Here is a 144,179-nt window from a genome sequence, read left to right on the forward strand (position 1 = left end):
CTGCAGCCTCTTTCCCTTTGTAAATATGGGCAGACTCACTCCAGGTTGTGATTGGTTCCCCTAGACCATCTCCACATGACAATACTATAAATGCAATGTGCATTCAAAAATGCTGTACTCTGATTTTTGAAAACTTGAACCTTTCCTTGGGTGGACAGAAACAGTATGTTTCTATCTCACTGCGCCGGGTTGTCCCACTGAGTTGAAGCTCTGGTTCAACTCAGGAAAGGACACAACTGATACTATGCAGTCTATTGAAGTGTTAAACTAAGACATTAAATGAGTTTGGCATACTGAATACAATTCAATGTAATGTTTTCAGTGAGCAGTGGGGTTATTAGAAAAATAAACACACCAACACATTGTAAGTCAGGAAGCCTCGATTTTACATTTTACTCCTTGGCTCAACAAACAGGCAAGTCTGACTAGATATGATGTGTATGTCAGGGGCAGAGAAGAATAAATCAGCTGGGCAGAAAAAAATTACCAATTATAATAGCAGAAGGAAGTCTGGTGAAGGAATACAGATTTTGTAAACAGAAAGCAAATGCTATGCCAGTGTAACGACTGGCATTGCAAGAGTAGCCTGGCATGTGTGAGATTTAATTTACTTCTGTCTTAAATGAGTTTAACGTTAAACTTACAACATGACGAGAGATTAATAATACTGCTGGCACCATTTCAGGATAATTTTCCATTTCAGGAATGGAAAAACAGTTTTGTGATTGCTGTTGGTATTTCCATTAGCAGTGTTATATTCAGCAGGGTAATTCTCTTACCTTGCTGGAAAAAAATTTTAAAAGTGTGCTCATAAACTAATTAGTGAATTTAAAATATTTTTATATCAAAGGGGAAAATGTACCATTTTATTACCCCTTCAATTTGTGAGAGTCAAGCATCCTTGCTTGAGCCTTCCTTCTTGTTTAACATCTTTGGGTTTGTGGGATAGATCATGAGTATCCTGTATTTATGACTAATGCTCACTTATTAGTGAATACATACCATACATATCTTTTGGGTCTGAGTTACTTCACTCAGGATGATATTTTCTAGTTTGCCTGAAAATTTCATGATATCCTTCTTTTTACTAGCTGGAAAGTATTCCATTGTATAAATGAACCACATTTGCCACGTCCATTCTTTGGTTGAGGGACATCTGGGTTGGGGGCGGAGGATAAAGTTTGTGGAAAGACAGGAGAGAGGGCCAAAGGGCCAGGAGAATGAATGGAAATCTGCAGCTGCAATGGGATCAGGGCTAGAGGGTAACCTCTGGGAAATCCCAGAGACCTCAGATGTGGCAGAATCCTAGGAGTCAGTGTGGGTGACCTTAGCCAAGATGCCTAACAGTGGGGATACGGAACCTGAAGAGGCTACCTGCTGTAGTCAGGCAGGACCCCCAGTGGAGGGTTAAGGACAAGAACCCACGCACAAAATTTTCGACCCAAAATTGCCCTGTCTAAAAGGAATGCAGGGACAAAGATGGAACAGAGACTGAGGAAATGGCCAACCAACAACTGCCCCAACCTGAGACCCATTCCATGAGCAAGCACCAGTCCCTGACACTATTAATGACAGTCAGTTATGCTTGCAGATGAGAGCCTAACATAAATGTCCCCTGAGAGGCTCCACCCAGCAGCTGATTGAAACAGATGCAGATACCCACTGTGAAACATCAGATGGATGTTGGGAACTCAAAGAAAGAGTTGGAGAAATGATCAAAGGCCTTGAATGGGATAAGAACTTCACAACAAGACCAACAGAGTCAATGGACCTGGACCTCCAGGAGCTCTCAGAGATTGAGCACCAAACAAAGGCAAAACCAAGTTCCCTGGCACATATGTAGCAGACATAGAGCTCAATCTCCATGTGGGTGCCCCAACAACCGAACTGGAGACTTTGCCTAAAGCTGTATCCTGATCATGGAACACCTTCTCCAACAGGACTGCCTTGTATGCACCCAGTGGGAGAGGATGCACCTAATCCTGAAGAGACTTGATACCCCAGTGTTGGGGGATACTCAGGTATTCTGCACCCTCTCAGAAAAGAAAGAATAATGGAGGAGATTCTGTGAAGTAGAGGGGGTTCAGAGTTTGGGATGTCAATTAATTAATTAATTAATTAATAAGTTAAAATTTTTTAAAAAAGAAAGAAAATGTTCCACTGTGTTATCTGTTGTAGATGCAGAGAACATGTAAACATCCTATATTTTCTACAAAATTCTGTACTCTGTACTTGGCATTTGGTACCTTGCAGATAAATGGGATGACAACATGACTCATTCTGTTTCATTCCCAGATGACCTTTTTTTCTGAATACATGGATAGAAACCATGACCAGTAGATATAAAAATAACTTTGTATCTTTAAATATACTAACTCCTTAAAATATCCAATAGAAGGAATCCTCTGGGTTTGTTGGCATGGAGGGGCCACATTAAACTCTTTTAATATTGTAGGATGGTTGACATCACTGTAGTCCATACAATGACCAGGGAGGGCCTGGAAGTCAGAGTCACAGGTTAGAGGAGAAAAGAGTACAGAATTAGTATACTTATTGGCTAAAGAGATGACCCAGTGGGTACAATGTTAGCTGTGAAAGCATATGACCTCAGTTTGGATCCCCAAAACCATATACAAATCCAGGTGTGGCAGCAGACAGCTGTAAACACAACATTGTTTTACAGGGACAGGCAGATGTGTAGAGCTTGCTGGGTATCCAAGCATTCTAGGCAACAATCAAGCTTCAGGTTCAATGTCTGACAAAAAATACAAGTGATGTCAATGTCTGGTCTTCACACATGCATTTGTGGGTGCAAGTAACCAGACACACATACACACACACACAAACACACATACATATGTGTACTCATGTGCATACCCATGTATATAAGTACCAATATTGTACATAATACCTTTTGCTCATACCTTTGATTATAATGTTTTTTACTATAAAATAGAAAGATACTGATTGTTGGAAAGATCTTTGAGTTTGTCATAAGGCTTCCCTTCCTGAAATTCTCTAAAGACACAGTAAATTACCATGTTGTGTAACTGTGAAAAGTGTATTCTTATTTATTCCTGCACTCTGTACTCTGTAGGAGTACACATGCAATTCTCTTTGCTTGGATTTGCTTGGTTGGATGATGAAAATATTGTGCTTTCAATTCATTTTCCATTTCCTTCTATGGAGGATGATGTATCTCCAAAGGAGAATACTGTGAATAACTGTAAATGGCTTTGGACCCTTCCTGCAATCACATTTCCAAGAGTCATTATTGCCACACAGAACAACAAAGAAACAATGGGAGAACAAAATGCATATTGTGGATGCATCGCAAGACTGAAACCATCCATCTGGAGACCCCCCCTGCCCCTACCTCCCCCATTGGCACTCATGAATTGTCATCTAGCTCTTGTGTTTTTAAGGCTTTGAAATGTGATGTGAAATTTTCTGTATACACCTCAGAAGTAATACTCCAAACTATATATTTGTGAATTTGAACATTATGTCTATAGATCTGTATAATGCACTTAGGCAAACATAGCCAGTCAGCCCTGTGGACTTCAGTTCTTTTATAAATGGGAAATTACAGAAGGATGATAAAGATATAATATTAAAATGGACCTATTGTGAATCAGACAATGCTTGATCACCGTTGGGAAACTGAAAAATACTTTGGGGTCTCCTTCATTTCTCTTTAGTCATTACCCCGTCTGGTTGTTTCTTCACTTACATTCTTCAAATTTTCCTGTACTTGAGATTCACAGTGAAAAACTCACAGATTTCTTGTAGCAGCGAGTGAAAAATCATAGCAAAGGCAGATTGGATTCTAATTCATGGAAAATCCAAGTCCACGAGTCAAGTAAGATAAAGTTAAGAAAGACAAGAGATATGACACATTCCCACGAGATTAATATAGACAGAGCAGTCATGCACTCACAACTGTTGTAGGTGTTAGGATAGGGTCCACAGAAACTGGACCAGTAACCATCAAGTCAGAGATGGGGAATGTGCTCATGAGCTCCTACACTGCTAGAAAGAGCAACTGGAAACTGTGAAATGAGAGGAAGTCAATGCTTTCAGTGGTTAGTTACTCGCGCTCTATTGGGTACATGCATGTTCATATGAGTGGGTCTAGTAAAACCCAGTGGGTCACAAAACAAAGGAAAAAGGCATGAAATAGGACTGACAACTTGGTGGCAGGAAAGCAGAAGTTGAGGGCTAGTGGAGATGAAAGATAGATAAATTAGTGTTGTCAAAATACAGTATATGTGTATATGCATGTATGTATGTATGTATGTATGTATGTATGTATGTATGTATTAGGTGTTGAAAATTAGGTGTTATTCACTAGAGGTTTTAAAGGAATCAATAGTGAATGTATATGGTTAATATTCATTCTATGAATTCATAAAAAGTAAATAATATTATTTTAAAGGATACATAATATAAAAGAAATGTTTAATAATATATAACTACTGAAAACAACATAAATATTGTATTCTGTATTTAAGTTATTCTATAACTTGAAAACTCTATTCATTGAAGAGGGGCTACATTCAAATTTGGTGAGAGTGGTGGTGGATAATTTTAACTGTAGTCCATTAGGCTGCTACGTAATGATAAAATGAAGGTAAATAATGTAGGAAAATAGTAAAGAATAAATGTCCTGTGGTCTTCTATAATCAGATCTGAGGATGTGGTCCACAGTCTTTTTGTTTTATTTTGTTTTCTTTTGTTTTTCCTTTGAGTTTGTGATTTAGGAGATAGAATTCTGCAAATCGTTTTTGGAATATAATAGATGGGGATAACTATAAAAGGATCCTTCATTTTGTGCTTTTGTTTAAACTGTATAGCTAATGATTATGCTGTTTTGACTTTATAATTTCATTTTTAATTAATTAATTTATTTTCTTACATTCCATATTTTATTTCCCCCATCCACCCTCCAACTGTTCCATATCCCAAACCTCCTCCACAGCCCTGTCTCCACATGGACGTTCCCATCCCCCACTCCACCTGAACTATAAACTCTCTGGGGCCTCCAGTCTTTCAGACCCAGCAGTCCTCTACTGTATGTGTGTTGGGGGGCTTCATATCAGCTGATGTATGCTGCCTGTTTGGTGGTCCAGTAAGATATCTCAGGTGTCCAGATTAATTGAGACTACTGGTCCTCCTACAGGGTCATCCTTCTCCTCAGATTTTTTTTCAGCCTTTGCTAATTCAGCCACGGGGGTCAGCAGTTTCTGTCCATTGGTTGGGTGCAAATATCTGCCTCTGACCCTTTCAGTTGCTTGTTGGGGCTTCCGGAGTGTGGTCATGCTAGGTCTATTTTTGTGAGTGCTCCATAGCCTCAGTAATAGTGTCAGGCCTTGGGACCTCTCCTTTTAACAGAGTGATTATCCCTGTTTTCTGATTGTTTACTATCAATAGCCATTGCTGTGTCTGAGTGATGTATAATTTCATTGTTTCTGTTTTGTTTGGTTTTTGAACTTAAGAATAATTTTTATTAGATATTTTAATTTACATTTCAAATGTTATCCCCTTTCCTGGTTTCCCCTCGGAAAAAGCCTCTATGCCCACCCCCTCCCCCTACTCATCAACCTACCCACTTCCTCTTCCCTGTCCTGGCATTTCCCGATACTAGGGCATCCAGCCTTGTCAGGACCAAGGGCCTCTCCTCCCTTTGATGACTGAAGGCTATCCTCTGCTTGAGCTTCCTTTGTTCTATGAATTATCCCTCACCAGAGGAATGGATACAGAAAATGCGGTATACTTACACAATGGAATGCTACTCAGCTATTAAAAACAATGAATTCATGAAATTCTTAGGCAAATGTATGGGACTAGAAAATATCATCCTGAGCGAGGTAACCCAACCACGAAATAGCACACATGGTATGCACTCACTGATAAGTGGATATTAGCCCCGAAACTTGGAATATCCAAGATACAATTCACAGGACAAACAAAGCTCAAACAGAGAATAATTTTTACTAGATTTTAATATCTTTAAAATATTGGTATTGTATATTTTGTCATGATTCTTCTTCATTCAGCTTTTATTAGGCATTTTCAGTGAATGATATTAAGAGGGTGGTAACAATAACCTCATAGCATGCTGAAAAGCCTTGAACACAAAATGATATCCTTTGACTGAGATAATACTGCAGTGTGATAGGCATTCTACTGTCAGCTTTGCATTAACTTCACCGTTATTACATACACACACATGTCAATGACACTTGTTTTAGGCTGAGTACTGAAATCCACGTAAAATCCTGCAAATTATCATAGTAAGCATGTCAGCTAAAGGAACTGTAAAAAAAAAAAAAAAAAAAAAAAAAAAAAAAACTAGAGAAGGCTTAATTTCTTTAGTCTGCCAATGAAAAACAAAATTGTTCTTCATGATGCTGTGGATTTTGTTTTTATTGTGGTACAAAAATGATATCATATTTTCTGCTAAGACTGAATTGCTTCTGATTCCCTGTTGCATGTGCTCTTGTAAAATGATGGCTGGCATGCCAGCTTTCTTTAAAGCATTGAAGGGCAGGAATGAGGTTTGAGAAGGTACTAGGTACAAACTGATCTTTCCAAAAGGCAGCAAAAGCAGATCAGTGTCACCTTGTGCATTCAGGATTTTGCAGTAAGTACAGTGGTTGTGAGGCATTGGCAGTCGGAAGTCTGTGAGCCTCCGGAATAGCACTGTGGGTAGAACAGCCTCTTCTAGCAGCAGCAGCAGTGAGCCTCCTGATGCAAGGACAGCAGCTTTCTTCAATATTTGATCATGTGACCCAAAATTATTCTCTTCTTTTGTGAAAATAGACGTCTTCTTGACCTTTCTACAAGTTTGTTTCTAGCATTCTGTATTGCACCTGCCTTATTTATTTTAAAATTTTATTTATATGCCTGTATGAATGTATTTTGTATGTATTTATTTTACATCTGTACCACAGTTTCCTCTCCTTCCTCTCCTCCCAGTTCTTCCCCCTCCACAGCCTCACCATCTACTCCTCAGTTTCTCAGTTTCTCTTTGTTTCTCTTCAGGAAAGGGGAGAACTCCCATGGATATCAACCAGCCCTAGCATATCATGTCGCAGCAAGACTAGGTGCATTCTTTCTTATTGAGGCTAAGCAAAGCAGCATAGTAGGAGGAAAGGGACCTAAAGGCAGGCCACATCATCAGTGACAGCTCTTTCTCCAACTGTTAGGAGTCCCACATGAAGACCAAACTATCCAACTGTAACATATGTGTGAAGGCCTAAGTTAGTTCCATGAAGGCTCCCTGGTAGGGAGTTCAGTCTTTGTGATCCTGTATGAACCCAGATTAGTTGATTTGTATTTTTTTCTTGTGGTATCACTGACACCTCCAGCTTCTACAGTCTTTTCTCCCACACAGGATTGCACAAACTCTACCTAATGTTTAGATATGGATCTCGGCATCTGTTTTCTTCAGCTGCTGGATAAAACCTCTTTAAACACACACACACACACCACAGGATTTCTCCTTTTAACTCTAGCTATCCTGAAACTCACAAGGCCAGACTTGACTTGAACCCAGTGTGTATCACCATTTCCTGACAACATCTGCCTTAATAAAATGTCTTTAATAATTTCTGGTTTTGTCTAACTCTGAAATATATATATATATGTATATATATATATATATATATACATATATATATATATATATTCAATGATAGCCTATATATAATCATTCAATCATGGGTTCATGGTATATTGATCATAGAATGGGAATTGAGGACTATTTCTAAAATATAACCAACTCTTTCATAGCTTGTGAATACTTTAGCTAATACTTGAAAAATGAAGATTAGCACATCTTATATCTTATGTTGTATGACAATTCCTAATCAGACATTTATTAGTCAAAGTTCTATAAAGAAACAGAATTGATAGAATGATATTGCTCTCTTCCTCTCTCTCTCATCCTATCTATCATCTATCTATCTATCTATCTATCTATCTATCTATCTACCTATTATCTATCATCTATCTAATGTATGTATAAGCATATTTATATACATATATTTGCATATGTGAATATATATAACATATATTCATACATACTAAATGGGATTTATTAAAATGGCCTACAGGCTGTGGTTCAGCTAGTTCAACAATGAATGTAAGAATCTATTAGATGTTTACTCCAAAAGGCTGGATGACTCACCAGCTGGTCTTCAGTATATACCAGAATTCTGAAGAAGTATACTCTAATGTCAATCAAGAAATGGACTTGTCAGAGAGAGTTACAAAAAACAAGGAAAAAGCAAAGAGATTTCTTCTTCCATTTCCTTTATAGAGGCATCTCTCAGCAGATGTGGTTCAGATTAAAGATCAATCTTCCCACCTCAAAATATCTAATTTAAGGTGAGTTTTCTCACTTTAAATGGTTTAATTAAGAAAAATCCCTCACAAATGTACTCAGATTCTTGGGTTTTAATTAATTCCAGAACAAGAATGGCTACTGCAAGTCATAAACAAATACATATTTTCAACTAGTAGGGTCCCAGTGGCAGATCAATGAAATAGCTCCATACAATAACAGGTGGATGAACCAATGGTCATAGAAGAATGGGTGAGGGATTGTTTAAATATGGCAAGAGACTCCTTCATAGCAACATCACTGTCAATTTGCATCAAAATATGTCTGATAGCTTACCTAAATACTTATCACTGCCATCCCTATTCCTGGTCATCTTTGTACTTCTTATATGCTGTATTACCTCCCAAGACTATGTGTATTTGGAGAAGGATTAAAGGCTGTTGTGGGAATGATTGGCTGGGACCTCGAGTGAGGGTGTGATAACCTCCCCCCCCACACACACACACACATACACTCTTTTGTGGAATGTTAGTAGTCCTGATCTTGTGAAGGCCTCACATGGCTAATTAAACTTGTTTTGTATTCAAATTGAAGCCATGTTCAGAATCTACCCAGATTTGTTTGTCAGACTGCATTCATTAAGATGGAACAAACCCCAAACCATGAACAAGTAGAAAGTTTATAAGAATTTCCTCTATTGCCTTTCTATCTTGATTTTCCCTCTGAGCAGATGACCCAGTCTCAGTTGCTCACATAATTACCCACAGCACAGGTTCTATAACTGCAAAAGCAAGAAGTCATGTTATATTATACCAAATGGAGTAAAATGACCATATTTAGGATTGCTTTGTGAATATTACACCTTAGATATTTCAGCCTTATCACTTTGAATAGGGCCACACAACACTTTCTTCTACATTCTTCTTTGTTTGGGTGACAAGTATTAACATGAAGTGCCTGTTCCTGTAAGACATGAACACGTCTCTAAACACCACAGGTAGGTCACTAATGACAGATAAGCATAATCATTTGGCTGAAGTCCACCTTGATTAACAAATGAGTTGATTGAAATTACTTGCAGAAGTGTGGGAGAGATGTTACTTAGAGTGTTGATGATCCAAATACCACTAGATCATCTAAAGTCCTATCTCAGCATGGGTGATGAAAGCCACAAAGATCTACTGATTTATCTACCTCCAGTAAGCTTTCCAACTCCTATGTGTTTAAATACTTCAAAGACCTCATGTCCTGAGGAAGGATTGCATACAGCTAGGGTAGAAGGTATGTAGCTGGTGTCTTTAGTATCTGTTGACCCTTGCTCCTCCCAAGCACTTATTAGGGAATGTTAATAGGCTCCAACTTGTGAACAATTTATGCAAGTGTTCTGATTCTGAGGTATCAGTAATCTTTATTATGATAGGAGGACAGAGCTTTACACTATACTGTTAAGATTCTCATATTGAGTTTAAAATGAGATACACTAAGAAAACACTGGCTAAGTCATAGAACACTTGCTTGTGAATTTAAATGACTTCCGAATAGCTTGTGAAATCCTTTATGTGAAGTACCAATCTCAGAAATTGGTTTGACTGGACAAAAACATCCACTTATACAGTGTATTGCAACACAACCTTATCTGAATGATACTTATTTAACTGACATTGTAAGTGTGTCACAGAATGACTATAAAATAGTCAAGATTTTGTGTTCAAGCTTACATTCGTAGTTGCTGGATTCATTTGGGAGCTGGCAGAAATTTTAAAAGGAGGAAATAAGTCAGTTTGGATATGTCTTGGCAGTTATAACTTATGGTGGTCTCCTATTCTAACATTCTGTTTCTTCTGATATGGCATAAGCAGGCTTTGCTATGAGCATTGGCCACCCTGATGCTCTACCTCATCTGGGGCCAGAATCAACAAAGACTGGTACTGCTGACTGAACTGTCTATAAAATTGAGTTAACCAATTATTTTAAATTGTTTCCATTGTGTATTTTATCACAACAATTTAAAACTAACTCAGTGTTCTTTAATTCTTCTAAATAACCAATTGTGTAAAATGGTGATCTACAATATGTTTATTTTACAAAATTTAATACGTGTTTAGGGAAGGTAAAAAATAAAAATCATAATTCCGAGGCCTGTCTGGGCTACAGAAGAAGCTCGATGCCTGTCTAGGCAAGTTAGAGAGAATTCTGTCTTAAAATAAAATGTAAAAAGAGATTTGAGAATATAGGTCAGTGGTAGCACATTTTATGTCCTAGATCCAATTCCAAGTGCCAAATAAAACAAGAAAGGAAGAGAAGAAATGAAGAAAATGATGATAGTGGGAAGAAAGCAAGAAAGAGTGAAAGAAAAAGGGAAGGAAAGAAAGGATTCTGTATTTTGGGTGGTTGGCAATATAATTTTCCTCAATGAATTAAAAAAGAGTAGAGTATAAGGGTAAAGATATTGGAGAAAAAAGAAATTACTTAGTTTAGCAAATTTAAAAATTTTCAGTGAGGAATGTTTTAAATATATATGTGTGTATGTGTGTGTGTGTGTGTGTGTGTGTGTGTGTGTGTAGTAATTACATTTAATTATATTTTCTGTCAGAGACTTCCAGAAACACCCTGGGATGATACATCAGGTTTAGAACACTGCCAAGAGGCCCTCTCCTTACAAGATGATTAGGATTTGTGCAGGGAGCAGGGGTCAGACAAACACTGCAACGGTTCTCTGAGGGTCATTAAGTCTTTTAGCAAAGCAGAAGCAACCTTGCTTAACTAGAAGAATAATTAAAATTTATTTCTAAGTTGAATTAAGCCCAACAAGTACAAGAACCACTAATTTAGTGTCTGATCCAAGCAAGATCTGGATGCCTCAAAGATACTTCGGACAACCACACTGACTTATGACTGGATAACAGTCAATTCTAATTTTGATCCCTTTCACCCACAGTTCTATCTGCATTTTTCTCTAGCTTTGAGACATACATGTAAGTGTATATATACACATGTATATATACACACATTTACATACATATATATACATATACACACATATGTATGAATATACATATACATGTCTGCATATGCATGCACCATGCACACACACACATACACATTCATACACATATACACATTTTCATGTGCATATACACATAATACCTACATACTTGTTTTGATGAAAGGATCATGCTTGCATGCACTACAGATCCCCCTGTGACTCACTTTAGCATGATCATCTTCATTTAGCAATATTGCAGAGAAGATGAGAAGGTTTTTTTAAACTCCAAGGGAAACATGGAGTAAAGCATCTTAAAATTATGTGAGAGCTCTTGAGTAACAAGCTAAGAAGCATAATCATATAATAATTACAGAATGTATCATTCTCTCTGCTTTAGCCAGGAATGGTGCCCCTCTTAAAGTTCATACTTGACCTTAGCAAGATTATGAGAATGTGGCACTTGTTTGTGTTGTAGGAAAGGCATAATAATGCCCTGGCTGAGTTCTACTCTCTAACCAGCCTTTAGTGCTTTCTTCTAGTCCAATGCTGAACTCTGGCATGCAGAGATTATTAACACTCTGCCTTTTGATTGACAATTTCAAAATGCATAAAAATCCTCAAGGAGAAAAAGTGGCAAGGTTTAGATGGAAAGGTTTAAAATCTCAGTACTTCCTTTTGAAATGGCAATGACTTTATTCCATAGTGCTTGTGCACAGAGATAATACAAGAAACTAACTACCCCGTGAAAGAGCTCAAGCTTAATTACTTTGACAAAAAGAACATTCCTCTTTTTCAACTCAGCTACAGAATAATTTCAAAAATGCTAAATCTCACTAAATCACCTCTTAAATCACAGTTAAGTGCAGGCTCTTAACCCAACCTCCTGCCTGAGGGGAGAAAAGGAGAGTCATGGGAAGAAAAGAAGTTTATGGGATAAAAGAAAAAGCCAGTGGGTGAAATTTTAAAAATGCATATATGTCACTTAAGTCTACAGAAAACACTTATCAACAGCTGGCCCACAGAGGAGATAAATTGCTAGACCTAGACATGTAGAGAGAACTGTCTCAGGGGCAGCATGCATCTGTGCAATCTATCAATAGACATTCCTCAATCGCCTGATGTACTTCGAGGACTGTTAATGACAAATAGTTGGGCATAGGACAACGAATCAACCCATTCCCCTCTTCAGCTTCATCTCTTCTCTTACATCATTCATAGACTCAGACTTCAGGATTGGTTCCAACTCTTTTGAGAACAGAAGTAGAGAGACTTTTTTTTTTTTTAATGCAGGATTTCTATCAGGTTACTATTGCAAGGTTGCAAATGGATGGCAAACATGGAATTAGATAGGGGAAGAAAAGCCTCATTTATTCCCAAACTGATGACACTACTTCTGACAATATGAAGATTCTGTCCAGTTTCCTCTTTTCCAGATTCTGGGAAATTTCCTCTGGAAAACAAAGACTTAAGTGTGAGCAATGTGTCTCCTAGCTCCTTCTTGGCTTCTGTCTCTAATAGACTAGTGTCTTCTCTGCAGGACATTGATCCTCAGTAACTACTGGATTATGTAACACTGACCTCCTAAACAGTCAGTAGTTATACCTGAATCTGTACAGTTTAATGGTTTTTTATGTTATTTACTGTCACTGTCAACCAGGCTTGCTTGAAGATGACTTCTCCCTGGAAAGTCCAATACCTATTGTGTAAGAAATGCATGTGTGCATAGGGTTCAATAGCATATGGGACTGAAGTTTGCAAAACCTACTATGGGTACAGAGTATAAAGTATATTACTTTATAGTAATCTGTAGACAAATGAAACTGAACAAACCTGGCTAGCATACAATCTGGGTATAACACAACTGCCTTCTGTTCTGTAGAGAAGTCTATTTCATTACCAGTTCAGACCCCTACCTGTGATTTGAAATACCATATCTTATTTTGGCTTTCTTTTTCAAATATCATTTCCATGTAAGGCACTTCTTGACTTCCATGTCCAAGATGGATGCTTTCTGCTAGACCTCAGCTCATCGCTTTCTCCCGTTTTATTTTCTCATAAAGGTAATCACTACTAAAATCACGTTGCATTTTTTCTTTTTTATTCGATATATTTTTTATTTACATTTCAAATGATTTCCCCTTTTCTAGTCCCCCACTCCCCGAAAGTCCCATAAGCCCCCTTCCCTCCCCCTGTTCTCCCACCCACCCCTTCCTACTTCCCTGTTCTGGTTTTGCCTTATACTGCTACACTGAGTCTTTCCAGAACAAGGGGCCACTCCTCCGTTCTTCTTGTACCTCATTTGATGTGTGGATTATGTTTTGGGGTATTCCAGTTTTCCAGGTTAATATCCACTTATTAGTGAGTGCATACCATGATTGATCTTTTGAGACTGGGTTACCTCACTTAGTATGATGTTCTCCAGCTCCATCCATATGCCTAAGAATTTCATGAATTCACTGTTTCTAATGACTGAATCATTTTTTAAAATTATTCATACATTTATTATCTGCCTTCCTGTCCTAGAAGTTGGAGGTTCTAGCAGACATGTCTGTTGGTGTATTTCTAGCATATGCAGCAAAATTGCAACAGAAGATATGCTCAGAATTTACTTACTTTGAAGAGGACAAGTAAAGGAAAAGTGAGTAAGATAGTCTTGACTGTGAAGAATTCTAGATTTAGTATGGGAAAACATGTAAATATTCAATAATCCAAATCTTGTGAAAAATATTCCATCTGAAGGCCATTCAGACGGACAGAAACCATAGAAAAGGCATTACGTCAGACTGAGAAAAAAGTTTTATGGAATGACTGAGGGTTGACTGGTACAAGAGCAAAGTCTCAGAGACTCCTGAGGATAGCCAGTAAGATTCTAGAGGCTCCCTGCATTCTCTCATGCATGGTCAGTATAAACATCACTCGGTCCCCTCTTGCCCGGGGCCTTGGATAAATAATAAGCATCCTTGTCTCAGCATCTCTATCTATGTGATAATAGAAGTCTCCAGAAATTTTGTAAAAGGGATAGATGAGAAAAGCCACATGCAAGCGGGGACTCAGTTCAGGGCTTGGTCTACTAGAAATGCTGAGTATACATCCACTCTATTATTGAAGCGATATTATTAAAGGAATATGTATTTATAGGTTACCCTTATAGTGGGAGATGCTGAAATACCCATGGCCAGACAGTAACAGGCAAAACAGATCAAGTCCTTTTCTTCTAGACCTGTCATAGGAGGGTTAAAAAACACATAAATAAATCTTTTTAAAGCCTTAAAATGTTAGTTTTCATGTAGCAAGGAAGCAGGGATGCAGCATTCCCAGGGGGTACTGTCGACTAAGGCTCAATAGGAGGATGACATTTAAGCTAAGATCCAAAGAATAAGCAGGATCCAGCCACACAAAAAGGCCAACAAAGCAGTCCAGGACTTAGGAACCTTGTGTACAAAGGATGAGAGTTTCTAAGGGGGAAGGAGAGAATTGAGTGACCAGCTCTGAAAGAGTGGTCGATGTCTGGAGGGCAGAGATAAGGCTGTGAGGTCTGAGAGCAGACTGCAGAGGTGAGTAGTCACAGATCATGCTGGGGTTTGAAGGCCAGGCTAATGATTTTGGATTTACTTCAATGCACAATGGAAGTTCATTGGATGACTTCAAACAAGTGAATAGCATGATCCAGTCATATTTCTAAAAGGCCGTTCTCTCTGAATGCTATGTGAAGAACGGGTGAGAATGGGTAAACGTGGTAATAAGGAATGCCATCAGCCAGCAGTGAGTAGCAGCTCCCAAAGTTAGAGGTTGTCACAACAGGTTATTAGCATTCAGAGCCTTTGAAACACTTGGAATTATATCTCTTTTCTGTCCCTATGTCCTGCCATGTATGAGGAGCAGGTAGTGAGTTACTGTACCTCAGAACCCTTGGGAAGGTCCATATTCCTCAGCTAAGTTGATCATCTCTAGAATATTCAGAGACACTGCCTTTTATGATTCCCTTGGCTTTTAATCTTGAATTTCCATGTCTTAATGTTCTGTAGTCATGATGGTCAAATATTTTGTGGTCAAAATGATCAATCTATTTAATTCTCAGGAGACATCATAGATTTTGTTATAACCCTGTATGACACCGTCTCTCATAAAACTTCACCCGAGTTCAGTGACGGAAAGGACCTGTTTAAAAATTATAAACCATTCATCAAATTAAAGTACTTTCTCAGAGTGAATATAAAGGCTTAGTGTCAAGACTGTCAGACATAAGTGGGAAGCTCTCATAACATATTATCCCATGACCTTATAAATCATATGTATTGTCAACACATAGTCAATCATTAATATACATGGATGGAGTTTTATCATATTTCCTGGATTACAGTTAGCACTGTGGTCATGTATCTTATTTAATCATTATAGTAACAGTGCCATATAGACAATGCTATTTCCACTTTATATGAAGGGATCAGGGCCCATTCTTTCATGCTTCCCAACTGGAATATGGAGATGTTATTTAAGTTATTATCATTCTAGGAAATACATGGTAAAAACTTCACAACTTATCTCACTGAACCCCATTATAGCAGTAGTGTAGTTTGGGAGGGAAGGGAAAAACTCTCTTTAGTATTTACAAGTGACATTAGCTATCTTACTCTCACTGTCTTCAACTGTATGAAATCAGTGTTACAACGTTTCCTTATCATATTATCAATACATAATGAAACCCAGTTACCATTTTCCTCAAAAAGTTTAGAAATAGCTAACATGATTCTCCTTGGTCTTGAAGGGAGCACAAAAAAAAAAAAAACAAAAAAAAAAAAAAACAAAAAAAAAACAGGGGTGTGATTCCATAGGGAGTGGCTGCAGGGCAATCACTCATCTCCAGAGATGTTCTTCAGGGTAGTTTACAAGAAAGAAGGAAAATTACTCACTGGAGCTGAAAACTCACAAGACATCAAACTGCATCAGGTTCCATTGTTACTATTCAGTCTGAAACATAAAACTTCTAATGTGATCTTTTGTTAGCTTTCCCTAAAAGTTGTGTATTTTACTTTAGTGTGAAAGGTAACTACCAAGCAGCAGGCTTTTGTCTAAGCAGCAACATGATGAGGAGGGATTCTAATTTTTACTTCATCAATTTGCCTTTACTTCCACTGATGATATTGATGAGGAGAAACAGGTAGTTCAGATTCATCTGACACTGTGTATCTTCGTTTTGTGATCCTATTCACATCTGCTATTAAGTTATTTTTAATTTCCTTAATTCCTGTGTTCTTTATTTGCCTAAGCTATCTCTCACCCTGACTTTTATGAGTTCTTTCTGCCCACCCAGCATGTGTCTCAAAAGTCACTTTTCATTTTTCCATTGGATGTTTTCAGCCCCTTTGTGGAGGATCAAGTGGCCATAGGTGTATGGGTTCATTTCTGGATCTTCAATCCTGTTCCATTGATCCTCCTGCCTGTCACTGTACCAATACCATGCAGTTTTTAACACTATTGCTCTTTAGTATTGCTTGAGGTCAGGGATACTGATTTCCCCAGATTTTCTTTTGTTGCTGAGAATAGTTTTAGCTATCCTGGGTTTTTTGTTGTTTCAGATGAATTTGATAATTGCTCTTTCTAACTCTGTGAAGAATTGAGTTGGGATTTTGATGGGTATTGCATTGAATCTGTATATTCCTTTGGGCAAAATGGCCATTTTAACTATATTGATTCTACCGATCCATGAGCATGGGAGGTTTTCCCATTTTTTGAGGTCTTCTTCCATTTCCTTCTTCAGAGTCTTGAAGTTCTTCTCATACAGATCTTTCACATGTTTGGTAAGAGTCACCCCAAGATACTTTATACTGTTTGTGGCTATTGTGAAGGGGGCCATTTCCCTAATTTCTTTCTCAGCCTGCTTATCCTTTGACTATAGGAAGGCCACTGATTTGCTTGAGTTGATTTTATAACCTGCCACTTTGCTGAAGTTGTTTATCAGCTGTAGGAGCTCTCTAGTGGAGTTTTTTGGGTCACTTAGGTAGACGATCATGTCGTCTACAAGTAATGATAGTTTGACTTCTTCCTTTCCAATTTGTATCCCTTTGACCTCCTTATGTTGTCGAATTGCCCGAGCTAGTACCTCAAGTACAATATTGAAAAGATAAGGAGAAAGGGGGCAGCCTTGTCTGGTCCCTGATTTCAGTGGGATTGCTTCAAGTTTCTCTCCATTTAGTTTGATGCTGGCTACCGGTTTGCTGTATATTGCTTTTACTATGTTTAGGTATGGGCCTTGAATTCCTGTTCTCTCCAAGACTTTAAGCATGAAAGGATGCTGAATTTTGTCAAATGCTTTTTCAGCATCCAATGAAATGACCATGTGGTTTTGTTCTTTGAGTTTGTTTATGTAGTGGATTGTATTGATGGATTTCCGTATATTGAACCAACCCTGCATTCCCGGGATAAAGCCTACTTGATCATGGTGGATGATCGTTTTGATGTGTTCTTGGATTCGGTTGGCAAGAATTTTATTGAGTATTTTTGCATCGATGTTCATAAGGGAAATTGGTCTGAAGTTCTCTCTCTTTGTTGGATCTTTGTGTGGCTTTGGATAGCCTTTTCAACAAATGGTGCTGGTTCAACTGGAGGTCAGCATGCAGAAGAATGCGAATTGATCCATCCTTGTCTCCTTGTACTAAGCTCAAATCCAAATGGATCAAGGACCTCCACATAAAGCCAGACACTCTGAAGCTAATAGAAAAGAAACTGGGGAAGACCCTTGAGGACATCGGTACAGGGAGAAAGTTTCTGAACAGAACACCAATAGCGTATGCTCTAAGAGCAAGAATTGACAAATGGGACCTCATAAGGTTACAGAGTTTCTGTAAGGCAAAGGACACCGTCAAGAGGGCAGATCGGCAACCAACAAATTGGGAAAAGATCTTCACCAATCCTACATCAGATAGAGGGCTAATATCCAATATATATAAAGAACTCAAGAAGTTAGACTCCAGAAAACCGAACAACCCTATTAAAAAATGGGGTACAGAGTTAAACAAAGAATTCTCACCTGAAGAACTTCGGATGGCGGAGAAGCATCTTAAAAAATGCTCAACTTCATTAGTCATTAGGGAAATGCAAATCAAAACAACCCTGAGATTTCATCTTACACCAGTCAGAATGGCTAAGATTAAAAATTCAGGAGACAGCAGGTGTTGGAGAGGGTGTGGAGAAAGAGGAACACTCCTCCACTGCTGGTGGGGTTGCAAATTGGTACAACTACTCTGGAAATCAGTCTGGCGGTTCCTCCGAAAACTGGGCACCTCACTTCCAGAAGATCCTGCTATACCACTCCTGGGCATATACCCAGAGGATTCCCCACCATGTAATAAGGATACATGTTCTACTATGTTCATAGCAGCCCTATTTATAATTGCCAGATGCTGGAAAGAACCCAGGTATCCCTCAACAGAAGAGTGGATGCAAAAAAATGTGGTATATCTACACAATGGAGTACTATTCAGCCATTAGAAACAATGAATTCATGAAATTCTTAGGCAAATGGATGGAGCTAGAGAATATCATACTCAGTGAGGTAACCCAGACTCAAAAGGTGAATCATGGTATGCACTCACTAATAAGTGGATATTAACCTAGAAAACTGGAATACCCAAAACAGAATCCACACATCAAATGAGGTACAAGAAGAAAGGAGGAGTGGCCCCTGGTTCTGGAAAGACTCAGTGAAACAGTAATCAGCAAAACCAGAACGGGGAAGTGGGAAGGGGTGGATGGGAGGACAGGGGAAGAGAAGGGGGCTTACGGGACTTTCGGGGAGTGGGGGGGGGGCTAGAAAAGGGGAAATCATTTGAAATGTAAATAAATTATATCGAATAAAAAAAATAAAATCAACTCAAAAAAATGCTCAACTTCATTAGTCATTAGGGAAATGCAAATCAAAACAACCCTAAGATTTCATCTTACACCAGTCAGAATGGCTAAGATTAAAAATTCAGGAGACAGCAGATGTTGGAGAGGGTGTGGAGAAAGAGGAACACTCCTCCACTGCTGGTGGGGTTGCAAATTGGTACAACCACTCTGGAAATCAGTCTGGCGGTTCCTCCGAAAACTGGGCACCTCACTTCCAGAAGATCCTGCTGTACCACTACTGAGTGGTATATATCCAGAGGATTCCCCACCATGTAATAAGGATACATGCTCTACTATGTTCATAGCAGCCCTATTTATAATTGCCAGATGCTGGAAAGAACCCAGGTATCCCTCAACAGAAGAGTGGATGCAAAAAATGTGGTATATCTACACAATGGAGTACTATTCAGCCATTAGAAACAACGAATTCATGAAATTCTTAGGCAAATGGATGGAGCTAGAGAACATCATACTAAGTGAGGTAACCCAGACTCAAAAGGTAAATCATGGTATGCACTCACTAATAAGTGGTTATTAACCTATAAAATTGGAATACCCAAAACATAATCCATACATCAAATGAGATACAAGAAGAAAGGAGGAGTGGCCCCTGGTTCTGGAAAGACTCAGTGAAACAGTATTCGGCAAAACCAGAATGGGGAAGTGGGAAGGAGTGGGAGGGAGGACAGGGGAAGAGAAGGGGGCTTATGGGACTTTCGGGGAGTGGGGGGGGGGCTAGAAAAGGGGAAATCATTTGAAATGTAAATAAATTATATCGAATAAAAAAATTAAAAAAAATAAAAATAATAAGGTCCTAGGGAAAAAAAAAGTCACTTTTCTCTCCTAAAAACTCCTTCATGACTCTCTTAATGTTATTTCAAATGCATTCTCCCCCTTCTTTGTTAACCCATTGAACAAAGATGTATAAAGCCCGAATTTAAAATAGACTATAATACTGTTAGATGTCAGAAATTATTGACTTATTTATTGGCCAATATTTAATACCTGAAATATATGCCTAAATGCTTACTTATGGTTCCCATATAATTTCTGAGGTGAAATATTCACCATAGTTAATTTATACTTATCCATCTGACTTCCATAACAAGAAGTTGGCTAGGATTATATACAATTGAATCTCACTGGTGAGAGAAGAGGCTATACTTTACCATAGCCAATATGGATATAAAAAGCTTTCCACTTAGAACATACATACCTTTGAGTATAGAAAGGCTACTGATTTGCTTGAGTTGATTTTGAAACCAGCCACTTTGCTGAAGTTGTTTATCAGCTGTAGGAGTTCTCTGGTAGAATTTTTTGGGTCACTTAAGTATACTACCATATCATCTGCACACAGTGTTAGTTTGACTTCTTCCTTTCCAATTTGTATCCCTTTGACCTCCTTATGTTGTTTAATTGCCCAAGCTAGGACTTCAGGAACTGTGTTAAAAAGATATGGAGAGAGGCGCAGCCTTGTCTAGTCCCTGATTTTAGTGTGATTGCTTCAAGTTTCTCTCCCTTTAGTTTGATGCTGTATATTGCTTTTACTATGTTGAGATATGGGTCTTGAATTTCTGTCCTTTCAAAGACTTTTAGCACGAAAAGATGCTGAATTTTGTCAAATGCTTTTTCAGCATCTAATGAAATGATTATGTGCTTTTCTTTCATTGAGTTTGTTTATGTAGTGGATAGCATTGATGGATTTCCATATATTGAACCATCCCTGTATCCCTGGAATGAAGCCTATTTGATCATGGTGGGTGATCTTTTTGATGTGTTCTTGGATTCAGTGGGCAAGAATTTTATTGAGTATTTTTGCATTCATAAGGGATATTGGCCTGAAATTCTCTTTCATTGTTGGATCATTGTATGGTTTTGGTATCAGCGTAATTTTGGCTTCTTAGAACAAGTTGGGTAGTGTTCCTTCTGTTTGTATTTGGTAGAATAGTTTGAAGAGTATTGGTGTTACATTTTCTTTGAAGGTCTGATAGAATTCTGCACTAAAACCATCTGGTCCTGTGCTTTTTTTGGTTGGAAGGCTTTCTCTGATCCCCTTCTATTTCTTTAGTGGTTATGGGACTGTTTAGATGATCTATTTGATCCTGATTTAATTTTGGTGTTTGGTATCTGTCTAAAAAAATGTCCATTTCCTCCAGATTCTCGAGTTGTGTTGAGTACAGGCTTTTGTAGTAGGATCTGATAATTTTTTGAATTTCCTCAGTTTCTCTTGTTTTATCTCCCTTTTCATTTCTAATTTTGTTAATTTGGATACTGTCTCTGTGGCCTTTGGATAGTCTGGCTAAGGGTTTATCTATCTTGTTGATTTTTTCAAAGAACCAGAAATTACGGAAATGACACATTTCACAATAGCCACAAACAGCATAAAGTATCTTGGGGTGACTCTAACCAAACAAGTGTAAGACCTATACGAAAAGAACTTCAGATCTCTGAAGAAGAAAATTGAAGAAGACCTCAGAAAATGGAAACATTTTCCACGCTTGTCGATTGGCAGGATTAATATAGTTAAAATGTCCATCTTGCTAAAAGCAATCTACAGATTCAATGCAATCCTCATCAAAATCCCAACTCAATTCTTCATAGAGTTAGAAAGCAATTCTCAAATTCATCTGGAATAACAAAAACCCAGGATAGCTAAAACTATTCTCAACAGTAAAAAAAACTTCCAGGGGAATCAGTATTCCAGACCTCAAATATTACTACAGAGCAATGGTGATTAAACCTGCATGGTATTGGTACAATGTCAGGCAAGTGGATCAATGGAATAGGATTGAAGACCCAGAAATGAAACCACACGCCTATGGTCACTTGATCTTCGACAAAGGAGCTGAAAACATCCAGTAGAAAAAAGATAGCCTTTTCAACAAATGGTGCTGGTTCAACTGGAGATCAATATGCAGAAGAATGTGAATTGATCCATGCTTATTTCCTTGTACTGAGCTCAACTCCAAGTGGATCAAGGACCTCCACATAAAACCTGACACACTGAAACTAATAGAAAAGAAACTGGGGAAGACCCTTGAGGACATGGGCACAAGGGAAATTTTCCTGAATAGAACAGCAATAGCTTGTGCTCTAAGATCACGAATTGACAAATGGGACCTCATAAAATTACAAAGTTTCTGTAAGGCAAAGGACACTGTCAAAAGGACAAAACATCAACCAACAGATTGGGAAAGGATCTTCACCAACCCTAAATCCGACAGAGGGCTAATATCTAATATATACAACAAACTCAAAAAGGTAGACCCCAGAGAACCAAATAACCCTATTAAAAAGTGGGGTATGGAACTAAACAAAGAATTTTGATATAAAGAGCTTCAGATGGATGAGAAGCACCCTAAGAAATGTTCAACATCATTAGTCATTAGGGAAATGAAAATCAAAACAACCCTGAGATTTCACCTCACACCTGTCAGAATTGCTAAGGTTAAAAACTCAGGAGACAGCAGGTGTTGGCGAGGATATGGAGAAAGAGGAACACTCCTCCACTGCTAGTGGGAGTGCAAGATGGTGCAACTACTTTGGAAATCAGTCTGGCGGTTCCTTAGAAATCTGGGCATGACACTTCAGGAGGACCCTGCTCTACCTCCTGGGCATATACCCAGAGCATTCCCCGGCATGCAATAAGGACATATGCTCCACTGTGTTCATAGCAACCCTGTTTGTAATAGCCAGAAGCTGAAAAGAACCCAGGTGTCTCTCAGTGGAGGAATGGATACAAAAAATGTGGTATATTTATACAATGAAGTACAATTCAGCCATCAGAAACAATTAATTCATGAAATTATTAGACAAATGGATGGAGCTGGAGAACACCATATTAAGTGAGGCAACCCAGTCTCAAAAGATCAATCATGGTATGCACTCACTGATAAGTCGATATTAGCCTAGAAACTGGAATACCCAAGACATAATCCACATATTAAATGATGTCCAAAAGGAACGGAAGAGTGGCCACTGGTTATGGAAAGACTCAGTGCAGCAGTATAGGGGAATACCAGAACAGGGAAGCGGGAAGGGGTGGATGGAGGAATAGGGGGAGGGAAGAGGGCTTATGGACTTTCGGGGAGTGGGGAGCCAGAAAAGGGAAAAATCATTTGAAATGTAAATAAAAAATATCGAATAATAATAAAAAAGAGCATTCATACCTAAGCCAATATTAAGAGTGATCATAGTTTTTTAAATCTGATTTCTCAGATAATACATTGCACATATATGTAACGGTTATAGGTTATAGTGAACATACTTAATGACTACAGGAAAGATCTGGTTAGCTTCTTAATTCTCTCCTACTCAAGGCCTGCAGACAATTTTCAATGTTCAGGCACTTACTATTTGCATGTAACCACTTCTTTCTTCTTCACACAGGTTCCAAATCTTTCTGTAGTAAGAATTCCCAATGTTCTTGTCTGTTATCCACACTTGGAAGCACATTGTTTGCTCTTAACATTCATATAATTAACAACAATAGTGGATATATATCCACTAGTATTCAAACCCATGTACAGTAGAGAGAGTTTTGCATTTTTTTGTTTTTGTTTTTGTGGGGTTTTTTGTTTGTTTGTTTGTTTTCTGAGACAGTTTCTCTCTGTATAACCCTGGCTGTCCTGGAACTCACTCTGTAGACCAGGCTGGCCTGGAACTCAGAAATCCACCTGCCTCTGCCTCCCAAGTGCTGGGATAAAAGGCATGTGCCTCCATGAACAGTAGGGAGGTTTGGGAGATAAATATTCTATACTATATGTAGCTATGGCCCTAGACCCCTGTCTCCTGCAGGCCACAGGCAGCTTTTCCAGTATGTCACTGGAAAGCTTCTATTTTATTCTTTAATAGGTAAGATGGCTATTTCCTATTTTCCTGTTAAAATACTTACATGACTACAGCTTCTGAAACTATAACACAATTACCCAATAGCTTAATGAACATAGTTACACCAGCTACTGTTTGTATTCCATTCGCTTTAAAATAAAAAGATCATTTATTTATTATGCAAGAGTATTCTGCCTGCATGTATGCCTGAAGGCCAGAAGAGGGTACTAGATCTCATTATAGATGGTTATGAGACACCATGTGGTTGCTAGAAATTGAATTCAGGACCTCTAGATAAGCAGCCAGTGATCATAACCTCTGAGCCATCTCTCCAACCCTCTATGTCATTTTTGAAAGATGACCTCTGTATCTGTCCTCATGTTTCTTTGCCACACAAGTTATGCAGCACATTGAACTGATATATAAAAGCCCTATTCTAGAACTTTCAAGGAACTTTACTTAGCACCCTGATGGCATGTTTACATTTTCAGGAGAAGAAATAGCTTTGATCAGGTGTAAGAAAAAGGAAAACACATCAAGACTAAAATACTGGATTCTTCTTTTTCTTCTTCTTCTTCTTTTCTCCTCCTCCTCTTCCTCCTCCTTCCTCCTCCTTCTCCTCCTCTTCTTGCTCTTTCATGTTTTGCTTTGTAAGATGCATGTGTCTAATCCCCAGCATTGCTATCATAGGCTCCTCCTCCAGTCCTAGAAGCAGTCATGCTTACCAAGAATATCTCACAGTCACAATTAAGCATCATTCTCATGTGCTTTTGCTACTTCATTTTTATCATCATGGTGGAACAGAGATATCATATCTATTGTATCATCTAACTCAGTTCAAATTGAACCTCTTCATTTTGCAATGATCATTCCTACTTGAGAGTGGCCTCTGTCTTGTACATACAAATAACATCTCAGTCCAGCTGATAATACTACCGTTATCAAGTTAGATATCTCCCCACTGTTGAGTTGTATATGCAGAGCCACATGGTGCATATACACAGAGTGTATATGGTGTTTGCATGTTTTGTATGTGCATGTTTCCATGCTTGTGTGTATGTTTGCCTATGGTGTGTGAGTGTTTGTGTATGAATGAGCATGCAAGTGAAACCCTAAGTTATCAGCTGATATCTTCTTCAAGTATTCTCTACTATCTTTTATTGAGCCAAGTAGATTGTGCATAGTCTAACTCATCAGCTTGCTCCCTACATTCCCTGTCTCTGATTCCTGAGTGATGTGTCTACATGTGCCCTCGATTATGCCTAGCTTTATATGAATTCTGGAGTTTGGACCTCATTCTTTCACAGCAGGTGCTTTATTCACTGAGTTAGCTCTTTAGCCCCTAGGTTTCATTAAAGGAACTACCTTAAGAATAAAGTCCAGACTCCAAATCTTGAAATGTTCGCCTCTGATTCTTTAAACATGTAGCAAATGTAACATTCATGTCTCACTGTGCACAACAAATCTTAGAACTAACAGCACAATTAAAGAAGAAACAGAAGGGAGAGGAGATGAGAAAAAGGAAGGTCTCTCAGAGAACAGGGCTAATGTGAAATATGGAAATTTCTCTGGGAAGTTAATCGGTGAGAAAAGAGAAAGGATGGCAGGATGGTGGGATGGCGGGATGATGGGATGGCGGGAAGGTGGGATGGCGGGATTGTGGGATGGCGCGGGATGACGGGATGGTGGGATGGTGGGATGGTGGGATGGTGGGATGGTGGGATGGCGGGATGGTGGGATGGCGGGATGGTGGGATGGATGGATGCAGGATATCAAGTGTTTCAATGCTTATGTAAATTTGTAAGAATGTGTACTGTCTCTCCATAGGAACAAGAGTAAGCAAGAGAGAGAGAGAGAGAGAGAGAGAGAGAGAGAGAGAGAGAGAGAGAGAGAGAGAGGAAGAGGAGGGGGAGAAGAAGGAGAAAAAGAAGAGGAAGAAGAAGAAGAGAAGAGAAGAGAAGAGAAGAGGAGGAGGAGGAAAAGGAAGAAGGAGTGTATGCATATGTATGTATATACATCTGGCTTAAAACAAACAACAAAAATCCAGTGATGTTAACTTCCAACTGACAAATCTATAGTATAATTCCTGCATCAAAGCGTCAACAATCATTCCAGGAGACAAAGTATTATGGTTTTAAGAGGCAAAGATAAAGGCAGCTTGAATTTCTGTTTCCTAAAAATGTCAGAAACCACACTCACGAAATCTTGCCAACATGGTTGCTTAAAGATGACCTGAACAAAGGTAACAGCAGCAGACATGCCCACAAGGAAGTTCACTAGGCCTCAACCCTAGACAAAGATACACAGGAAGGTTTGAAATTATAAGAGCAGAAAATAGTCTTCCCCAAGAACAGCACATTAATCTGGTTATTCAATACCAAACACTCAACTCAGAAACAAAGGCAAATAGGTAATATTCCACCACCAGCAGCACCGCCACCAGCAACACCACCACCTACAACAATTAAAGAGAAAGTGGCCCTGAATTTGAAAGAAATCAAGTGGCAGTGCATGTGGGAGGATTTGAGGGGGGGTGCGGTGACGTGGAGGTTGGAGAAATTATATAATCATAATCTCAAAATGCAAAACATTAATAACTATATAAAATTATTTTAGTTGAGCTGCAAAAAAGTATGAAAAAATAATGTTGTATCAGGAATTCAAGGCCTATACCTAAACATAGTAAAAAGCAATATATAGCAAACCAGTTGCTAACATCAAACTAAACTTGAAGCAACCCCACTAAAATCAGGGAGTAGAGAAGGCTGCCCATTCTCTCCCTACCTATTCAAAATACTACTCGAAGTCCTAACCAGAGCAATTAGACAACAAAAGGAGGTCAAACGGATACAAATTGGAAAGGAAGAAATAAAAATTTTCTTTCTCAGAAGAAACTAAAATACTTGGTTACTCTAATTCCACAGTAACCCTGGAATGATATGAACCCAGTTTGAGTTGGCTCTGTTTTATGTAGATATTATATGCTTGTTTTCTTTGGGGTCTTATATTAGAAAAACAAGAGCAGAGCTGAGGATGTAAAGCCCTACATTGGCAGAACAAAACAGTTGCTATTACTATCTGTGAAATATTAAATTGCGTACCAAAGTGAGAACAGAAGGTACAAATGGCAGCTTCTATGTTTGCCTAGATATTCAGAAGGATAGTGCTTAACATTTAATAAACTTTTATTGCCTAATGAGTAACTATTTCCTTTTTTCCCACTTGGATTTCCCACTCCCCACTCCACCCTCAGAGGTAATAATTGCCTAAGATTAAATCGCCAAGATTAAAAGCCATAATCCTATTTTTAAAAGATGCTGCCATGCAAAAGAAAAAAAAGAGGCAGGATGGGAAAAGAATGTAGAACACACAGGGGAAAGCACGTGAGATAGCCGCCCGCAGAATGGTGGTGAACTGAGTGGTTAGGGCTGAGGACCACCGGTCTGCGGCGGGCTAGGCTTGCCACGTGGCCAAACATGAAATGGTCTTCATGTGCAAGAGTGGGCGAGAATGGATTCTTGGGGGAATAAGTCTTGCTGTGAAAAATGAAGAAGAATTTTTCAGGAAAGAGAAAGCAGAATAAAGAAATTAATACAGGGCAGGAAACTCTATCTGTAAAAATTATAGATAGCCAAGTCTGGGCAAGTGGCTCTTCATTCTTAGAGGGCTACAAACCTTCAGAAAGGCATTTTCCATTCACTTTCTCAGAGAACACGGGTGTAGTTCTCGCTTCGTCTTCATTTCCTGTTTCTCCTACATTCTTTTGTCATGGTGCTTCTTTCTATCTTTTACTTGGCCACATCTTTTTTTTTAATATATTCTTCATTTACATTTCAAATGTTATTACCTTTCCAGGTTCCCCCCCCTCAGAAAACCCCCAACCCATCCTCCCTTTCCCTGCCTTCATGGGATGCCCATCCATCCAACTCACTCCCACCTAATCCCCCCACCCCGCCCCGGGATTTCCCCACGCTGGGGTATATATTGAGCCTTCACAGGACCAAGGACCTCTCTTCCCACCAATGGCAGACAAGGCATTCCCGGCCACAAATGCAGCTGGAACCATGTGCACCCCTTGGTTGATGGCTTTGTCCCTGGGAGCCTTGGGGGAAGGGGGGTGGGTCTGGTTGGCCAACTTTGTCATTCTTCCCATGAGGCTGCAAAACCCTTCAGCTTAGCATCTTTTCAAATAGGATTGTGGCTTTAGATCTTGGCAAGCCTCAGGGTTTCATGCCATAATATACAATCTATCGATATTAGGCAATAATTGACTCTAAGGGTAGCGTGGGGGAGTGGGAAATCCAAATGAGAAAAAAGGAAACAGTACCATACTTTCCAAAATTTATTTTAAGAGCCAAGTAACTCTTGGCAGGTAAGAACCATTTGCTTATGAGTCACACACTGTTGAGAATATATGTGTGTGTTTATACACACACACACACACACACACACACACACACACACACACACCATATCTCTATCCAAAAGGCTGGCTAGCTGGAGAGATGGCTCAGAGATTAAGAGCACTGACTGTTCTTCCAGAGGTCCTGAGTTCAATTCCCAGCAACCGCATGGTGGCTCACAACCATCTCTAATAGGATCTGATACCTTTTCTGGTGTGTCTGAAGAGAACAACAGTGTATTTACATACATAAAATAAATAAATCAAAAAGTTGGCTAATTAAGATCAAAGTCTCACTGCAAATCACCTTATATGAAAGGTGAAAGACATGACTCATGCTGAAACCTGAATCCACATTGAAGAGAAAAGACACAGTTGGTGTTGGGTAGGGCTGTGGTAGAAAGACAGATAAGGATGGAGGTCTTTTACAAAGCCTGATCCTTTGAAATGTGCCATACAGTAGGAACCTATGAGCTTTGTCTAACTTTAGAAGCAGGCATTTATAAAGCCTTACTTTACAATAAAGTCTAAAAGAAGTGAAGGTTTCTATTGGTTTTCTTTTGGAATTCCAGAAGAACATTTGTCTGTAGAGTAGGAGCATTGAAAGGGTGTGTGTCATGGCTCATTTGGACCAAAATAGGGTTGGAGTTCTTTTCCTGGTTGCTTGTGGCTTGTTGAATATATTATTAATCTCAGGATTTTCTGGGTGAGTGGGTTTGAAGGTGACATTAGTGAGTGGATATAGAGGTGGCAATGGCCTTGTTCAGCTGAAATACAAAGCTTGTAGGAAAGCATTCTTTCTGAAAGGACAGAATATTTTATTCTCCTCAGTAACTCCTGATCCATTTGTTGATGGCCCACCTCTCCCACATCCAACGCCAAAAACATAAAGATCAGTGACCCTCTCCCATCTCCCACATTAGCTATGCAGGAGCCTAGAATTTCTCTCTTTCTTAAATGTCCTTCCCACAAAAGGAAGCCTAACCACTGCTTTCTTAGAAGTCTGATGTCTGCAAGTTTATTGCTTTGTCTGCGGTTGAGATCGGCAATGCTGAAGGCTGCCATCCAGACAGGAGACAACACCTGTATCTCAAGAGAAATACAAAATATCCAGAAGTGCTAAAGATAGTAGATACCTGCACCTGTGCACCATAGAATCATTTCAGAAACTCTCTTAGAGCAGAGTGGAATAAGAAAAATAAAAAAGAATCATGCGGTGTCTAAATTAACCAGACAAGAGTCTTTGAATTAAACTGGAAGAGACAGATAACCTTCAAGTAACAAGATTAAAAATTTTTGCTGACATCAGGGAAACTGGAGAGAGGGCTACTTGACTTTAGAAAATATATTTTCAAAAACCCTACATGCATGCATATGAGAACATTCAGATTTCATTGTTATTGCATTTTCTTAGGTGTTTTGTTTTTCTAATGCTTATTTAATTCTTTTTTTCTGAGCTACCTCTCTCTATATAGACTTTTCTTTACATTTTTTCCATCCCTTATTACTTTTGTTCTTCCAACTGTGTAACTCCTACTTCTCCCCTTTCTTAACTCCCTCACTTGTTTTTATATCTATTTTGTATAAGACAGCGAAGTGCATTGAGGCCTTATTATAATTTTGTCCCCAAGACTTAGAGTGGGACAAGATGAGAACATCTCTGGGTGATTTATTAACTAAAAGAATAAAGTGATTGTAACTTCTCCCATGCAGTAAACACAGGATGCAGCCAAACACAGGAGAACATTGCCTGTGATTGGAAATCTCAGAGAAGAGCCAGGTTGTATTAAAAACAATGTTAATTATGTCTCCTTTTAATGATCCCAGTTTCTCCAGCTGTCAAATGAATTATCACCTTTTAAACACACCCGTTTGGAAACTGCTTTAATTTACAGGCAGAAGATACAAAAGAGTCAGAGTAATTGGAATTAAATTTATTTCAGAGAGTTTCTCTTTTTACTGTTGTTTAAATGAGTTCAAATAAATTGAAATAGCAACCAACTTCCAAATGAATACAGGCAACCAAGTGAGATTACGTCACCTTAAGCCAAAGGCTGGAACTGAACTGATCCGTAAAGAATTATTCTCAGCAACAGCAGGCTGCAGTGCTCTTAAATCTCAGGGTTATGTGTTTTTTCCCTTTGAAAATAACCTGCTCTGGAAATAGTACATCCTTCTCTGAAGGACAGCAATAACTTCAAATTATAGGAGTATCCAAATTACGGGATGAACACCTCTGGGTGATTGCATTTCTGGAAATATCACTTAAAGGAAAAGGCATTTCTGATTTCATGAAACATTTTTTTTTTAAGAAAAACACCTTCAAAATAAGGCTTCGGAACTCAGAATGCAGCGGATGGGGCTTATAAAGGAAAGGAATAGTTGTAACATAAACCACACAAAGAAAAAAGAACAAAGAAAAGACATGGCTTGGAGAAGAAGATCAGTTCCTGCTGCTGATGGGCCGCAGTGAGCAATTACTGAGGAATCTGAACAGGAATAAACATTTTCTCTCCCTCTCTCCATTTTCCTCCCTATCCTCCCTCCTTCCCTCTTTAGACGGAAGTGAAAAAATCATGAGTGCCAGTCTTGTATAGAAAACATAACTCAAGAAATAAATAATGTGATTTGCCAGCTTTTACTGTAGAGAAGCCTAAGGAGTGTGGAGGATGACAACATACTACTGTGCAACCTTTCTGAGCATGCCATGTACTAACTACCAAAAGCACCAGTGTTAATATCTTTGTGCAAGAAGACCCCGAAGCAATCTCCAACAAGAACTACTGGCAAATGATAGTTTCCTTAAAGGGAATCTCACCTGGGGAGTCAATTACTCTTCGGAATAGGCTGCATGCCCAAGGTACATGGCCAACAGAAAATGAACCCAATGACACCTCTGGAGGTTCTTCATTTCATAATGCCAAGTCAGAGTTTTACCTTTCTTATAAGTTTATTTTTTGTTTTTATTTAATTTATGTATATTTTCTTCTCTCTTATTAACCCACAGGTCTTTTGTGTATGTATTATGGCTTCCAGTTTACTCTTTCTATAGAATTCTTGAGGGTATGAACAAGTCAATCTTTTTTCCTGCTTCCTTCTTTGGGGCTCTTTTTCTTCTGTTGCTTTTTCTAATTTTAATTTGTTGGTTTGTTTCATCTTATTTTATTTTATTATTATTCCTTAGAGGCATTTTTTTTTCTAATAAGAAAGAAAGGGGTTGGCGATAGGTGGAAGAGAAATGTGCCGAAATTGGGAGGAGTGGGGAAAGAAAAGAATAGGCAGGTTGAATTATGTGAGAAAGCAATTTATTTTTCAACGAGAGCAAAACAAAAATCCTTAAAAGTGATTTAATAAGAAAAAATATCAGTCACTAATTGAAGAATATATCCAAAGATGAAAGGATCTCCCATGCATATGGATCAGTTAAGATTAACATAGTAAACATGCGCAAAATCTATAGATCCAACACAATTCCCACCAAAATTCCAACACAATTCTTTACAGATCTGTACAGACCAAACCATAACTTCATATGAATAAAAACTTAGTAGAGCTAAATCAATCTTGAACAATGAATGAACTTCTGGAGGGGTTATGATCCCCGATTTCAAGCTCTACTAAATAGTAATATTAACAAACAATATTTTTAAACAAGGATAACTTCTGATTAATAAGACAGAAAACTTAGAGATCTTCATAACCTGCAAATCAAATACAGAGTCAATGCATTTTACAGTCAGGGATGCCATATATTTGTCATAGTTTAATGCAGAAAATAAGACACAGTTCTTCATCTGTTTTCTGTTGCCATAACATAATATCAGAAACCTGTTCTTTATACAGCTAAGAGTTTTATTTAATAAAGAGTTTGGCAGCCTAAGAAATGGTACTAGTAACTACTGTAATAAAGGATTTCTAGCTGGCCACTGACAATGGATGACATCATTATGGGAGTGTAGGTAAAAGGGGGAGATGATGTGGGGTTCTCTTTTGCTTTTTGAAACTGTGGTTAAAATTTAGGAGAAAAGGTTTTATTTGGCTTACAGGTTGCAGCCTGTCTTCTAGAGAAGACAAGACAAACTGAAAGCAGCAGTTTGTAGGCAGGGACTGAAGCCAAGACCACTGAAAAACTTTGCTGACTTGCTTGTAGCCCATTGTTTGCTTAGCTTCTTTGTCATACAGCTCAATACTACCTTCCCTAGAGTGGTATTACCTGTAGTTGCTGTGGCACTTTGGCATCAGTTAGCACTAAAGAAAATGACCCACAGACATGCCTTTAGGTCAATATGGTAGATGCATTTCCTCAGTTGAAATTTTCTCTGTTCAGATATGTCTGAATTTGTGTCAACTTAACCCAAACACATCAGCAAACAAGACAAGACAGGATGCAATGGAGGAAAACATACTAATACAACACTATCCGTCTTTATAAGAGTGCTTCAAGACCAACCTTCATCGCTGGGACAGTGCACGTCCTCTATTCACATTCTTCTAGGCTCCTTACTACTGCTATAGTAGGACAGACCCTGCAGCTGTGACACTAAAGACAGAGATCATATTCCAAAGAGAAGTGGGTCTGCTGTGAAAAGACGATGGCCATATTGACACCCAAGACATGACTCTATCCTGGCCTCTATCCCAAGGCTTTTATCTAGAGAAAAGAGAGAAGCCATAACCATAAAGGAAATCAGTAGATAAATTAATATCCACATACAGAGTACTTGGCTCTATTAAAGAGCAGTTTTAAAATAACTAATGAAGCACAACTTTAACATGATTATGAAATGCTGGCCTACTCTTAGAGAAGAACATTTATCTATCCAAAGAATAAATTTCTACCTTTCAAGAAAATGGTGATACAACATTCTGTTTATGTTTTAGTTTTTGGTGGAGAGATAATTAATATTTACCAGTTTTATTTTCCTGTTTCAGTCATAAGAAATATTCCAATTCTCAGCTCTTTTTTATTTTACATTTTAAAAATTACTTTTATATTTTTATAGACGAGTTATTACCCCTTCCTGGTCTGCCCTCCCAGAGTTCCACATCCCATTCCTCCTATGCCCCTTTCTTCAAGATGATGTCCCCACCCCCTTACCCCACCCCTGCCAAGCCTCCTTCCCTCCTAGGGCCTCAAGTCTCTCAAAGGTTAGGTGCATCTTCTCTCATTAAGGCCAGACCAGGCAATCCTCTGCTGTATATGTGTCAAGGGCCTCAGACTAGCTAGCATATGCTGCCTGGTTGGTGGCTTAGTGTCTAAGAGATCTCAGGGGTGCAGATTACTTCAGACTGATGGTCTTCCTATGGAGTTACCCTCCTTCTCATCTTCTTCCAGCCTTTCCCTAATTCAACCTCAGGGGTCCCTGACTTCAGTCCGTTGGCTGGATATAAGTATCTTCATCTGTCTCTGTCAGTTGCTTGTTGGGCCTCTCAGAGGACAACCATGATAGGCACCTGTCTGTAAGCACACCATAGCATCAGTAATACTGTGAGGACTAGTAACCTCCCCTTGAGATGGATCCCAAGTTGGGCTGGTCACTGGACCTCCTTTCCTCAGTCTCTTTTCCATTTTTGTCCTTGTAGTTCTTTAAGACAGGAACAATTCTGGGTCAGTTTTTGACTGTGGGATGGCAACTCCATTCCTCCACTTGATGCTCTGTCTTTCTATTGGAGGTGGACTCTACAAGCTCTCTCTCCCTGCTGTTGGGCATTTCATCTAAGGTCCCTCTCTTTGAGTCCTGAGAGTTTCCTCATCTCCCAGGTTTCTGGTACTTTGTAGAGGGTCCCCCCACCTCCCTGTGAGGTTATATGTTTCCATTCTTTCTGCTGTTCCTTGGGCTTCTCTCCTGTGTCCACCCCCAATTTCTGATCATGCCCCCTTTTTCTCTCCCCCCTTTCCTCTTCTACCCAGGTCCTTGCCTCTGTCTGCCTCCCATGATTGCTTTCTTCTCCCTCCAAAGTAGGATTGAAGGATTCTCCCTTAGGCCCTTCTGCTTGTTAACCTTCTTGAGATATGTGGATTGTATCCTGGGTATTCTGGACTTTTTTGATTAATATCCATTTATTAGTGAGTACATACTATGCATGTGCTTTTGTGTCTGAGCTACCTCACTCAGGATATTTTCTTGTTCCATTCATTTGTCTGTAAAACTCATGATGTTCTTGTTCTTAATAGATGAATACTATTCCATTGTGTAAATGAAGCATGCTTTCTGTATCCATTCTTCCATATGGGACATCAGGGTTATTTCCAGCTTCTGACTATCACAGATAAGGCCACTATGTACATAGTGGAGCACAAGCTCCTGTGGTATGGTGGAACATCTTTTGGGTATATGCCCAAGAGTGGCACCCCTTTGTGTTAAAAGTTTTGGAAAGATCAGGAATCAAAGACCCATTCCGAAACATAATAAAAGCAATATACAGCAAACCAACAGCCAATATCAAATTAAATGGAGAGATACTTGAAGCAATCCCACTAAATTCAGAAACAAGACAAGGATGCCCAGTCTCCTTGTATCTATTCAATATAGTACTCAAAGTGCTAGCTAGAGCAGTAAAACAACAAAAGAAGTTCAAGGGAATACAAATTGGCAAAGAAGGAGTCAAGGTGTCAGTATTTGCAGGATTCCCAGATATTTTGTAGTTGAGTAAACACAAAACCAATTTTAGTTAATAACTTATGGTAATAAATAACATGTTCCTTTTGAAGAAAAATCTAGCAAACTGATAGCATCATGTTGTTTTTCTGTACTCAAGAAAACCATGGATTCTAGAAATGACTGTACAAAGTGATTGTGCTTTTGTAACTAGTTGAATTAGTGGTTGTCGACACATATGTAGACCTGTGATGAGAATTAACTATTGCAGTCTTTAATCCCTGAGGCCCTGAGGGTTTCACTGATGTTACTCTGAAACAGCCTAACCTACCTTGGTTAATATTTGGTACCAAGATGATAGTGCTTAGGTAGTAGGTGTATCACTCTCAATAGGGATGAGAGTTAGTGTTGATGTATGCTAATGACCATGGATTATTCGGTAAAAGCTTTCTCTCTTGATTCCCTGCTAGGACCTCTTTCCTTCTCATTTTCCTTCTCCCAAATGAGTATCAAATTATTCCAAGGAAAAAAGTAGATTGGTGAGTTTCATGTCTTTTGATTATTAACAAGATCAGCATGTATACACTTACACACAGGGAGAGTAGTATGCTAGAACATTTTGCAACCAATACCAAAGTATTACATAATGAATTTGGGCCAGGACAGATCAAGATTCAAATGTCATTCTGTCTACCTTTTAGGTAAGTGGTTGGCATAAAACTTGAAAATTCCTGAGTTGATGTATCCCTCTGTAAGGCAATAATAAACTTTCTATTTTCATAAAAGTTGTATAAATATTGATATAGGATAGATGGAAATGTGAAGGTCACTCAACAAATCTCTTCTTGCTGTAATGAAACAATTATTCTCAGAAATAAAATTTAATTTCCTAAAACTGAACAGTGATTTAATTAAGAAACTGGAAATAAACAACACATTCTTAGCTGCTTCCTATTATGGCTCTTCATTTCACTCTAGATCTTATCTAACTAAGGACATAGGCCACACTGCACCCTTTACATGTCACCAGTGACATGTATGTATTAGTATTCTTTATCATATTGACTTTCCCTTTAAATATATTGGGAAGAAGCATAATATTGCTTTCGCTTCTACAATAAGGTAAATGCATGTATTTACTATAGCTCATGACAAACATCCCTTAGATATAAAGTTTTCTGCAAGAACAACAAAAAACAAAATGTTGCCAGAATAATAGGATAAAGAACCTTCACCAACAGTTCATGGTTTCTTTCCTCTTTGATGAGGTCAATACCAAGCCATTATCATCTGATGGATGCTCAGTGATCTATGAAAAATGAGTTGAGGCTCTATTTTTCTTTGCACAGGAGGCGATATCACATATTAAATGGACAACAACATTGTCATCACATCATCACATTACATGGTACCATGTGAAAACTAGCACTGAGCAGCAAAATTTTGATACTTTATCTTCAGAAAATAAACAGATTTGATTTTTGTATATCACACTGGGGCAGGTCAGGATAAGCAGAATTGACAATGATATTATTAAGAAATTTTCTTGCTAAATATTTAAACATTATACATGAAATATATACATAATATATAAAAATATATACATAATAAGCTTTACTAATGATTTCAGGCTGAAGAGATGTCCCAGTAAATAAAACTCTTGTTGCACCAGCTTACCAACTAGAATTCATATCTCCAAACCCAACATATATGTTGGATGGGTGTGGCTGTTCTTTTATACTGCCACTACTCTCAAGAGAATGTAATGTTTGGAAGAAGCTGAATGATACAGACGCCATCTTGACACAATCTGGCTTCAATTAAGGATCCCTGCCTCAAAAGAAACAGGGGAGAGTGTTTAAGGAACATGTCCTATGTCAATCTCAGATTTACACAGTCACACACAGACATGTACATGTATACCCTTAAATACAGATGTATTTGCACATATGTGAATACATGCACATGTATGCACATCACATATATCCATCTACATATGAACATATAGCACATACCACCACCTCTAACACAACAATGATTGAAGATCATATTATCAACTGCAGGAGACTGACAAATTTTAGTCCATTTGACTACATTTATTTATACTTCAAATACTGTTTGGTCCTATCCCACAGAGACTTTGTAATGGGCTACATGATTTGCTTTAGTGGCACACCCATATAGTAAGTAACAAGTGTAACAAAACAGAAACTCTGTTTGGTTTTTGCAGTTTTGGAAGCAATACATAAGGAAGTACAATATTGGAATTATTATGTTGGAGAAATGTTATGGAAGACCAATAGTTTCAAATATGAAGGTGTTGCCAATCAGAAGCAGCTATAGCCAGGGTAACTACAGAAAGCTGAAACAAACTGTTCTTTATCTACTTTATCTGATAAAGCAATGTATCTCATCTTGGAGTAAATTATAAAGACTAGAAATGTATTCCCTTAACATTCTGTGACCTGGGAAGATCAAGATCAAAAACCAGAATTTTCAGTCTGGTAAGATTCCCAGTATTTGCCTCCAAGATGGTTTCCTGAACATTGCTTCATTGTATGGTACATTAACAGAAAGGAACAACCTGCTTTCATAAGCAATTTCATGAGGACTCTAATATTATCTCTAATCTCTAATTTTATGACATAATCACTTACTAAAAGGACCTCATCATAGAGATTTGAGCTTGCTATCTCACATAATTGTAAGTCATTGGTCTTCATTTTAAGTCAGTTCTAGGGCTTTAATGACTTGTAATGTCTCAAGTGCTTGTTATACATATATTAACGTATTGACACCATCCATGATCAATATTTAAACAAGAGAAGAAATTTAACATTGAGGTCACAGGTGAACAGGGAACAGCATAATTGTTGTACATAAATAATTTGACCCACAAGGTACCTTTTAAACATTGATTTACTTCTAGAAGCATTTTCCGAACCATTGGAAGAGTCACTTTCTCTTTCCCAGTAAAAAGAAACGGAAGCCTTGAACATCTTCTGTCTGGCTTGAATTATAGCTGCCGTCCCTTTTCAGATTAGGTCCTGGATTTCCAGAGATGCAACTTTCATTCTCTCTTCTCTCTATGAATCTGATAATTAGCACCAGTTATTTAGTTCTTTCTATCCTCTCTTCTCTTCTCTTCTCTTCTCTTCTCTTCTCTTCTCTTCTCTTCTCTTCTCTTCTCTTCTCTTCTCTTCTCTTCTCTTCTCTTCTCTTCTCATCTATCTGCCTATCTACATAGATGTTCCATAGACAGAACTCGCCTCTACTTGGATGAAACAGATAAAATCACCCCGAAAGATGATCAAAACATGAAAAAACAGAAATGACTTCCAGAAAAGTTGCACAGCAATAAGCAGTCTTGATATTAAGTATTGGGACTAAGATACTAGTCTGAGGACCTACATTTAGTTTTGGAAATCCATGTGGTAGAAGTAGAGAAACAACTTCTGAAAGTTCCTCTGTGAGGTCCACATGTTCATTATGGCAAATAAGCAAAACTATTCAAACATACATGCATGTGTGCATGCGCACACACGCGCACACACACACACACACACACACACACACACACACACACACACACACCACCACCACCAACAACAACAACAACAACAACATCACCATCACCGCCATCATTGCTGCAACTACTACCACCTCCAAAACGAAATAATAAACAAGCAAACAACAACAACAAAACCACACAAAGCTGAGTGTTACAGGAATCAAGCCTGTAAGCAGGATTCCTCTATGGTCTCTACTTCAGTTCCAGCCTGCAGTCTTCTGCCCTGACTTCTCTAGTTATGGACTGAGAGGTAGCAGCAGAAGCTAAGTAAGACTACTTCTCCCCAGGGTACTCTTGGTCATGGTGTTTAACACATCAATAAAAAAAGAAAACTAGGACATGCAAATACAATGCAAATGGACAAATTCTGTCATTCTAAAATCCCAATTTACCCAGTCCTTTTATATCGATCTTATTTTTTTTTTTTTGAGCCGGGTCTCTACATAACTCAAGCTCTGCTCACCCAGAACTCACTATATAGCCTCAGATTCATGGCCAGCAGAGCTCCCCCCATAGGCCTCATGCATGCTGGGGCAATGTACCCCATGCCTAGATCAGTCCATTTCTTAAACTGTGTATCAGAGGATTTGAAGGAAATTAATGTATCATTCTAAAATGAGTTAATATTTCTATTACCATCATTTAGAGTTACACTGAATTATCTATGAGCATCATTTAAGAAAAAGAATCAGTTTCTTTTCATAGTTTCCTGTTGTTGTTGTTGTTGTCATTTACATTGGTTGACTGATTGACTATGTGTGTGTCTGTGTGTGCTTTTACACATGCTATAGCATGCTTGTGCAGGCCAGACAACAACCAAGAGTCAGTGTGTATGTCTCAGAGATTGAACTGACGTCATCATGCTTGGTGAAAGTAACTTTGCCCACTGAGTCATCTTTGCAGCATGGCCTCTCTTCAGTTTCTTTATGTGTACATGCATACCCAGAATCACAGAGATAAACCTGCAAGTCATGTCCTCAAAGTTACTGGGTTGTATTAAAATTGGAACCTGAGTCTCTAGAGCAATGGTCACAACCTTTATCGCTGTGGAAGGACCTTTTCACATGGGAAAGCATAGATTTTACATTATGATTCACAAAAGTAGCTAAAGTATAAAGTAACCATAAAATAGTTTTATGTTTGGGGATCATCACAACAGAAGGAAATGTATTAAATGGCTGCAACATTGGAAGGCTGAGAACCTTCTGCCCTAGAATCTGGTAATTCTCCATTGAAAGGCAAGCAAGATTCCAGTATATCAGGTGATCAATTCCAGAGGGGGCCTCAGCTGGACAAGATGTTATACTCTCTTGTGATGCTTTTGTTTCCCTATTGACCTTTATCCTGGCCCATAATCTGAAATTCAGATTCCATTTGATTGTTACTGATAAAAGGAATGTGTACTTCATTAACCTCAGTTATAGAATGGCATGCTCCAATTTCACAAAAATCCATTTGAATATGCCCTTAAAATCTAGAGATACAAGCAGAGGTGGTGAATAGCAACACTCCTTCAGTCACGCTACATTAGTTACATTTCTGTTGCTGTGATAAACCAGTTTTACTTAAAGCAACATAAATGTGCATTTTGGCTCATTCCAGTGGTTTCAAATGGAAGATGGCTTGCCACGGCGACAGGAGCAGGAAGCTGGCATATTTTATTTATACATAGGTAGAAGGAGCAGGAAGTGAGTGAAGCTATAGACTCTCAAAGCCCACCCCCAGCAAGACTTTTCCTCTTAAAAGATACATGACCTCACAAAATATTCTATCTACTGGGAGGCAAGTGTTAAAATACATAAGCTTAAGGGGGACATTTCTCATTTAAACTACCACAGACTCCATCTTCATGCCATACTTTGGGTCTATGCATAAGCCTTATGGAAGTTAAATTAGAATCAGAGATGCTGGAGGAAGTATGAATATGAAGTAACATCATGATTCATTTATTACTTACAATGACAGCAGAAAATATTTGTGAAAGCTTTTGAATATGTGCTTATGATATTTTAGATATCATTGGACAGCTGTATTTTAAGCGACTTACCTCAAATGGCATTGAAGAGTGACTCCTGTTTCCTATGGTTATGGTCCTGTCATTGTTATTTTAGCTTTAAAAATTACATTATCTCTTGCTATTTGAGCAAGAGGTGCTGAACACTAGATTATATTTCATAAGTGGTCAGTGAAGTGCAGGATTAGGGAAAAGTCCAAGAAAACACCTATTTTTCTATACTTTTGCTGCAGTAGAGTTACACATGGGGCATTATGTAATGACTGTGGCTGCTTTTCTGTTAACTGTGTACATTTCGGGTCAAAGGCAAGATCCTGTGGTCCATAAAGCCTCAAATATCTATTGTTTGTCTCACCCTTCATGACAGTAAGTCTGCAAACTCTTTCACCAGATTCTTTCTTTAACTAATGTGATGGAAGGAGAGATCAATTACATGAACTCAAATCTACAGAGCAATAAAAATAAGAAATCAATTGATATGCTAAGTGATTTAAATATAGCAAGATTTGTGTTGAGAAAAGATATTGTCAGACGATCTGAGTTAATACTCTGAAATTTAGATGAAGAGATCACGATAACTTGGTGCCAAAGAAGATTTCCACACACAGTGACCTTTGCCTCCTAGGTTACACTTGTTTAGACAATCTAAGACACAGCACTAATCTTGCTTAGTATTCATTGGACCGAGCCTAGAATGGCAGTTACAAGAAAATGTGGCATGTGTGATAGTCACACACACAGGCACACAGACACACAGACACACAGAGACACACAGACACACACAGACACACACAGACACACACACACACTGTTATCATCACCATCATTGCCACCACTGTTACCACTGCTGCACAAGTCCATATACATTTACCATAAAAAATATCCTTACATATTCAAAGACAAGGGTAACTATATTCAATTTAATCACTATACTTTTTTAAAAGAAGTTGTCCAATAATGATACTTTAAAGCATTAATGAGACCACATTAGTAAGTTTTGTTATAAAATGGCAATAAGATAGGTTTCTATAGAAGTTTAACCATTTTCTGATATAGAAAGGATGTAGTTATTATGTAATTATAAAATTGAGCAGTCTGTATAATAAATACATAGTGTGCACACACAGTGCATTTCTTTATTATTATCTCTTGGTATCATAATTTTAGCATCATAATGGTTGGATTCTCCATCTCTTTTGATTTCCCCTTATAGCTTTGATGCTTGACCACATGAGAGATGTACTGAGATTCTCATAGATCTATATTAGATTCAGAAAGAAGAGGGAGAAAGGAAAGGAAGGAGGGAAAGAGGAAAGAAGTAAAGGAAGAAACGAGATCATTCAAGTCACAAATTTGTGAACAAGTGCTTGCGTGCAAAAGGAGTACTTATCTATCTGTCCACATCACGTCAGCCTGCCTCTCCACTAGCAAACAGACATATTTGACATATGTGTGCTTTAGTGAGGAAATTCTCACTACTTATTTTATGAAAAAGCCAACAATTCCCCATAAAGTACCTCAAACACTCAGAATGGATCTTGTTTTTAGATGTAAAACTGTGTATTCCACTAAAATCATACCACAAAGGATAAAACTCAGAGCCCTGGACAGGACAGAACTCTATCTCTACACATGTACAACTAAGTTTAATGCAAACAGTAAATAGTATTTTCTATCAAAAATATGTTTTAACTATATAATTTCATAATTATCCCATTTCTATCACTTAGTAAATTGTCTTTTCTGCTCCAAAACCCTTTTCCTCATTGTCCCATCTGAGACCTGACCCATCACAACCATTGTTTTACTCTCTGCTTTTCTGAGTTTGACCCTGAGACTCAAAGAAGTCATTCACATGTCTTAGTTATTTATCAGAAAGTTAAGTGATAGTAAGTGCTGGGGGAAGTGGGAAGAAAATGAATGATTTGTAGCCTATTAATGGGAATGTAAATTAAATAGAGTAAGCACAGATGACAATGGATTCTCAAGGAATTAAAAGCAGAGCTGCATTATGACCCAGGAACTGTATGTATGTTCAAACATGAAATTACCTTATGGAGACATCTGCACTCCCATGTTCATTACATAACAGTTCACAAGAGCTGACAGGTGGAATCAGAGCAAATCCTATTGATACAGGAAAAGATACAGACAATGCTGGCATCCATGTTTCTTATCTAAGGGTTCTATTGATGTGAAAAACACCATTATCAAAAAGTAAGTTAGGAAGAAAAGTGTTTATTTAAATTACACTTCCATGTTGCTATTCATCATTGAAGTAAATCAGGACAGGAACTTGGAGGCAAAAGCTGACGCAGAGGCCATAGTGATGGAGGGGCACTGCTTACTGTTTACTCTCTCTGACTTGCTCATCTTGTTTTTTACAGAACCCAAGATAGCCAGCTCAAGATAGCCAGCCCAAGATGGCACTACCCAAAAGGGGTTGGACCATCCCTCATCAACCACTAACTGGTACCTTATTGCCATATCTTATGAAGGCATTGTCTTAACTGAAGTCCCCTCTTTTCATCTAACTCTAGTTTGTGTGTCAAAATGACACAAGACTCAGCTCAGTGTGTGTGTGTGTGTGTGTGTGTGTGTGGTTTTATAGTTATCCACAACATGAGGAAAATCCTGTCATTTTCTTTCATTCTGATGGGCTTGGGGGTCTTTGTATTAAGTAAAATAAGAGGTAAGAGAGATACATAAAAAGATAAATATTTTATTTGTCACTGCTAGACCAGTTTTATTGACTGAGCCATCTTTTCTGGGATCTAGGAGAAGATGAGGGAAGGTAAATCATAATCAGAGGATATTTTGTAAAAATATTTTTAAGAATAAAAGATTAATATTTTATGTTACAACTGACTTTGCAGGTCTTGAGTTCTGGATCAAACAAAGCAATAATTTTTAACTAACTTCCATCCCTAATGAGCCACAGCCTGAGGCACTTAATCTCACTGAGTTTGCTTTCTTCCTTCTGAAACAGTGAGGACCATATCCAAGTAGTTTAGCTTAAGTGCACTCTGCTTGGCAGTGCATGTGAATACTTTGGAGTGGATAAAATTACCTGCTTTTCTTCCGATGCATTGTTTAAGGCACACCCACGTTCCCATTGGGGTAACTTGTGCTGACTCTCATGTTCTTTACTCTCATAATGCTGCATCATTCCTTATGAACAACATTTGCATGTTGCAAGTTTTGTCTTACTTTTATCTATCTATCTATCTATCTATCTATCTATCTATCTATCTATCTATCTGTCTGTCTGTCTGTCTGTCTGTCTGTCTGTCTGTCTATTCTATTAGGCTTTTTGTTTGTTTGTTTTTGTTTATGCTCTTTTCATTTTCTGAGGAATATTCTCGGGGCTATTTACAGCCCTGGCTTACCTGAATCTCACAATGCAGACCAGGCTCGCTTTGAGTTTATGGAAATCTCTCTTCTTCAGCGGGTTGGGATTGCAGGTACATACCAGCACACTTAGCCAGAGTGCATGGGTTTTTCAGTTCTTAGAAGGTTACTGAGGCGTCTTGCAAGATAGGCAACTACTCTAGGTCCAGCTTTCTCTTAGTTTGTGATTGTTTTCTGGTCTGTCTTCAGCAACAGACTGTAAGCTTTGAGGAGGAAGGCATGCTGTGAGTCTACACAGCAACATATTCAGAATTTAGTGTCATGCTAAATGAAAATAATCTCTCAGGAAACACACATTGAACAAATGAACATGTGTCCATGGGAAATCTGAGTGATCAGGTTAGAGGCTTACAGACCATTCTTCTGTGACATTCACAGTATCCTTTACTGTGTTTCCACCTGGAGCCAAGAGCAAGGTTGATTCTAATCCACCAATGGATTCTGCTTAGTTCCTGCTCACAAGTGAACCAGCTTTCAGGGTACATTGCATTCACTGTCAGAAACCCTAGAAGGATAGAGACAGCTAGTTTGGCATGTCTGAGCAGGCTTCCACTCTGGGCAGTGTTTAAGAGCTGATCTAACTTAATCAGTGTGGTTTCAATGACTAAGGATGCTGAATTCACCTCCTTCTTCAAGTTTCCTCCTCACTTTTCTGTACCTCTATATGAGAGCTCAAAAATAGAATCTGTGTTCCAGTCCTAGAGCTCTAGTCCTCCTACAGCAAAGCTCAAAGATTACAGACTTTAGATGAATCTCTCCCTGGCTGCAGGAGTTAATTTATAACTCGGTCACAGCTTCTGAGGCTGCATAATTCAGTTCACAATGGTAGTTGGAGAGAGAGATCAATCATGACCATTATATTCTTACCACACTTCTGCAAAGGCAAAAGGAGATCTATTTTCTTCTTTTTCTTTGATGGTGACGAGGCACCCTGTTGTCTGAACTGTCTGAGAGCTCAAGAAAGGAACTCATCCATTGTCCTGAAGACTTATACACAGTGTACCAATATAACAGCTAGAGAGAGCTCATTTCTTTTTTCACTTGGCTATTTTTTTTCTCCAAGTGCAGGATGACTTTGAGAACTGGCACAGGATTTTTTTTTAATGAGGCTTCATTTAAATTCAGTATGATTGCATGGAGTCAAAAGGGAGCATACTCATGTACCACAGAGGAATTTAGTGGTAGGACTAGAGTTTAGGCAGGTGAGTGTAGCTATTGTCTTTAGTGCCAAACTTAAAAGGATGTCAAATTCTTGATTGTTGAGACAACAGTATTTCAATGAAATAGTTAAAATACATAAACATAAAGCCGCATGATGAAATAAATAGCCATATAATGATAAGAGCAAGAATGGCATGAGTCTTCTTTAGCTATTTATGTGTGATACAAATAGTATTATTCAGTAGGCCATGCCTTATTGTAATTGTAGATATGCTTTTCTTTGTTATTTTTGTTAAAGAATGGCATGCATTATCTATCTCAATCATTGAGCCTACTCTTGTAAACTACATTTGTTATATCCATAGGAAATATTTCACTGGCCCCATATACACCTAGCTCTGGCCCTGGTTTCTAGAAAAAGAAGATCGAAGACAAATATTCCAACCTCCTCTTCATTGTTGTCACAGGAAGAGAGAGACCTCATGAGACTTCTCTCAGCAGCCTTCAAGTAGCATTTTAGAATCTGGAGATATAGCTCCAGCATTACCAAACATGGTGAACCTTAAGTTCATCATCAGAAGGAATCTATTTTTTTTTTGGTATATATTTCTATTTTTTATTCAATATATTCTTTATTTACATTTCAAATGATTTCCCCTTTCCTGGATCCGTCTCCCCAAAAGTCTCATAAGCCCTCTTCCCTCCACCTTTTCCCCAATCCACTCCTTCCTGCTTCCCTGTCCTGGTACTCCCCTACAATGTTGCAATGAGCCTTTCCAGGACCTCTTCTTCCTTCTTCTTGGGCATCATTTGATATGTGAATTGTGTCTTGGGTATTCCAAGCTTCTAGGCTAATATCCACTTATCAGTGAGTGCATTACCATGAGTGTTCTTTTGTGATTGGGTTACCTCACTCAGGATGTTATTCTCCAGTTCCATTCATTTGTCTAAGAATTTCATGAATCCATTGTTTTAAATGGCTGAATAGTACCCCATTGTATATATATACAACATTTTCTGTATCCATTCCTCCGTTGAGGAACATCTGGATTCTTTCCAATTTCTGGCTATTATAAATAGGGCTGCTATGAACATAGTGGAGCATGTATCCTTATTACATGCTGGAGAATCCTCTGGGTATATACCCAGGAGTGGTATAGCTGGGTCCTCCAGTAGTATTATGCCCAGTTTTCTGAGGAACTGCCAAACTGATTTCCAGAGTGGTTGTACCAGCTTGCAAACCCACCAGCAGTGGAGGAATGTTCCTCTTTCTCCACATCTTTGCCAGCACCTGTTTTCTCCTGACTTTTTGATCTTAGCCATTCTGACTGGTGTGAGGTGAAATCTCAGGATTGTTTTGATTTGCATTTCCCTGATGACTAAGGATGTTGAACATTTCTTTAGGTGTTTCTCAGTCCTTTGATATTCCTCAGGTAAAAATTCTTTATTTAGCTCTGTACCCCATTTTTAAGTGGGTTATTTGGCTCTCTGGAGTCTACCTTCTTGAGTACCTATACTACCTGTGTATTCAAGATGCCTGTACATGAGTAGACACCCAAAACAATGTACTTTAATTTCCCTGTTCTTTTAGGTCCTAAAGGTTTATGCTCTGAAGAGAGAAAGAGAAAGGGAGGGAGGGAGAGAAAGAAGGAGGGAGGAAAGGATAGGAGGGAGGGAGGGAGACAGAGAGAAAGACAGAGAAAGAGAGAGAGAGAGAGAGAGAGAGAGAGAGAGAGAGAGAGAGAGAGAGAGAGAGAGTAGCTGAGGTTTGACCTTAGCAGGACAATAAATATGGAAATCAAGTTTTCAAAACAAGATTAAAGACTATAATTTCTTCTATAGTTAGACTCATTCCAAATATTCAAGTTCTGCCCTAAGCACTTTGAATTTGGCTCCCTGAACTCCACACAGTGTAGTGTAGAACAATTGCCAAAGTTACAATTTTTACATTTTCAGAAGATGTGCAAAAAGGACTAGTGGCTGTTGAGTGGTCTTTAAGGCTCCAGCCTTCCAACACTCATTCCAACACTCATTCCAAAGAGCCTCATCTGTACATATAGAATTATTTTTTTAAAACCAAAACTATCTACTTATCAAAACTGAACTCTACTATACCATCCTCACATTCCCAGACAACCTCTTGAAAATGATGTTCCTGGGTGATTCCTCCCAAAATAAAGTCAATCCATTTCATTCCCTGCATTCCCAAACCTGGCTCTGGTCAAATCAAATCACATCTGTCTACCTGTCTATTTCTTTGTCTGTCTATCTGTCTATCTATCTATCTATCTATCTATCTATCTATCTATCTATCTATCTATTTGTACTGGCTAGTTTCGTGTGTCAACTTGACACAGGCTGGAGTTATCACAGATAAAGGAGTTTCAGTAGGGGAAGTGCCTCCATGAGAGTCAGTTGTGGGGCATTTTCTCAATTCGTGATCAAGTGGGGAGGGCCCCTTATGGGTGGTACCACCTTTGGGCTGGTGCTCTTTGCTTCTATAAGAGAGCAGGCTGAGCAAGCCAGGGGAAGCAAGCCAGTAAGAAACATCCCTCCATGGCCTCTGCATCAGGTCCTTCTTCCTGACCTGCTTGAGTTCCAGTCCTGACTTCCTTTAGTGATGAACTGCAACGTGGAAGTGGAAGCTCAATAAACCCTTTCCTCCCCAACTTGCTTCTTGGTCATGATGTTTGTGCAGGAATAGAAACCCTGACTAAGACAAATCGGTACCAGCGTAGTGGGGTATTCCTGTGACAACATGACCATGTTTTGGGGAGGACTGTGGAAGAACTTTGGAACTTTGAGCTAGAAAAGTCATTAGAATATTAAGAGCTCAGTGGAAAGTTCTGTAGGAGCTTGGAAGACAATGTTAAGAACAGTGCAAAAGATGGAGGTCTGGCTTGTGAAATTTCAGAGGGATGATTAAAGACTCTTACAATGGCCATGTTTTGATTGTGAAGATTCTGTGGTTTTGGTTAGCTGGGGCTGAAGAATCAGCTGTGAGTAACAAGATACCAGAACCACTAAAGCAAACCTTTGTGTTACTGGGACTATTGATGCTGGTTAGCTGGAGCTAAAGAACCCAGGTATCCCTGAACAGAAGAGTGGATGCAAAAAATGTGGTATATCTACACAATGGAGTACTATTCAGCCATTAGAAACAATGAATTCATGAAATTCTTAGGCAAATGGATGGAGCAAGAGAACATCATACTAAGTGAGGAACCCAGACTCAAAAGGTGAATTATGGTATGCACTTACTAATAAGTGGATATTAACCTAGAAACCTGGAATACCCAAAACATAATCCACACATCAAATGAGGTACAAGAAGAAAGGAGGAGTGGCCCCTTGTTCTGGAAAGACTCGGTGAAGCAGTATTCGGCAAAACCAGAACAGGGAATTGTGAAGGGGTGGGTGGGAGGACAGGGGGAGAGAAGGGGGCTTACGGGACTTTCAGGGAGTGGGGGGCTAGAAAAGGGGAAATCATTTGAAATGTAAATAAAAAATATATCAAATAAAAAATATTTTATAAAAAAAAAAAAAGAAGAAGAAGAAGAGACCAGCATCACTGAGACAAAATCTTCTGGGTAGTGATTTCTGAGAGAACAGAGAGTGTGTTCAAAGATAGTCACAGTTGTATTTTGGGCTGTGGCTGGACTTGGTACTGTGTAAGAGTCACCCAGATGGTACTGGTTTTGAAGGCATGAAAGGGTCAGGAAGAGCAGCTGAGGCTCTTGGGACAGTGAGAGGCCACAGAAGGCCATTGGTGAAGGTGCAGCCTCAGTTGCAATTGATGGCCCAGGACTTGAAGGGGTCATGCATAGGAGCAGAGGCTTGTCACCATGAAGAGAGCCTATGAGAGCTATTGGTGAAGCCTAATTACTGTGGAAAATAGCGGAGTTTTAGAGATGCCAGTACCATGTGATGACCACCAAGAACAGCAGCAGCAGTGGAGTACAGGCAGCTGGTGCCTAGAAGACAAGCTGTGTGCTACAAAGGGCAGAGCTGGAGAAGTGACACAAGCCCTTGGAGGAGCCTGGAAGATTGTGAGTTGGATCCCAGATATTGAACCATTGGAGTTTTGAGTTTTGCATTTGGTTGTGACTGTGCCCTGATATGTTTCCCTCTTGAAGGAAGAAAGTATTTTAGTGGAGCCCACAGTTAAGAGACGTTGAATTTTTAAAAGACTGAATTTTAAAGATATTGGACATTTTAAAGTGATTTAACTTTTAATATGTAAAGACTGTGGTACTTGTAAAGTCATTTAGATCTTGGGGATGAATAAGAAAGTAAGGGTTGAGGCTTAATAGTGATGTGTTTGTGTGTCAAGTTGACAAGGTGTCAATTGTACTGGCTAGTTTCGTGTGTCAACTTGACACAGGCTGGAGTTATCACAGAGAAAGGAGTTTCAGTTGGGGAAGTGCCTTCATGAGATCCAGTTGTGGGGCATTTTCTCAATTCGTGATCAAGTGGGGAGGGCCCCTTGTGGGTGGTACCACCTTTGGGCTGGTGCTCTTGGGTTCTATAAGAGAGCAGGCTGCCTTGTTCTGGAAAGACTCAGTGAAGCAGTATTCAGCAAAACCAGAACGGGGAAGTGGGAAGGGGTGGGTGGGAGGACAGGGGGAGAGAAAGGGGCTTATGGGACCTTCTGGGAGTGGGGGGGGGGCTAGGAAAGGGGAAATCATTTGAAATGTAAATAAAAAATATATCGAATAAAAAAAAAAAGAGAGAGAGAGAGCAGGCTGAGCAAGCCAGGGGAAGCAAGCCAGTAAGAAACATCCCTCCATGGCCTCTGCATCAGGTCCTGCTTCTTGACTTGCTTGAGGTCCAGTCCTGACTTCCTTTAGTGATGAACTGCAATGTGGAAGTGTAAGCTCAATAAACCCTTTCCTCCCCAACTTGCTTCTTGGTCATGATGTTTGTGCAGGAATAGAAACCCTGACTATGACACTATCTATCTATCTATCTATCTATCTATCTATCTATCTATCTATCTATCTATCTATCTATCTATCTATCTATCCATCCATCCATCCATCCATCCATCTATCTATCTATCTATCTATCTATCTATCTATCTATCTATCTATCTATCTATCTATCTATCTAAGGCATATTTGTATATGCATGCATGTATGTATTTGCACCACATGCATAGAGACAAAGGAGAGAGGATTACATCCTAGGAAGTCTTAAACTGACATGTGGTGGTGGGAGCCAGTTCTTGGGTCCTCTACAGGAGGAACAAATGTTTGTAACTGCTTTTCTATTTCTCCAGCTACATTAAAGATACAATTATTGATAAGGAAAAAATAAAAACTCATTTTGTTTCTGAAATGAGTAAAAGATAAATAGGGAGTCACTATCATTATGGTTTATAATCTCCTATTACAACAGCAGCTCCAAATATCTCCACTAAATATTTAGGTACAGTCTCCCTAAGCATATCTTTTTTGTTTTGTTTTGTTTTGTTTTCTGTAGAAACTCAGTGAGCTAGGTTGCTTCTCCTTCATGGTTTTAATAGTCCCATCAGGTTTCTAGGATAAGGTATTATATTTTAAAACCCAGTGGTACTGATTCCCTGCTACAACACAGAAGTGACTTGGTTCACTTCTGCTGTCATTTGTTATCAAAACCAGTTCCAACATTGCTTATGAACAACACAAAACTGGGAATAATTACATTTCCTAGGCTTAGGAAGGAAGATATGACTGAGCATTGGGGGCCATTAATGAAAAATGTTTTAGTGGTAGTGAATTTCGTCACTACCAGTTTCCAGGGACCTAAAAATCAACTGGTTACATATGATATCTAAAAATATTACCTGATATATATATATCAGGTAATATTATAATAACTGAGCAGATTTTATTTATGTATTTATCAACAATTAATAACAAGAGAAGCCATGAATTTGAAAGGCAATAAGGAAGAGTGAATAGGAGGCTTTAGAAGGAAAAGGGGAAAGGGGAATTATGAAATTCTATTATAATCCAAAAATTTTTTAAAAATTAAAAATAAATTATTGATTTGAATTGTTTTGGAAGACTGCTTTGGGAAGAATCGTGTGCCTTTTTCCCTTGCTGCCTTGAACAGACGAGGCTACCTAGTAAGCTGTTCTCTCTGCCTGAACTTTACAACCAGGCATTGGCAAAGACACATGGGGATCTGAGAGATAATCGGCCTCAGAAGAAGCCAATTAACTCCCAAGAATGTCTTTGCTTTTATGTGTTGTAAAAGTGTCTAGAATTTTCTAAGGAACAGATGGCAAGGGATGATAGTGGGCAAACCTACAAGCTCTGTCTTGTGCATCTTCTAGAGACAGTTCCTGGCAGAAATACAGAACCTCTCCATCAAAGCTTGAAACGAGGACTCCACCATGCCAAGAACCAACTAAGCACCCTTATAGTGAGCCAGGATCTCATCCTTCCTAGGAATCAGGGTAAGTAGAAATCAGTCATAGTACATAAGGAAATAGAAAGGAGAAGCGGAAGAGTCAAAAAAAAAATGAGCAGTGTATAGAGAGAATGGGAAAGGAAGAACTTTTATCTAGCTCAGACCTCAGTACCTAACCTGTGATACACATGATATTGTTGGCAAGAGAGAAGCAGTAAAAAGATGTTTTAAATGATATTCAAGTATCATTATTTTATCCATACAAGGCTAGGGATTACTTAAAGAGTGATATGATAAATGGGTGAAATCCATTTTCCATAAGGTATCCATTCCCTTATTCCTAGAACCTATGTCAATATGGATGTAGGTGAATAATGACCTTCAAAGGGCATGAACACTGGGACCATGACATTACATTAGGTCATCTTATTGAGAACAATCTAATAATAGAAGTCTTTAATGACAATAAATTTTGCAGGTATACTCAAAGACATATACACCAAAACAGAGGGGCCAGTTATTTTGACGTGGAATGGATCAGATTTGCTGTTGCTGTCTTTAAAAATAAGAAGAGAAGTAACATGTGAATGAGTGATCCAAGAGAGGGAACTAGCATCTAACAATTTCCTTCTGTGTACTGCCAGAAAGATGGGAGGTGTCAGTCTTATAGCTGAAGGACTTTAAGTTCTACCAACTATTTTACTGAGCAGAAAACATATTATCACTGTGTTCACTAAATGGGACCTCTTTATGTTAGTTTTGTAAGATCAGGCTATAAAATAACAACTTTATATTGCCTTAAGCTTCTAAGTGTGTGGTAATTTGTTATGGTAGCAACAGAGAGCTATTATCAACTCAGAGAAAACTACAATAAAGTTTTACTGTTGCTTTTCTATTTTTGGATATTTGAGGCCTTCTGGGGAAATCTAAACCTTCCAGGCCTCACTGTATCTTGTATTTGCAGATATCCAAATTATATTTAATGATCTATCCTAGGTCAACATGCTGGGGCCAAGGTTGATGCCAGAGTTCAGATTTTAATAACCTCTCAACCCTCTGCCTCTGATGAGTGCCTATTTCCAAAGCCTACATTCTCTGTAATTTCTACAATAAAATGTAAACCTCAGTATTCCCCATGGTTCATTGGCAATATGTATTCTTGGCTTTGCCTCCACATGACTCCAGGCTCTTCTCTCTGTCCTTTCTGTTACTGTCTAGCTGTCCTGGTTACTTAGAGCTTTCACACACATTGAGCTGACCCAAGCTTAGGGTTTGTATTCAAGCTGAGTCTTTGTAGGTAGTTTTATGTGTTTAGATAATGCTCATAGGGAGACTTGGCTGTATTTTTAAGTACACATTCTTATCAGGGAACAGCTCGCATAGGACTCAGATCTCTGCAGTCTGTCTTCCAATGTACAGTTAAATTTCCACTCAGGGGTTTATTCCACCTTCAACCCAGTATTCATTTGCTGTTCCCATGATCTGAAGTCTCATTTTGACTGAGACTCACTAATCTCAGCACTGGACTGTCCTGACACTGCAACAGACTGTGTAGATTCCTCACCTTGATGGTTAGTTCTTCTGGGACTCATTGGTTGTAATGGAATTCCTTTTGCCATGCTTCTTCACTATATATTACAAGTCTTCTGGTAAAAGGATAGTTAAGTGTACCACACCAGAAGAAATGAGTAGAAATCTTTCTGATCATTTATAGAGCTCAATAGATGCCAATAAAATACCCAGCATGACAGTCTGATGATTCTAAACTCACTATGTAGACCAGTGATTCTCAATCTGTGGGTTGCAACCTATTTGGAGGTTGCATATCAGAAACCCTGCATATCAAATGTTTACATTGTGATTTATAACAGTGGCAAAATTACAGTTACCAAATAACAGAATAATGGTATGATTGTGTGTCAACCACAACATAAGGAACTGTATTGAAGGGTGGCAGCATTAGAAGACTGAGAACCACTGATATAGAGTCTGAGAATGGCATATATACATCAAGTCACAAAAGTGACATAAACACTAGTACTTAGTCATGATCAAAAGTCCCTCACTCGAGTTCAGTCTTGACTCTTCCATTTCCTCTTTTCCAAACTCATGAGTAAATATTTGTATATACTTTATTCCTAAACAAAATTTTCAAATTGTTTCCTATAACACTAGGTTGATCCATCAACCTGCGTGGGGTAAAGTAGTCTTGGGGTGAGTTCCTGATACAAATGCTCCCATATTTGACCTTGAAAATCTAAATTATTTGCTGAAATCATTCCTACTATAGCCCTTTTTAGAGGTTCAAAATGTGTCTTAGCTACTTGAGGATTAGAGAAACCCTGCATCAGAGTGTTTGCCTTGTTGAGTGCAGGAATTATCAATATTATTGCCCCTTGTTTCTCTTTTCATTCATAAGAGTTTTATGAGTCTTCCTCTGCTAATATGTTACCTTTAGAGACCCACTAGTGCAGCCCAATTTGACCATATTACTTCATGTGCTGTCTTGGCAATAAGCTCTAGTCAAGAATACTTGGAAATTCAACAGTAGCATTGACCACATGATCTATATACCACACCCATTTCTGTCTTCCCAATAACATCCTCATGCTTTTTGTCTAGGTCATTAAGATAATTTATCTTGTCTGTAGGAGGAAGGAGTCAGCATATCCTGACTGGCAGCCCATAGTGGCGCATGCAAGCACAACATATATTTCTACATTCTGCAACATTTAAATATTCCTAACATTTAAATGTTCCTGACTGTTTAGGAACAGAGCACATGACCAGAAAAACAAATCAGATGGTGCCAGCTACAGGGAGCAAGATGTCAGGTACCAAGGGGCACAGTGAAGGATATAAAGGCACACCTGACCCAGCAATGAATGAGACTGCTTTTGCTTCTCATCAGACTAATAGAGTCTGTCTCATTGATTCTATGCATATAATTCTAAATACTTCCATCCCCTACCTTTTTAAAAATCTCTCTCCCACTTCTGTCAATGCCCACTTCACTACAGTTTTTTTTCCTATTAATACTTTTGTGAACTGTTTGGTTTACCTTTGTATGCCCAAGGAACTGAAAATATCCAAACCATCCAAATATTTGTTAAGGAAGGAATGTGTCCCTTTTTAAAAAAATAAAAATTTTGAGACAGAACTCAGGTGAGCCAGGCTATCTATGAACTTGAGGATCCTGACCTTGAACTCTTTTTTTATTAGATATATTCTTTATTTACATTTCAAATGTTGTTCCCTTTCCTGGTCCCCCTCCCCCAAAAGCCTCCTAAGCCCCCTCCTTCACCAATCCACCCACTCCCACTTCCCTGTCCTGGTATTCCCCTATATTGGAGCATCTAGCCTTCTCAGGACCAAGGGCCTCTCCTTGCTTTGACCAAGGTCAACCTCTGCTGCATATGCATTTGGAGCCATGGATCCCTCCATGTGTACTCTTTGGTTAGTTGTTTAGTACCTGGGAGCTCTGGGCTACTGGGTGGCTCAAATTATTGTTCCTTCCATGTCACTGCAAACCCCTTCAGCTCCTTGGGTCCTTTCTCTAGCTCCTACATTGGAGACACTGTGCTCAGTTTAATGGTGGGCTAAGAGTATGCCCCTCTGTATTTGTTATGTACTGGCAGAGCCTCCTTGGTGACAGTTATATCAGGCTCCTGTCAGCAAGCATTTGTTGGCATCCACATTACTGTCTGGGTTTTCTAACTGTATATGGGACAGATACTTAGGTGGGAAAGTCTCTGAATGGTCTTTTCCTCAGCCACTGCTCCACATTTTGTCTCTGTATCTCCTCCTGTGTGTATTTTGTTCCACCTTCTAAGAAGGATCAGAGTATCCATACTTTGTTATTCTCATTCTTGAGCTTCATGTGGTCTATGAATTGTGTCGTGGGTAGTCCAAGCGTCTGGGCTAATATCCATATATCAGTGAATGCATACCATGCGTGTTCTTTTGTGATTGGGTTACCTCACTCAGGATGATAATTTCTAGTTCCATCCACTTGCATAAGAATTTCATGAATTCATGGTTTTTAATAGCTAAGTACTATAACTATAACTCTAAGTACTCTTCCATTGTATAAATGTACCAAGTTTTCTGTATCCATTCCTCTGTTGAGGGACCTCTGGGTTCTTTCTAGCTTCTAGTTCTTATAAATAGGGATGCTATGAACATAGTGGAGCATGTGTCCTTATTACATACTGGAGAATCCTCTGCGTATATTCCCAGGAGTGGTATAGCTGTGTCCTCCAGTTGTATTATGCCCAATTTTCTGAGGAACTGCCAAACTTATTTCCAGAGTAGTTGTACCAACTTGCAATCCCACCAGCAGTGGAGGAGTGTTCCTCTTTCTCCACAACCTCACCAGCACTTGCTATCTCCTGGGTTTTTTATCTTAGCCATTCTGACTGGGGTGAAGTGGAATCTCAGGGGTGTTTTGATTTGGATTTCCCAGATGACTAAGGATGTTGAACACTTCTTTTGGTGCTTTTCAGCCATTCGATATTCCTCAGGTGAAAATTCTTTGTTTAGCTCTGTACCCCATTTTAATAGGATTATTTGATTCTCTGGAGTCTAACTTCTTGAGTTCTTTGTATATATTGGATATTAACCCTCTGCCAGATGTAGGGTTGGTAAAGATCTTTTCCCAATTTGTTGGTTGCGGTTTTGTCCTATTGACAGTGTCCTTTGCCTTACAGAAACTTTGTAATTTTCTGAGGTCCCATTTGTCAATTCTTGATTTTAGAGCATAAGCTATTGGTGTTCTGTTCAGGAAATATTCCCCTATGCCCATGTGCATGATGCTCTTCCTCACTTTCTTTTCTATTAGTTTCAGAGTATCTGATTTTATGTGGAGGTCCTTGATTCACTTGGACTTGAGCTTTGTACAAGGAGATAAGAATGGTTTGATTTGAATGTTTCTGCATGCTACCCACCACCTGAAGCAGCACCATTTGTTGAAAAGTCTATTTTTTTTCCACTGGATGGTTTTAGCTCCTTTTTCAAGGATCAAGTGACCATAGGTGTGTGGGTTCATTTTTGGGTCTTCAATTCTATTCCATTGATCTACTTGCCTGTCACTGTGCCAATGCCATGCGGTTTTTAACACTATTGCTCTGTAGAACTACTTAAGGTCCAGGATACTGATTCCCCCAGAAGTTCTTTGATTTTGTTGAGAAAAGATTTAGCTATCCTGGGTTTTCGTTATTCTAGATTAATTTGAGAGCTCCTTTTTCTAACTCTCTGAAGAATTGAGTTGGAATTTTCATGGGGATTACTTTGAATCTGTAGATTGTTTTTGGCAAGATGGCCATTTTTACAATATTAATCCTGCCAATCCACGAGCATAGAAGATTTTTCCATTTTCTAAGGTTTTCTTCGATTTCTTTCTTCAGAGACTTGAACTTCTTGTCATATAGGTCTTTCACTTGTTTGGTTAAGAGTCACACCAAGATACTTTATATTGTTTATGACTATTGTGAAAGGTGTCACTTCCATAATTTCTTTCTCAGCCTGTTTATCCTTTGAGTACCTGAAGGCTACTGATTTGTTTGAGTTAAGTTTATATCAGGCCATTTTGCTGAAGCAGTTTATCAGCTGTAGGAATTCTCTGGTGGAGTTTGTGGGGTTGCTTAAGTATACTATCATATCATCTGCAATTGAACTCTTGACCTTCCTGGAAACAACTCCCTTATATGGAGAGTATAGTTATGTATTCCTATGCTGAGTCATAGTTTTCCTTCTTGCGTAACATCATTCTCTGAGAAGCTGAAGTCACTATTAAAAATATTCTTTCCTCCATTGTAAAGATCCTAAAACCTCATCTTTGGGGAAGGCCCATTGTCTGCATAATACACATACTCACACACACACACACACACACACACACACACACACACACATCTCCAACTGCAACTCAGAAAGTGCTCTTCTATAGACATAGATGCTCAAATACTTAGTAGCCTCAGACTTATTAGGAGGTCTTCTTAAGACACCATTTCTTAAGGGAAACTAATCACATTTTTAGAATCACTGACAAAAATACATGAATGGAGAGGTCTTGTCTTCTGGAGGCTGTAATTGCTGTAAGCTTATAAAGTCAGAACATATAAGGAGTATAGAACGTGCTGAAGAAATGCCTTAGTGGTTAAGAGTATAGCCATAAAGATTGGAGTTTTGATTCCAGCTCTCAGATAACTATTTGAATACTCCACCCATACTTGTAATTTATCATTTTTAAGGGTTTATTTTATATTCAGTCCTTTGATAAAATGTGTGCTCCAAGCCTAGCCAATATTCTTATTATCAGGGAGTGAAGCAGCAACACAGACTCTGGGCTCCCCTTCTAAGCCTACTGAATCAGAATCACATTAATGAAACCATCTGGGTCTCATACCGATTAAAGTTTCTGAAGACTCAGAGAGCTACATGTGGTGGTACATGGCTGTGCCTTAATTTTTACCTTTGAAAGGATGAGGCAGGAAGATTGCTTAGCCCAGGAATTCTAAGCAAGCCTAGCAACAGAGTGAGACCCTATTCAAAAGGAGTGAAAAAAAAAACAAACTAGAAGTATGGCACTACGTGAGGTTTGAGATGTTCTAGTATTTCATCAGTTCCAAAAGTAATGACACTGATAGTGTAGCACAAGTTATTAGATAACCCATTTCTTGTACTATGCTTTTTATTTGATGACCTATGATATCTAGGGGAAGTATTCTTCCTACATTATAGAACATTATTAAAAGCCACTTGTATATGAGTTTATTTTAGAAAGTGTCTGCAGTAGTAAATTTTCAAAATTCTTTAGTACTCGTTATTCCTCTCTATATAGCCCCTGTTCTAATTTGAGTCCCATCCATCAAGCCATTTAACTCTTCTTTTTCCATGATTTATACTACCTGTATTCTATCTCATTTCCCTTAAAATTCAACCCCCATGGGCCCTTACTAGTGTTTTCCCTTCTGTTGGTTCTCCAATTAAAAACACACATCTAATTATTATAGTCTAGCACTCACATGTAAGATAGAATATGTTGTAGTTGTTTTATTTGGTCTGGGTTACCTCATTGAGAATGACAATTTCTAACTCTAGCCATTTACATACACATTTTATTTCTTTATAATCTAATAATAGTCCTTTGTGCATGGATGTCACATTTTCATTATCTATTCAACTGTTGATAGACATCTAGGCTTCTTTCCGGCTCATTGCTCTTATGAGTCAGGCAGCAATAAATGTAGAAGATGGTATATCTTGGATTTCTAAGAGAATAAAACTATATCTTGTGGTAGATCTATTGCTAGCATTTTGAGGAGCTCCACATTGATTTCCATAGTGCTATACTAGCTCATACTCCCACCAGCTAGTGAATATATACTCTTCTTTCTCTACAAAGACATCAGTGTTTGTCATTTTGATCTTAGCCATTCTGACTGGACTAAGATAAAACCCCCAAAGTTGTTTTAATTTACATTTCCCCAATGGCTGAGTATGATGATCATTAAAGAAAAAAAAGTCCCAGCCATTTGTGTATTCTTTTGAGAATCTTCTAATTCCATGCCCTAATCTTTAACTATGTTGTGTTTCTAATGTGTTTAGCTTTTGTTGTTGATTTTGTTTGTTTAATTTTGTTGTTGTTGCTGTTAGCTATTTGTATATGTCCCAGGTTAAAATAATGCCTTGGTATTACTAAATGTGCAGAGTGTAAGATACTCAGTTATTCTAAAAATGGGATTTCAATATTGTACATAAAATAATACCTTTAGGTTTTGTAGAAACCAGAAGATAAAAGACTGAGAGCACATACTTCTTCTGAGGATAGACCATTAATATCTTTGCATCCCATTATGCAGAACCTAGTCAGATGACTGAATTGGCTGTAAGAGAGATCAATGTATTATAGTCTATCTGCTGAGATGAAAATCCTGTCTGTCTTTTATTGGTGAGCTCAGACTTGGATGTGGATGTTGCCAGTTAATTATCCCGTGTGATCTCCCATTATCTATGCCAGTACTCAGGGAATAAACAAGTGAATCAGCAGGATTTTTTTAAAGGAGATGATAAAAGATAATGTCAGTAAAATAAAATGTGAAAAAGAATCCTTCAGAACTGACAGCACTGCTCTGAGACCTTCATCCTCACATCCACACATAAAAGTAACTCTGGTGCAAGAGGCCCTGGTACATGGTAAGATGAAAGCAAATAAACTCGCTACAGTCACGTGGGAAAGTTTGAAATGTAGAATCACATCCACTTTCATGAGTGCTGCCTGCTTACCAATAATGTAGTATCTACATTATCATATATAGATTACTTTATGCATAAAGTTGTTACACTTATAAAATCCTGTATTCTTTTTTTTTTTTTTTTTTTTTTTATTTTATTCGATATAATTTATTTACATTTCAAATGATTTCCCCTTTTCTAGCCCCCCCACTCCCCGAAAGTCCCGCAAGCCCCCTTCTCTTCCCCTGTCCTCCCACCCACCCCTTCCCACTTCCCCGTTCTGGTTTTGCTGAATACTGTTTCACTGAGTCTTTCCAGAACCAGGGGCCACTCCTCCTTTCTTCTTGTACCTCATTTGATGTGTGGATTATGTTTTGGGTATTCCAGTTTTCTAGGTTAATATCCACTTATTAGTGAGTGCATACCATGATTCACCTTTTGAGTCTGGGTTACCTCACTTAGTATGATATTCTCTAGCTCCATCCATTTGCCTAAGAATTTCATGAATTCATTGTTTCTAATGGCTGAATAGTACTCCATTGTGTAGATATACCACATTTTTTGCATCCACTCTTCTGTTGAGGGATACCTGGGTTCTTTCCAGCATCTGGCAATTACAAATAGGGCTGCTATGAACATAGTAGAACATGTATCCTTATTACATGGTGGGGAGTCTTCTGGGTATATGCCCAGGAGTGGTATAGCAGGATCTTCTGGAAGTAAGGTGCCCAGTTTTCGGAGGAACCGCCAGACTGATTTCCAGAGTGGTTGTACCAATTTGCAACCCCACCAGCAGTGGAGGAGTGTTCCTCTTTCTCCACACCCTCTCCAACACCTTCTGTCTCCTGAATTTTTAATCTTAGCCATTCTGACTGGTGTAAGATGAAATCTTAGGGTTGTTTTGATTTGCATTTCCCTAATGACTAATGAAGTTGAGCATTTTTTAAGATGCTTCTCCGCCATCCGAAGTTCTTCAGGTGAGAATTCTTTGTTTAACTCTGTACCCCATTTTTTTTTAGGGTTGTTTGGTTTTCTGGAGTCTAACTTCTTGAGTTCTTTATATATATTGGATATTAGCCCTCTATCTGATGTAGGATTGGTGAAGATCTTTTCCCAATTTGTTGGTTGCCGATTTGTCCTCTTGATGGTGTCCTTTGCCTTACAGAAACTTTGTAATTTTATGAGGTCCCATTTGTCAATTCTTGCTCTTAGAGCATACGCTATTGGTGTTCTGTTCAGAAACTTTCTCCCTGTACCGATGTCCTCAAGGGTCTTCCCCAGTTTTTTTTCTATTAGCTTCAGAGTGTCTGGCTTTATGTGGAGGTCCTTGATCCATTTGGAAAATCCTGTATTCTTATAGGCTACCAATACACTGCAGAATAGTCACACATCCTTATAAAATTAATTTATGCAACTGTTACACACTATAGTAGAATTTTAATTTCAGAGAATAGAAACAATATGCAAGAGTTGTATCATTGCTGTAATGCCATGACTATTAGCAAGACATTTTAGTATATCATTTATATCATCTTTATCATATCCTATTAATGTCCACTTTTAATGCACAGAAATATATCTGTAGAGCTAGAAAGCAGCCTCAGCAGTTAAGAGAGCTTACTCCTCTTGCAGATAAAGTTTGATTACCAGCACACACATCTTGTATTTCATGCCTGATTTTAACATCAAGCTCTGGAGAATCTTATGCCTATTCCTGATACCTGTAAACACTTGTGTATTTACACACACACACACACACACACACACACACACACACACACACACACTCAAGTACAAAAAATCAAAAATAAATCTTTAAATATACATAAACATATACCTGTGTGTATTTTAGCCCAAATATTCAGTTTAACATATCTCCAAACTATACATATATTGAATATGAATGAATCCTTACAAAGTTAAGCTCTAGATATGCAGTTTCCCCAGATGCCTCGGGAACTGGTCTGTGTGATTAACAGGATTGTCAAATAAACTATCATTACTCATGGGAGAAAAGTCAGTATTTTTCTTTGACCAGCTAAAACTGTTTCAGTGGCTACAGTATCTGACACCTTCACCCCCATCTCAAAATTTCTTCCACTTCCTGTCATATCACCATGAACAATTACATCCCCTGACCTTTGTGGTTTGACATAATGAATCTTTCAACATCTCCCATGAAAATCAAGATTACTTTGAGCTGACAGTTAATATTTCTGAACCTAGACATAAAAAATGTTGAGGGAGCAGGGCATTACTCTGACTCTGTTGCCAATCCTGTGGATTATATTCCCCTAGCTGGGTTGCCATGTCTGGCTGCAGTGGGAAAGGATGTGTCTAGTCCTTCAGTGGGTTGAGGTACTGTAGTGGGTCGGTACTGAGAGGAACCTCCCCCTTTTCAGAGGTGAAGGGAAAGGATGGCAGAAGGAAAGGGTATGTGCATGGGTACTGGGAGGAAGAGTTCTGCCACTGGGTTGTAAAATGAATAGATAAGTAGTAAAAATGATGTTGAAGCAGTTTAGAGAAAGCTCATATTTTCAGAAGCCAAGATACTGGCCAAGAAGATCCAATAGCAGGAGCGGTCTGTAAGTGTTAATACTAACTAACCAGGAAACATTTCAGGATTAGTAAAGCATATGCCTGGATGGTGATTGTGTAGGTATTTCCAGAAAAGCATAAGTAAAGTGGGCAAGATCTACCTTGAATACCAGTGGCACTATCCAATAGCCTGGAGGACCCAATCATAGTAGGGGGAATTGACGAAGTCAGATGGTGCAGACATTTTTCTCTCTGTTTCCCATTACCCTAATGCAGGCTTATGCATGGTGTCTCTTGTACCAGCATGATGGACTGAACGCTCTGATAAAGTGAAGAAAGAAAGCCTTTCTTCATCTTCTTCAGGTTATCATTCACAACAACAAACAGTTCAGCATAGAGTCCCCGTAAAGTGATGGAGAGAGACAGGACAAAGGAAAACCAAACTCTTTTCAGAATAGTTCTAGTCTTAAGAACCAAGCATTGAGAAATAAATTTTGATGATTCACCGACATGTGACGTTCTGTCTGGCTCTGACACATGGGACTTTGTCACTCTACAAACTTCATGACCTTTTCTCTTCAATCTCATCATTTTTTCCTTAAAATTTATATTATTCTCTCTCTCTCTCTCTCTCTCTCTCTCTCTCTCTCTCTCTCTCTCTCTCTCTCTGTATGTGTATGTTTGTAAGTCTGTGTGCAGGTACATTCATGTTAGCGTAGACAACCTAGAGGCCAAAGATGTTTGATCAAAGTCACAGGAAGTTATGATCCATGTGACACCAGTGTTTGGAGTTAAATTTGGGTGGTCTGGAAGAGCACTACCTCTTTCTAACTACTGAGCCATATTTATAGCCTATAAGTATTTCTTTTCTTTATAAAGCGGCAATGCTATTCTGATTTCTGTCCCAGTATAAGTCATACATACAGATACAGGCAAATATTAAGATGTCACTTTGCAAAGTACTCACACCTTTATATTCTGATTTTTATTAAGACTTGTATAATAGATTATAGAAAAATGTATTATATGAAATTGTATAGAATTAGCTTTCTAATGAGAATGATCATGCATTTTAAATTCTGATCTACTGGACAGTTTACACCTCTTATCTCATTACTCCCTATCATGACTCTACAAATAGCTTGCTTATTTCTGTTCTGCAAATGTAGAAGTTAAGGCTAAAGGGTATTCCCTAATCTTGCTAAGACCTTATGTGGAAAGCATGGTGGAGCATTTAGTTAAATGGAAACTTCTAGTTTTATTAATATAGTAGATTGGCCAGTCTTGATGAGACTAACAGTTTTTCTAGCTAGGTGCCATATCTAGCATGTCTTAATTTGACAGAAGTACAGAGATAATACATCCTTAATATTCTGATAAAAATTTCACCTGATTCTTAAAAGGTCATTGTTTACATGGTTTCTCATAGGACGTAATCTATTTATGACAGAAGAATCCTCCACTGAAGGTAAATTTAAGGAGTAGATTTGAATTTGCAGAGAACAATCATGGCAAATGACTAGAGAAGTGATAAAAATTCACTTGGAGTATGACAACTGATTGAATCTCAGATGGGTCACTGCACCTTAGCCACGAGGAGAAGAGGTTCATAGGAATTTTTTTAGGCAAGTATCACAAAATCAGCAGGTTATGTGTATGCTTAGATTCACTATCAGGGTTAACGTATGTAGATTCTGAAGTCAGTACTGTCTCAAGGACTGAGTTGTTATCCTTATATTATCATCTATGTAGTCAGTATTGTCTTGTATTTTGAAAACGAAAACAAGGGACAGTCATAACACCAATTTTCAAGTGCATGTGGAAGATACTAACGAGTAAACTGCTCATGCAGGATGGGGTGTCAGGGAAAGGAACATTTAGCACATCATTGCCACCAACAGGAGCAACTCATACACTTTTCTGGGACTAACACTCAAGGGCAACTTAGAACCCTCTTCCTACACATCTGTGGGAGAATAGGAGGATTGCCATACAACAGCTATTGCGAACATGAACTCACCTATACAGAGGAATTGTCTTTTATAATTGAAAGCATGGCCACTGGCAGTTTTATGTCCCTGACAGTGCACCAAAGTCGACAGGGTTTTACAGAGAATTTATGGCTGTGAGACTTGAGTGAATAGGCTCCTGCCTCTCTTTCAAAAGTCCATTAGTAAGAAAGAAGATGAAGGATCCACAGATACAAGCACAACTGCTGAGAGCTCTGGTGGGAAGGGTAATGTTTCCTGGCTCAGGAGTCACATTATAAGTGATGTTTCCTTGAAGAGCACTTCCGGTTTTACTTTCCTGAATCATTCAGCCCAGGACCTGCGGCCGTGAACCGTGACATGTAGAGCAGATCACTCCCTCTCAGCATAGATTTATGAGGGAGATTCTTCAGAGATGCTGGATGTTGTGAAGACTGTGGGATGAACTCGCATCTATGAAGTCCAGTTTGGGAAGTTCTAAAATCATTTCTGTCAAGGTCTCAGACACTGTAAGCAATTTAATGGACAAGAGATGGAAACTGACTTTAATGGACAAGAATCATGACTGCCATTAACAGTTTGAAGGAGCATGATTATACAGCAGGTTGGAGATCAGCTTGTGAATTTAATTAAAGCTATATCTACCACTGCAGGGGAGAAGCTAAAAATGCCAGACACCTCAACCATATTGAATCCTTAAGGGGAGGTGTAGTACTCTCCTATTTCTTTTGTCTAGGGACAGAACTCAGTCTATCTGATTTTTTCATACGTTGCTATATATTCTTCTCAAATTATGTTTTTTCATTGTTTCATTTTATGAAATCTTGACTAACCTAAAACTCACTACGTAGACCAGAGAGGCCTTGAACTCATACAGATCTTCCAGGTTCTGCCTCCTGAGTGCTGAGATTAAAGACATGCAGTACCATATCTGGCTTTAAATCTCTGTTAAATGTTGTAGTCAAAATCAGTTTAATATATGAAGAGAAAAATTTGAATATATATGAGCATGTGTGCTCCCATGGCCAAGACAGAGAAATAAGCAAAGTTTTGAAAAAATAACAGAAGATTTGTGGTTATTTACATGAAACAGAGGTGAAAACTATGCTGGGGGCATCTGGGTTAGATGTAATAAGCTCCCCAAGAAAGACCTAATACAACACCCAAAACTTGGACAGACTAATATTTATGATGAGAAGACCATGGAAATAATATTAAATTAGTAATCCAAAAGCTATAACCTGTCCTCCTCTAGGTTCAAGTCAAGTTTTGCCATCAACTTTACATAAAATTCTGTCTGATGAGTTAAGGAAAGCACCATGCTTTTTTCAAAATCTTTATGTTCCTTGCTTCAAGACATATCCTAGTTTGATTCTCAGAAACATTCTCTGGTGAAGAAGAAACAATTCCTCTAGGTACTCTATTCAATGTTTTTAATTTGTTAGTTTGGTTGGTTTTGATTTTTGTTTTTTCTTTAACATCAAAGAATGTTTGGTTCCATGTTTCCCTTCTTTATTTTGCATTGGTTTAGGTCCAGAAGTTCGGTTTTGGAACTCATCAGTTTAGAGAACAAAAAGTCACATGGACCTGGGTCAAAATGCAGTTTTATTTGCTTACCTTTTCCATGCTACTTGCTGTAGTCATGGTCTGGCTGATTTAAACAATACATGCTTATGTCCCACAGCTAGGGAGAACTAGACATTCAGGATCATCTGAATCATCTGTTGATTTGGTCCCTGGTCCAGTGTGCCTTTTGAGGTTATGCTCTTACTGTGTATTCAAAACCATATGTACAGAGAAAAGACAGTTTTCCTTAGAGTGTCATCATTTCCTTGACTGGTGGATCTCTTTTTCCATGACTGCATTTAAACCCAATTGCCTCCCAGTGTCATCACACAGGATTGTAGCCAGAGCATCAGGATGTTATTTGGGAGAGAACACGTTAAGTTCGTAAGAGACTCATTTCTCACTCTTCCATTTAAGCAATGAACCTATTTTGCTCCAGTTCCTACATCTCAAAGGAGAATCATCATGGTACCTGCTGCTGAGGCAATGTAGCAAGTGTGCGTCTTGGTCTTTATGTGGGTCCTGAACAACTGGAGCAGGGGCTGTCCCAACAGACATTGCCTGTATGTGGGATATGGTTTTCTAGCTTGGCTGCTTTGTCTGGCTTCAGTGGGAGAGTAAACATCTAGCTTCGCAGAGCTTTGAAGTGCCATAGTAGGAAGATACCCAGGGACACTCCCACCTGCTCATAAAAGAAAGGGAGAAGGATATCAGGATGGATTGTGAGAGGGGGTGAGCAGGAGTGGGGCTGTGAGCAGGATATAAAGTGAATAAGTAAAAATAAATAAATTAAAATAAATTTTAAAATTGTAAATAAAAAGAAAAACAAAAAAAAATGAAGTAGAACAATAAAGTGTTTAGAATCAGCATTTGACATAAACGGCTTGCCATGAACATTATTAGTTAATGGTTATCCATTTCCTTGTCTGTTAATCAGAATAATCACACACACACACACACACAAACACACACACACACAAACAAACACTCACTTAATCTCAAAAGTTCTTTGGTTAGAACAAAGGCCATAAATATAAATATTTAATAGGACAACCAGCAGTTCATATGTTTTGAACTATGAATAATATAGAAAAAAATCTTGAAAAATAAGGGCAAAATAAACTGCTCAGATTGAGACATTGATTTAAAAATGTCTTTGAAATACTCTAAGATGATATTTTTATGCCAATCCTGGGAGATAAAACCCAACTATAATGATTTTGGTTCAGGGCCTTTTTTCTCCACTTCTTACATAATTTATTTGAAAGAAAAATATATTGAATAAAAAATGTTTAATTTTAAAATTAAAAAAAAGAAAACTTTAGCTTATGTAATAAGAATAAAGATATAAAACTAAACATGGCAACTGATACCCATGTAAGGTATATGCTAATAGCAAACACCCATATTAATCAAAATAAGACATGGAAACTAATGATACTTTAGAAGAAACATAAGAAATGATGAAATATGTAAGTGCCTGTTCTGAGTCTTTGCTGTACTGAGCATCTGAACCCATATAAGACAATACACAACAGAGGAAAACTAAGGGCAAAGAAAATTATACCCTCAAAAGACATATAAAACTATATATATCCTTAGCTTACACTGTGCCTTTTGTTAACACAGGTTGTTGAAGGTGGGGATAGGCACACTCAAGTGCATCTTTTCTCATATTAGCCAGACAGAGAGAGACCATAAAGACAGGGAATATGAGACCTGGTCTCAGTTTGCTAGTCCTCCATTCCATTGATATCATGAGATCTAGAAAAACTATATATACTTTCTAGTATGTAGTTTGGCCAAAAGGCAAAGTTGAGTCTAATGCTCTGAACATTTACAGTTGTAACAACTTCTAGATGATTTCCATGGAAATCTTATAAAGGCACAAAGCCAACAAATAGGTTCTCTGGGCTGCACTAATTCTGACTGTTACTGGTGTTAATCTACTGTGGTGATTTGAATGAAATATCCCTTATAATCTTAGGTATTTGAATTCTTGGTCCTGAGTTGATGGTGATGTTTAGTGAAGCTTAAAGGGTGTAGCCTTGGTTGGAAGAGATGTGCTACTGGAAATGGGTTTTGAGAATTAAATGACACTTCTCATTGATGTTTTCTCTATCTGATATACACCTGACATTCAACATATGAGCTCTCAGCTTGTTACTACAAGCTCCACACTGGCCTCAGTGTCTGATGCTTGCCGCCACACTTCCAGCCACGAAAACCTTCAATTTCTTTCAGAAATTGTAATGTGATTATATTTCTTCATTCACTTCTCTCATTCCAAACACGCTCATCTATCTCTCTCTGTTAACCTTCAAATACTGATCTCTTTTCTCATCAATTGTCATTGTATGTATTATGTATTTGTATACACATATATCTTACTAAATCTAACCTATTGAGCACATACAATGTTAGGTGTATGCAGGTTTTCAGACTAATCATTTGGCACTGAACAACCGATTGGTGTGCTCTTCCTTGTAGAAGACTACCTGTCAATCCCAGAGTTTTTCTCAGCAGCCTGTAATTATGATGTAGAGAGCTGTAGCCCTTTTCTCATACAGTTTGGTGTGGTTGTTAGTGTCTTCTTCTTCAGCTTGTGTTTGGCAGTTAGATTTTATGAGAGTGGTTTCTGGTTTTAAAAAGACACAGTTTTATAGAAATGTCCCTGATCCTCAAGCTCTTGAAAACTTTTCACCCCTCTTCCTCAATGTTTCCTGACCCTTAAGCATGGGAGTGTTTTGAACGTATATCCACTGGGTTTGGGGGACTGGTCTACATAGCTCTGCCTTTTGATTACCTGCAAGTTTCTGCAGTAACAGAATGATCCTTGATGAGGAGTCAAAAATACATTTATCTGTCGGTCTAAAATCAAAATATTTATTCATTGATTTAGGAAAAATGTTGATTTAGGAAATGAGTTGGAGATTCTCTTCCAATAATCATGATTTCACTAGCACTAAATAGTTATCTAGGTTTCCAGTATAGAGCTTGATATCCTTCTTCTTGAGTCTCTTACATTGAATTAGAGAACAGTAGGTTACATACAGGGCATGTGTGCCAATACTTCATCTGCTGATTTCTATTGAACCATGCTAGCTGTCAATATGGATTATAGTTGGGTAAGACTGTTTGCTGTCTCTCTCCTTTGGAGGCTTATATAGCTCTGTTACCATAAAAGCTAGTCCTTAGAAGGGTACATTCAGGTCAGTTACAGCTCATGGGTCTTTCTGTGTCCTGTTTCTGAAGTACATGGTGTACTCAGCAATAGTGACTTCCCCTCCTTCTCTGGGAGAAACTAAGAGCTGTATGTTTGGAGAGTCTCTTAAACAACCTTGGCCAACAACGTGATAAAGGAGCTTCTCATGGTGCTGGGATTTTGTTAGGTAATCTTTAGCTCTTAGATGAAAGTTCATTGAAAATACACATATATATTTATACATTGAATTTTATGTGTTATAGATTTTTAATACTGAAGTAGTTAATAGTATGATTCCTTGTAGCTTTCTTGGATATCCATATTGTTATTTTACCTACCTTCCTCTGACTCCTGTATTTACTTCCGTTCTCCTTCCCTAGGAAGCTCTCCATTTTTCCCATTTCCCCTATGAAATCAACTGGGTCTGGATTACCTAACTCAAGATTACCTTTTCTAGTTCCATCCATTTGCTTATCAAGTTCAAGATTTTATTCTTCATTACAGCTGAACAGTGTTCCGTAGAGTATACGTCCAACATTTGTACTACCCATCCACATGGCAAACTCTTATCTCTCTGGAACTCTCAGCCCAAATGAACTCTTTAGTTGCTTTAGGCATTGTGTTAAGGTTTCTAATGCTGTGACCAAACACCATGACCAAAAATAACATTGGGAGGAAGAGATTCATATGACTTTTCATGTCTACATCATAATGCATCATCAAAGAAAACCAGGACAAGAACTCAAGATGAGAACTGAAGACATACACAGAACAGTGAGCCCCTATACATCAATTATCTACCAAGAAAATGCTTCCAGGCATTCTCATAGTCCAAACTGCAATATTTTCTCAATTGAGGTTTCCTTTTCTCAAATGACTCTAGCTTGTGTCAAGTTGACACAAAACTAGCTGGTATAGTTAACGCATTTCATCAAAACAATAGAAAATCAGCTAATACATTACTTTGGAGGACTTCCTGGTAACTACTTTAATCTACAGTAATAGCAGGGTGAGGGTAGTGAGAAGAGCAGGCCACAAATATTTAGTCAGATGGAGGAGCTAAATTTCAGTTGCATAACTGAAGCCATTTCTTTCTCCTAACAGCATTTTCAAGAAAGAAGTAGTACTGATCTTTTCACTATCTTATAATCTGAGATCAGTTAGCATGTGTATAGTGTGGATAAAATTCCATATATGACTTTAATCTATAGGTTTTTCTATGTTCTGTTAATTTCATTCTGCTATGAATGAATTATTTTTGTGCCAGTCTTTGGAGAAGTTTTACTAAACACAACAAAAATCCTATCAAATTTTTATGGATAGGTAAGGCTATAGATATTTTAAATGAGTTAATGTAATGTCAAAATTCAGAAGAATAAATAAAAAGGTAGGATTTTTTAATGTAACCAAAGAACACAAGCACCAAACACACACATACACACACATACATGCTTGCATGCGCATACACACATATATATACACACACACACATACACACACACACACACACACACACACATACACACACACACGGAGTAACACTGCTTACTTTCCAGAAGCTTCAACTTCACTGATCTGTTCTTTCCTGAGAAATCAGGCAAAACATCAGACATATATGACTTCAGAAATTTCAGTAGTTCAGCACAATCTAACTTTCAATAGCTCTTTCTTCCATCTGAATAAAAAAAATGTAACTAGTATACTTCTTGGTAGACATGATTTTCTTTAATATTACTAAGTTTTGTGGTATAAGATCTATATCCTTCCCTTCATGACTACCCCTCACTTAGTATCTTAAAATATAAGCCACAGACTTAGGTAGATTATGTAGATGTGACTTATATCCTATTACCATACTTTTCAGGACACTGCACTGTCTATATCTAGAAGTATTCTTCAATGGGTAGCTAGGCAAATGAATGTGTGAATGGATGAATCAGTGTTGAACTATAATTTATATTAACTTTATCCTCACTTCATTTTGAGTGATGTTTATTTGAATCTACCAGAAGAAAAAAAAATTTCACATGACAAAAAAATATACTAAAACTACATTCTAAGCAAATCTTGGAAGTCCATATAATCTTTGCAATGCACTGACTGTCAAATTTATAGTTAGACTGGCTGGTTTCATGAAGGAGAGAATGTGACAATACAGACATTGAAATGGAGCTATTTGTTTTTGTGAGTTGAAGTGACCATATAACTCATAAGTATTGCGGAAACCTGTAAATTCTTGAAGATTCACGTTGTGCTGTATCACAGGGAATGGCTCATAATTCATCTGTGGGCTTCCTGTGGTGTGCTCAGCCAGAATATTTCAGCATAAAATTTCCTCTCTCTCTCTCTCTCTCTCTCTCTCTCTCTCTCTCTCTCTCTCTCTCTCTCTCTCTCTCTCTCTCGATACAGAAATGCAACCACGATTGTCTGGCAACAGAATTGTCTCAGAATAAGTTTTAGACACATATGTCTGATTGACTGATGGCAAAGGTGACTGGAGGGCAGTACTGACAACCTCACCAATGTCATCAAACCCCTCCCACTTTTCTCCACTGTCCACCCAGAAATACATCAGAGATCGAGAACTGCACAAAAGTAATATTTACTTGTATTTCTTAAGTGTGGAAGTAAATAATCATATATGGCTATAAGTGCATTCTCTTGCTGAAGACACAGATCCTCTTATGTGATCAGGTGAGCACAGACATTCAGGTCATGATCTACTGACATGGCTCATGAGAGCTTCACGATAGGATACACTTGAAATGCTGTGGGTTAAACATTGTGTTCACATAAAATTCACATGCTGAGCCCCTACTCATCAGTGAGATGGCATTCTGTCATAAGGGTTATGAGAGAAAATTATGGTTAGATGAGACCAGGAATGAAAGTCCCATGATGGAGTTAATGCTCTTAGTTAATAGAAAATGCACTGTTTCTTTCTGTATGCATCAACTATCAATAGGCTTCATGAAGACACACCCAGGAAGAACTCTTTCATCAAATATGGACCCCAATGACACTTGACTCAGCAACTTCAAGTTCTAGAATGTGTCACTTTTAATTTTTTGTTTTTTTCTCTATATTGCCCTGGCTATCCTGAAACTCACTCTGGAGACCAGGCTAGCCTCAAACTCAGAAATCCACCTGCCTCTGTCTCCAAGTGTTGGGATTAAAGGCATGTGCTACCACTGCCCAGCTTTAGAATGTGTATTTTTGATGCCGCTTTGTCTCTGATGTTCTGTTATAGTAGCCTGAACTGACAAAGATAGAGAAGACTTAGAGAAGACTGCAGTAATGCCTCTTATGGGGTTTTTACTTTCTGCAAGATATGTTATAAAGTAAAAGGGTTTTTTATCCAATTGTTAGTCATACTTCACTTCAGACAAGTCTCCCTGCCATGCCCTGCCAATTCTCTTCTCCTTTCAACATTCCTGCTGCATTTGCCCTAATATTTCCTAATAGTTCTGAGACTTAAATGTCTCCAGTGTTCTCTTATTTTCCCTTGTCCCTCCTTAAATGTTCTTTTCTTCCACTTCACACTCTTAGCCCCTACCCACATTTCGTCCTGTGTGGAAGATTTAAAAGTTACTGCATATGTGATGTGTGTGCCCATGCACTTTTGCATGTTCCTGTGAATGTGGGTATATGGCATGCATGCCACAGCATGTGTGAAAATTGGAGGGAAAGTTGCTATGTCAATCTAAGCTTTTCACCTAGTTTGAGAAAGGGTTTGTTTGTTTGACAATGTATATTGCAAGCAAGCTAGACTTTGACATTCTGGGAATTCTGTCTCTGTCTCTCACATCACTGTAGGAGTATTGGGAATATAAATATACACTATCACATCCAGCTGTATATGGGTACTTGGTATTTGAACTCAGATCTTTGTGCTTTACCATTGAGCCTTTTCTCTAGCCCTAAACAACTATTTATAAATAGCCTTTTATTCGACGCTTCTGTTGACATTTTCTTAATATTCTGTTTTGTTCATTTAGCTTATATTTCTTTTTAAAACATTGTGTACATTTGACATTTGACAGTGAGCTTTGAAAGGAGTAAGAATATTGAAAATATAAGCAATTCTAAGAACAACTAGTGAAGATACAACCTCTATGTTCTAAACAGTGATTGGTCTCAAAAAATTCCATCACATGGGATCTACAAAGATAGGCATTTGTGCTTCCCCCAAACATGGTCCAGGTAAGAGCTCAGAGGATGGAACTTCCAAGTTAGCTTATCTCAGAATTTATGCTACTCATGAGTACCCCAAGTAGAAAATGAAAGCCCTTTAATAGATGTTTGTAGTAGCAAAATCAACTGAAGTTTTCACATGGGCTTGCATGTATTTCCAGCTCTACTGAGAATATTTCCAGAGGCAGAGATTCATGAGTTGATGTTTCTGTAGACATGAAATATTAAGGATGCTTCACCTATCTGCTCTCCCCAGAAACAAAATTTGCCAGAGCTGAGCTTGCCTTCCTTGGCTGAACCGAAGTCCATTCTGCCCTTACAGGCTCCTTGTGCATACGTGCTCTCTGGGAATCTAATATTACTGTAAATCATTTCAATTTTCTACAATCTGGCCTTTCTGTGTTCTGAATTCTCATTTCAGATTTGATACTTGGACATGAGTATCCAAATTTAAATTGCAGATTAACTCATTTTTTACTTAAGGGTACTTCTAAGCACTCACTCTTATATGTGGAACATTGGTTGATAGAGTGGTAAGGAGAACTAGCTTCCAAAACTTCTCAAGACATTTATTAAAATATATTTTTGTCACACATTTTACTACACGTACTGATTCAAAGAAAATTTGAGGGGAGAAAGTTGTCATTCAGATCTCAAATCTATGCCTGTGATCCTCAAGCTCCAGAACACCATCTTGGGGTCATGTTACTAATTCCTTATGATATTATTTGTTTTCTTTTATTTTTATTTTGAAGATAGCCACCTGGACTAATTTTGCCATTTATGAATAAGACAAAATAAAATAAAATAAAATAAATGACTTCCTTACAGTTTTGCTTTTAAGTTTGTGACCTTGGATAAATGACATAACTTCTCTTAAATCTCAGGTTTCTGCTTTCCAATGGGGTCAGGAGAACCATTTTTATAAGGTTGCATTCTATACAAAGTGCCTTTCTTAGGTATTCAAATGACTTCCTTTGCAATGCTGTGTCATGCAGAATGAAACTTCCAGTTATGCACAATTCAACCATCCTGGAATATCTATGGGAAGTAGTGAAAGTGGAGTACAAATACTTTTCACAGGAAGAATCCTAAACTAATGATTTTATTGTCTCCTGATGCTGATGTGTTATGCAGTGTTTAATCTCCAGTCCCTCTTCCTTTTGGGACCTGAATGCCTTTATATCAAATACCTGAAACCAGGTCATTTGTAAAGAATGGTGCTTTGGTGCTCATGATCCCAGAGTTTGGAAAGTCTGTGAAAATGGTCCTAACACATGCTTCACAACGGGTAAGACCCACTTGTCTCATAGCAGAAAACATCACATTTGAGGTTGGGCTAGTATGCTATTTCAATTTTTTCCTTCTCTATTTATAAAGCCAAGAGTGGTAAGAGGGCTCGTGTTGGGGGAGTTCATGATTTTAGTTAATCCGACACTTCACTGCAAATTCCTCTTGCCAAATTCCAAGTAAATTAACATGAATTGAGGACCTGATTTCTCAAACATGTTAGAGAACATTCAAACAGCACCAACAGTCATGGAGGTAGTTTTCCAGAATGCCTGAGCAAGCTCTAAGGATGTTTCACAAACTCCTGAATTTGTTTACTACAGGTACTGACCTTCCAGCCCAGAGTTATAGTCTTTTTAGAAGCTTAATTTCTCTCCATTTTCCTTTAGTTAATTACTTCTTTGACTTAAAAAAAAAAAAACAATTATCACAAGTCTCTATTTTACCTTACTTGTCCAAACTTCTGAGTGTGCTCTAATGTGCAGTGAGTCATTTGTTCTCGTTTCTCTATCAGAGGCAGTAGTTCTGCAAATCAAATTTCTCAGGGGTTCTGCTTCTTTACATGCTTTGCCAAGGAAGTGTATATAAGGTATGCATCCTTAAGATGGTGTGATGTCCCTAAAGGAAAGATGCAGACAGTTGGGTTTGACATCTCTCCCCTTCTCCTCCATCCTTCTCCACAAGGAAAACTGTGAGGTCACTTACAGTCAGCTGTAAGTAGGGGTGGGTAAGGCCATAGAGAATACAGCCAGGTCCTCAGGAGAATGAGGAGCATAAAAGCTAAATTCAGGGCTGGGGTGACAAAAGGTAGATTTCTAGGCCAGGGAGTCACGTTTCTACATACCCCAAAGACCTCATGTCTAAACACTCTTAATAATAACATAATCAGTACTAGCAGGAAGGCAATGATTTCAGAGGGCTTATTTTAGAAGCAGAAGCAGGCCTCCTAATGACAAGCTGGTTTGGGGCAGGGGTAGAGGAAACTGCATCTCATTGGATGTGCTGGCAGATCACCCCCTGCCAAGCTGTTTTGTCATTTTGTTGTCTGTTCGGAGGACAACAAAATGTCTGTGAGCAGCTGGTGGTGGAATTATGCTTTATGTACAAAATGCTGGAGCAAATTCTGCCCTAGTGATGTAATTGCCTAGTGGGTTTGGAGTGGGAGAATGGGTTATGCTTTAATCTGAATGAAATGTGTTTTTCTCTCACCCAGGTTCAACATCCCCAACTGTGATTGCAATCAGTGAACAACATCCTTTGTGTATTTCAGATGGGAATGGGGGAGGGTGGTATTAAAAATAAAACTATTGTAAGCAGTTTGGAAAGCCAGAGTCAGCCTATAGACTGCTATGGCTGTGGTGAGATGATATCTTGGTTTATCTTCAAAGAATTTGGGCTCCCTAAGGAAATGGATCCTGACAGTAGACTTGTTGACAGAGGAGGACACACTGAGAAGAATCGGGGAGAACAATTGTCAGTAGGACCTGGGAGGAAATGCATCAAACTGTCAAGACTTAATGCTGTAGAATCTTCTGAATCCATGCTCTGATTTATTTTGTCAATGCCCATGTCACAGAAATCCCTCAGAGAAATTTAAATATTGTCTGTATCACCATATTCTTCTGCTTTAGCTATAAGAGCTGCATACTGTAAAGGAGTCCAGTGTGTATTTTCCCTAAATTGTCATGATGATTGTACTTCTCATGATGATTATATAACAATAGATCATCAACAAAAAATAAAAACAAAGGAGGATTAGAAAGTCTTATTTCTTTGAAAATTTAGATTTAGATATTATATTGGAGATGAATAGCTAAATTTTCTCTATTGAACTTAATGGTTGGGTAAAAATAGTGAAAATCAGGGTGACTGACCAAAAAATAGATTTATAGCCATATACAAGATCCCATTGACAAGAATTAGGAAACTGAAAAATATCTGTTCTCTGATTCTCATCTCCAAGAATTGATGGAATACCAGTTTTAATATCTATACTTAAATTGAATTGTTGGTAAAAGCAATTATAATTTGTATGCTAATCATGTATGCATACACATGTGATAATATATTTTATAATATCCATCCTCAGTTACCTATTTGATTTGCTCATTTAGCTTAGATCTGAACTGGTGATTAGGTGTTTTTAATTCTGCCAGGAATATACAAAAATTATTCAGGATGGATAAGTAGGTAATACCAGCCAATAGGATGGGGAGGAGATAACTTGCGATTTAGAGTTATACATTGTAATACTAGAGCAGCATGTACATAGCTGGGACAAAGCATCTGAAGTAGATTTGAAATCAAATCTTTTCTGTGAGAAGAACTGAGTAGAACAAGTCATGCAGCAGCCCAGGGTCCTTAGGAGGTGAATTAGTAATAATAATGAGAGCTGGAGACTTATAATACCTATAATAGAAATATTACAGATTTCACCAGCCAGCAGAGTTCATCCCTGTGCCTCAGGTGGGACAATTATTCTTTTTGATCCTCAACCTCCTCATCTGTGAACTGTGAGCAACCAGACCTCTCTGGAAAGGTAATTGGGAGGATTACATTTATAATATTATTGTGCATCACTTAATAATAGTGATGTATTCTGCTAAATATATCCACCAGGCAATTTTGGCTTGTGCAAACGAAAAACCCTACCTGTGCATGTCAATCACTGAATGTAGTCTATGAATGCAATCAGAAGGCAGGGTAAATCAAGGTGTAAGAATCCATTTTCATTGTAACACAACTTACCACTTTATAGCAAGCAGTTTTTAGTTAGTAGGAATATATATAAAAATAAGCACAAGTATAGTATAGCAAATACATAAACAAGAAATAAAATAAGTTATTATTATGTAAGCTGTTCTTTAATTCAACTGGATGCATGGTAAGTTTATTTATGCATTATCACAAATGAATTGCAGCCAGGTATTATGATGGCAATAACTTTAGTAGGCATGAGAGATTGTGTATAGTCCTTCTACTACAACTTTATAAGACCACAACCATGTATTTACTTCTTTATCAAGCAAACAACTTTTTTTGCATCTCATGACAATATTTAGACTTTCTGCCATCCATAAATGTGTGTTTCTACTTACTTTCTTCCATTCACTCTTTGAAGTATATTTATTGAGTACCTGTTATATACAAGAAATTATGCTAATGATATAGAATTCCACAGGTTTTTAATATCCATATAGCTTTGGTTAATCCATTGGCTAATGCTTCATTCTTCTTTTGAAGGTATGGCCAATTGCATGCTTCCATACTCCAGTGAGTACCCTGTACCCATGCACACATGTGTGGCACTAAATGGAATTAGCAAGTTATCAAAGGCAAAATGGCTAAAAGAAGATGTGAAGTAGGAGAGGGATGTTGGGAGCACAGGAGAAGAGTTGGAGAGAGGAATGGGATGCTAATTATTAAATTCCATTTATAAGTGTGAAATGCTCAGTGCATCAAAAATATAACTGTTAACAAAAGAATTCCACAATATATAGAAAAGGAGAACTAATTTTATGTGTTTTACCTTATGATGGACACACAGAAAAGTAGGTCAGAATATAATATCAAGTCTATGCACTATGAAACAAAATTGCAGAAATTAAGATTTTTATAAGAAATGAAATGTTAGTATAGATGATCTATTTTATTCTAAAGGTAAATGAGATAACAACTTGTGGAATAGCTATTGTTATGACAAGAGGTAATCTTTTCACTATCTACAAGAGCAAGTAGGGACCTCTATGGCTAATCAGTTTCAGGGAGGGAGTGTGTGTGTATGTGTATGTCTGTGTTTGTGTGTGTGTGTGTGTGTGTGTGTGTGTGTGTGTGTGTGTATCCATGTGAGTACTTGTAGAAGCAAAATGAGGGTAGATTCTATGAAGCTGGAGTTACTAATGGTTGTGAGCCCTCTAGTACAGGTATATTAAACCAAATCCCTGTCCCCTGCAAGAATAACAAACTCTCTTAACTTCTGAGCCATCTCCTAAGGTAGTGTCCCACCATTTTGCACTTTTAGTATGGAACTATAGTACATTACATAAAATATTTTACATTAACTTATTAGTTTGCACATGCTTTGTGGTAGATAGTTTTGCCAAACCCTCTGCTGATGTTAGTACTCTGAACTTGTTTAAAGTAAGTTTAAGGTAAGATATGATGTTAAGTAACTTAGCTGTATTTAATGCAGTATACAACTGCCCCATTTTCAACATTTTAAACAGAGATTTAATTGCATCATGGGTCATGATAAGCTTTCCTGTGAAATCCATGTTTTATAACTTCATGGTCAATAGAATATTATAAGGTGTGAGTCACCTATGAAATGAATAAATACTGAACACTGTCTCCTGAATAGGGTTAGAGCCTAGTAGTTGCTTTGTTTCCTGCTATAACAACATACTCCAGAAGAAGTCTCTTGAAGGACCATTTATTTTGATTTGAAGAGATATAGTTCATTATGATGGGGAAGACATTGTACAGGGAAGGGGTGGCATAATGCCAAGAACAGGAAGCTAGCTGGTTTCATTGCATCTGTAGTCAGGAAACAGAGTAAACAAAAGATAGTGGAATCTTTCCAAGTAGCACTTTAGCTAGGGACTGTCTTCAAACACATGAGCCTTAACACAATTCTGTCCCTTTAGTCTAGAGATTCATGGCCAGCCTCAAGTGGAAAATGCATTCATTCAAATTTGCAAAATCCCTCCCATCTGGAAGATCCCTATAGTATTTAAAAGTCACTTCTGAAACACAGGCAAATTCTTAATTATTAGCTCCTTGAAAATCAAAATACATGTGACATATCTCTAACATAATGTGACAGAATAAACACTCCTATTCCAAATGTAGAAACTGGAGCATAAAGAAAAATTAGGACCAAACTAATATGAAAGCATCAGTATATGAAATCAGATCCCACAGGTCTACATCGACTATCATAATAATCTAGGTAGTATTACTTCAATCACTTATTGCCATAACACACAGCCTTTCTCTTGAGTCAGAACTACTCTGCATTTTCAGCTTTCTTCAGTAGATTTTATATGGTAGTAGCATCCACAACATTCTAAGGTTTCGTTGAAATACAAGGAATAAAGTGGCCTCAGCTGCTTTCTGAGCTCTCTCTCTCTTTCTCTCTCTCTCTCTCTCTCTCTCTCTCTCTCTCTCTCTCTCTCTCTCTCTCTCACACACACACACACACACACATACACACACACACACACACACACACACACACACACACGCACACACATTTGTGGATCATGCTATAAAGTCTCACTATTGCTCCAGTATCATGCCTGCTGGCTGTGGCCTTGCTCCCAGCCATAATGATAATGAACTCTAACTTTCTGGAATCACGAGCCTCCAAATTAAATGCTTTGATTTATAAGTCATCTTTTTCATCTCAATAAATTTTAAATTTAAGACAGCAGCCTTAATAAATTCAAGGAACTACTAGTGACCCTGCTCTCATGACCTAAGCTTGATTGTGGAAGTGTCAGCTCCTAGAATCGCCATGGAAAAATTTGGCATTCATAAACCCTCTAGTACTAGATATTCTATTAGAGCAAAATAAATAGATAAAGACACCCCTGATATTTTCTAAGTCCCCCACAGCTATGTGAGGCCCCACCTATGAGCCTTGAGCTGTCCTGAGCCTAGAACAGGCAAGCAGACATTCTCAGTGTCTCTCTCTGTTCGGTATGGGACCAAGATAGCAGATGATGCCATTGGAGATTAGTATGCATCTTTTCCCCGTGAATGATGCTTCCAACATCCTCTTCACTCTAGACAGGGTAAAGAATATTGGCAGAAAAAAACGTGCCTCTTGAGTGATGTCATAAAGTGTCCTGATTAGTGAGAGGTCTTCTTTCTGACTGGCCATAATACCCAAATGCCTAAACTGTTTATGAGATTGAGGAGGCTACAATAGAAGCTCATCAAATATTAGCTGACTCTGGATGGAAGAGACAGATTTTATACCATAAACACTTTGCAGTGCAATTGGGCAGCAATATAAAAGAGATGTTAATCATGGCTAGCCAATTAATTGTAAATTCCACATTTCTATTAGACTCAATTAGATACTGTCCCTTCTTTCTTAAGGGACTCTCTGAGAATCATGAAGTCACTTTCCATTAAATATTAGCCAATACTAATGTCTGGATACTATTCTCTCACAGCCTGTGCTATCACAGTGCTAGACAGGAGCTAACTCATGCCTCTGGCCCCATTTTTCTTCTTCCTTTTGGCTGATATACTCTTCTGTTAGTTTACACATGTTGTATTCTTCTTCTCATCTAGCATCAATTCAGAAATTGCCTTAGAGTGAAGAATTCTTTGATTATCATATTTTCTATTTGTCTTATCATTCACAGAAACTCACAAAGCTCATGTACATTTGGAAAATTTTCATCAGTTCACCAAACTAACTTGTCCATCTGTTTTCTCATGTCCTGTAGGACACAGTCCACTAGCTGTGTATATCCCTCAAGAACATAGAGTTTTATTCTTGGAATGACTTCCAGTACATCATATTCAGTGCTATTTGTTGAATAAGTCTACAAGCAATTACAGATGCTAAACTCTGTGCTGGGGGCTGTAGCAAGCACAGATTTGAATAAAATGGAGCCCAAAGAAAAGAGGGCTGGTTAAAGGCAATAGCAATTTTCTGTAGGGCTATCAGTGGAAGGAACAATCAATTCTCCCTGAATTGAAGGCAGCAGGGTACTTTGCGTAGAGATGAGATTGTTCAACCTCAAATAGGGAGAATGACTAAGATTTTGAATGGTGAGCTGTAATGACAGTGAGCAAGGAGACAATCAAATAGGTACTACATCAATTGAAGAGAATAATTGAGACCAAAAGTTAAAATTCATAGATGGGTTCAGAAACAATGACGATGTCAGTCAACAGGAAACAAGTATATGTTTGGAAGACTGAGACAGAGAGAACACTTAATGTTTTTCTCTACGAGAAACAGTGCACTATTGAAAGATACAGAGAATTACGACAGATTGAAGATAAAAGGTTCTCTATCTTTTCCTTAATTTAAGCCCATGTCACACATTTTATTTTCTGAGAAAAAAGGGAAGACATCAAGCTAGATAAAAGGAGGCTGCTTTGGTGCTATCTTCCACCTTTTTCTTGCCCTTCCCCCTCTGAAGCCTTACTGTGACCTTCTATGAGATGGGAATGCTGCAGTCTTATCTTGTGCTACAATAACCTATTGCAATCAGTCGTAGGCATAGGAGGGTACTGTAGGACATTCCTCAATATTATTTTGGTAGCAATGAGGTCATCACGGACTTGGATCCAGTTGGCAGAATTCTCACCTGAAGAACTTCGGATGGCGGAGAAGCATCTTAAAAAATGCTCCACTTCATTAGTCATTAGGGAAATGCAAATCAAAACAACCCTAAGATTTCATCTTACACCAGTCAGAATGGCTAAGATTAAAAATTCAGGAGACAGCAGGTGTTGGAGAGGGTGCGGAGAAAGAGGAACACTCCTCCACTGCTGGTGGGGTTGCAAATTGGTACAACCACTCTGGAAAGCAGTCTGGCGGTTCCTCCGAAAACTGGGCACCTCACTTCCAGAAGATCCTGCTATACCACTCCTGGGCATATACCCAGAGGATTCCCCACCATGTAATAAGGATACATGCTCTACTATGTTCATAGCAGCCCTATTTATAATTGCCAGATGCTGGAAAGAACCCAGGTATCCCTCAACAGAAGAGTGGATACAAAAAATGTGGTATATCTACACAATGGAGTACTATTCAGCCATTAGAAACAATGAATTCATGAAATTCTTAGGCAAATGGATGGAGCTAGAGAACATCATACTAAGTGAGGTAACCCAGACTCAAAAGGTGAATCATGGTATGCACTCACTAATAAGTGGTTATTAACCTAGAAAACTGGAATACCCAAAACATAATCCACACATCAAATGAGATACAAGAAGAAAGCAGGAGTGGTCCCTGGTTCTGGAAAGACTCAGTGAAACAGTATTTGGCAAAACCAGAACGGGGAACTGGGAAGGGGTGGGAGGGAGGACAGGGGAAGAGAAGGGGGCTTACGGGACTTTCGGGGAGTGGGGGGGGCGCTAGAAAAGGGGAAATCATTTGAAATGTAAATAAATTATATCAAATAAAAAAAAAGACAAAAAAAAAAAAAAAAAAAAAAAGAAAATAAAGGGAAGCAAAAGAGGAGGAGGAGTCACTTTTCCAAGTGTCCTAGGGAAAGAGCCTGCATCACAGCAAGCATGCTTCCGTCTCATTTCATGTAGCATGATTACAGCATGAGGCCTACAGTGAGGAGAAAAGAGAATTAGTCAGAGAAATCTAAGAAACCCAAACCAGTTGGGCCCAGTCCAAAAAGAAATGGACTATTTTCCCCTTTGGACAGGTCAACAGAATGCCTGCACTTCAAAAATGATTGGGATTGGGAATTTAACAGACATTAACCTACTCACTGTAATCTCATCCTGACCAACAGTGGTGAGGTCTGATTGTCAGAGAATTAATCCTCAGGCTCATTTAGCACATTTGTCTGGTGTTATCTGACACCTTCAGCATCTTTGGTGAATTAGAATATTTTGGAACCCTGAGATATGTTCTCCTCTTAAAGACAGACACAGTAAAAGAGCCAGGAACCCAATTCTGGAACAATTCAGGCATGTGTGGGTAAGCTCACCTAGAGTTAGCCAGAAATCAGGCCTTGGGAAAGAAAAAAAGTAGTTGAGGTTCTTATAAACTCACTTAAAAGATAACCATTGACACCCACCCACACAACAATGGCCAGAATTTGTAAAAATTGTATAGTCCAAAGAATATACCTGTTAAGTTGTTTTTGTTTTTGTTCTTTTAACTAATTCTTAAAATTGTTATTAGAAAAACCCATAGAACCACTTTTATGTGCTGGGAGACAGAGTCTGAAATGTTAAGAACTTCAGTATAATGCCTATTTATAAGTTTACATGTCTTCATTGGTCAGTTTGAAAGTCTCAAGAGGAAGAGATAGGCTTTAATTCATACTGTGGTGGTAGACAAATCATATCATAACACAGTCCTCTTAGGAGTCTTAGCAGCAGGAGGTTGAGATGACACTATCTTTATTTGAGACACATCTCTTCTTTTAGAATAACTGTGAAGGAAATATGGAAATCAGTGAGATGATTCCATAAAAAGCCAGAAATAGATCTTCTATGTGACCCATGTATGCTACCACCCTTGAACATAAACAGGAAGAACTCTATATTATAGTATAGATATGCTTGCTCCTCCATTTTAATTATAGTCATATTCCTAATGACTAGAAAATGTAAATATTCTAGATGTACATCAAAGAATGAATGAATAATGAAAATATTGTGCCTTTACCCAATTGAAAATGCAATTCACAGGAAAATAAAAAGAGCCGTACATAATCATTGTAAGTAAGATAATCCAAAACCAGAAAGACAAATAGTCATGATTTCTGTCATTTATGAATGTTAACTTTGAACATTATATAGGAATGTTCTTTATGACCACGGAGGTCGGGAAATTAGTAAAGTACAAAAATGAAAGATTTTCAAGGAGGGTGAAATAGAACACAGTGACACAAAGAAGAAAGGGAGAATAATGGAAAAGGAAGGGTTAAAAAGAGTAGGTGATGGGAAGTCAGTATAGAGGAGGGAGTATGAGGAGCAATAAATAACACTGAAACCATTCCGGAATATTATGTGCAAAACTACTACAGCAGAAGATTCCTAAGATATAAATATATACTTATATAAGCAGAGTTACCCTAGAATAGAATAACAATACCCATGATAGACATCAAAGAATAACAAATTTAAAAGTCCAGAAAAAGAAATGGATTATGTCTTTTAGAGTTGTTGGCCCTTAAGTTCCCATAGAACATCCCAAATTACAGAATACTGCCAATGCTCTTGATTGTCCCTCAGAACTTGACAATGAGACTATTGTTGAAGCTACCACATGCTTGAGTTATTAGCTATAGAGAAATCAGGCTGGTATTGATGTTAAATCTCTATTCCTTCTGCTAGCTTTCATAATGCTAGATGGTGCTGTAGACATCATAGGAGTCTAAAGGTAATTATCAGTCTTACCCAGATGTAAACACCACAAGCAACAATAATGGCTTGTCTAGCAAGATACACCCACTGGTATAATAATGGTATAAATGTCATGGGAAAACAAGCAAATAAAAAACCATTGGATTGTAATTTTATAAAGTCACATTTGTCAATTCTTGATCTTAGAGCATAAGTTATTGGTGTTCTGTTCAGGAACTTTTGCCCTTTGCCCATGTCCTCAAGGGTCTTCCCCAGTTTCTTTTCTATTAGTTTCAGTGTGTCTGGTGTTATGTAGAGGTCCTTGATAAGCATGGATCAATTTGCATTCTTCTGCATGCTGACCTCCAGTTGAACCAGCACCATTTGTTGAAAAGGCTTTCTTAATCTTAGCCATTCTGACTGGTGTGAGGTGAAATCTGAGGGTTGTTTTGATTTGCATTTCCTTAATGACTAATAATGTTGAACACAGGAGACAGCAGGTGTTGGTGAGGATGTAGAGAAAGAGGAACACTCCTCCACTGCTGGCAGGATTGCAAGCTGGTATAACCACTTTGGAAATCAGTCTAGTGGTTCCTCAGAAAACTGGGCATGACACTTCCAGAGGACCCTGATATACCACTCCTGGGCATATACCCAGAGGATTTCCCAGCATGTAATAAGGATACATGCTCCAAGAACCCAGATGCCCTTCAACGGAGGAATGGATACAAAAAATGTGGTATATATATACACAATGTAGTACTAGCCAGACATTAGAAACAATGAATTCATGAAATTCTTAGACAAATGGATGGAGCTGGAGAATATCATCCTAAGTGAGATAACCCAGTCTCAAAAGAACACACATGGTATACATTCACTGATAAGTGCATAATACCCTAGAAGCTTGGAATACAGAAGACATAATCCACATATCAAATGATGTCCAAGAAGAAGGAAGGAGTGGCCACTGGTTCTGGAAAGGCTAAGTGCAGCAGTGTAAGGGATTACCAGAACAGGGAAGGGGTGGATAGGGGAAAAGGGGGAAGGAAGAGGGCTTATGGGACTTGTGGGGAGGGATGTCAAGGAAAGGGGAAGTCATTTGAAATGTAAATAAAGAATATAACGGGCAGGGGAGGCTACCTTTTCTCCACTGGATGTTTTCAGTTCCTTTGTCGAAGAACAAGTGACCATAGCTCTGTGGGTTCATTTCTGGGTCTTCAATCCTATTCCATTGATCTACCTGCCTGTCACTGTACCAATACCATGCAGTTTTTAACACTATTGCTCTGTAGTATTGCTTGAGGTCCAGGATACTGATTCCCCCAGAAGTTCCTTTACTGTTGCAAATAATTTTAGCTATCCTAGGTTTTTTGTTAGTCCAGATGAATTTGAGAATTGCTCTATCTAACTCTATGAAGAACTGAGTTGGGGTTTTGATGGGGATTGCATTGAATCTATATATTGCTTTTGACAAGATGGCCATTTTAACTATATTAATCCTGCCAGTCCTTGATCATGGAGGCAAAAGACACTATCAAAAGGACAAAATGGCAACCAACAAATTGGGAAAAGATCTTCACTAATCCTACATCTGACAGAGGGCTAATATGCAATATAAACAAAGAATTGAAGAAGTTAGACTCCAGAGAACCAAATAACCTTATTAAAAACTGGGGTACAGAGCTAAACAAAGAATTTATAACTGAAGAACTACTAATGGCTGAGAAGTACATTAAGAAATTTTCAACATTAGTCATTAGGGAAATGAAAATCAAAACAACCTTGAGATTTTACCTCATACCAGTCAGAATGGCTAAGATTAAAAACTCAGGAGACAGCAAGTGTTGGCGAGGATGTGGAGAAAGAGGAACACTCCTCCACTGCTGGTGGGAATGTAATTTGGTACAACCACTCTGGAAATGAGTCTGGCTGTTCCTCAAAAAACTGGGCATGACACTTCCAGCGGACCCTGCTATCCACTCCTGGGTGTATATCCAGTGTATTCCCCGGCATGCAAGAAGGACAAATGTTCCCCTATGTTCATAGAAGCCTTATTTATAACAGCCAGAAGCTGGAAAAAACCCAGATGTCCCTCAATGGAGGAATGGATACAGAAAATGTGGTATATTTACACAATGGAATACTATTCAGCAACTAAAAACAATGAATTCATGAAATTGTTAGACAAATGGTTGGAACTGGAAAGTATCATCCTAAGTGAGGTAACTCATTCACAAAAGAACACACATGGAATGCAGTCACTGATAAGTGGATATTAGCCCAGAAGCTCTGAATACCCAAGACACAGCTCACATATGAAATCATTCCCAAGAAGACGGAAGGCGATGGCCCTGGTCCTGGAAAGGCTTGATGAAGCATTGTAGGGGGTTGCCAGAACAGAGAAGTCGGAGGGGTTGATTGGGGAATGGGCAGAGGGAAGAGGGCTTATGGGACTTATGGGGACGGGAGAAATGGGAAAGGAAAAAATCATTTGGAATGTAAACAAAGAATATAGAAAATGAAATAAAATAAAAAGGAAATTAAAAAAAGAAAGCATTGGATTGAATGCTGATCTCCAGAAGGTGAAAGTCATACTTGGCACTGTTATAGGAAACAAGGCTCTGTGGCTAAAAGGCCATGTATCCTATAAAAGAACCTACTGCTAGTATTCCTCAGCTATATGATAGGTGAATGTCCTTTATTGATATTCATGTCTCATGAAGTAGCATGGGTTCTTGGTTGCTTCTTCTCCTATAAGATCATGACACTTCAGTGAGGCCATCTATAAACACTCCACTTTTACCTGCTTGGTTCTTTCTTGGATTTCCCAACATTTATAAAAGTAAGAAAGACATCTTGTTCTTCTTTATAAGATGCCCAGTTTCAATGGATTTCCCAACATTTATAAAGGTAAGAAAGACATCTTGTACCCCTTTACAAGATGCCCAGTTTCAATGGGTTAGAGATGCATTTTAGTGATTCATTGTTGATAATGTCCCATGGTTCACAGCTGCAACACAGCCAAAAGAAAACCAACAGAAACAAATACCCGAGTGTTTGATATTTCATTGTAACAGCACATGTGAACTGACATATGAAACCTTTTCCCTGATACCCCAACTGTAATTTACTTTTCATTCTTTCCTCTGCTTGTTTTCCTGTGGAACTTGACTGGTTAATGTGAAGGCTCTAACTTTATTGCACTGTTGTCAGTGAAGAACCTGGACAATGCTCATTTTCCATGTTAGAACTGATAAATAAGTTACTTATCTATGGATTCATTATTCTTGATGAATGCACACAAATGCAGTCACTTCTATTAGCAATGCCTTCTCTCTGCCAAACAAAGAAACAAACAAAACCAATAAAATTCTACTCTTATAACTCCCCATTTTTTCCATAATTCACAGGAAGATTGCCCTAAGATTACCAGTATAGTTACCAATGGTATACAAACAGTAACATTCCAGACATCAAAAGACCATTTTATGATGTTCCTTCATTTACTTCTCTCTCTCTCTCTCTCTCTCTCTCTATATATATATATATATATATATATATATATATATATATATACACATATACATATATATCATCTTGATCACAGCTTCTTCTCCCTTCTCTCCTCCCAGTCTCTCTCTCACCTCACTTATGCTCTATGCCCTTTTCTTCCATTTCTCCTTGGAAAATGAGAGGCCTCCCATGGATAGCAACCTGCCTGGCTATCAAATTGCAACCTGCATATCAAATTGCATCTTCTCCTATTGAGGCTGGACAAGGCAGCCCAGTTAGAAGAAAGGGATCCAAATGAAGTCAACAGAGTCAGAGATAATCCCTGCTCCTGCTGTTTGAAGAATCACATGTAGACCAAACTGCATAATACTTACATATATGCAGAGGGACTAGGTCTGTCCTGTGCATGCTGTCTTGTCAGCAGTTCAGTCTCTGTGGGTGCATATGGGGCCAGATTAGTTGGTTCTGTAGGTTTTCTTGTGGTATCCCTGACCTCTGCTGCTTTAATCCTTCCTCTCCCTTTTCCACAGGATTCCCCAAGCTCCACCTAACGTTTATCTGTAGATCTCCACCAGAACTGTTTCCATCAGTTGCTGGGTGAAGCATCACAGATTACAGTTATGTTAGTTTCCTATGTGCAAGTGTATCAGAATATCATTAATATTGTCAGGGGTAGGCTCTCTCTCATGGCATGGGTCTCAAGCTGGGCCTGTCATTGGCTGGCCATTCCCTCAACTTCTTCATTTACTTTTCTTTTATTGAACTATCAAGCCAAACTCCCCATACACGAATCAGACACATTAGTTATAAGCACAGGGTGACAGCACTGGATTTATAGGAGGGTGTTGCTTTTGGAATAAAAATCCTTTTTCTCTTAATGCTACTGCAAGAGTAGCCGGAGGGAAGAGCAGAAGCCAGTCTTAAATATTTAATTTCCATCTTTGAACTGGGTGTGGGGAATTGTGAATCTGGCCCCATATACAAGTTCAACCATAGACGTTCCAACACTCACCCTCCTTTCTTGTCTTGCATGTCATGGGACTTTCTCTCCAGTAACTAAGCCTCTATTACTCTTAAACCATCTAGTTTGATGTCACCCCAGCAGTGAAGTCATTATAATTCTCCAGGGAAATTTTCTTTCTGAACTAATAACATCCTATTAGCATCTTTCAATGCCAGAGAAAAATCTGCTCCAGGAAAAGGCAGAGAGGCAGAAAAGAATAAAACGCAGAACAGAATATGTATGTCCTACTGGCTTTATGTAATCCTTTGCTGACATACGATTTCTCAATTATACAGCCCTGGCTTCCTGTTCACTGCTGGCAAATTAAGAGGCCAAGGGAAGGGGTACTTTCTTTTTGTTGACCCTGCTGTATGTAAAGAAACAAGGGCGATCCTTAGAGATTTACAGGCTGTGGGCAACTTAGGTGATGAAGAAAATGGGCAAAACTGTCCAGTTTCCATAAATTCCGAGTTCATCGACTATGAATCGCCATAACAAAACTGCTTGAGATGAGGAGTTACACTTTTCTACAGATAGCATGAATTCTGTGTGAGTTGTACGTGAGCACACATTTGCAGAGGCACACTGCACACATAAAACTATGTGCCTGTATTTATGTAGGAGAGTCCTTTTAGATTCTGTGCTTTAGCATTCCTTACTCTTGTTTCATTTCTCCTTGTTGAATCACAGCAGCTGTTACTAAGGTAGTCGGATGCTGGATGGAGAACACAAAGACAACAGTGAAGTGAATGGGTTTATATTGATAGAGATAGATGATGCTTACTTAGCTTTTGGACATAGGAAGAGGAGGTTAATAAAAGAAAATATCTTGTAGGGTTTTAAGGACTTTTGGAGATTGCAAACATGAATCAGGGATGCAATGATTTGGCACAAATTTTGATTATTTCCAAATATTGGGCTGGTATGTCTCTCAATCAGCTTTAGTGCACAGAAAGAAACTATTAAATAAATTAAATAGCAGCCTCTACTTGTAACACTGCATATGATATTGTACACACACACACACACACACACACACACAAACAAACAATTGATTAATACATAAGTGTACAAGCCCATAAGTATAGAGGTTACAGACTGAGTTTCACAGTAATATCTATGAATGATGAGAAATTACTTATCTTTGTCTTAAGCATAGCACTATTCTTAATTGCATTTGTTAGACATAATAATGTACTCAAGCCTTTGGAAACAATTCAGTAAGCAGAAATGATACCGGATGAACGGAAGAGTCCCACAACTAAATTTAACTAAGGAGGGCAGCCATACACTCAAAGAATACGAATTTACAACCAATCCATGTGAGATTATGGTCAAAAGAGGCATAAAATATCTTCCGTCAAAGTTTACTTTCTCATTTGACTAGTATGATCATGAGCACATGGCTTTCTGTCTGGACCTCAGTTTCCTCATCTCAAAATGAAAATTATGGCTATTAAACTGTCATAGGACCAGTAACAATGTTTAATGAAGTAAGATGCCCCAAGCATTTTAAATATTGCCTATTATCAGTGCAGAATACACATTAGCAACCGTATGTAAGTGACTGGTGGTTCTGCTTCCCCAGGGAAGACTCCAGTCACCTTCGTTCCATACTCATGAAGTTCTTTGCACACTATCCATCATGTAAGGAATGCATAAGAAGCAGTGTCCTTTGCATTTTTCTCATTAGTATACATTAGAGAGGCTAACTCTAAGTGTTAACTATATGCTTCGAATGCATAAAACTTACAGAAAATTAGCAACAATTGAATCATTTAATTCTAGTAACATCCTGTTACATGGTATGATTGGTCTTATTTTAAAGCTAAGACACATTGTTTTAGTTCCTACCTAACATCATGTAAGTTTAGGTAAAAACTGGAAAGGGGGTGTTTATTATTTCTTCAGCAGAAGTATTTCCACAGTTATACTTCAACTTTATTCTTTATTATGTTATTTCCCCTTCCCGTGACATCAAAAGTTAGAGATTGTTGTCCACAGGAATGTAGAATTCTGCCTCAGCACTGAAGAAGGATAGACATATTCAATTTTTGAACCTTAGTCTGTCAAGGATGCAGGGAACTTATTTGCATCATCCTTTCTCTTGATTTTAGGTTTGTTTATATTTTATGTTACAATGGAGTGTTTGTCTCTGCTTTATGTTGCTTATATATAATAAAATTGTAAATGTTGCCAGAGTGTTTGAAGCAATGCATTCTTCTATCTCCCTACTGGCCGTTGGTTTTAACCTGCCCTGGAACTACCAGTTTGAATGAGAAAATACTAGTGCATACACACACACACACACACACACACACACAAACACATACACACACACACACACACACACACACAAACACACACACACACACACACAGAGAGAGAGAGAGAGGAGAGAGAGAGAGAGAGAGAGAGAGAGAGAGAGAGAGAGAGAGAGAGAGAGAGAGAGAGAGAGGATTGTGGACAGAGAGGGAGAGAAGAGGGGGGCGGGTAGTGGAGGGAGAGAGAGTGGAGTGGGGAGAATGGGAAAGAGAGAGGGAGTGAGGGAGACAGACATGGAAGCCACAGGGTATGTGTAGGCGGAAGGCGTGTCTCTAGAGTCCAGATCAGCAAGGCCAGCAGCTTTATTTTCCAGTGCCTTAAGCTCCCATGATCTGTGCAGCCTTCTGTAACTACATATGTCTCCAGAGTGATGCTTTCTAGCAGTCCACATCTTGCATTATGATCCCTGCCCCTGCCTTTGAATAAGTCTAAATTATCCAATGGCTGTGTTCACTGGCAAAAGGAGAGCCTATTTGGGCCCGTAAAACTAGTGGAAGCACACAATGTTTTAAGTCCTCACAGACTAAAAAGGAGAAGGGATATCTACTCCGCTTCATTAAAAAAATAGCACACACGATTCTACTTTCTTCACACAGACTTTGGTACCAGGGAATGTGAGTCCATAAATGATAAGTAGAGCTCTTTGTTCAGACATCATCAAAATTAGGTTGATTGCTGACAGAACATGGGGGAACAGTTACTGATGTGACCAATAGGCTTTCACTTTGACTCTCATTAAGCTAAGAGATGATCTGACAACAGGAAAATGAGAGCTAGCCCAGAAAGACCAAGAGATGAAATAAGCTTTCCGAGGTATACTATAAAATCATTCCCTGACACAGAGAATGAATATGGTTTGCTATAACCTCTGTTCATAAGTAGTGCTGTCCAGTGTAAACTGGTGTCCTTTCAGGAACCCCTCTCTAATCCCCTTCTACTCCTGTAGAAGATAGACAACAGAGGATGCTTTGGAGTCCCTGCATTTGACCTGAATAGACAGACAGGACCCCAGAACACTGGGCAATTTTTTCTGATACCAGGTCTGATCACATTATTGTTGCATTGAGCTCTGATACCAGAAACTCCAGTGGTCTTAAGATAATTATTACCTTCACCAAGAACTGAAGATTTGTAGTTTAACAGATGATTCGTTAGCACCTCCATTCCAATATGAAAAAAAAATGCTCTTTGGTAAGGACATATAGAAAGAACAGCACAGGTAGCCAGATAACCATGTCTTTTTCAAACAGCTTATGGGAATGGAATTTATTAAAGGAAGTAGTACCAAAGAGCAAATGAAACTTGAAAATTTGTCCTGAGAGGTGCTGCCAGCATCATTGTTGCTGGTGCTACCATTGAGTAGCACCAACTTTCTCTCCATAACTCAAGCTTGAGTTATCCCCATATCCCTGTCCCAATCTCACCTCAACTCAGTCTATATTTCAGATAGAATTCCAACTCAACTTCAACCATTTTATCTTCTTAGTTAAAAATAAGTTGTGCATTGTTTATACCACTGACATGCAGGCAAATGCTAGACCTCAGTAACGGGATATGTATTAAATTTCCTGATCGCATATGTTATCATTATTCCACTGCCAATCTCTCCTGCCACCTGAAATTCTTCTTCTGGGCCTCACTTGAGGGTCATTGCTTTATAGGACAGTTTCTCTGCTCTGGATACACATTGATATTTGTAGATTGTATCAGCTTAGAGGGCTTCAGGGTATGCTTCGACTGCTCTCAGCATTGAATTAGAATCTCTGGGTATAAGGACTGAAGAGATTGAATCTGGGTATAGTTGTTGCTTCAGTGTCTACTGTGCAACCAGATTTGAGAGCTGCAAACTCAGGTAGCTTTGTGTTAGGCATTATTATTGACAGCATTGTTTGTTCCAGTGAATATATTCCATGTGTTTTCCCCCATGTTAACATCCTGTTATTTCAGGTACCATGTGAAGAAGAAATCATAATTTCCAATTTAAAGGGCAAACGTACATCTCCAATTCACATCTCTCTCATAGCGAATAATTCTGATTGTAAAAGACTTCTACATGCCCATACAAGTCAAGTGTGAAGATTTCAGGGAAATAGCTCTGGGAACATAAATCTGTTCCTGGGGATAAGCTTGCCTTTGTTATTTGTAGCCTCTGTTTCTATACATATTTTAAATGTTCTTTTAAGGTATTGGTTCTCAACTTGTGTTTCATGGCCCCTTTGGGGTCAACTGACACTTTCACAGAGGCTGCATATCAGATTTCCTATGTATCAGATATTTACATTACAGTTCATAACAGTATCAAAATTATAGTTATAAAGTAGCTACAGAAACGATTTTATGGTTCCACATCATGAGGAAACTGTATTAGGAAGTTTGATAATGATTGACTTAAGGTTTACTTTGGACCCTGCAAATAAGAACTTCACCAATGCTCTTAGGCCTTGGAGAAACTGGATTTGGTGATGCATGTGAAACTCATACTCGTTGTTTCTTGTCTTTTGAAGGTATAAGAAATGCACAAATGTTTGGGAAACTAACACTAGCTTATGTAACACTTCAAAGAATAGGATATTCATCTGTCATGGAAGGATTAACTGAAAACCACCCTGACTATCCTTCCTGAGGTTGCTTATAAGTTCAGTCTTGCCTATCATGTGGGCAATGTCTCCTGTCTATATTCTCACCAATACTAAAGTACTAACTTGTCACATTAAAAAGAGGAAAGGTTCCAAATTGACTTTCTCTGTGATCATAAGATTTGGCTAAGCACTTATATACATATTGATTTTCCTCTTTCATTTCCTGAGAACTTCTTTGTAAACATCTATATTCTATGAAATGGTGTATATCTTTCTTACTGATCTCAACCTACTGTTTGCAGGTTAAAATATTAATGCTTAATTTGCAAATATATTTAAAATATTTTCATTGAATTATCATAGCTTTATCTCTTTACAAAACTTAAAGTCATCACAATTAGATTTGGATAATTTCTAAATTCCTTTCAATAGAATGTTCTCGTTCACTCAAAATTTAAAATTCTAATTTTTCAATATTTTAGATTTTCTTAATAAATATTAACCCTTATACCATTTTAGAACTTTTATTTCATTTCTATACTGTGTCCTTGTGAATGAATAACCTGAATAATGGATCATGATATTTATTAATGAAATAGCCTCCTCTTAAGGCACTGAAAAGCTAGTTGTATTCTTATGTATTAAGTATGGAGTTTTATTGACAACTAGACTTGATAAATATCCTTTTCTTTCTGACTCATGTAGGTTATTTATTTCTTTATATTTTTAGACAGACTCTTGCTATGCAATTCTGGTTAGCCTTGAATTTGGGATTTTTTTGCCTTCGCCTTCTAAATCTGTAATAACTGACTCACTCAACTACGTAACTACTTTTAGTAACCCATCATGACATATCAGTTTCACAAATTTATGCAAAGTTCTAAATATTTGTTAAAGAGAGAACTATGCCCCCCTCTCCAGTATTTTTCTTTTATACATATTTATATTAATCATGAGTACTTACTAGTGTATTAAAAACAAAGTTAATATTCAAGTAAAAATAGCATTTACTTGGAATTGTATATAACCCTTAAGTTTTGCAGATCCGACATTTCTATGGAATTAGTTAATTATAATGGCTTCTTTCTATTATTTCTTGACTTGTTTTATGCCAACCCAAGTTTTAATTTTTCTATTTGAGTTTGGGATATTCTCTTTCAGTTTTCTTTCAATCTTATTGACTTAGAGTGCATAACTGATGGTAGTCAGCTACTGCTAGCCATCAGTCTCTGGATTTTTAAGCTTCACTATTTGGAAGCTTCTTATAATTTTTATATTGAATTTTTCATGTGCCTATTTCCTTCTCTTTTCTCTTTCACTCACACCCCCTTTCTAGATTTCTTAACCTTATATTTAGAGTAGATGATATCCATCTATTATTATTATTAGACCTTCAACTCTTAAATGGATATTATTAATATAAGGGAGAAGAGTAATTTTGTATATTGGTATTATGACCTTACCTTATCAATTCTTGTACAAAAGATTATCTGCCTACAATTTTGCTTTCTTTTCAACCCAAAGTCATCAAAAGAGACTCTGAGGGACACTTCTTGCTGGTCAAAGGAAAAATACAACAAGAAGAACTCTCAATCCTGAACATCTATGCTCCAAATGAAAGGGCACCCTCTTTCATAAAAGAAACTTTATTAAAGCTCAAAGCACACATTTCACCTAACACAATAATTGTGGGTCACTTCAACATTGCACTTTACTCAATGGACCGATCAGGAAAACAGAAACTAAACAGGGACACAATGAAACTAATTGAAGCTTTAGACCAATTAGATTTAACAGATATATATTGAACATTCTATCCTAAAGCAAAAGAATATACCTTTTTCTCAGCACCTCATGGTACCTTCTCCAAAATAGACCATATAATTGGTCACAAGACAGACCTCAACAAATATAAGAAGATCGAACTAATCCCATACCTCCTATCAGATCACTATGGAGTAAAAGTGGTCTTCAATAGCAACAAAAACAACAGAAAACCCACATACATGTGGAAACTGAACAATACTCAATGATACCTTGGTCAAGGAAAAAATAAAGAAAGAAATTAAAGACTTTTTAGAACACCATGAAAATGAAGACACAACATACCCAAATCTATGGGACACAATGAAAGCAGTGCTAAGAGAAAAAGTCATAGCCCTCAGTGCCGCCAAAAAGAAAATGGAGAGAGCATACATTACCAGCTTAATGACACACCTGAAAGCCCTGGAACAAAAAGAAGCCATTTCACCCAGGAGGAGTAGAAGGCAGGAAATCATCAAACTCAGGGCCGAAATCAATCAAGCAGAAACAAAGAGAACCATACAAAGAATCAACAAAACCAGGAGCTGATTCTTTGAGAAAATCAACAAGATAGATAAACCCTTAGCCAGACTGACCAAAGGGCACAGAGGAAGTATCCAAATTAACAAACTTAGAAATGAAAAGGGAGATATAACAACGGAAACTGAGGAAATCCAAAAAATCATCAGATCCTACTACAAGAGCCTGTACTCAACACAACTGAAGAATCTGGAGGAAATGGACAATTTCCTTGACAGATACCAAATACCAAAATTAAATCAGGACCAAATAGATCATCTAAATAGTCCCATAACGCCTAAAGAAATATAAGGAGTCATAGAAAGTCTTCCAACCAAAAAAAGCACAGGACCAGATGGTTTCAGTGCAGAATTCTATCAGACCTTCAAAGAAGAGTTAAAACCAATGCTCGTCAAACTATTCCACAAAATAGAAACAGAAGGAACACTACCCAATTCCTTCTACGAAGCCACAATTATGCTGATACCAAAACCACACAAAGATGCAACAAAGAAAGAGAACTTCAGACCAATTTCCCTTATGAACATCGATGCAAAAATATTCAATAAAATTCTTGCCAACCGAATCCAAGAACACATCAAAACGATCATCCGCCATGATCAAGTAGGCTTTATCCCAGGGATGCAGGGTTGGTTCAATATACGGAAATCCGTCAATGCAATCCACTACATAAACAAACTCAAAGAAAAAAACCTCATGGTCATTTCATTGGATGCTGAAAAAGCATTTGACAAAATTCAGCATCCTTTCATGCTTAAAGTCTTGGAGAGGACAGGAATTCAAGGCCCATACCTAAACATAGTAAAAGCAATATACAGCAAACCGGTAGCCAGCATCAAACTAAATGGAGAGAAACTTGAAGCAATCCCACTAAAATCAGGGACTAAACAGGGCTGCCCCCTTTCTCCTTATCTTTTCAATATTGTACTTGAGGTACTAGCTCGGGCAATTCAACAACATAAGGAGGTCAAAGGGATACAAATTGGAAAGGAAGAAGTCAAACTATCATTATTTGCAGATGACATGATAGTCTACCTAAGTGACCCAAAAAACTCCACTAGAGAACTCCTGCAGCTGATAAACAACTTCAGCAAAGTGTCAGGTTATAAAATCAACTCAAGCAAATCAGTGGCCTTCCTATACTCAAAGGATAAGCAGGCTGAGAAAGAAATTAGGGAAATGACTCCCTTCACAATAGCCACAAACAGTATAAAGTATCTTGGGGTGACTCTTACCAAACATGTGAAAGATCTGTATGACAAGAACTTCAAGACTCTGAAGAAGGAAATGGAAGAAGACCTCAAAAAATGGGAAAACTTCCCATGCTCATGGATCTGTAGAATCAATATAGTTAAAATGGCCATTTTGCCAAAAGCAATATACAGATTTAATGCAATACCCATCAAAATCCCAACTCAATTCTTCACAGAGTTAGAAAGAGCAATTATCAAATTCATCTGGAATAACAAAAAACCCAGGATAGCTAAAACTATTCTTAGCAACAAAAGAAAATCTGGGGGAATCAGTATCCCTGACCTCAAGCAATACTACAGAGCAATAGTGTTAAAAACTGCATGGTATTGGTACAGTGATAGGCAGGAAGATCAATGGAACAGGATTTTTATTCTTTCTTAAAACACATTTTTTAAAGTCTTCAAATTTTAGCAGTAATTATGTCTTCATGTGATTTGATAGTTGCAATTAGGAAGCAGTTTTCTCTTGTTCTCAACTGACCATATTTCCCACAGAGTTTGTACCATGAGTAGTGGCTTCTTATTGATAGATTTCCATTATTATCTGTCCCTTTATCTTTTTGATTAAGGTAGATTACTAATATGCAGTTTCAAACTTTGAGTTATTCTGAAGTTTCAAAAATAATATACTCTTGGAATATATTTTTTAAAATTTAGTTTCTATTTTTTTATTTTTCTTTTTTTTTATTGTTTGAAAATTTTATACATGCGTGTCATGTGTTTTGGTCAAACCTTTCCCATATTCCCTTATTTATAATTCTTCCCCTATGTTTCCTCACCAATTTTACCTCCAAGCTTTCTATCCTTTTGTTTTTTAAAACCCAGAATCTATTGGGTGTCTATATGTACATGGATGTAAGATCATCTACTGAAGAGTGGATAACCTCTAATGGGACTGCAGCCCTGCATGGAAAGAGACTTTTAGGTTGGCGAGATGGCTCAATGGTTAAAAACACTGACTGCTCTTCCAGAGGTCCTTTGTTCAATTCCCAGCAACCATTTGTAATAGGATCTGATGCTCTCTTCTGATGTGTCTGAAGATAGTGTTTGTGTACTCATATACCTAAAATAAATAAATATATATTTTTTTAATAAAAGAGATTCTTACTCTCCATGTATCCATTAATTTTCAATAGCTTCTGAACTTGAACCTCAGACTCTATTCCATCCACGATAGGAGTATGGTTGGATTGATCTGGTGCATGTTTTATGCATGCAAAGTTATTATGCAATATTATTATAGATTATTTCTTTATGCATTGCTATATATATTATCATATGAGTTCTTGCATGAGCTTGCCGTGGCTTTGAGTTCATATAATGGAGAACCATAACAGGGAGTGCCCAACTCTCAACTCAACATCGATATTACACATTCCCCTCAAGGATTACCCTGTATTGTTATAATTTTGGCAGCTATTTTTACATGTGAAAGTAATATGTTTCAATATTTTATTATTAAGTTTTGTATAAAGCATATGTCTTACTCCTAAAATCAGGTCAGAAGCTATCTTGGCTAGGCTTGAATTAATTTGAACCTTTGAATAAACTTAGAATTATATTCTGTTTAAAAATTGAATACATTTTAAAAAGACAGTCATTATTTATTTGTTTGTTTGTTTATTTATTTTCTTTTTTTGTTTTACACTCCAGGTTCTATTCCCTACCAGGTCCACCCTCTAACTGTTCTTCATCCCATACCTCCTCCTCCTCCCCTACCCCCCCATTATTCCACATCCTATACCTCTTCCCCACCTTCCTGTCTCCACCAGGATGTCCCTCACCCCCACCCTGCCAGACCTCTAAACTTCCTGGGGCCTCCAGTCCCTTGAGGGTTAGGTGCATCTTATCTGACTGAACCTTTTAAAAATATATTTTTTATGAATAAAAAAATGTTTTCTAAAAATAACAGAAATGAATACATAATAGTAAGGAATTTACATTTTTGTTAAGCTGGAATACTTCCACCTATGAATGAAAATTTCCCCTTCCTGAATGAAAATTGATTGTATAGACATTGGATCTGGAAAATTTTATTGCATGGTATTTTTATTTATTTGAAAGTCATTATTTTAAATAAAGATTGTAAAAAATAAAAAAAAAAACTGGTGACTTTTATTTTGCTAAAAACATTAACTTGCTCTGCAAATCCAACCTAATTCTTATGCCATTGCACACATACTTACCCTGCCCCATTTTGGACATTCAGCCTTTAGCAAATCTCAAGTCTAGGGGTTAGAAAGATGGCTCAGAGGTTAGGAAGGCTTATTGCTCTTTGAGAGGACACAAGTCTGCTTTCCAGAATTTATATCTGGAGCTAACAAACACCTTAACTCCAGCCCCAGGACATCCAGTACGTTATTCTACTCTTAATGTGTATCCACATTAAGCATATAAACACATGCAAGCACACACACCCATACACACGCACACACACACACACACACAGGATTAAATATTAATTTTTAAATTTTAAATATTCATGACTCTGTGATATTTATAAATTCATTGTTATTTTTATTTGCATTTTATTTGCCATGTTCGTGTGGAATAGAGTTTATTTAGGGTATAGGTAGGGAAATTGCGGAGATACAGAGAAAGGCAGAAAGAGACAGAGTAAATGACAGACAGAGAGCCAGAGCCTGATACAGAGACGGACACAGACACAGAAAAAGTAAGAGTAGAGGAGGAGAGGCAGGCCATGTACAGAGAGAGAGAGGGGGGGAGAGGAATAGAGAGAGAAGGATGGGCGAGGGAGGAGAGAAAGAGTAAGGGAGTAAGAGTGTTTGCATTATTTTATATGCTGCCCTTTGAGATAAGAAGCAGAAAGAAGGAAAGAAATTCCCTTTAAAATGAGAGTATATTAGGAATATCTAAAGGTAAAATGACTTGGTATTTTAATGGCATGCATTTAATTTATGCAGGACGCATGCAAGGACTTCACATGTTCACAAATAAACAAATAGTTACCTGTTGCCTGTTACCTCCTTCTGGAGTATTTAGTGGTTCCCTTCTTAATATTTTTTTAAATTTGTTATTTTCTCAACATTGTACTAGCATAGGTTATATCTATCATGTCTCCTGTTCATAAAATCATTATTGAATTGTGTGACGCTCACAAATAAACACCATTGAATTTCACAGTTATTTTAAAAAAGATAAATACTGAAAGTAGAAATACACAAAGAAATCTTCTTTTAAGAGAAACAAAGGAGAAAAGGGAAACAAAGGTACCAAAACTAAGCGAGTTAACAGGCTGCTCCAAGGACTGAGTACCCTGGTAGCTCATTGTGGAATCTCTGCTCACATTAGAGTGAGTTGGGCTCTCCCCAAAATAAATAAAAGCATCTTGGGAACTAATTTAGAATAGAAGGTTTGTTTCTATGTCCAGATTCGGACCTTCACTGTAGCATTTCTCAGTTCACTATGTATAAGTCAGCCCAAGTTCCCAAAGGTAAACATTTTAAAAGGGAGGATTTAAGAGCCCGGTCATAAATATGCCTTGGTGTTTTGACAATGACTATAACATTAAACTCACAAATATGGTGACTGTATGATACAGCTCTACCCAAGGAGTTGAAAGACCACATACCAAGAAAAGCTTTCAGAGTAAATGCTGCTATTTGAGATGAAAAGAGGAATGGGGAAAAGTGGTTCCCTGTAAAATGATAGTATATTAAGAATATCTAAAGGTGAAATGAGTTAGTATTTACGTGACATACATTTGACTTATACAAGGAGCATGCAAGGATTTCATATGTTCAAAAATATCCAAACAGCTACCTGTGACTCAAGTTCTTATCTGTTAGACATGTTGCCTCAAATTATAGAAAAAGTGGTTCTCATTTAGGGGAGAGCACCCAAGGGAGGTATTTTCATCTTTCAAGGGTCTTTTTACCTTCATTCAGAGAGAAAAGGGAAATGCAACGTGAAAGTGCCTTTCTATGTCATGTCAGCAAATATTTCCAATTTTCCTTTCATGACCTCCCAGAAAGACATAGTCTCAAAAGTGCTGTTCAGTTGGAAAAAGAAATTGCTCAACAATTATAGATTCACTTGGTACAAGGTATGTGGTTTCTGGAAAATGCAAGAACAACAAAACATCCCTCACTTGCCGGCCATTTTAGTGGTTCATAAAAATTTGTTGAAGGCCTCATACTTTGTAATAAAAAGTAATTTTCACTAATATATTCCCTAGACATGAGGTTTTGCGTTGTACTGCACTGCATACATTTGGCAAAATCTCTCATTTTACAATTTGTGCATTTCTAAGGAATCCTGCAAGTTTTGACTTTTGATGGGCTTTGTTCACTGAATGTTACAAACAAGTTCTTCTTGTTCTTTATGAAGAGTAGTAGAAAGGGACACCACTGGAGTGCTGATAGAGAGATGAAAGAGCAGTTGACATTCCAATTTCATTCATTATATCCTGAAATTGTATAATTAAGAAGCCTACCTACTTTGTTTTACTGTAGGGATTTTATTAATATCAACATTAATCTATTGTGCAATTACATATATTATCATAGTCATCTTAAGTTTTACACCAAATCCTTACATCAGTACAACTTTTACCTAACTGAGGTGTATAGAACACCTCGTTCTGGGAATTTCTCTTGACCCCTCTCCATCTGATTCTGACAAAAAGCAACAACTATTCATATTTTCATGTTTATAGAAAAACTGTGGTTTTATCTTTTTCCACATTTTTATTTTAGACAGTTTCATGCATCTTTGTAATGAATTTCAGATATATATTTTTCCAGACAGTTTAGGTACTTATAATACCCTTCTGAGGTTTAATGAAGATTGATTGCAAATGGGAGGGTACAAAGAATGTAAGAGATAAACTTAGAGATGTGTTTAGTAACAAGATGTCTTCTGGATGTGGACATACATGTTACACTCAAAGTTACTGCACAAAATTGGACTCATCAACATTTGGTATTATATTTAAATACTATGTTTAATAGATAGTCTTTGTATCTAGATTTCTTCATGCAACTTGCTAGGCAACTTGTCTGTGTTTACCTATTTTATTAGTACTCTGTGCTTTTTTACTCTGAGTGTACCTATAGGTGGGTGTTTGACAGAGAGATTATTCTTTTGTAAATGTGTATTTAGCATCATTTCTAGTCTTAGCTCTTATGGACTTCACAATCTGGAGACTTTTAAGCAAATCTTCTTGGTATATTTATAGTTTTTATGATAGTATTATGGATAGATTTGCTACCTCATATGATATGGATTCAGGTATATTTTTCTATTCAGCGTTTCTGTATATTTCTGACTACATAAATGATACATTGTCCTCATTTATTTTAGTTCTTAAATAATAAGGAAGATAGCGAATAAGGTTACAAATAGGCCACAACTAACATCACATGTATCTTTTTTACTGAGCTGCCATGGTCTTTATAGGCATATAGGATGCTAGTTAATATTCAAGAACTTAATGTGCATCTTTCTTTATCTTAATATTCATTTTATTGATGTGTACTCATTGTGCCAAATGTTGGGATTGTATACAATGTATTTGAGCTATAATACCTTCACTGAGTTCACTCCTCCTAGTCCTTCTACCTAAGCTTCCCTGCATCTTCCTCCTCTGTCTCTATTCCCTATGTACTTATGATATATCCAGATATAACTAAAGATATGTATATGCATTAGTTCTAGGGCCTAAGAATACAGAGAACTCAATGCAATAGATATTGCCTTTCTACATCTTTTTTTATTTGTTAATACATTTTCAAACTGATTCTCACATTAATTATAACCCATTCATTGCTCAGGCTAGTTATAAACTCAGAGGCTCAAGGAATCCTGTTGACACAGGCTTCTAAATATCACATTTTGCAAATGACTTACCCTTGTGTGTTTGCAATTTTTTCTATCAAAAAAACTAACAGTTTTTTTAACATTTATTTTATTTTGGGATTATAATATAATTATAATACCTTTATATTCCCTTTCCTCTATCTAAATCCTCCCATATACCTCTTCTTGTTCTTTTTCAGAGTTATAGCCTCTTTTTTCATTAATTGTTGTTATATACAGCTGCAGAGTTGTGGATCCCAGTCTTGGTGGATACATCTATAAAATACTCTTGCACTGAAAACTCAAGAAACATTGCAGAAGAGAAGACCAACAGATTATAAGAATCAGATCAAGAGGTTTGTGGTGAGATTTTGTCTCCTAATAATTTCAGATGATACACTCAAAAAATCTCAACAACATGACTATCCATGCATGAACTGAACAAAGATGTTACCAATTTGGATGCCAACATGGATAGGGAAAAGTTCATAAGGCCTTAACCCTAGACAAAGTACTACCAGCAATCAAGGGATGCTGGTAAAAAAACTATGGGGAAAATAATCTTGCTTAGGAAAGCGCACACCAATCAATTGACTAATACCGAAAGATCATCCCTTGAAAACATAACATACACATAACATTATACAGACATACAAGGTAACTTGCATATGTATATTATGCATGTATATATGTGTGTATATATACATATATATATATATCATATCTCATATGTACATATATACACATATATATATGTATATATGAAACCATATATTAAAAGAAGTCATTTATTTTCTTTTTTTCAAGACAGGGTTTCTCTTGGCTAGACAAGGGTTTCTCTCTGTCTTAGCCAAGACAGGTAGTCCTGGCTGTCCTGGAACTCACTTTGTAGACCAGGCTGGCCTCAAACTCAGAAATCTGCCTGTATCTGCCTCCCAAGTGCTGGGATTAAAGGCCTGAACCACCACCCGGCAGTCACTTATTTTCTTAAGTAATGAAAGAACCCCCATTAATGCAGTGTGCCGGAGCCAGAGAAGCAGCAAAGGCTCAGGCTCAATGCCCCCATTCCATAACCTGGTATCCTTTTAAAAAATTATTGTATTTTCTAAATATAATACTTTTATTTATTACTTGGGACTTTCAAATGTTTTGATCATATTTATCTCCCTTCCCCCACATTTTCTAGAGCTCCTTACCACCTCCAACTTCCTACCCACCCAACTCTGAATGTTTTATTTCCGTGCAGAACAATTTGTTTTGCCCAACTACTCTCAGGAGTGGGGCCTGCTGTTAAGTGTGGTTTACCTACCAGGGGTTACACTATTAAAGTAAACTGATTCTCAGTCTCCTAGAGGCTATCAAATGCTAATAGTTCCTCAACTAATGAACTCCCAGCAAGTGTTACAGAATACTCAAAACCTGCATAAGCTCAAGCTAGACAAAGCCCCATCATTGAGGTGAGGCATTCCCCATGAAATCTCAGCACTAGCCTCCTTCTTTAACTTTCTTTGGTCACTTTTGTATTTCGTTTGACTGCTTGCCTGCGTTCATTCTATTATTGCATGCATTGTGTGTTCCACACAATGAAGATAGCATCCTAGATGTTATAGATCAATTTACTTATCAATATTATTGCTTTCAAGCAGCCCACAGGCTAGTGTAACAAATATATAATAAAGGGAAGAGACACAAGGTCTGACTATTGAAAGAAGCAAGAATTTCATGGAGATAGGAGTTTCAGGATAAAGGAACAAGCAAAGAAAGGGCAGGGAAGTTCTCAGACAGTTTGTCACCCATCTCCACAGTGCATACCGCTGAGGAGCCCTGTGGCTGTATCCATGTGTGTCATGTAGCTAATGTGATACCTTGTTTTGGCAAATATATTATGTGACAGTATAAACCTTTCTACACGATAAATCTCCATCAATAGAACTATTGGGTTAAATACATGTATTTCAGATTTTATAGAATAATACCAAATAAAAATGCTCTCTCAAAACCTGCTGAATTCAACTGTTTTGGTGTAATAGACAAAATGCTGGTGGACCCTCACTGACTTCCAAGTCTTGATCAGAAGAACATGTGTCCTGAAAATGGGACTTTCCAGAAGTAATTGAGGTTACATGTGCAGCTTATCCTGTTTACCTGGGTGGACCAAATGTAACCACAAGGAGAAAAAGGAAGGTTGGAAACTTAATCTCTGAGCAATGCAATCTTCAAAGAAATTCTACCAGCTGTGACTACCATTAAAGATGGAAGGGAGTATGGGCAGCTCCCGTTAAGATTCAGAAAATACCTCTGCCCTTCCACTGGAATGAACTCAGTCCTAACTGACACCATGGCTTGCATCCTGGAAGAATCATTTCAGACTTCTGACCCCTAAAGCAGTCCACTGGGTTCATTTGTTACAATGGTAATAGAAAGCAACACGTTAGGTAGCGGCGCCTTCAGCAATGTGGCAGAGCATACAGCAACATGCAAGCTGGAGCTGGGATTCCTGAGATGAGTCCTCAGCCATGGGACTCCTTACTTATAAAGCCATGTGCTGTGCTTATGCCTCCTTATATTGATTATTTGAAATTGGGGTGATTTTAGTGATACTAACATCAGAGTTTCATTTCTGTGATTGTTCATATCAGATTTCTAAAGAGCTAAAAACCAAGTCTCTTCCTATACAGAGACTCTGTACAATACTTTATTATAATTATATAAATATGCAACCTGCATCTCCTATAAATCACACTTTTATGCTTTATGGCCAAACCAGGAAAGGCATTGAAATAGTATAGTTTCTATTATATATATACTTTTCAAGGTCAGTATAATTACAGTAGGCATCTTTTATTATTTTGTGTACACACACACACAAACACACACACATACACACTCAGTTACCAATAGCCAATTACAGTTGAAAACAGTAAGTGCAAAATTTCAGAGAAGTAATTCATTAATTTTAAATAACTTACATATATTCTTATAATTATTCCATATTATTTAATTATTAGACAATTTAGTAATTATTAATTAAATTTATTGCTGATAAATGTTTAATTATTAATTGTATTTTGATGTACATAATTTTTAAATTGTTTTCTAAATTTATATATGTTTGGCATTAAGCATAATATCTATTGAGTTTTAATTATCTAGAGCTGAAGTATCTTGGAATGTTTCTTCCACAGATAAATAGAATTACTTCAAATAATTATGTGTGTGTTGATGTATTTATGCAATTACCCTTACATACACCACACACACACACACACACACACACACACACACACATTATACTACGGACCTTCATGAATTTACCTTTGAAGGAGCTTCATTAAAATACAACCATTGTTTTAAAGACCGATAATCACATTGGTGCATTGACTTGTGTTTTTAATCATAAAGATTGTGGAAAATACAATGGCATACACACATACACACAATAGGTGTGAACACAGCCATGTGAAAACAGTCGTACTAATTAGAGTACTGAAAGTGTTCAATAAATATTATTTTGAGCCTCATCTGGGTTGTGGTAATACTCAAGCTGAGTTCAATTCATAGAAGGCCAAGAATTTATTCTTCCTTTCCCCTTGAATTTCATCCAGAAAATAAAGAAGAAACCAGCCAGGGAAAGCAGTAAACCTTTGTCATACTCAAGGGCTAATTCATACCACAAAAAAATGACATCCCTGGGTATTTGTTTGTCCTCTCCATCTTTGGAAACAGAAAATTAAATTCCCCAAAGGATCCAGCATTGTCCTCTTCTGTCATGCTACAGCCATCTCTGGTGCCTATCAGGCCTGTTTCCAGCACTTTATATCTTCCAAGGTGCTGATAATTAAAGCCAAGGCACTCTTATCTTCTCATCATAATGAAATACTGGTTTCATTAGGGGATAGAGACTGTTTGTTGCTCTCTGTACTTGTAAAGTGGCTTCAAAGCAGATAAATAAGGCAAAGGATTATTAGACACTTATTTAAGTTCCCTGCAATGGAAAATGCCTGCTGCTGGCTTTCTCATAAATCTGGGCCTAACTATTGTGTTCTGGAACTTCCAGAGAAACCAAGCCTCTTCACGAACACAAGACTGCTAACGTTGTCTGTTAGAAAGGTAGTAAATGGAAAGTGAATTATACCAAGATCCTGAATTCAACTACTTATGAACAATATGGACAGCCAAGGACTGAGGTAAAATTGTAGAGTAAAACACAACAAAGCCTGTGCCAAACATCCCTTTACCTTCCAAAAGGCTAGGAAGAATACTATGAGAATACTGTGTCCCTGACTGTGTGCAGCTCATAGAACTACTAAGAGTCAATCCTTCTTCACTGACTTCTGAGGCTGAAGTCAATGACTGTTCCGTTGTATTTGTTTATGCCCAGCATAATGTGTATCATAGGCACAGGCACAGGCACATAATGCATATTAATGATGGTAATGAATCACCCAACACACTGGCTTGTATTTTAAGCTGGGAGGCACTGAGAGAACTTAATGATATTGTTGTATGTCTAAATACATTCTCTACAGTCCTAGAAATATTAAAACCTAGAGATAAAGTGAATGCAGAGGTGTCCCTTTATGGTAGACACTTGGTAGACCTACAAAGCAACACCTTCCCCTCTCACTCCTACACACCCCTATTTTGCCACAGGTGCTTCTGGTACCTGGTTTTCTCCACAGCATGACAGAGGACTCACTATGTCTTTTTTTTTCAATATGTTTTTTATTTACATTTCAAATGATTTTCCCTTTTCAGGCCCCCCCCACTCCCCAAAAGTCACATAAGCTCCCTTCCCTCCCCCTGTTCTCCCATCCACCCCTTCCCACTTCCCTGTTCTGGTTTGCCCTATACTGCTACACTGAGTCTTTCCAGAACCAGGGTACACTCGTCCTTTCTTCTTGTACCTCATTTGATGTGTGGATTATGTTTTGGGTATTCCAGTTTTCTAGGCTAATATCCACTTATTAGTGAGTGCATGCCATGATTGATCTTTTGAGACTGGGTTACCTCACTTAGTATGATGTTCTCCAACTCTATCCATTTGCCTAAGAATTTCATAAATTCATTGTTTCTAATGGTTGAATAGTACTCCATTGTGTATATATACCACATTTTTTGCATCCATTCTTCTGTTGAGGGATACCTGGGTTCTTTCCAGCTTCTGGCTATTATAAATAGGGCTGCTATGAACACAGTGGAGCACGTATCCTTATTACATGCTGGGGAATCCTCTGGGTATATGCTCAGGAATGGTATAGCAGGATCCTCTGGAAGTGACGTGCCCAGTTTTCTGAGGAACCACCAGACTGATTTCTGTCTTAAACAGTCTTGTCCCTCAGAGGCTGGCTGGTGCTGCAGTAAAAAAAGGCAGGGGACCCATACATCGGTTATGCACAGTTTCTGTAGTTTGCATAACACATAAAAACATTTTACAGGTGTTACTTTGCATTGAAATTTTAAAAATTTTTCTACAGCTTCACTGAAACAGTTTAATTAGAAGCTATTAAGGGTGCTAATGAACTTGCCAAATTTTTGTACAACTGCTGAGGGCTTTCTCAGGAAAAGAAATCTATCTCTCGAAGCTAGCACGTGAATAGCAATCCTTAGACATGACCCCCACTGGAATGTATCTAACCTAATATACCTTGAATTCTTCTTTAAAAAAATTAGACTGGATAGAAAAAAATCAATAAAATGCCTACTAATGATATTCTGCTATATCCATAGATTGGTGCCTAGCCCAATATTCATCAGAGAGGCTTCTTCTGGCAGCTGATAGGAGCAGATGCTGAGACCCACAGACAACATTCAGCAGAAAGAGAAAGAGAGCCTAAATTGGAGTTCTCCATCAGGACCCTCCTCTTGAGCTCAAGGGATCATGTGGTAAGGGGGTGGAAACAATTATAGAAGCCAGAGGGGTCAGGACACTAAAACATCACAGCCCACAGAATCAAATAAGCATGGTTCTTAGAGACTACAGAGACTGTAGCAAGAGTCATGGAGCCTACGTGGGTCTGCAGTAAGCACAAACACAATTTCTGGCCCGGTTTTTTGAGAACTACCTGTAATTTTCCCTAGTCCTATTGTGTAGCAAATTCCCTAGTCTCACATAGTTTGCCTATATTTGGGAACACATACTTTTAAGACAATTATATTGATCAGACAATATGACAAAATTTAAAGAGTCTGGCAGCTAATTAGAAATTATTAGGTACACAAAGAAGCAAGACAATATGACTCCTAATGAGGAAAAAAGAGCAACCAAGCCAACTAAAACTAACAAACAGACTTAGAAATGGCACAGAGGTAAGTGCAGATGTTATAAAACACACAACATCGATGACCAGGCATGGATTGCATGTCTGTAATTCATCCCACTGGATGCAGAGTCTAGAGGATATTGGGAATTCAATGTCAGCATGCCCTGTGCTAAAGATAGAGATCTATATTTTTACTTACCTAAACTGTCTGAAAAATAATTAAATAGTATAGATATATAAATACATAGATACATAGATAGATGATAGATAGATAAATTAGGTAGATGATAGATTGATAGATAGATAGATAGATATAGATAGATAGATAGATAGATAGATAGATAGATAGATAGATAGATAGATAGACAACCAAATCTAGTATTTGGAAACAATAAAAAGTGAGACCAATGATATGCTTAACATTGCAGAATAGGAAAAGATGATTGACCATGAAGACAGAAGTAGAAACTATGGAAAATGGAACCCAGAGGAAAAAAAAACAACCCAGATGGGGAGAGGAGGATTGGGATGGGATAGGAAGTATCATTAGAAAATATATAAATAAAATATTGTAACTTTGAGCAAATAAAACTATGTTTAATAAATAAGGTATTCACTTCAAGGGCTAAAGTTTGCTTACTCCCATTACAGATTAAAGCAGCAATCAACTCAAATGCTCATTCAGGAATGTTGAACTAAATCTACTTTGCCTCTTTTTTTTCTATATTCTTTATTTACATTCCGAATGCTTTCCACTTTCCTGGTCCCCCCTTCCCCATAGGTCTCATAAGCCCTCTTCCCTCTGCCCATTTCCCAATCACCCCCCTCCCATTTCCCTGTCCTGGTACTCCCCTACAATCCTGGTTCAACTCTTTTCAGGACCAGAGCCCTCTCTTTCCCTCTTCTTGGGTATCATTTGATATGCTGTGTCTTGAGAATTCAGAGCTTCTGGGCTAATTAATATCCACTTATCAGTGATTGCATTCCATGTGTATTCTTTTGTGATTAGGTTACCTCATTTATATTTTCCAGTTCCAACCATTTGCCTAAGAATTTCATGAATTCATTGTTTTTAATTGCTCAATAGTATTCCATTTTGTAAATATACCACATTTTCTGTATCCATTCCTCCATTGAGGGACATCTGGGTTCTTTCCAGCTTCTGGCTATTATAAATAAGGCTGCTATGACCACAGTGGAGCATGTGTCCTTATTGCATGCCGGGGAATCCTCTGGGTATATGTCCAGGAGAGGTATAGCAGGGTCCTCCCTCTTATACCAATAAAATCTATCTACTTCTTAGCACAAGTCTTCAGTTGATAGGTCCTTTGTGAATTATTTGCTTAATGAATAACTGAACATTGCACAAACTTTTGTTGCATGAATGAGTGAAATAATGAATTTATGTAGTTGGAAACATTCTCAGAAAACATCAACTTTTGAATTTCTTTCTCCTATAAAGTAGCTCAAATCTGCTATCTTTTTTTCCCTCCAAGGGTATAGCCTGGTGTGAAATGTTTACATCCAACCTAATGCTTTTATGGGACAAGAAAATAGTTTCGGGCACATTCTGCAATCAATTTCTGGAAATGGAGAGGGAACTCATTCTCCATTTATCTTGAATGAGGTAAATGCCCTTCATTTGAAATTCATCAATGTTGTGAATGCCATTCCTGGGGAAAACACAGGTGCTGTTTTTCCATAAATTATTTGGGCCTCTGTGGAGCCCAAGCAAAACAGAAACGGCAGGGAGTTTATAAAATTGTTTTCTATATTTGAAAATGCCACCTAAATGGAAAATGAAACGGAGAAGCATCTGCCTGAGCACAGGCTTTTGTGGAGGTGGGAGGAGGAGCAGGAGGAGGGTGCAGACCTCAGAAGAATTTCATCTCAATTCAGGATCCTTCTTTTCCCATAGGAAAATTCTTTAGTGCTTGATGAAATAGAAAATGCCATATTGCAAACTCATAAAATACAAAAATCCGCACAAAGAAATGCACCCTGAAGATCAGCTATTGTGGTCCAAACCTCATTTTGTACTTGATTCTTCTGTCTCCTTGTGCCTGTATATATACCCTGGGGACAAAGTGCTTATTACAACTGAGTGCTTTCCTATGTATAAATACATGTGCATATCTGTGTATATATACATGGGTTTTTATGCTAATATCCATGGCAAAATAATATTCCCCACATTTAAAGTCATTTTCTCTCCTAAATATAAGAAATTCTTGACGTCAGTGAACTCCCAAGCAATCCCAGCTAGAAGGATGACTTAGAAGGAAATATCCCTGGAAGCTAGCACATTTGCTTTCTGAACTACACATTGCTGGACTGTGAAATTTTCCGAGATTCAGCTTCCTTACCTATGAAAAAGTAAATTTAAGATAGGAAAATCTCATTAAATGTTATTATCCATCAGAATCATCAAAAGAAACTGTTCAAGGACAGGGCTTTGGACCACATAGTCTGGTTTCAGATTCAGAGGGTTGGATGGTCCCATCCAACCCTCTGAATCTGCATTTTTAATTAGTTCTACTTGATGGTGGTGTTGATGTTGAGGCTTGTTCACACAGTACACACTGAGTCTCTTGTGAACTGGAAGATCCTACAGGGGACTTAAGCCACATACTCAATCAGACATGGGAAGCACTGAGGTTCCATCCATCCCTTCAAGCAGTGGTTCTCAAGCTGCAAACCTTCAATATAATTCCTAAGGTTGTGGTGATCCCCAACCATAAAATTATTTTCACTGCTACATCATAACTCTAATCTTGCTACTGTTATTAATTGTAATGTAAATATCTGCGCTTTCTGATGGTCTTGGGTGACCTCTGAGAAACAGGCATTACCCAAAGGTGTTGGGACCCACAGCTTGAGAATCACTGTCTTAAAGGATCATAGTTTTACATTGCTATAATATTTGCTTTGGAAAGAATCTCACAATCAAAAGCAAAAATACACTAACATGACTTCATTTGACTGAATGTTCATAAACCATTGTGATTTTTTTGATATTTTTATTTTGTTTATCTTTAGAGTTGGAATCATACCTATGAAGGGTATGATTATCATAGTGTAGAAGTTACATGAGTGTTTATCTTTTAGATGAATACTTGCTATGCATCATGTAAAAGACATCTACATTTATGCAGCAAGCATTTAGAATGATTTTGACTTATCTCAGATCTATTCCTGAGCCATCAACCCTGAGTTTGTTACTATATGGTTGTAGTCAAGACAGGAGATAGGAAACATGCAGTAATGCGAACAAAGTGTTTACTGTAAATAGTCACTTAAATATAAAAGGAAATTTTCAATGAAGGATTGGAAAAAGTGTGGGCTAAAGGACATCATGAGCAGGTACTACCCTTAGGTCTGTGATACAGAATCTGAAGAAGGAGCTTCTCTAAATGCTGAGACCAGATCTTAGAGAAGGGATGCCAGGGACTCACTAGAGATCAGAGCAGCCTCTGTATTGCTGTGCCAGTGGAAGTCTCCAGAAACATATTCTGTGAAAGTTGCTAGAACTCTGTCCTATACAGTGCTGAACAAACCTATTCATTGGAAGATGTCTGAGTGGAGATGCTCTTATATAAACCTGTCTAACAGAAGAATAATAACTTCTCGGGAGAAATTTGTGAGCTGGGGAGGAATGCTGAGAACTATATATTGTGTGCAAGTACTGGCTAAGCTGTACTTCATCCATGCCAAAAGGAAAATGGCTTTGCAATAGGAGCTAAGTACAAAGTAGGTCTTGTTCCCTGCAAAGACCAGAAACAACTCTCTCTCTCTCTCTCTCTCTCTCTCTCTCTCTCTCTCTCTCTCTCTCTCTCTCTCTCTCTCTCTCTCTCGTGTGTGTGTGTGTGTGTGTGTGTGTGTGTGTGTGTGTGTGTTGCATTATCATTCTCGTGTCTGCTACTACAAACTTTTAATACAGGAGTTTATAACTCCCTGGGCTAAAATCTTTGAAAAGACAGGCACTACCTTCATAAATACCAATTTTTTTCAACCCAGAATTTACCAGTTCTGTAAAACTTTTTTCAGTTGTGAAAGCCAAATGATGTAACCTCTGAAAAGATCCTAGATAAACATTTTCATGTTAAAATGTAAAAGTTTGGCACTATGGTAAATACTGAAGATGAAATGGTCTCCTTTATCTCTGTTGTCATAAATCAGACAATGAAGGATAGATTAAGAAGTGGGAGAAAAGAAGTTAATCAGTGCTACCTCTGCCTTACAAAAGTACACATAAGATATCAGGTATTCTATCTAACAATGAATCGGTTTATCATTAGTAAAGCATTGTTCAGGACAAAAAGAAACACTAAATGCATAGAAAAGGCCTTATCATCAAATGGTAGAGCTTTGTGGAAGTGACTAGATCATAAGGAATCAAAAGTTCAAGGTCCTCTCTCCCAGCTCCAGCAATGTATTAAGCCATAAGAGTGTAAATATGCATTGTGATTGTTTTATTTTTTATATGTGTGTGCATGTGTATATGCATGTCAGTGTACATAACTATGCATGTCTTTGGTATGACAGTATTAGATATGTGCCACAGTTTGTCGACCTTATTTTCCAGATGGAGTCTCTCAATAAACCTGGAACAGGGTATTTTGGCTACAGCTGCTGGCCAGCATGCTCCAGGGATCTTTTTTCATGTGCTTTCTGTGCTGTGATTGCACCCTGCAATCCCAGGGTTATACAGATTTTATCAGAACTTAGGCTTTTTGCTTATACACCAAGTATATTACTAACTGAGATAATGTCTCCAACTCCTTATTTGTTCTGGTCTGTTTTCTTCTCTTTTAAAAATTTCTTTTTATTTTATAGATTATAATTAAAGTATAATTATAGCACTTTTCCCTTCTCCTTCCTCCCTACGTCCTCTCTCCCAAATCCTTTTCCTCCAATCCTTCCATGTCCTTCCCCTTATATTAGGGGAAGTACTTGAGCTACAATAACCAACTATTCTAAAAGAGATTTCCCATGCCTGGTCCTGAGAATTTTGTTATTCTTTTTTTTTTAAATTTGATATATTTTTTATTTACATTTCAAATGATTTCCCCCTTTCTGGCTGCCCACTCCCTGAAAGTCCCATAAGCCCTCTTCCCTCCCCCTGTTCCTCCATCTACCCCTTCCCACTTCCCTGTTCTGGTATTCCCCTATACTGCTGCACTGAGTCTTTCCAGAACCAGGGGCCACTCCTCCGTTCTTCTTGGACATCATTTAATATGTGGATTATGTCTTGGTTATTCAAAGTTTCTAGGCTAATATCTACTTATCAGAGAGTGCATACCATGATTGATCTTTTGAGACTGGCTTACCTCACTTAGTATGATGTCCTCCAGCTACATCCATTTGTCTAAGAATTTCATGAACTCATTGCTTCTAATGGCTGAATAGTACTCCATTGTGTAAATATACCAAATTATTTGTATCCATTCCTCCATTGAGGGACACCTGGGTTCTTTCCAGCTTCTGGCTACTACAAATAGGGCTGCTATGAAAATAGTAGAGCATTTGTCCTTATTGCATGCCAGGAAATCTTCTGGTTATATGCCCAGGAGTGGTATAGCAGGTCCTCCGGAAGGGTCATGCCCAGATTTCTGAGGAACCGCCAGACTGATTTCCAAAGTGGTTGCACCATCTTGCAACCCCACCAGTGGTGCAGGAATGTTCCTCTTTTTCCACATCCCCGCCAAAACCTCCTGTTTCCTGATTTTTTGAACTTAGCCATTCTAACTGGTGTGAGGTGAAATCTCAGGGTTGTTTTGATTTGCATTTCCCTAATGATTAATGATTTTAAACATTTCTTAAGGTGCTTCTCAGCCATCCGAAGTTTTTCATGTGAAAATTCTTTGTTTAGCTCTGTAACCCACTTTTTAATAGGGTTATTTGGTTCTCTGGGTTCTACCTTCTTGAGTTATTTGTACATATTAGATATTAGCCCTCTCTCGGATTTAGGGTTGGTGAAGATCCTTTCCCAATCTGTTGGTTGATGTTTTGTCCTTTTGACAGTGTCATTTGCCTTACAGAAACTTTGTAATTTTATGAGGTCCCATTTGTCAATTCTTGATCTTAGAGCATAAGCTATTGGTGTTCTGTTCAGGAACTTTTCCCCTGTGCCCATGTCCTCAAGGGTCTCCCTCAGTTTCTTTTCTATTAGTTTCAGTGTGTCAGGTTTTATGTGGAGGTCCTTGATCCATGTGGAGTTGAGCTTAGTACAAGGAGATGAGAATGGATCGATTCGCATTCTTCTGCATGCTGACCTCCAGTTGAACCAGCACCATTTGTTGAAAAGACTATCTTTTCCACTGGATACTTTCAGCTCCTTTGTCAAAGATCAAGTGACCATAGGTGTGTGGGTTCATTTCTGGGTCTTCAATCCTATTCCATTGATCTGCTTGACTACATTGTACCAATACCATGCAGTTTTTATCACTATTGCTCTGTAGTAATGTTTGAGGTCTGGGATACTGATTCCCCCAGAAGTTCTTTTACTGTTGAGAATAGTTTTAGTTATCTTGGGTTTTTTGTTATACCAGATAAATTTGAGAATTGCTCTTTCTAGCTCTATGAAGAATTGAGTTGGGATTTTGATGGGGATTGCATTGAATCTGTAGATTGCTTTTGGCAAGAAGACCATTTTAACTATATTAATCCTGCCAATCCATGAGCATGGAAGATTTTTCCATTTTCTGAGGTCTTCTTCAATTTCCTTCTTCAGAGATCTGAAGTTCTTGTCATATAGGTCTTTCACTTGTTTGGATAGAGTTACCCCAAGATACTTTATGCTGTTTGGGGATATTGTGAAGGGTGTCATTTCCCTAATTTATTTCTCAGTCTGCTTATCCTTTGACTATAGAAAGGCTACTGATTTGCTTGAGTTGATTTTGAAACCAGACACTTTGCTGAAGTTGTTTATTAGCTGTAGGAGTTCTCTGGTAGAGGGTTTTTTTTTTTTTTTTTTTTTGGTCACTTAAGTATACTATCATATCATCTGCAAAAAGTGATAGTTTAACTTCTTCCTTTACAATTTGTATCCCTTTGACCTACTTATGTTGTCTAATTGCTCTAGCTAGGACTTCAAGAACTATATTGAAAAGATATGGAGAGAGGGGGCAGCCTTGTCTAGTCCCTGATTTTAGTGGGATTGCTTCAAGTCTTTCTCCATTTAGTTTGATGTTGGCTACTGGTTTGCTGTATATTGCTTTTACTATGTTTAGATATGGGCCTTGAATTCCTGTCCTTTGCATGACTTTTAGCATGAAAGGATGCTGAATTTTGTCAAATGCTTTTTTAGCATCTAATGAAATGATCATGTGTTTTTTTTTCTTTGATTTTGTTTATGTAGTGGATAGCATTGATGGATTTCCATATATTGAACCATCCCTGCATCCCTGGGATTAAGCCTACTTGATTATGATGTATGATTTTTTTGATGTGTTCTTGGATTTGGTTGGCAAGAATTTTATTAAGTATTTTTGCATCGATATTCATAAGGGAAATTGGTCTGAAGTTCTCTTTCTTTGTTGGATCTTTGTGTGGTTTTGATATCAGCATAATTGTGGCTTCATAGAACAAGTTGGGTAGTGTTCCTTCTGTTTCTATTGTGTGGAATAGTTTGAAGAGTATTGGGGTTAGGTCTTCTATGAAGGCCTGATAGAATTCTGCACTGAAGCCATCTGGTCCTGTGCTTTTTTTGGTTGGGAGACTTTCTATGACCCCTTCTATTTCTTTAGGCGTTATGGGACTGTTTAGATGATCTACTTGATCCTGATTTAATTTTTGTGTCTGATATCTGACGAGGAAACTGTCCATTTCCTCCAGATTCACCAGTTGAGTTGAGTACAGGCTTTTGTAGTAGTATCTGATGATTTTTTTGAATTTCCTCAGTTTCTGTTGTTATATCTCCCTTTTCATTTCTAATTTCATTACTTTGGATACTGTCTCTGTGCCTTTGGTTAGTCTGGCTAAGGGTTAATCTATCTTGTTGATTTTTTCAAAGAACCAGATCCTGGTTTTGTTGATTCTTTGTATAGTTCTTTTAGTTTCTACTTGATTGATTTCATCCCTGAGTTTGTTGATTTCCTGTCTTCTTCTCCTCTTGGGTGAATTAGCTTCTTTTTGTTCCAGGGCTTCCAGATGTGCCATTAAGCTTCTAGTGTATGCTGTCTCCAATTTCTTTTTGGAGGCACTCATGGCTATGAGTTTTCCTCTTAGCACTACATTTTGCTGCATACAGGAAACACACCTCAGTGTCAAAGACAAAAACTACCTTAGAGCAAAAGGCTGGAAGACAATTTTACAAGCAAATGGTCTCAGGAAACAAGCCAGAGTTGCCATTCTAATATCAGATAAAATTGACTTTCAATCTAACGTCATCAAAAGAGACATGGAAGGACACTTCTTGCTGGTCAAAGGAAAAAGTTTTATATATATATGTTAAATCCAATTGGTCTAAATCTTCAATTAGTTTCACTGTATCCCTGTTTAGTTTCTGTTTTCCTGATCGGTCCATTGAGGAGAGTGGAGTGTTGAAGTCACCCATGATTATTGTGTTAGGTGCAATGTGTGCTTTGAGCTTTAGTAAAGTTTCTTGTATGAATGAGGGTGCCCTTGCATTTGGAGCATAGATGTTTAGGATTGAGAGTTCTTTTGGATTTTTCCTTTGATGAGCAAGAAGTGTCCTTCCTTGTCTCTTTTGATGATATCAGTTTGTAAGTCAATTTTATCTGATATTAGAATGGCAACTCCTGCTTGTTTCCTGAGACCATTTGCTTGTAAAATTGTCTTCCAGCCTTTTACTCTAAGGTAGTTTTTGTCTTTGACACTGAGGTGTGTTTCCTGTATGCAGCAAAATGTAGGGTCCTGTTTATGTATCCAGTCTGTTAGTCTATGTCTTTTTATTGGGGCATTGACCCCATTGATGTTAAGAGATATTAAGGAGTAGTGGTTATTGCTTCCTATCATTTTTGATGTTAACTTTATACTTGTGTGATTATCTTCTTTTGGGTTTGATGAAAGAAGTTTAATATCCTGCTTTTTCCAGGGTATAGTATCCCTCATTGTAATGGTGTTTTCCCCCTATTATCCTTTGTAGGGCTGGGTTTGTGGAAAGATATTGTGTAAATTTGGTTTTGTCATGTAATATCTTAGTTTCTCCATCTATGGTGATTGAGAGTTTTGCTGGGTATAGTAGTCTTGGCTGGCATTTCTGTTCTCTTAGAGTCTGCATGAGCTCTGCCCTGGATCTTCTGGTTTTCATGGTTTCTGCTGAGAAGTCTGGTGTAATTCTTATAGGTCTTCCTTTATATGTTACTTGGCCTTTTTCTCTTACTGCCTTTAATATTCTTTCTTTGTTTAGTACATTTGGGGTTTTGATTATTATGTGACAGGAGGTATTTCTGTTCTGGTCCAGTCTGTTTGGAGTTCTGTATGCTTCTTGTATATTCATGGGCATCTCTCCCTTTAGGTTAGGGAAATTTTCTTCCATAATTTTGTTGAATATATTTGCTGGCCCTTTAAGTTGTAAATGTTCACTCTCACCAATGCCTATAATCCTTAGGTTTGGCTTTCTCATTGTGTCCTGGATTTCCTGGATGTTTGGGGTTACAAGCTTTTTGCATTTTGCATTTTCTTTGACTGTTGAGTCCATGGTTTCTATGGTATCTTCGGCATCTGAGATTCTTTCTTCTATCCCTCGTATTCTGTTGTTGATATTTGTATCTATGGCCCCTGATTTCTTCCCAAGGTTTTCTATCTCCAAAGTTGTCTCCCTTTGTGATTTCTTAGTTGTTTCTACTTCTGTTTTTAGATCCTGGATGTTTTTGCTCAGATCCTTCACTTGCTTGTTTGTGCTTTCCTCTAATTCTTTGAGAGATTTTTGTGTTTCCTCTTTCATGACTTTTGCCTGTTGATCAAAGTTCTCCTGTATTTAAGTGATTTTTGCATTCCCTCCTTATTGGCTACTAACTTATGACCCATATTCTCCTGAATTTCTTTAAGTGATTTTTGAGTTTCCCTTGTAAAGGTTTCTAGCTTTTGATCATTTTTCTCCTGAAATTCTTTTAAGAGATTTATTTATGTCCTTCATGTGTTCCTCTAACAGCATCCTGACCAGTGATTTTAAAGCCAACTCTTGTTTTTCTGGTGTGTTGGTGTATCCAGGAATGGCTGTTGTTGGATAATTGGGTTCAGATGCTGCCATAATGCCTTGGTTTCTGTTAGTAACCTTCCTGTGTTTGCCTTTAGTCATCTGGTTCTCACTGGTGTTAGATGGTCTTATTGTCACTGGTTGGTGCTTCAACCTCCTGTGGACCTTTAAGTTTATTTCTGAGACACAGGATGGCTGAGTTTCCTCTGGCACAGATTGCTGATATGCTGCCTTCCTCTTTTGTGCCTTTGGAGCCCTGCTGATTTTTGCCTCAAACAATGTTATACTTGGGTGGTCTCAGTGAACCAGGTGTTCCCCAACTGCTCTGTCATGGAGCAAAGATGCCAGCAGAGAGTCACTCCCTCTATTGATCCTTATGTAGGACACAGGCTCCATTACAGGCTGGCTGGCAAACAAAATGCCTTGTGCTCAGGTCCTGGGTGCAGGCAGACCCCTGGTGGTTTGTACCCCCAGAGATAATTAAGCTTGGGATAATTCAGTACCTAGTGATGCTTTTCTGCCCCAGCAGGCAGAAAGATGGCCGCAGGGAGTCACTCCCTCTGCTGCTCTCCATGTAGGACACAGGCCCCACGACTGGCCGGCTGGCAGCCAACCACCTATGTTCTCAGGTCCTGGGCACAGGCAGACCCCAGGTGGTTTGCACCCCCCAGAGATCTTAAGCTTGGGATAATTCAGTACCTAGTGATGCATTTCTGCCCAGGCAGGAAGCGAAGGTGGCTGAGGGCTATTCTTTTATTCTCGTGGGGAGCATTGCCAATCCTGGTGGTGGTGGTGGTGGTGGTGGTGTTGGTGGTGTGTGTGTGTGTGATATAGGTTTATATTTATTGTATATGATTTTAGGTAAACAAAATAAGAAGAATCTATGTAGCCTTATCAAATAACCTTAGTGCTATCTTTACCCTTTTCCCTCCTCCTACTGTAGTGACTTCTCTCCCTCTACCCTAATTAAAACCTGCCTCCCTGTTTGTTTGTTCCCTGCTTCCTATCACCTGCATCCTGCTATACCAACCCCCTTTCAATCCTCTTGTCCATGTCATCTTCTCTTGTGGTTTCTGTGCTTCAGTCTATACTACAGTCTATGTACTCAGGTCCTCAGTCTATGTACTGAGGAACTGCAGTTAGAGACTTCAGTTGAGAGAGAACATCCACCATTGTGTCTTTCTGAATCTGGGTTACCTCATTGAATATGGTCTTTTCCAGTTCCAATTATTTACCATCGAATTTCATGACTTCATTTTCATTTGCAGCTAATAGTATTCCTTAGTATATGTATATAGCACACTTGCCTTGACCCATTCATTTATTTAGGGAAACCTTTGTGGTTTCTGTTTCCTGACTTTCATAAAGAGAAAAGCAATGGACATGGCTAAGGAGTTGTGGGGCTAGATTCTTAAGTCCTTCGAGAATATGCCAAGGAGTTAGTATAGTTGGGTCCTATTGAAAGATTTATCTTTCCCCAAAATCTTGCCAGCATTTCTCAGTTATAATACTAGTAGTTCTGACTCGGGTAAGATGAAATCTCAAAGTTGTTTTAATTTGCATTTTTCTATTTGCTAAGGGTTTTGAAGGCTCTGGGGGTTAATTTTTAGCCATTTTTATTTCTTCTGTTGAGAACACTGTTTAGCTTTCTCAATACCTGCTGCTTTTACTAAACTGAGTCATTGATTTCCTTGAGTACTTGTTGTTTTTTTCACTGACTTCTTTGTATAGTCTAGATACTAAACCCCTACAGTCAGATATATCGCTGGCAATGCATATCTCCATTCTCTGGGCTTCTTTTTACATTCACTGGATTGTTTCCTTTATCTATCACTAAGCACAGAAATTAGTTACAAGCAGATTAAAGAATTCAATTTGGAACCAGACATGCTAAACCTGCTAGGAGAAAACATGGGTAGAACCCTAGAAGATTTAGGTGTAAGAAAAGACTTTCTGAATAGGACTCCATCTGCTTGCGAAGCAAGGCCAACAGTGGAAAAGTAGTACCTCATACACTTAACAGCTCTGCACATCTAAAGAAGCAGGTAAACCAGTGACAGAAAAAACAAACAAGGGGAGAAAATCTTGCATTCATCTGTTCTAGTCTCAGTCGTGATGCTTACAATAATTTGAAAGTTACTTGGTTCTGAGAGCTTGGCAACTAATTTCTCAATGATTAGACAAACCTGGAAAGCTTGACAATTATCATTGTCCTCATAGGTGCAGTGAGGACACCGTGATCGTCCTGTGAATATACAGGAAAACATAAGGAGCTATACATAAATATGGTATAAGAATTTTAGATGGATTTAGAGAACACTAACATGTCAATCTGGTCTCTGGAAACATTCTCTAATAAATTACTCTTTGAAGGAAGGAAATAAAAATATGAAAGTAAGGGTAATGCTGTATTTTTTCTCTTGCTTGACTTCAGCTTTAGAGTTATAGGCTATTGAAGCTGAGGGAACCTGTGGAAGGACAAAGTGATTTACAGGAGAATAACATCTATTTTCCACTAATGGTGTTCTCTCACTAAAACCAAGGGTAGCTGTTTAATTTAAATTTCCCAAACTGTAGTCTATGTGTTGGAGTTTGATAAGGAAACACATTAAATGTCCCAATTCTAATCATGTACAAAGGCATTTTGGGCCTCACAATATGAGTAATAACATAGACTACTTCCCTGCACTGCTACCAAATCAGATGATGAATACACATATACAACCTATCACTAAATAAATATATTCAGTTAATACCAGAATGTGCTAGATTGTGTCCAAAACATGACCGACTTAAAGGAGAAGACTTTGAAGAATTGAGCCTCTGGAGAGGGCAACTCATAAAAGATGAGTGCTAATAAAAATAGCATAGAGATTGTGCACAGCCAAATAGGAAGGGAGTTGACTAAAGGAATCATCACAATTTGAATGTGATGTACAAATATTACTTTCTACACTTTAATGAAAGAATATTTGGAAAAAAGTATCATGTGCATTTAAAAATGATTTATCTAAAATGTGATGTAAATTAACAATGATATACTGGCTAGTTTTGTGTGTCAACTTGACACAGGCTGGAGTTATCACAGAGAAAGGAGCTTCAGTTGGGGAAGTGCCTCCATGAGTTCCATCTGTGGGGCATTTTCTCAATTAGTGATCAAGTGTGGAGGGCCCCTTATGGGTGGTACCACCTTTGGGCTGGTGCTCTTGGGTTCTATAAGAGAGCAGGCTGAGCAAGCCAGGGGAAACCAGCCAGTAAGAAACATCCATTTCTGCATCAGCTCCTGCTTCCTGACCTGCTTGAGTTCCAGTCCTGACTTCCTTTAGTGATGAACTGCAATGTGGAAGTGTAAGCTCAATAAACCCTTTCCTCCCCAACGTGCTTCTTGGTCATGATGTTTGTGCAGGAATAGAAACCCTGACTAAGACAAATGATAATAGCAGAAAATGCTTTCATAGCATCAGAAGATGCAAGCAGTTGTTACTTTTTATACCTGCCTTTCGTTTGATCTCTCTAATGACCCTACAGAGAAAGCTCTTTTTACTGTGTGCATTTTACAGATAAAGTAGGTTGGTTAAATCTTTCCTGAAGGAAAGTTAAGACAAGGTAATATGTTCAGTTTATTACAGAAAACCCTACAAGGGAATAGAAAGAGGAATACAGGAAAGGCCCAAAGACCTTCCAAGCTATGGTTAGTCAAGAATCAAAAAGAAAGTGAGGAAGAACCTTGAGCACATGGACACAGGGGGAAATTTCCTGAACAAAACACCAGTAGCTTATGCTCTAAGATCAAGAATTGACAAATGGGATCTCTTAAAATTGTAAAGCTTCTGTAAGGCAAAGGACACTGTGCATAAGACAAAACAGCAACCAACACATTGGGAAAAGAGCTTTACCAATCCTACATCCAACAGAGGACTAATAGCCAATATATAAAAAGAACACAAGAAGTTAGACTACAGAGAACCAAATAACCCTATTAAAAAATGGAGTCCAGAACTAAACAAAGAATTCTCAACTGAGGAATACTGAATGGCCAAGAACCACCAAAAGAAATGCTTAACATCCATAGTCATCAGGGAAATGCAATTCAAAATATCCCTGAGATTCGATCTCACATCAGTCAGAATGGCTAAGACCAAAACTCAGGGGACAGCAGAAGCTGGCGAGGTGTGGAGAAAGAGGAACACTCCTCCATTGTTTGTGGTATTGTAAGCTGGTATAACCACTCTGGAAATCAGTTTGGCAGTTCCTCAGAAAATTGGACCTGTGGACGCAGTTATACCACTCTTGGGCATATATGCAGAAGGTGTTCCGACATGTAATAAGGACACATGCTCCACTATGTTCATAGCAGCCTTATTTATAATAGTCAGAAGCTGGAAAGAACCCAGATGTCTCTCAACAGAGGAATGGTTACAGAAAATGTGGTACATTTATACAATGGAGTACTTAGCTGTTAAAAACAATGAATTCATAAAATTCTTAAACAAACGGATGGAACTAGAAAACATCATCCTGAGTGAGGTAACCCAATCACAAAAGAACACACATGGTATACACTCACTGATAAGTGGATATTAGTTTGGAATACCCCAAATACAATTCACAGACCACATGAAGCTCAAGGAGAAGGAAGACCTAAGTGTGGATACTTCAGTGCTTCTTAGAAGGGGGATCAACATACTCATGGCAGGAGACACAGAGACAAAGTGTGGAGCAGAGACTGAAGGAAAGGTCATCCAGAGACTGCCCCGGCTGGAGTTCCATCCCACATACAGGTACCAAACCCATACACTATTGTGTATGCCAAGAACTGCTTGCTGACAGGACCTTGATATAGCTGTCTCCTGAGTGGCTCTGCCAGTGTCTGACAAATAGAGAGGTCGACGCTCTTTGTCAACAACTGTACTGGCCAAAGGGTCCCCAATAGAGGAGCTAGAGAAAAGACCCAAGGAGCTGAAGGTGCTTGTAGCCCCATAAGAGAAACAACCATATGAACCACCCAGTACTCCCAGAGCTCCCAGGGACTAAACCACCAACCAAAATATACACATGGAGGGACCCATGGCTCTAGACACATATGTAGGAGAGGATGGCCTTGTAGGACATCAATTAGAGGAGAGGCCCTTGTCCCTGTGAAGGCTCAATGCTCTGGTATAGAGGAATGCCAAGACAGAGAAGCAGGAGTGGGTGGATTCGTGAGCAGGGGAAGCGGAATGGTTTAGGGGATTTTCGGAGGAGAAAGAAGGAAAGGCGATAGCATTTGAAATGTAAATAAAGAAAATAATTTAAAAAATGTTCAGAAAAAAGAAAAAAGAAAAAAGTGAAGACCCTTGGGTGAGAGATTTTTATCTGTGAAATCCAATCTGTCAAAATTGCATAAGACCAATTGGGGTCTGACGAGAATCAGGTCTGAGCTGCGTTCACTGATGCCCCTATTATGATACTGAAATAATTTCCCTGCTCTTTTCCATGCCTTGGTTAAGATGCTTACATGACCATGGGGGGGGGGGCACTTCACAGTCTGCTAGGACTGTTCATCAGTCCTTCAGAAGTCTGAGAGGAATGTAACCTCACCACCACCACTTAGTGAAAACCCTAAGGAGCTGCGGAATAACCCACCAAGTTCACAGTCATGATAAGCAGCAGAACACTAGAAACGTTGGCAGCAAAGATATGCTTAGCAAAACTTACAACAGAAATACTCATCTGGTAACTAAGTAATAAATGAAATAACACAGTGGGAAAAAATGAATTTGGACAGCACGGGAGGACGCTGATGCAATCATCCACAAAACAAACTTCGAAAATCTAAATGGAAGAGAGTAGCAGCTGAGAGAAGGAAGATTTAGTTAGTGAAACTAACAGGTCTCAGTGACTGACAGGAGGTAAAATAGAAGGAAGCCTGGAAAGCATCATGAGTGCTTCTAGTTCAATTGCTGAGACTATGTGCAGCAAATGAGAGTATAAGAGTGGCTTGGAGAAACAACATAAACTTCCCTTTGCTTGCATATCCGAGGCTTTGCCAAGTTTCCTGTAGTGCTATCAAGAAACATAAGGCTTACTTTTGCTTTTTGCTCAGTTCCTATAACTTACCACCACTTTAATTTAAGAAATATCAACGAATGATGATATGCTTCTAAGTAGAGACATTTTATCGACATGGAGATAGACAGTAGGGATAGCTACTTTCCTACTGTTCTATATATAGCTTATGAATGACAGCTACCTGGCTCTTCCTCCTGTATGATGCATTGTCTTCAGCTGTGAGGGATAGACACTGAAGATATATGATCATAGTAGGATTTAATCAATGGGGGAAAGAATAAATTACTTTGCATGAAGTCAAGACAAGTTATCATATATAGTATGAACATATAGAATCTATACTTCCAAACTAGATCCTCATGTACAACCTTTAATATAATCAGACAATTAACTCATCTTACATATGTGGTTGCAAAACCTGGTCCTTCTCCATGAATTTTTCCAAAATCATGAAGACTTTGGGTCAAGTATCAAGAAATGCCAGTTTTCTATGTTCTATATTTACTTGGTTTCTGAATTCTAACGGGGAAATTATAGGTACGTCTGAGGACAATTTAATTAGTGGCAAGAGATACAAATGAGTACTGACTGACATATATGTCAAATATACAGTCTATAAATGAGAATTTGCTTTTATCTTTATGTAAAACACCACAAAACAGAAAAACACCAGTGTCCCAATGTTGAATATTAATGATGATGATGATTGACAGATGATTACAATTGATTTGGTAGTGTTGTAATCCACAAGGAAGTTCCTTGACTTACAACTTTTGTTGATGTAATGACTTGATAAATATTTAGTTCTTAGTTTCAATCACAGGCTTCAAAACTAGGCCTTGTGAAAACTATGAATACAATTCAAAATTGCTTGTCAGAGGTCATATTCCACTTTCCCAGGAAGTACATTTTTTATGTTTGTTTACAATAAACATAAAGGCTGTTGGGGGCTAGGCAGTTGAGTCAGTGGGTACAGTGCTTGAGGCAAGAGCATGAGCACCTGAGTTAGTGTCCCTAGGAATCTTGTGAAAGTTAGAGTAGGGGCACATATATGTGTGTACAGAGCCATATTGGGGCAGTCTTGCACTTGGTCAGAGTTTGACTTTGGTCAAGGTTAACTTCTTCCAGTTAGCCAGGATCCTGCTCCACCTAGGGTGGAGCGCTCGTAGTAAAGGTTAAGTTCATTGTTCCTCCAGGTATAGGGATTCCTGAATTAAACAGGTGACCCACCCAGCTGCCGGAGCAGTCAAGACGAAGACCTCCAAGAGAAGCTAGACAACTTCCACCGGAACTCAGCCTGGAGTCTGGGGGGAAGGGTTTGCCCGAACTGTTAAAAGGTCTGGCGCCATTAAAGTTTAGGGCTTTGATCAGTGAACATTGACTTGGCCGCACGTTCTTTTCGCCCCTCTTCCCTATGACCCCAAAATTCTCTCAACAGGTAACCCGGTTTACATGTGGCTGCAGGCAGCTACATATTTGGCGCCTGAACGTGGGAAGACCTGGTATGAGAGAATTTCCTGAGGTAGCCCTATCCAGCGAAGCTTCGCAGAAAAGGTGAAAATTAATGGTATCCGCACGGTAAGCAACATAGAGGTCAAAACTAGCGCTAGTGAATTTGTGTCTATTGTTGTGAGTGCAAGGAAGGGATACAGTTTTTCAAGCATACTGTGTGGACCCAGCGCAGGGACTGCTTGGGTTGATAAGATAGGGAAATATGGGGAAGGAATTTGGTAGGCATTTGCCCAAAGCTCGTAAGAGCTGATTTCGGCGAAAAGAAAGGGGTTTTTAAAAATAGGCATATGTCCACAGCTTCTAAGAGCTGTTTAAAGAGGAAAATGGATGCAATTTCTTAACAAGCACGCTTAACTTTCTGTGTATCTTTCCGTGTTTGTCCCGGTGCACCGACTGTCTATGTGTATGTTTATGTCCTCTCTGTGTCTTTGTGTGAATGACTGTTTCATGTTAAAAAGAAAAAATTGGTAAAGATTACATCTGCTGGTAACCTCTTGAGCTAGCCACAGTTTGTGTGGGGATTGATTCAAAGCCACGCTGCAGCAGCGTAGCTCACTCACCCAAGACAGAAACATGGCTGGGGAAAAAGCCGCTCTTAAAAGCCCAGAAACCTCGAGATTTGGGAAGACCTTGGTTTGGCTTGTGAAATTCATGTAGTCGCTTTATACTTGTTTCTAATTAGTTTTAATGATATAAGGCTTTACATTTCTTGACTAAAGAGTTATAAATTAATTGGTTATTATGTAAAAGGTATAGTGTTATTAAGAAAAGGTTAGTTTAAAACTGGTGATTCAGTGTTAGAGCTATCTTAACTAACTACACGTGGCCTAACGCCACTCATGCCTTGTTCTTGTTTATAATTGGATTTAAAGGTATATTTTGCATGACTTGACTATAGAGTATTGGCTTAAGTCACTGGACATGATTTAAAAGGTATAATGTTATTAACAAATGTTAGGTGAAAGCTGGTAGTTTAGGGTAGTCGCCATTTTTAAACAAACACGTGGCATGACGATTAAGGCTGGTAGTTTAGGGTAGTCGCCATTTTGAACACCACGTGGCATGACGCAATCCAGGAAATACAGGCCTTTGGGACGCTCCTAAATTGGCATGGTGTTTCATGTGAATCTTGGCCTGGAGATTAGACTTAATGAAGATTAAGATTTAAAATATTGTCTCTTTAATAAGTTACACTGTTATACACTTGAACATAAGAACTGGCATACAAACCTTGTGCTGTAAATATGTGTTTGCCATTAATTTTAAAGAAAATAGATTGTTTAAAATTGAGATTTGCTTCCAAAATTACAATTGTGCTCTAATATTGCAAGAAAACATTGAGTTACAATAAAAATCAGTGTGTCATTGACTACAGTTTTCAGTTTACAGGCTCATAATTGTTAACATTTTGTAATTATGATAATTTTGAGAGTGATGCAGCTATGGGTTTTAGAGGCCCATTGCCATTTTTCCACAAGTTTATAGGCTACAATGGTAGGAGCAAAATTTAACCCACCAAGATTAAAAAGGAGATCTCAGTGGAAATGTATTTGATATCAAGTAGGTTCCTTTGACCATGGAATTACAGGTTTCTTTTGTTTAATCCTGAAAACGTCCTAGCAGGTTTGGGTCTGGTCTTAGTTAAAAGGCTCAGGTCTAGTCCTTGCGAAGGACTAAAGGTGGATCCTAGGGCAGATAAAAAAAAAAAAGTGTTTTGTCTCTGTTTCAATACTAGAAGTTAGGATCTTAAAATTTTCAGTGTATAATGTTCATAGAATGTTTGTTACAGGCCCTTGCTCCTATAGACTTTTAGAATTTTTAGGTAAATGGCTTTCAAAAGTTGTTAGGATATATTAATTGGCTTTATCTTATTTACCTCATTTTAAGCTTGCCACAGAAGGTCTTAAACCTCTGTTTTCAAGGTAGGAAACGTTTGTTCCTTGCTTCAAGCAACAATCAAATTTATTATTAATGGTTGGTCTATTACATGGCAAGCATTTTTAGGCAAAATTAATAACTGTTATCCAAAAGATAATTTGTACTATCAGATCACATGTTTATTCCTTTAAGTTTCTCCCTCCTTCAACACAGATACCTGAATTGGGTGCTATAGCAGCTATTTTTAAGATGTTAAAGGTCAAGCTTTTAATAATAGTAGATATACATAGCTCATGGTTTATAATTGCTTAAAATTGGTCCATTTTTAATACTGCTAATTCTTAATTTCTACAGTTTATACAAATGTGATTCAAATTTCTAAGAACAAAGGATATGTTCTCTAAATGACTGTCCTTTAGGTATTTGAAATAATTTTATATTTTGTGCACATCAAATTATAAAGATTTGTTCTTGATGTCCTCAATTTCTACCTCTACCACGTAATGGTGTTAATCCTAGAGGACTTAGTTATTACAGATAAATGATATTCATATTTCTAATTTAAAAGATTAAAAAAATATGTACATGTGACTAATGATTCATTTTTAGGCTGTCTAGTTACAACTGCTCTAACAGAAAAACCAACTAAAAATGCTATGTTTATTTTATATAATTACATAGTTATTGCCTATGTTATGGTTTATACTTTGTGTTCCAACTTAAATTAATAAAACAATATCTTCTTGGAAGAAAGAAGAGAGGGGAAATTGTGTCCCTGTGCATATAATTTAAATTATGCTTGCATGTTTTTAAAAAAAATTTTAAAATTTGGATGCCAAGAAACTCCTTGCTAAATGTATATGACATCTTGTAATTAGACATATTGATGTCTAGGTGAAATGAAGGAATTCACTTACTAACATATGCCATGATCCTGATTTAATATTGGGGGAGAAGGCATGTCCTCTGTTTTTTCCACAGAATGCTGCAGAAGATATGCTGACTGTGCTTGCTGAATGCCCAGACCATGGTAACATAAGAGCTATATTGGGTATATGTTCTTGACTTACCTCAATTGTTAAATGTCCCAGGTTAGATAAATTGCCTAGCTTCAAGCTTTTAGACTTTGTGGGACAGAACATGGAGACTGTTAAGCTAGCTTAGGAAAAATTAATCTAAAGAAGAGTTAAAATGACTCTTCTCCTTATTGTGTTCAGCTGACTTAACCATAGACTAGTCTAGAAATAATCCCAATATTGAAGATTCCAATTTTGAAGATGGCTAACAATCTTCAGCCAGCTGTGTTAATTTAACATATAGTCTCCTCTTTTCCTGAGAAGTAACAGCTTATTTCTTGATACACAAGGCTACCTCTCCCACCTCAGAGGCCAAGCTTTGGGTCCTTAAAGTTGTTAATTTACAACTGAATTGGATACTTCTGGGACAAGTTAATCCTATTCCACCTTTAACTCTTGACCTTGTCTGTTAAGCAGACTGGCTGTCTCCACCCAGGCTCACCTGGATGGAGAGATTACATGTCTGTTAAAGACACTTGCAGACCCCCCTGGCTTCAAAACTTACACAAGTGGATCTCCAAAGAGGGAGCCACATAGAACTCAGATCTATGTGTGTTTGTTTATGAACAAACATGGGTACCAGCGAGACGTGCGAGGCAAAGCACTGCATGGGGAGGTGAATTTCTGCTTCTGAGTCCCCAGGAAGTACACCTAATTGCATAGGGGTTAACGTCGAGAGGCTGTCCTTAAAATAATAAGGGAGCCTATTACCCCTCCTCTGAAAAAGACGTTATACAATATTTAAGAGGAATTACGGTCAATGCTTCCCCTCCTGGTTAAGGCCCGCCTTCTTATGAAGGATATTTATCCACTTGTTTTCTACCTCCTCGTGTTCAAATTAATAAAAAAAAAGGGAGGACATGTACAGAGCCATATTGGGGCAGTCTTGCACTTGGTCAGAGTTTGACTTTGGTCAAGGTTAACTTCTCCCAGTTAGCCAGGATCCTGCTCCACCTAGGGTGGAGCGCTCGTAGTAAAGGTTAAGTTCATTGTTCCTCCAGGTATAGGGATTCCTGAATTAAACAGGTGACCCACCCAGCTGCCGGAGCAGTCAAGACGAAGACCTCCAAGAGAAGCTAGACAACTTCCACCGGAACTCAGCCTGGAGTCTGGGGGGAAGGGTTTGCCCGAACTGTTAAAAGGTCTGGCGCCATTAAAGTTTAGGGCTTTGATCAGTGAACATTGACTTGGCCGCATGTTCTTTTCGCCCCTCTTCCCTATGACCCCAAAATTCTCTCAACAGGTAACCCGGTTTACATGTGGCTGCAGGCAGCTACATATGTGCACACAGCACTGGCGAGCAGAGACAGGAGAATGCCTGGGACTCACCAGACAATAAGCCCTACTTGATCATAAAGGTCAAGGTTCAATGAGAGATGCTGTGAGTCAAATCAAATAAAATAAATAATGCCCAAAGACACCAGTGCTGGCTTCTGTGGTCCACATCTGTGTGCACGGGCAAGCATGCCTGCACACACATGGATATATCACACGTGTATGTGTGTGTGTGCTTGCATACTCACTGGTACATACATACACATACATGTAGGCATTAGCATACATACAGAGAGACAGAAATCAAAACAGATGGCAAACAGAAAGGAAATCAGTAAACCAGTGAGAAATATACAATAGGAAACAAAGTCATGGAATTTAAACCTAGTTGTGAAAGTTCTCTCCTCAAGGGAAAAAAAAAATCCTATACAGAAGAATTTATATCAGCAGAGATTCTGAAGCCCACTGAGATGTAGCAGAGTGATGGAGAAGCAGTTAAACCACTCTAATCCATTGCTGTAGAGAATCCTGGATGATAAGAGGTATGAGGAAGAAAGGCAGAACAGTGATGAAACAGGTGAAGAGGAAAGTTCCAGTAAAAAAAGTTTAAAGCAAACACAGCAAACTAACTGCCTCAGCTATAGTAAAGGCCCTCATGCTCAGCAGGACTATTTAGAATTACATGTTCAATTATAGGGCAAGATGTAATTTCTTTGTACCATGTATCTGCCAATGCTTCCAAATCTCTTATAAAATTTTCCTGTATATTAACTCCTTCTGTCGGTGGTGTTTTGGAGATAGAAGCTATAGGGCATGCTAGAAAGGGATGGGGATAGTTTTGAGAGGACATATACCCCCATGCTAACTGAATCCCACTGGACTCCCTTTCTCTGCTCTAGCAAAGCTGAGATTTCCCTTTCTTTTATATCATCTTCTCCTCTGCCTCCCTCTTCGCCTTATAATTTTTCTATAACCAGTGCACCTAGATCCGGAAATGGAGTATTTGTATTAGCTTTGGGATCTCTATTATGGCCTCCCCCTCTCCCCTCCCACACATGGTTTCATAGAGCTTTGTCACTTCTGACATTCTGAATTTAATGTCAGAATTAAACTTCACCCCTTCATATGGTCATTTTTTCTTCTGAATATAAGAACACTTAACATGAGGTCAGCACTCAGCAAATCTGTGTCATTGACTATGGGTTTGCTGCCACTGTGCAGCAGATTGGCAAGAGCTTATTCATCTTGTTACACCATTACTCTCTGCCCATTGGTGAGAACCTCTATTTTTTACTGTCTAGCCCCATTGCATTTTAATCATATGAATTTGGCTGTTTTCATTCCTCATGTAAATAGATCATGCAGTATTTGTCTTTCTGAGACTGCCTTATTTGACATACATCTTGTCCTCAGAGTTAATCCATATGTCATATGTGTCGTGAGTGGCATCATTGTGTTCATTTGAAAAGCTGAAGTGTGTGTGTGTGTGTGTGTGTGTGTGTGTGTGTGTGTTCTTTATTTATCTATCTACTGATGGACATGGGTTACTTTAACATTATCACATCATCACTATGAACAAAGCAGAGCAAACACCTCTCTGAGGTTCTGTTTTCAATCATTTTAAACTTATTTAAGAAGGGTTTCTGTAAAAGATGCTGACTCTATTGAGGAATACCATTCAACCATGTTGGAATCCCATTAACTTTGTTCAAAAATCTCAAGTTCTACAAATTCTCCTGATAATGGTCACCACCCTTTTGTGACAATAGCCAAGCCGATCACTGTGGGTTAGATTTATTTTTCCCTCAAGATTCACAATCTGAAACATTTTTTTATGTCATGTGTGGTGACACACACCTGTAATCTCAGCACGTTGGAGGTAGATGTAGGAGGATTTAGAGTTCAAATCCAGATTTTACCTACACATCCAGTTGAAGTCTAGGCTACACTATAAGAGATACTGTCCCACAAACAAAACAAGATAAAATGATTTCATATATCCATGAAGCCTTTTAATATCCTTTTAGGAGAAATGTCTATCCAAGTCTTCAGTGCTTGTTAAGTTGCTCAGGTTAACATTATCCTTGGATCCTACTGCCTTTCCTCTGAGAAGTTAGGATAGCAGGTCTGCACGCCCAGGCCAAGCAGCCCAATGGTAAAATTGGCTCATGTTAGACTCCTGATTTACAGGAGTGTGCTCCTCGGGGGTTAGGCCTTTATCAAGCACCTGGCTAACAAGCATCCTTCTCCAACATACTAATTACTGCTATGGTTGAGTATGCACTCCAAGGGTTCCTCAGTCGCTTGAGTGGTAAGGGTGGGGAAGATGTTAAGTGATTTAAGATCTAGAATTTAGTGGAGAGTCCCTAAGTAACAAAGGAGCTGTCATAGACAGGGATTCAAATATGTTTTATGTGACTCCTGAGCAATTTCAAGAGGAGGTGGCTAAAAATGAAAGGCCAACTCGTGAGTCACACCCTGTCAGTTTTGTGATGTGACCTCAGTGGCACATATACTTCCACCACTGTGCTGTCGGATCCTTACCAGATGCCAGGTCAGTGAGGCTTCCCAATTGGGGACTCTTAGCCTTCCTCACTTTATAGAGGTATATATTTTTCTCTTTTATTAAAAAAAATATTTCAACAAATATATGTTATTTTTATACTTTATGTCTCTTACACTCCTTTGTGGTAATTTTTCTATTATTTTATTTATTTACTGTCCCCCTCCCTGAGCATCCCCTCACACAGTCTTACCCCCTTTCTTCCCTCCTCTGGGACTCTTATGAAAGAAGGATTGAGGGCCCCAAAGGGGATAGGAACTCCACAGAAAGACCAACAGAATCAACTAACCTGGACCATTGCAGGCTCTCAGGAACTGTACTACCAACCAAAGAGCATATATAGGTTGGACCTAGCCCCTCCCTACCAGAACATATGTAGCAGATATGTGGGTTTCAGTCCAACTGGAATAGGGTTATCCCTATCCATTCATCCATTCCCCTAACTGGGCTGCCTCATCTGGTCTCTGTGGGAGAGGATGCACCTAGCCCTGCAGAGACTTCATGTGCCAGGGTAGAGAGATACTAAGGAGGGGTCTCCACCTTCACAGAGGAGAAGGGGAGCAGGGAGAGGGGGCAGGGATTTTGTAAGTGGGGACTGAATGGGAGCAAAGATCAGGACATAAAGTTAACAAATTAATTCATGGGAGAAAATGAAAAATTATAAAGGTATCTTGACTCATGTATTTTATTAGAGTACTGAAAACTCAAACAATATATTTGTCTTTGAATGTTGTCTCAGTAATTTTTGTTTTTATTATTTGTGCATTTGCTGAGATATTCATGAATTTATTGTTAAACTCAATGTTTTAATGGTTTTCCCTGTGCCTTTTTTTGTTCAGGAATTTTATACTGTGTGTTTCTATACTTAAAAGTGTGATATTTTCAGTTGATTTTGTCTGTGGTATAAAGGTAGGTTTAAATGTCATTCTTTTTGTGAGTGTATATACAGCTTTCTTTCTCAGTGTCTTTTGTTGAATAAAGTACCCTTCCCACTCTGAATTCTTGGTACATTTATAGAAGGCTAGTGCACATTGCATGTTTAGATTTATTTTTAACTCATTATTCTGATTCATCAATCTATTTGTCTGTTTGGGATTGTTTATAAAAAATATACTCTGTGTGGAGTAGAGGAGAAGGTCAAAGGCATACACAGCCAAACCTCCTGACTATGCTCTGCTCTCTGTAACTAGACTGTCCCAGACACGTTAGACCTTCAAGGTTGATGAAGCAGAAGTCAATATTCTAGGTACCTAAGATCCTGATTATACAAACAAATCACATCTCCCTTTGGTGAAGCTGTGTGAGGGAAATTTCCCCCTAGTGTCATGTTGAGGGGTCAGAGGCAGAGCTCCTAGGAAAAATAATTGAGTGGGAACCAGGAACCACTCAATTAGAATCGAGTCATCACAAGAATTTGCCCATAAGTTCTTGCCCAGTTGGTGTGTTAGGATTGAGGAGAAGAGCCAAGGACTCCTTATCTACATGGTACTGCTGTCAATCTCACAGGACCATTCTTTATTGACACTTCTACATCCAAGTGCTCTGATAGAAGCCCCATTATTTTATTTTATGTAGACAGATATTCCCATTTGATATTATTCAGTCTATGTGCATATTGACCTCCTTCTGTAGTTATTCCATAAACTGTAACACCCATGAAATAAAGCACCTTAAGTGTTTATTCCAAAATAGAAAAATATTCCTATATCATTTTTTTTAATTTGGGGGGTGACCATTGCAATGGCATTGAGGGATTCCTGAGAGTCTGGTAAGACACATTTCTGAGTCTCTCTACAAAGGTGTTTCAAGAGAAGATTGGTATGTGAGAGAGGGACTGAGGAGAAAGAGATCTACCCTCAAGGAGAGATCAGAACTAGGAGACAGGCCAAGGTTCTGCAGCTAGACAAGAGCAGCCTTGCTCTCAGCTTGATTGGTTTCTTATCCTCCATGAGGCAAGCCACACGAGATCACTGCATGTTCTCTGCACAGTGCTCTTCTTTGCCACGTGTAAGCCTGGGAGCAAATGAGCTAAAACATCTGAACTATGAACCAACATAAAACATACCTCATTTACTAGTGAATTTCTGAGGTATTTTATCACAGGGACATAAGCTGATTACCCCAAAAATTATTTAAACTATGTAACTACAACACAATCTTCCTCATAAGTCTGAAACACTGAATGATGCTCCAGATAATTTCATGAAATCATGAAATTTTACATTTTATGGAAATCTTAGATTCTAGATTTTAAATTTTTATGAGTGGGGTCTGGAGAGTTAAGGGCACTTGTTGTTCTTGCAGAAGACCTGGACTGAGTTACTAGCTCCCACATGACTGCTCACAACTATCTGTTACTTGAACACCAGGTAATTTGACATAATTTTCCAGTCTCCATAGGTATAAGCATAAGCATTCATTGCACGTACACATGATTTTAAAAGTAAGGCTTTGAAAATGTTTCGTTAATATTTGAGGACTTCTTAAGATTGGGAATGTAAATTCAACCCTCCAGTTTTTAGTCCAAATCTTGTTCTAGGGACATGTGTTATATTTATATTTATATCACAAATACCTATAAATGTAACTAGGCACATACATGTGTGTGATAAAAAGCAATGGGAATATGAAAAGTGCCATTACTTATCAAAGGTCATCTCTCTAAGAAACAGTGACCCATGCCACTGGGACCCAGTCCTCTTTAATGAGAGCGCCCTGTTTGGTTTTCTTGTTAATAAACTAAACAGATGCATGTAAGCTTCTAATGTGATTTAATAATTGTAGCATTGAATATTTAAGGTTATTTTTATGAATCAAAAGACAAATAAAGGTTGTGTTTTAGTACAGATTATATATAATATTCTATAAATTTTAGATTAATACAAAAGAATCAAAAGTCAAGGAGAGTATGTTCTGACTAGGTAAGGTATTAGTTTTTAGTTTTGTGACTTAATTTTCAATCTAAACCTGCTCAAGTTTTGGTGAATATTTAAATACTCCTCTATCACATATGGAGGGGAAGTGGACATTCCTATAGAGCCTGAAGAATTTCTGAAATGAAGATACAAGATTTCTGAGCATGGTAAGCTGCAAGACTCAAGAGTGAGAGGCTTAGAGATTTTCATTCTTAGATCTCTCATTCTGTCCTAAAGCTGATCTCTTCAATATGCGTAAGGGAAAAGGAAGCTGTACATATGACCTATCCCTTGTGTGATGAGTCATAAAATTTAGGGAGTTAACTTAGCTCTGAATCCAGGAGCAATGTGTAATTCTACTTGCTTTATTATTTTATATTTTATTCATTTTAGTTGTAATCTTAAGCTTTGTCCTTCTTTTTCTTCTTCAAAGTTTACTGATTGTTTATACTCCAAAGTGGTAACTGTGGTTGTATACCACATGAGAAAGCAACAGCTTGTTTCTTCTGTCTTCTGTACCAAAGTTATCACTCATCTATTACCCTCCAATGAGCATAAGTGAGTTATTATCTTCCACTGACTTTGCCCCAAATGCAACTTCTCTTAATATTGAGAAACTGAGATTTCCAAATTATGAATGAGGATGGTTTAATATTTTGACTTACAATGTACAATTAAAAATTCTTAAATAGAAGACAAATCAAAAACTTTAATGAGTCCAGTTATTTAATATAAAGGATACGATCCTAAACTTTTAGCCTCACATCTGCAATGGGTTCCCCAGGGAAACTAAACCAATTATATATAATATTGCACTTGCTCTAACCTTGATTTCTATCTGGAACTCCAGTCCACAGCATGCCACCACTTACATTTAGAGTGAGTCTTTCCTATCAGTTAAATCCTTGTGAAGCATCTTCAAAGGCATGCCCAAAAAGTTCATCTCCAGGTCCCATCAGGGTAACAAGCATGATTGATCTTTGTAAGTCTACCCTGCCTCAATGTGATAATTGATAATATCATCTTAATTTACAATATGTCATCTATGTACCAATGGAGAGACAATACAATGTACAAAATGATAAGATAAAGAGGAAGTTTCAGAGAGATGCCTTGGCCCAGAGGACACAGCAGTTGCAATATTCCCGGTAAAGCTTCAAAGGCTAAGTATCCCAGACCACAGCACAGCTTCCAAAAATCTGTTTTAAAAGCACTGAATTTGGACTGAAGCTTAAGGATGTCCTTGACAACACTTCATGAACAGTGAATTGCACATGTAGAAATAAATTAAAGGAGATATAGGAAGATACTAAAGGGGAAAAAGGATGAAAGACAAATGAAGAGAAGAAAAACTAGAAAAGTAAGATAAAGCAGGGAAAACAAGAAGGAAGAAATGAAAGAAAAATAATAATAGAAAAGGAGAAAATCTAGTTAGAACATCAAATTGGTTGTGATGGCATCTTCCCTGGGTGAACATGTCTTATTTAATTACTACTATACATGCAAATAAATACTCAAAAGAGAGTCAGATGAAGGTAGTTAACAATGACAATTTTATACATATCTTATTCTTCATATGAATATTCTAAATATACAATAACATTCAGATATGCTATTCTGCATTGTCATTTTGACAATGTTTCCCTAATGCTAATGCCTATAATTAATATGATGGGCATAATATTAATGCCTATAATATAATCCTCTGAATGATCTTACAGAAACTTTATTAATTAACATCACACTGGTAGACACTCAGGTGGTTTCTTAGCTGCAGTTGTGTGTGTGTGTTGGGGGTAGATTGCAAACACTTGATATATTTTCTGACTCTTGATTTCTCTGCATCCAAAGATAGAAACTTTGTGATTGAGTGAGCATGTCTGATGAATTCCACATTTGTACATATTCAAGACTGAAATGCTTGTATACTCTCTATATGGCCTCATCTCAAGATTACAGCAGTAAACCTCAGTCTCTGCTATCCTTTTGTATAAAGAACAGCAAGTCTTCACAGTTATGTATATTTATAATATTAGGCATATAGATTTGAATTCTAATTTCTGATCCATAATATGCCATTGTAATTGCATTATATAACAGCTCTTAACAATATTTCCTGTTTAACTGGATAATTAATTGGGTGGTATAATTATACTCTGAACTCAGATGCTAAGTATTAGTGGAATGTATATATCAGTATACAGAATAATTGAGACTTGACGGAATTTCCTTTGCTGTGAGCCTTGCATAATGAGAATTGAGTGGTCCCTTACTACATAAATAATAATGCATACTAAACAACTCTGGTAGGATTCAGAGTATCTCTGCTTTGTCTGAGATGTGTCACCAATCCCATTGTATGTCATTAGTTTTAGTAATAATAAATAGCTCTCATGAAAACCTTTCAAATTCTCAGTAGTGAAGTAAATGTATAGTATACAGAAACAATGGACAATGGTGCCTTGGAAACTTCTGGTTTCTTTAGAAAGTCAGTTATGTCTAATGGTTTGCTGGGGCACACGGGTGAAAGAATGTTTTGCTAAAGCAGAGACAGGTGGAAGAATGTTTTCTTCAAGCAGACACAGGTGAAACAATGTTCTGCTATAGCAGACACATGAAAGGTCAGGTGATGAAGGACTATGAGTATGACCCCACAGACAGTGAGAGCCGGAGCATTGGTTTGCTTTTCTCTGCCCCACTATTCTTTGCTAAAGACAAGCATGCTTTAGTTCGCCTTACATTGCATTGCTGAGCCCCATGTTGTACACCACCTATAGGCATAAATTTTTCTCAACCTACCTTAATAAGTGTTCAACCTTTCTTCTAGCCTACCATCTACCAGAGGTGGTGGAAGAGAAAAGTTATCAGGACACGGGAAAAGTAGACCTGTTTAGAAATTGTTCCTTTGGAATGAGTCCAGTCTTTGTTTACAGGATATCAGCAGTTCAGTCCCATAACAAATATCAACCACAAACCAGCAGCTGTAGTCCAGTCTTCTTGGCAGGCAGACACCACATATATATTCAATCCTGAAGAAACCTCGAGGTTCACCAACCAGTTTAAGGCTGCAGAAAGCAGCAGGAACCTAGCAAGGAGTTCTTTGGCAAGTTTCTCTGTGGTGTCACCACAAGCAGAGCTTAATAAAGCAATGTAAGGTGAACCAACACATGTGTGTCCGTCCTTAGCAAAGAATAGCAAGATAGAGCAAAGCAAACCGATGCTCCAGCTCTCACTATTTGTAGGATCATATTTATCTTCCTTCAGTAGGCATCCTTTCATGTGTCTGCAATAGCAAAACATCCTTTTACCTGTGTCTGCTTCAGGAAAACAGTTTCTCACATGTCTACTTTAGCAAAACATCCTTTCATCTGTGTGCCCCTGCAAAACATCATTTGCCGTAACTGAGTTTCCAAAACAAAACAAAAGAAAACAAAACTACCCAGAAATTTCCATTGCACATAATATTTGTCTTCTGCTGTACACTTCACCATCCTAATGACTGCGACTAAAGTGATGTCTCCTGATTTGACATATATCTGATAAGATGGGGTCTCCTTTGTCCTCCTGTCTGTTTTTGTATACGGAGAAACAGAGGGAAGAGGCAGAATAAATTAATTTAGAACTTTGGGTAAATGGATTATAGCATTTCATCTCAGCTTACGCTCTGTCATAAAACTAAAGGGCATAGAAGGATATTTGTATGAATATCCCCTTTTCTTAAACTCATGGTCATTTTTAACCTATAAACTGTGTCACTTATATAACTATCTTATAACATGCTGCATGTGAAGAGTGCTTTGTCTCTGAACTTGGTAATAACTCCATACTTTCTATGCATAACCTCTAATCCCAGACTACACTTGCTGTGGCAAGCAGATGAAGTTTGTTTGACATGAACATGGTCCTACAAGAACTCCAGTACATCAGACCTACAGGAATGGCAAAGTGTCCCCTTGTCTGTGTGTTAATATTGATAGAATTTAAAGAAAGTGTAGACTGCAGCTTCCTCCTCCTTGATGTTTACAGTCTAAGACTGCTTCCCTTCTGCTTTGCCTACTGAGATGAGGCAAACTTGCTTCCCTGTTCGGCTGTATACAGTACATGCATATGCTGATTCAGAAGTTTAAAGTAAGTTGAGTTTCTTTGTTGCTGCTGGTGCAGCCACATCAGAGCCCACAGCCCAGTGCACCAGAATTTCTGTCTGTCTGTTGAATCACTTCTTCATTCCTTGTCACTCCAGTTAGGTCAGTTCCCAAGTCAGGCAGATCACAGCTGTCAACTCTTCTACATTTTATGTTTTACAGTGTTATAATATCTAGTATTTTACAACTTATAAAATACTACCATGCTACTATGCTCTATCAAAGATATTCTTAAAGACCATCATCCTATATACATATCTGCACAAAACTTCAAATATATATTTGCCACTTTATATAACTGTATGAAATATTATGAAGATGTGTGCATTCAATTTTTCAACTTCATGTGATCTACTGAGTCCTAATGAGGTATGCCTCTGCAAACTCATTGCCTCAATCTCAAAACTTAAACATTGCCTGCAAATATCTAAACCTTTACTTCAATTTGCACTAGTTTTCAAGAGTTTGTAAAGACAGACCAGTCTCCCCTTTTCTTAGTCTTGGTGGATTCTATTTTCTCCAAATCTATAAAAAAAAATTAAATAAAAATACTTTAAAATTTAAAATTTTTCATTAGTTCATAAGCTTACCTTAATTTGGGCCTGTTTTCTTTCACTCTTTCTGTAGATATTAAGAAAAATCAGCTATTTTTTATTTCCTCACTATTTTTCTCATTTATTAATAAAGCTTAAAATACTTTACATGACATTTTGGCCCTGAAATATTGTCAAATCCCTTAAAGACTTCTCTCTTTCATGTTACCAACTCCACTGAAATCATTCATTCTCAATAAGCTCTATATTGCAGTAAGTCTGACTCTTTTTCTGGTCTCACCACACTTTCCATTTTCAGCCACATTATAAAGTCATACGCAAACTTTAGTTTTCATTTTGGTTTCCAGTCTTTCCCTAGTACTCTGTTTTTTGACACAGTACCTAAATTGCTGAGTTCAAAGATCATACACAGTCATCTCTCACTTCTCCTCTTGTATTTGTGCAACAGTCTTGAATTATTTTCTGAGATTCATGCATAATTTGTCAACTCCTTTCAAGTTCTTATATAGTTCTTTACTTTTTCTTTCCTTCAGCTGTCCACATTCAGTATAGACAAAACATCCTTACTTGAGATGCAATAAATAATTAAATTCCCCAAAGTCTACTCAGAGACATGGAGATATAATCTGTGAGTGTCGTTTGTTTGTTTTGTTATTACTGTTATTACATTGATTTATTGATTTTGATTGATGGAGTGAGTGTGTGTGTGTGTGTGTGTGTGTGTGTGTGTGTGTGTGAATATTTCACATTGCTTTAGACATGTGGAAGTTAGAAGACAACTTTAAGGAGTCATTTTTCCCTTCCACCATATGTATCCCAGGGACTGAACTCAGTGATCAGTCTTGGAGGCAGATGCCTTTGTGAACTGAGCTGTCTCAAGGGCACAGGCACAATTGTTTGTTTTGTGAGAGAGGGTTTTTGTAATGTAGCCCTGGATGACCTAGAACTTGTTAGAACTAAGTTAGCCTCAAATTGCAGGAAGTGCTTGAGTGCTTCTTGAGTGTAGGGATTCTAAGTATTTCCCAACACAACTGGTCTTGTTCTGTGTTCTTCCTTGCGCTCCCTCCTCATCTAAGTCATTCATTTTTTCACTGTGTTCTTCTTGCTCACATTTGAATTTTCTAAATGTATCATAACTTTCATGTTTCTCTACACATGAAACCCTTGTCTAACAATCATTTCTCTCCTGTGTTTTTTTTTTTTTTGTGACTTTTCTGCTTTAGGACACTTCTTAGGAAATGCTTCCTTTGATTTTCAAGAGGAACATTTCTTTTTTAATATGCTGCTGTGGTATATTCCAATTTTGCCTTCCATGAATCCTTACGCAGTTTCTAATTACCACCCAAGCCCTATCCATTTATCAGAGGATACACTGGAAAAGAGAGGTAAGGGTGGTGCCCATAGCTTCTTTGTACATTACAATATTTCCAGTCAACATCACTATTATTCTGCTCCAGGATACATACAGATATCTGTTAGTAATACCATAGTGTTCTACTCAGATAGCATGTATATTCATTCCTCTTTCCCAGAGGTAAATGAAGGACTTATCTGAGTGATGAGATGGTGCAGGATTTTGAAAATGTCTCCATTTCTGAGCTAAAAGTAGAACCTTTCAACAATTAAATAAGGACATTTTATTTCCATGCATCAAATCCCTGGTTAAATTTATCAACTAGTTAGTTTCCAAGTAAGACAGGAAAAGAATTTTATTTATTGGGAATTTTCAAATTCCCAAACATTCTAACTTTTGACCCATTGCAACTACACATTTGTGAAATAAGTTTATAAAGGACTTTCTTAATGAGTAAAATTGAAGTTTAAAAACTCATAAGAGAATCAAAATGGATTTGAATTTATTTTTTATGTTCATCTCTCTCTCTTTCTCTCTCTGTGTGTGTGTGTGTGTGCGTGTGTGTGTGTGCGCACATGCTTGACATTTTCTGCAAAAACCAAAAGAACGGTTGGATCTCCAGAAGCTGGGGTTATAGCAGCTGTCATCTGCTGAATGTGGGTACTCAGAATGGAACTCTGGTTCTCTGCAGGAGCCACAAGCCTGCTTAAGCTCTGAACAATATCGTCAGCATTCAAAGAGGAATTTGGAATAGAGAGAAGACTAAAACCAAGATGGGAGAGGAATAAAAAGAGAATAAACGAAGAAAGTGATTTTTTCTTTATTATTTAATGTAGATAATTTCATTAATGTTAAAAGAAGTTGGATGGGAAACATGGTAACACATTATAACTAGCTA

Source organism: Apodemus sylvaticus, chromosome 11, assembly GCF_947179515.1.
Source record: "Apodemus sylvaticus chromosome 11, mApoSyl1.1, whole genome shotgun sequence".
NCBI classification, from domain to species: Eukaryota; Metazoa; Chordata; class Mammalia; order Rodentia; family Muridae; genus Apodemus; species Apodemus sylvaticus.